The sequence below is a fragment of the Narcine bancroftii genome, chromosome 5 (assembly GCF_036971445.1).
Source record: "Narcine bancroftii isolate sNarBan1 chromosome 5, sNarBan1.hap1, whole genome shotgun sequence".
NCBI lineage: Eukaryota > Metazoa > Chordata > Chondrichthyes > Torpediniformes > Narcinidae > Narcine > Narcine bancroftii.
In genome coordinates, this window is record NC_091473.1 from 244445374 (window position 1) to 244589552 (window position 144179).

At 42.8% G+C, this 144179-nt stretch overlaps 1 protein-coding gene across 10 annotated transcripts; it reads left to right on the forward strand.

Annotated features, from left to right (window-relative positions):
- Nucleotides 1-4205: 4205 nt before the first annotated feature.
- LOC138765129 (monocarboxylate transporter 1-like) lies at nucleotides 4206-65835 on the forward strand. Of its 10 annotated transcripts, none has more exons than XM_069941924.1 (6): nucleotides 4206-4370; nucleotides 30284-30443; nucleotides 37857-38095; nucleotides 54524-54667; nucleotides 59441-60271; nucleotides 61130-65835. In XM_069941924.1, exons 3-6 carry the CDS (start codon nucleotides 37891-37893, stop codon nucleotides 61378-61380), a joined length of 1431 nt encoding a protein of 476 aa, XP_069798025.1. In that variant the 5' UTR covers nucleotides 4206-4370; nucleotides 30284-30443; nucleotides 37857-37890; the 3' UTR covers nucleotides 61381-65835. The 10 variants fall into 10 exon arrangements, with proteins under 10 accessions (XP_069798025.1, XP_069798034.1, XP_069798033.1 ...); XM_069941925.1 differs by lacking the exon at nucleotides 4206-4370 and adding an exon at nucleotides 15840-16037; XM_069941929.1 differs by lacking the exon at nucleotides 4206-4370 and adding an exon at nucleotides 15840-16037 and having other exon boundaries at nucleotides 30293-30443.
- The last annotated feature ends 78344 nt before the right edge of the window (nucleotides 65836-144179 follow it).

The window sequence follows — 144179 nt, forward strand, 5'->3', positions numbered from 1 at the left end:
ATCACCGGAGAAAATGGGAATCCAACTTCCATACAACAAGCAAGGCCCACTCCCCACCAACAATTGCTAGAAATCCAAAGTAAAGCAGAAATAGCTGAAACACAAAAGTAGGTTCATGGTGAAGGAAAGGCAGGAGGTGGCAGCATTGAAGAGGTGCATTCTTACACCATCAAGAGCTTGTAAAACAGCAGTGACTGGAAGATGAGAGGGAATTTGTGCATTGTCATTGAGTGACAGCCATTTTCTCTCCTCGAGTTTGATGAGCTAATGGGCTCTTGCCAGCCTGCCACAACTAGCACTGGTTATTCCCTATCTGATCACTATGTTTCTGGGGCTTGTGCCTGCCAGCATTAGATATCCAGCAATATTGGACAATATGAAAGCTAGATAGGAGTCATGGTTGGTGGAGTAGACTGTGATACTGCTATTGGAAACCAATTCTTTTTACTGACCTTCAATGAGGCTATTAAACATTGATCTTTTTCTTTGGGGTTTCACTCCAGGCAATGACCTTGAATGGAATCTGCCCTTAACTGTGGTTCTGGATGATTTCAGGTCACTGCCAGGAGAGGATCTGGCAGAGCAATTATTAGTGAAGGATTCAACCTTCCTTCAGTGAGCTGGAGTTCAAGCTCGAGTGAGTAGCACCTAGATTCTAGGTGAAAAGGACCTATGGCCATTAGGTATAAATAGTAGCCAAGAAACTAGGAAGCAGGTGTGATTTGCATCCCTCCTATCATCAACAAGACTGTTACCGACAAAACAATAAACCAATCCTCCCCTCCTCAATATCTCGCCACAAACCTGGACATGTTCTTTGGGTTTTGGTTCCTTCAGAATATGGATTCTTTTCAGCATTTTTGTACACTTTGGTTTTTGCCGGGTTTAGGTCACAGTCACGTCTGCTTGTTACTTTTGAAGAGACACTTGGGGCTGAGCTTCACTCGAAATTCCCATCTTTCATGTTAATCTTTCTCATTTCCATAGCGATGAATGAAAAGTTAATTTCTTCCTTTTAAGATTTGAACAAGCTCTTATATTTTGTTGTGATCATTTATTTATTGGTGGCAAGGAAGTTTAGAAAGTGGGATGTGTCAAAGGAGAACTTATTGAGGGTGAGGACAAGTTCTGCAAATATTTATTGGTTCTTGCAATTACCAATTAGTTATGAGCAATTAAAATTACATCAGGGTTTTTTCCAAAAATAAACTTTATTCACAATAAATTATTTACAAAAAAGAAAACTTGTGGTGCTATGTAATTACACCACTAGGTCACCAGGGGTCACCCCGGTGACCTTGTAGATAAAGCAGTCCAGAGCTAGTCTAGCCTTCCAGGTTCGTCTTGCAGAGAGACAAGACCTCTTAGTGTACATATTAGTTTATTAAAGCTGTCTTTTACTTGCACTGCTGGTGTGGTTATTTGTCAGTACAAAACCGTTCAAAGTCTCTTGGTGCCATAATGTCATGTTGATACATTCCCATCATTATACATTGACACAGATGCTCTCTGTTTACACCTTTGCTACCACTGTGGTGCTTTGTGCCAGTTCCCCTTCTGTTGTTTGAAGGGCCTTCCCTCAGTCTCAGCCCCTCAATACCCAGTGAAAGAAGGACTCTCGGCTGTGGTCCTTCCCCACAGCTCCCTCGTGTTGGGTGCGCCAAGGCTCAGTGCATCTCTCAGCATGTGCTCCTGTAGCCTGGAAATTGTCAGTCGGCAGGATTTCCCCAGTTAATACGAATTCAGCTGCATTAAGTAATTAAAGAAAAATGATGATAAAAATCAATGGCTCCTTACACTGATGCCACCACATTTAGGAAGAAGAAACACATCTGTTCTGTAAAAGTGCATTTGTGGATCTAGTTATTCTGAAACTTGCCGGAGAAACATAGAACAGCACAACACAGAAACAGGCTCTTCATCTTTCTTGCCTGTGTCAAACAGATGTGCATGTTAAACTGCAACTCTGACGCCTGCATGTGGTACATACCCTTCTATCCCTGAATATTCATGCACCTATCTAGCAGCCTACCTCTTAAACACCACTGTTTCATTTGCATTCACATTATTCCTGGCAGCCTGTTCCAGGCACTTACCACTACAGGTGTAAAAACATTTGCCTTCACACATCTTCATTAAACATTACCCTTATCACCTTAAATACACATCCTCTTGTATGTGTCATTTTTACTCTGGAAAGGAACATTGAATATGACTGCCTCCCAATAAATGCCTCTCATAATTTTATAAACTTCGATCTAAACTCAGTAAAAAGAAATCTGGTCACTTTGATTTAACACCTCACCTGAAAGATAACACCCCTGCTGGACACATGGGACTTAGCTCCACTTGAAATTCCCATCTTTCATGTTACTCTTTTTCATTTCCATTGCAATGAACAATGAGTTCACTTCTTCCTTTTAGTCTGTTGGTATGGCCTAGATTCTGTGCCCAAGGATCCTAGAACAGCATGTGTAACCATGGCTGATCATGTACAGCTGTAATATTACTTCTGGCACAGATGTAGTCATCTGCTTAATTCTGGGAAAGGCGCCATCCCAGGATTTGCTGTGTTGGAAAACAATTCCTGGAACACCATCAATTAATAGAAGACCATAAGATATAGGAGCAGAAAATAGCTATCCAGCCCATCAGGACAACCCCGACTATTTAATCATGAGCTGATCCACTTCCCCACTCAGCTCCACTCCCTTGCATTCTCCCCATAAACTTTGATGCCCTGGTTAATCAAGAACCTATCAATCTCTGTCTTAAATACACCCAATGACCTGGCCTCCATAACTGCTTGTAGCAACAAATTCCAAAGATTTACTGGTTCCTCTGGCTGAAGAAATTCCAAAACATCTCTGTTTAAGAAGACTCAAATAATCTTGCACAGTACTGCAGCAGGTTTGGGGGCATCTATATATTTTTTGATTGAACTGCTAACCTCTTGTCCACAGTTGAGTCGGTTTAATCTCAGGACATCTCAGAATGGCTTGTTCAGGGACATGACTTGTGGTACTCAGGGACTCAGTCAGGACTTCAGTCTGTCCTCAATAACCACTATCAGTAAACATTCTCCGAGGCAGATATTAACTCACACCTGGCCAGTCACTCATTTCCAGCCAGCCAGTTGGACAATCCATAACTTGTGGCTGGCTAATCATTGAGGGAGTGGGGGGGGAGAATCTCATTGAAACGTTGTGTGGTGATACGACCACCAGCCTACTGCAGGGGGCGACCTCTGTACCTGCAGGAAGATCACCTAAGGGGCTGACCTCACCTGGTCGGCTGTGAATCAACTGACCTGAGTCGGCCCCTCCTGGGCCAGTCACTCATGGAGCCATCAGGACAGAAACTGATGTACAGACTTTTAACTGTGCTGAGTTTTGTGTTTGCTTGATGTACCGCAGTGTGCCACATGTTGAAAGGCTTGGACAGTGTAGATGTAGAAAAGTTGTTTCCCATGGTGGGAGAGTCTCGGACAAGAAGGGCACAACTTCAGGATTGAAGGGTGTTCACTTAGAACAGAGATGAGTAGGAATCTCTTTAGCCAGAGGGTGGTAAATTTGTAGAATTTGTTACCATAGACCACTGTGGACACCAAGTCATTGGGTGTATTTAAGGCAAAGATTGATGGGTTCTTGATTTGCTGGGGCATCAAAGATTATGGTGAGAAGGCAGAGCAGTGGGGATGAGTGGGAAAATGGAGTGAAGCACGAAAGTCTGCAGACGCTTATCACCGCCTCCTATGGACGTTGCGACACCTGCTGAGTTCCTCCAGCATTTCTATGTTTTAACTGAGTGGAAAATGGATCAGCTCATGATTAAATGGTGGGGCAGACTCAATGGGCTGAATAGCCTCTTTCTATTCCTATGTCTTATTTTATATAATTTACTCATTCATATTGGTTAGTATTTGCTACCTGTTGGTCAGTCTCTCATTCCCTTCTGGTCAGTAACTGGTCAGCGACAGTTTCCATTGGTCTATTTGTATACTTCTCACTGGTCATTTCCTCATTCCCTGCTTTGTCACAGTCTCTTTGGCCCATTTATTCATTTCCTGGGAGTCAGTGACTCATTTCCTATTGGTCAGATAAACTCTGTCCTGGTTGGTTATTATGCCCCACTGGTCAGCCATACAGCTAATGAATCATTCATTAACTGCTGGCCGTTGCTTATTCTCCACCAGTTGGCAATTCATTCCCTGCAAGTCATTTACCCATTCCCTGTCTGGAAGGTTCTTGCTCTCTGCTGGTCAACGAGCCACGATCTGCAGCTGAACTCAGGCATGGAGTTCATTGAGTAGTTAGAGCCTCTGGCAGAATTCACGTAGTGATTACACTGCTACAGTGCCAACGACCCAGGTTTGAATCTTGTGCAGTCTGCTTGTACATTTTCCCTGTGTCTGCATTGGGTTTCCTCCGGATGTTTCGGTTTCCTCCCTCCCTTCAAACTTATGCGGGTTGTAGGCCTATTGCCTGGTGAACCAGAAGCACCTGTTACAGTCCTGAATGTCTAAATTTAATTAAAAAAATTTACTTAAATTGGGTGTCCGTCCATCTTTCCTGCTATTGTCAATCTCCTATTTAGAAAACTATCTCAGAATCTGATCTGGTTTGGGAACAATTCAATTATGTTTGATCACAATCTTACCCAGTCTCCAAATTTGGTCTTAATCAGCTAGGGTTGTGCTGTCTCATTACAGAGGACATGAGGACAGACATGGATGCAGTAAATGGTTATTAGTTATTATAGGTAGCTGTTGAAACAGTTGTTGTTCTGTGGTTAGTGATGTATTAATCTGCTGTTCTGGTAAATAAACTCTTAGTTATTTGCAAACTGGAACTGTTTCCAGAGAGTCTGTTTTAGATACGCATTTTGAATGCTGACACTCTGGGATTTTAAATAACCTCTGTCTAAGAGCTAGAACTGAAAATAAGTGACTACAGGCTTATTGCAGTGTAGCAATTATGAACTGAGAGAAACAAGAAAGTCTGCAGATGCTGTGACTGTAACAAAAACACAGAAACACTGGAGGAACTCAACAGGTTACAGTGTTCACAGGAGGCAATGATATATAACCGACGTTTCGGGCCCAAAACGTCAATTATATATCATTTCCTCCTATGGGCACTGCGTGACCTTCTGAGTTCCTCCAGCGTTTCTGTGTTTTTAATTGCCCACTGAGAACAATTATGTACAATGAGTAGTCTCAGCAAAGGTGAACTTCATTGATCCAGTGACACAGGAGAAAATACAGCTGAACATACCAAAGTGGATTTATGACAAAAAAAAACGCTACACAAGCAGAATTAATGTTTCTCGTCAATGACTTTCTGATCGAACGTCATCAATTTGAAACAGGAATGTTGTTTTTCTCTCTCTGCTAGTGCTGTTGACCTGTTGAGTATTATCAGCATTTCATGTTTTCATTGCATTCTAAAAGTCCATCTGTACCAACTTGTTGGCAAATTTATTGAGTAAAATTTTACTTTATGTGAGCTGAGGAACCAATTTTGGAGAGGAGTGAAAGCTAATTGCAGAAATACATTCACTACTGAGGGACTGTACATGCCCCCAGAAAAAGGGGAGAAGTGAGTGTCCACTGTTACACTGTATATGTCCATTTGTGGCCTTGCAAATTCCTTTGGTTCTATCAGCTGGGAGAGAATTTGGAGGATGCTCTTCCGACTGGAATGTTCTCCTCAATTTGCAGTATCCAATCTCCCTTCCCAATCACTGTAAGGGAATTCAACCACGCCAGCCAGAAGAAGTTTTTAACAAACTACCACCAGCACATTACCTGCAAGACCAGAGGAGCCAACACACTGGAACACTGTTGCCGCCACGAAGAATGCCCACGACATGTCTTCATCTGATTACCTGGTGAACAAGCAAAGACTGAGGATTACAGCACCAGTGGTGAACATGGTGAAAGTATGGTTGAGGGAGCCGGAGGAGCACCTGTAGGACTGTTTTGAAATGATGGATTAAACTCATCCTCAGACATGAATGAAGCAGCTGTCACCGATTTCATCAAGACCTGCCTGGATGAGCCCAGGCACACATACTGGGAGTTCTGGACAGTGGGTCTGCACAAGAGGAACAGGTTGCACTTGAACTGGACAGGGTCGGGGAGTCACGTGATGGAGTAATGGCCGGTCGGGGAACTCCAGCCCTCTCCAGAAAAGTAAAAAAAAGACAGTGAAAAAACAAAGGCACAAACACAAAAACCAAAATAAAGTGAAAGTAAAGGTGTGGAGAAAATGGCAGCGAAGAAAGAAAAGCCAAAAGCAACGGGAAGAAGAGAAGAAGAAAAGACGTCGGAAGAAGAAGGTGAAGGCCTTACCTGTACGAGGAGGCCCGCTGCGGAGAGAGAAGCCCGCTCCCTAAGGTCAGTTGAAGCCCCGAACTCGGGATTACAAAAATGGCTCAAGATGCGCAAGACAAAAATAACACTGACGGGAGGGGGCACCAGCTGAGGAGTCGATCTCCACAGCTGAAATTGACAACCACAACAAAGCAGCAAGAAGAAAACATAGAAAATAACGAGAACAAGAAAGAAGGGAGTAAAAAGAAATCAAAGAAACAACAGATGACCAACCCAGAGGAAGAAGACCAGCATCAAGACACTTCTAATAAAAATAAGAAGACCAAAAATACCCAACAAAATAAAACAAACAACCCAACAAGAAAACCAGAAGAGACAGAGGTAAAGGACACAGATCCTGGAGTGGACTCAGAAGAAGAAGAGGAAGAACACAGAGAAAAGGAAGATGAAGGGAAGGGCAAGTACATGGATATATTTTTTTTTAAAGAATATATGGAATCAGTAAAAGAATGGCAGTCACAAGAATTCAGTGAAATAAAAAGAAGAGTAAAAAGTACAGAAGAAAAAATGAATAGATTAGAGATGATCATGTCAGATATAGGAAAAAGAGTGGACAAGGTGGAAGAACGAGAAACAGCCATAGAAATGGAAGTAGATGACTTAAAAAAGAAATTAGAAGAATCTGATAAAAAAGTTAAAGAGACACAAGAGCTGTTAGCTCAGAAGATGGATATAATGGAAAATTATAATAGAAGAAACAATATAAAGATAGTGGGCCTTAAGGAAGATGAAGAAGGCAAGAATATGAGAGAATTTATAAAAGAATGGATCCCCAGGGTCCGAGGAAGACCAGAATTACAGGAAGAAATGGAAATAGAAAGGGCACACAGAACATTAGCCCCTAAACCACAGCCACAACAAAAACAAAGATCCATTCTAGTAAAATTCCTAAGATATACAACAAGAGAAAATATATTGGAGAAAGCAATGAGGAAAATAAGAGAAGACAAAAAACCACAGGAATACAAAGGTCAAAAAAATTTTTTCTATCCAGATATAAGTTTTGAACTCCTGAAGAAGAGGAAGGAGTTTAATATAGCAAAAATGATCCTATGGGAAAAAGGATATAAATTTATGCTAAAGTATCCAGCGGTACTTAAAATAGTTATTCCAAGGCAGCAAAACAGACTATTCTTGGATCCGGAGGAAGCAAGAAAATTTGCAGAACAACTACAAAACAGACAGAGAGATGAAGATATGTAACGAGAACAAAAATGACCACAAGGTATATGTATGTGAGCCTGCAGCTGACGTGGACATTTACCCCCTCCATAAATCTTCGTCCGCGAAGCCAAGCCAAAGAAAGATATATAAATATATATATATATATATGTGTGTGTGTGTGTGTGTGTGTGTGTATGTGTGTATGTATATATATAAAAAAATAGAGTATAGGTAAGAACTAAGAAGGGAAAGAAAGGGAAGAAAGGAAGTATGGGGGGATTAAGAGAGTGACCTTTGTTATATATGAAGATTAAAATATTTTCTGGGGGGGCTGGGTGGGGAAGAGTTACAGTCACTGCGAAATCAGTTGACGTTTGCGAGTGAATTTGCAAATCCAAATGGAGGGGGGAGATGTGGTTGCCCAACAAGGGACAAAGGGCAACTCAGAAAGGGGAGGGGATAGTGGGGTTAAAGGAATTTTAGATAGGAGAATAAGGGAAATGTTTGATGTTTTAGAAATGTTGTCTTATAATGTGTTCAAAAAAAGAAAGCAGAAATGGATAAGAAGGAAAGGTGATGATGAGGAAACGGAAAGGAAAGATAAACAAAGTATGAAATGGCTATGTTGAACTATATGATTTTAAATATTAATGGAATACATAACCAAATCAAAAGGAAGAAACTGCTAAATTTACTGAAAAAAGAAAAAATTGATATAGCATTCGTACAAGAAACACACTTAACTGAAGTAGAACACAAGAAATTAAAGAGAGATTGGAAAGGACATGTAACAGCAGCATCATATAATTTAAAAGCTAGAGGAGTAGCTATATTAATCAGTAAAAATGTACCAATCAAAATAGAAGAGGAAATAATAGATCCAACACAGGGAGATATGTAATGATAAAATGTCAGATATATTCGGAGTTTTGGAATTTACTCAATGTATATTCACCTAAGGAAGAAGATCAAAAATTTATGCAAGATATCTTTTTGAAGATAGCAGACGCGCAAGGGAACATACTAATAGGAGGGGATTTCAACCTTAATTTGGATTCAAACATGGATAAAACTGGGAAAAAAATTAACAGAAAGAACAAAGTAACCAAATTTATAATTAAATCGATGCAAGAAATGCAACTTTTGGATATATGGAGGAAACAACACCCAAAGGAAAAGGAATATTCATATTATTCGGGTAGACATAAAACATACTCAAGAATAGCCCTATTCCTGTTATCAGCTCGCATGCAAGAGAGAGTTAGGAAAACGGAATATAAAGCTAGACTATTATTGGACCACTCACCCCTGTTATTGACAATAGAGTTAGAGGACATCCCACCAAGAATGTATAGATGGAGATTAAACTCCATGCTATTTAAAAGGCAGGATTTTAGAGAATTCATTGAACGACAAATTAAAATGTACTTTGAAATAAATACAGAATCAGTGAAAGATAAGTTTATACTATGGGACACAATGAAAGCGTTCATCAGAGGGCAAATAATAAGCTATGTAACTAAGATAAAGAAGGACTACAATCAGGAAACAGAGCAGTTGGAAAGGGAAATAGCAAATATAGAAAAAGAATTAGCAATGAAGGAAGACACAACTAAAAGAAGAGAATTGGCAGATAAAAAAATAAAATATGAAACACTACAAACATATAAGGTGAAGAACATAATGAAGACAAAACAGAAATATTATGAACTAGGAGAAAAAACGCACAAAATTCTAGCGTGGCAGCTTAAGACAGAACAAACTAAAAGAATGGTATTGGCATTAAGGAAAAAAGACAAGCAAATCACATATAATCCAACAGAGATTAATGAAAACTTCAGAGAATTCTACGAACAATTATATCAAACTGAAAACGAAGGGAAAGAAGACAAAATAGATGAATTTTTAACTAAAATTGAACTACTGAAATTACAAACAGAGGAACAAAATAAATTAACAGAACCATTTGAAATAGAAGAAATACAGGAAATAATAAAAAAAAACTACCGAATAATGAAACACCAGGAGAGGATGGATTTCCAATAGAATTCTATAAAACATTTAAAGATTTATTAATTCCTCCCCTTCTGGAAGTAATCAACCAGATTGATAAAACACAAAGCTTACCAGATTCATGCAAAACAGCAATAATTAAAGTAATACCAAAGACAGGGAAAGATCCACTCGCACCAGCGTCATATAGACCAATATCTTTACTTAACATAGATTATATGATAATAGCTAAACTATTAGCAAAGAGATTAGCCGACTATGTACCAAAAATAGTAAATCTAGACCAAACTGGATTTATTAAAAAAAGACAAACAACAGACAATATCTGTAAATTTATTAACTTAATTTATGCAGTAGAAGGAAATAAAGCTCCAGCGGTAGCGGTTGCTTTAGATGCAGAGAAGGCTTTTGACAGAGTAGAATGGAATTATTTATTCAAAGTACTACAAAAATTCATCTTACCAGAGAAATATATTAATTGGATTAAAGCATTATATAAGGGGCCATTGGCGAGAGTGACAGTAAATGGATATATATCAAAACAATTTAACTTAAGCAGATCAACAAGGCAGGGATGCCCACTATCTCCCTTATTGTTTGCATTAGCCATAGAACCACTAGCAGAACTGATAAGAACAGAAAATAAAATAAAAGGGATAAAAATAAAAGACAAGGAATATAAAATCAGTCTATTTGCAGATGACGTTATAGTATACTTAGCAGAACCAGAAATATCAATAAAAGAATTATATAGGAAATTGAAGGAATATGGAGAAGTGTCGGGGTACAAGATTAACGCAAACAAAAGTGAAGCAATGCCAATGAATAATGCGGATTTCTCAAAATTTAAGAAAGAATCACTATTCAGATGGCAAATGCAAGCAATGCGATACCTAGGTATACAAATAAATAAAAACCTCGGCCATCTATATAAACTCAATTATTATCCACTAATGAAAAAAATTACAAGACAACTTAGAGCATTGGAAAGATTTACCACTAACACTGATAGGAAGGATAAACTGTATTAAAATGAACATTTTCTCAAGGATACAATACCTATTTCAGACATTAACAATACGCTTAACAGAGAAATTCTTCAAGGAGTTAAAGAAAATAATAAGGAAATTTTTATGGAAAGGGAGGAAACCGAGGATAGCGCTAGATAAATTAACAGAATGGTATAAACAAGGAGGCTTACAACTACCAAACTTTAAAAATTATTATAGAGCCGCACAATTAAGATACCTATCAGATTTTTATCAAACAAGGGAAAAGCCAGATTGGACTAGATTAGAACTAGATAAAATAGGGGAGAAGGTACCTGAACATATATTATATAAATGGGATGAAAAATTGGTACAACGTAGGAATTCTCCAGTATTGCATCATCTGCTCAACATTTGGAAGAAGATTCATGTAGAAAGGAATAAAACAAATTACCAACTACCAAAACTAATACTGACGCAAAATCAGCTGATCCCTTTTACAATAGATAACCTTTCCTTTAGAGAATGGGAGAAAAAAGGGATCAAAAGAATAGAAAATTGTTTTTCAGGAAATAAATTATTATCTTTTGAACAAATGAAGGATAAATATAATATAACTCACGATACAGTGTTGGCATACTACCAACTGAAATCCTACTTGAAGGAAAAATTGGGAAGCAGTCTGAGGTTACCAGAGGGAAGTAATTTTGAATATGTGATTACAGACACAATGATAATCAAAAAATTTGTAACAAACATGTATATTAAATTACAAGAAAAGGAGAATGAGGAAACAAATGGTAAAACTAAACAAAAATGGGAACAAGATCTAAACATAAAGATAAAGAATGAAACATGGGAGAACCTATACTCAGGAACTATGAGAAATACAATAAACACGAGGTTACGTATGATACAATATAACTGGATACACAGGCTATACATTATACCTCAAAAGTTAAATAAATGGGACCCAACAGTATCTGACAGATGTTTTCGCTGTAAAAAGGAAATGGGAACAACAATTCATGCAATTTGGACATGTGAGAAAGTGAAAAAATTTTGGGAAGATCTAAACCAGATATTAAATAAAATCACAAAAAGCAATGTACCAAAAAACCCAGAGATCTTCCTCCTAAGTAACATAAAAACAAAGAATTTGGGCTCGATTTGGATGGAGCACAAAAAAGATTTGTTATGATAGCCCTAGCTGTAGCAAAAAAATGTATTATGTCAACCTGGAAATTAGAAGATAACTGAGAATACAACAATGGTATATAGAAATGAATAAATGTATTCCATTAGAAAAAATAACCTATAATTTAAGAAATAACATTACAATATTTGAACAAATATGGGAGCCATACATGAAACACAATAGAGAAAGCCTACCGTGGACATCTACCACCTAAAATGACAGAAGGAGAAGTGAATGAAAAGAACTGACTCAGTGGAATTTCTTGTTTATTTTTATTGAGTGACAACATTGTTTGACGGGTTTAATGTATCTTATATTCTGAACTTTAAATAAATGGGAGGGGAGGTGAGGGAGGGAGGGAGGAGAGGAGGGAGGGAGGGGAGGAGGGAAGGGGGGGAGAAAACGACACTGTATATATTTAAGAAGGAAAATGTATGTATCTTGATCAATGTGGTTTATAGTGTGAAAAATAAAAAATTTTAAAAAAAAGAACTGGACAGGGTCCAATATGCTGGCTGGAACGTTTGCTGGTGTTACTCAAGAGCAGGAGGGGTGGGAGCCAAAGCAGTAAAGTAGCATATAAGATGTTCAAGAAACCCTATGCAGGGAGAGTCAAGCCCTGCACACTGATGGAGTCAGTAGGATTATCAATTCTTATACCTATCTGATGCCCATGAAGATGCAGATTGAGAAATGAGGCACAGTGCCAGCATGAATTGGAGTTACAGGATGATTTCTATGGAGCACCTTTCAGAACATAACTAAAAAGACATAGCTAACAGGAAATTGTCCATAAGAACTCATGGAAGCTTGGTGAAGTAATTCCTCTTGATCTCTGTTCTAAAGGAACATTTTATTTATCTGAGGCTGTGCCTTCTGGTCGCAGACTCTCCCATCATAAGTAATCTCCAGTGAGCATCTCCAGTGAGAATTTGTCTTTCTGTGGGTAGAGACTGTGCATCTGTAAACTTTTCAACCATGATGCGTGCACGATACCGTTGACCACAATGTGACATTATCCAGCACACAAAACAAAGGGAAAACATAACTGGCAGATACAAGTGATTAATATGAGATAGGGCAGGGTCAGGGGTTTCTATGGAACATAATGGTTAGTAGGAGCACTTGTGGAGTACATTGAACATAATACCCTTACCTAACAAAGGGGCATCTGTCCCAGATTGGAAGTTTATTAGTTTACTCCCATTCTTTCTTTGGTTTTATGCGAGAGAGTTTCAAACTTTCACTTCCCTTCATGTGAAGAAATGCTTCTTCAAACTTTACTAAATACAACAGCTTCAATTTTCTTTGTTCTGAACTCCCACACCAGCCAGTCAACTTCTGTCCATGTAATCATCTTCAATGGATCACCATAATAATCCCATGAACTCTTATGTTCAGGGTAATGCATAATTAGGGACCTGAGATTGTGTTAAAGGAACTTTATCACTGAGACTTTAGCATGACTTTAATCAAAAGGGAAAAAAGATTGTTCTGGCTTTGACCCAGCAGAACAAACCTTGTTAATTCTTTTAAGTGCAACATCAGAGTATGTAGTTACTGACTTGACCCAGGAGCATCATTTATTATTTTAAAAGAAAAAAATATTCATTAAAAAAAAATTAGAAATAACAGTGCATAGCTTTATTTTCATTCACAGCATCGATCAGTTTAACAGTGTTATCAGGTTTATACACTGTCATTCACCCTGTTATTGACTGAGACATCCCTCTCTCCCCTCCCTTATCGTCCTCCTTTGGGACCGTGCTCCTTGCCCCAGTCTTTTTGTTCAGGCACCTGTTGACAATTTCCCATACCTTGATAAAGGGCTCAAGCTTTATCTTTGCTATATAAAGTGCACTCTTTGACCTGCTGAATTTCTCCCGCATTGTGTTTTTACTTATACACTGTCATGTTGGTACTTTCTTTTTCAAGGCCCCATTACCACTGTGGCCTTTTTGGATGATACAAACTTTAAGTGTTTGAGAGGCTTTTATACAAGGCCTAATCCTTCAATAATTAGTGGCGACAGGATCTAAGACTCACATGTGGCGGGCTGCTGGCGACTCAAGGCAAAAAACCCAAGTAGGTTTTGAGCTGCTGGAGACAGCTGTCAGGGAACTCATGCTGGGCCGTGGACTACTGAAGATTGGTTTGAAACTGGCTGAGGGAGTGCCAGGTATTGGAATCTGGATGTGATGAGGTACTGAAGGCGCTGAAGGATTTCTGATCGCGTCGGACGTTTGGATCTGGAGCTTGGGTCGCCGATGGTTTGGACTGGACTCTGTGTGGCTGCGGAGGCTGCAGAAGCGCTGGAGGTGAATCTACGGACATTTAGTGATTCGGGGGGTGGGGGGACACTCTCTTTTGCTTCTCTTTTTTGAACTGTAAGAGGCGCTTCAGGCAATTTCTGCCAATGGCGAATCTGTCCATCTCACAGCAAGCAAAAGCAATTTTGTAAAAGCAATTTTGTGTAATATGACATTGTTTTATTACACAATAAATAAATTGAATCTTAATCTTGAAGATGGGACCAAATATTCAGCCAGTGGAGTGCTCATAGCAGCTGTTTGAATAAAGTTTGAAAAATGTTGTGTTTGAATAAAAGTGATCATCCAGGATGAAAAGCTGGTTGATACTGTTTGCCATTGGCGTGACTCTCTTAATGTGTCTCCTTATCCCTGGTTAGCATTTATTAGTAAGAATATTAGTAAGGCTTTATCTGTAAACTTGGGGGAGGGGCGGTTAATTATGATCCTATTATTTGTCTTTCGCGAGGCTCCGTGGAGGGGGAGGAACCTGCAGATGTAGCGATGGTTAAATATTTTCAATGTGACTGAAAATAAGGTAAAATGCTTAAAGGTTTATATATTCATGCAAGTGAAACTTGTTCAGTGCAGTGTTTTTGTCTTTTAAACTGTTTATTCTTAATACAGGTGTATTAGTAAGACATTGTAAGAGTGAGTCTCAAGCAACCGGCAAACTCACTTATCCAGCATCAACCAATCCCTGTAGGTGCCAGATACTGGGGGTTTGACCGTATATTTTGTCATCAATAATACTTGGAACTCCCTTCCCATCAGCACCCTGGGAATACTCTCATCAGAAGGACAGCAGTAGCTCAGAAACATGGCAGTAGCTCAGAAACATGGAGGGGTAAATGTCCACGTCAGCTGCAGGCTCGTTTGTGGCTGACAAGTCCGACGCGGGACAGGCAGACACGGTTGCAGCGGTTGCAGGGGAAAAGTTGTTGGTTGGGGTTGGGTGTTGGGTTTTTCCTCCTTTGTCTTTTGTCAGTGAGGTGGGCTCTGCGGTCTTCTTCAAAGGAGGTTGCTGCCCGCCGAACTGTGAGGCGCCAAGATGCATGGTTTGAGGTGATATCAGCCCACTGGAGGTGGTCAATGTGGCAGGCACCAAGAGATTTCTTTAGGCAGTCCTTGTACCTCTTCTTTGGTGCACCTCTGAGACGATGGCCAGTGGAGAGCTCGCCATATAACACGATCTTGGGAAGGCGATGGTCCTCCATTCTGGAGACGTGACCTACCCAGCGGAGTTGGATCTTCAACAGTGTGGATTCGATGCTGTCAGCCTCTGCCATCTCGAGTACTTCGATGTTAGGGATGAAGTCGCTCCAATGAATGTTGAGGATGGAGCGGAGACAACACTGGTGGAAGCGTTCTAGGAGCCGTAACTGACAATAAGTAATTTGTGTGGGATTCCTCCGGTGCTCTGGTTTCATCCCACCATTCAAAATGTAGGTCAATTGGATGTAATTGGGTGGCAAGGGCCCATTGCAGAAAGGGTCTGTTACCGTGCTGTATGCCTAAATTTAAAAGAAAATACTGAATGGAGAGTATTGACTTGAATGCTACATCACAGCTTTCCAATATTTCTGAATGATTCTTCAATTTAGGGACATGGCTAATGGCTATTTCACACAGTAACTGTTAGTTGACGTGAGTGGTGACTGTACTTTCTGTGACAAGGCAAATAAAGGTTTTGCTTAAGGTTGTGTGACACCTTAGTATGATGAAAATTGCATTGGGCAACTTGATACAGTCAGCAGGAAATAGAATTGTTCACATCAGCCATGATCTAATCAAAGAACAGAATAGGCCTGGAGACCCCTCCTGCACTTGTATTACAATGAGACATTTGTTCAAGATCACAGTTTTCGGAACCTAACTGGAATCAAGATTAGATATGTGGAATTGAAGAAGATTAGTCATGATTTTATGGAACGGTAGAGCAGGCCTGATAGGCCTCATGGTATACGGTAAGGTGCTGTCCTATTTCTTATGTTCTTATGTCTAATATTGCCAGGGTCATGTACAGGTCTTCCACAGGAAGGTCAGTGAGAGCCAAGGATTTGTCTGTGAGTTACCATTGTGTTTTGTGTACAGGAAATTTTTCACACAATTTGATCCATCCTTACATTTTCACTTTGGGAATTGGTCACAGCCAGATGACAGTTCCTCTTTAGTCAGTGTGAAGTCAGAAAAAACACCAAAAATTCCCATCCGATGTTGACCAATAAATTACATCCAGAGCAAGTCCCTCCAGATTATGAACAAAGAATCCTTATTCAATATTTTCTTGGCTGATTGCTTAATCAGCCCCCAGAGTCTAAGAGAGCTGCTGGGGTCTTGAAGACTGTTGGTTTATTACTTCCTGTCCACTGGTGCAAGAGCTGCCTTTGTGTTTAACAGTGACCAGGCACTGGCAGCCTCCAACCTGCTGATGTGCTATCACAGAAAGGAGGACATTAACTCTGGTTGTTAAATCTGGATCCTAACTCCAGGGGATCGTAGTAGACGTAGTAGCACTAATACAAAGATGAGCAGCAGAGTTGTCCCTGGTGGATCAAACAGCCATTTGTGTGGCTGCAGAAGGACTGGGAGCGCTGAAGGCAAATCCACAGATACTCAGTCAGTGACTCTGAAGGGGACTCTCTTTTGCTTCTTTTTCTCTTGTACCATAAGGGGTGCCGGGCAACACTAATGGAGGATCTTTGTCTACCATATGGCAGGCAGAAAGCAATTTTGTGCAATATTATATGTTCTGTACTATTACATTAAAAATAATCTTGGAATCTTGGTGTCGTGCCCTGACTTTAATCTTTCAGTTTGTATCATTAAGACTCAGTTGATCAGATCATTGTTGCTTTCTCATCAACTCTTCCCACATTCTACCACTCAGCTATACAATAGGGCAATTAAAAATGGCCAATTCACCTACCAACCCTCATTTCTTTCGGTTGTGGGAGGAAATCCAAGCCCGCAGAAAAGCTCATGTGGTCACAGGCAGCATCCAAGGTCAGGAATGAGTCCAGGCCTCTGGTATAGAGAGGCAACAGCTTGACTATTTTTTTTTCTAAATTCACAGGAAAGCAGGAAGCATTTCTGTGTTGCATTCGGCCAATGAACCAGCAAAGTCAGACTGCTCGTTAAGTCTTTCCTGTTAGCGGGCTTCAAATAAGTTAATGAGAACCCTGCTCGCAGTCTGATGTAACTTTCTACAAAAGGCTCACTTGTTTGCTTGAGAAAAGGTGGCGCTGAACCAACTGACCTTTCACCAATCAGACAACTCATCGTCTGTGCAAATCAACTACCACCCACTCTTCCCCACCCCTCAGGGACAATTCCCTTGTGTTTCTGTGGTCACAGTTCAAGAGGCCCATGGAAAGGAAACTTAAAATATGCTTCAGTTTAAAAAAAAAACTCATTGCAGGCAGTAATAATCACATAGGGAAATATCAAACCCTTCTTGTTTGAAGGTGCTGATTTTTGAAACTTAATTGATCCCTTTGCTGCTCTGCATGACTTCTAATTTAGATCCGAGGACCCCCGATACAGTCTGACTTTGCTGGTTCATTGGCTGAATGCAACACAGAAATGCTTCCTGCTTTCCTGTGAATTTAGAAAAAAAAGTCGAGCTGTTGCCTCTCTATACCAGAGGCCTGGGCTCATTCCTGACCTTGGCTGCTGCCTGTGTGGAGTTTGCACGTTCTGCCTGTGACCACATGAGCAATAACCTAGATTTTCACCCAGAGCATAGAAATGGTTTGGGATCCAAGGTGAGTCAATGTATCTCTAGGCTGCATCATATTGTGGTACAGTTGTTGCAGAAAAATGTATCGGGGGTCAATCGACAGGACTATAAGAATGGCAGAGAGGATCACTGGAGTCTTCCTCTCCCTCCCCCCCACCCCCCCAATCACCGTGATCTACAGGGATCGTTCCAGCACACCCTCTGTTCTCACTGCTACCAAGGAGGAAAGAGGTGTAGATGCCACAAAATTCGCACCACCAGGTTCAGGAACAGACGCTACCCCTCCACCATCGGACTCCTCAACTTAATCAGGGACACATTAAAGGACTCATGTGCACTTTATTGATTTTTTAAATTCTCTCTGTATTGCACAGTCGGTTTGTTTACATTTATTATCTGTTTACAATTCTTTATTTGTTTACAAGTGCATGCTGCGTAAGTTTTTTTTGCACTACCAATAAGTGGTAATTCTACCTCACCCGCAGGAAACAGAATCTCATGGTGGTATGCGAAGTCACGTATATACTCTGACAATAAATCTGAAATTTGAATCTGGATTGGTGTGGGGAGAATGGAGGGTCAGGCGTTCCGAAGGGGTGAGATTGGAACGAGTGAGGGGAGTTGTGAAGTCAATATGGTTGATGTCATGGTAGCAGTTGAAAATATAAAGGTCCAGAGCTGGAAGAAGGCCAGAATGAGATGTCCAGGAGGAGGAAGAAGGTTTAAAGCAGGAGAGGGGATCCGTAGTGGGGTGTGGGGGGGGGTGGTGGAAAATTGTGGTTGTGTAGGTAGGCATGGAGATGGAGACGACAGAAGAATTTAGCATCATAGCGCGCGTGAAACTCATTAAGGTGTGGGCAAAGGGGGACGAAAGTGAGGGCTCTACTTAGGACAGAGCGTTCATTCTCCGAGAAGGGAAGTTCAGGAAAGGGTTAGGGGAAGAGGTTCAATGGGGTCGAGGGTGTCGGGGATGGGATGGATCAGGAGGTGGAGGGTAGGAAGGGTCCAAGGGAGGGAGGGGAGGGTTGGGAAAGTCAGAGGGTGGAGGGAGAGTGCCCCATGCACTTCCAGAGCCAGGGTGGACGTTCGTGATGGAGGCTCGGTCCTATAGGTCGCAGGGGCCATGGAAGAAACCTGGATCCGAAGCTCAGTCCTGTAGGCCACCGGGTTCAGGGTAAAAGTTCATGTCAGAGGCTCCATCCAGTAGGTCGCTGGGGCCGAGACAGAGACCTGTGTCTGAAGCCCTGTCCTGTGGGCCGCTGGGTTCAGGATGAAAGTTCATGTCGGAGGCTTGGTCCTATAAGTCGGTGAGGCCTAGGTGGAGACCTGCATCTGGACAAGAAGAGCAACACCTCATCTTACATCTGGGCACTTTGCAGACTCAACAATGAATTCTTAGTCATTCTTTCTCGTGGGTCAGAACCTTTCATTTCTTAGTACATACATGACATCACATAAAATACTGAGATTCTTTTCCCTATGGGCCTGGCCGTATTGGAAGTGCAAAAAACTGTTCTGAAGAAAGGAATCTAAATAAACTGATGGCGTAATATAGAAAATAAATATTCAATAATAAATAATGTCAAAGTAAAGAGTCCTTAAGTGAGTTGATTTTTTTTTTGTTGAGGAATCTGATGGTGGAGGGGTTGCAACTGTTTCTGAACTTGTGATATGAATGTTGTGGCACCTATACCTCTTTCCTGATGGCAGCAGCGAGAACAGAGAATATCCTGGGTGGTGTGGATCCTTAATGATTGATGCTGTTCTCCAATGGCATTGTTCCATGTACCTTTTCTTGATGGTGGGTAGAGTTTTGCCAGTGATTTACTGGGCTGTGTCCACTACATTTTGCAGGGCTTTCTGCTCAGAGGTATTGGTACGCCCCCCCCACCCATACCAGGCTGTGATGCAGCTGGTCAGCACATTTGGTTTTGGTGACATTGAGTGTGAAGTTGTTGTCAGTACACCTTCCATCCAGACTTTCCATCTCCCTCCTGTACGCTGACTTATCACCCCCTTTTCTACACAACCTGTCATCAGCAAATTTGTAGTTATTGTATTGAGCCACACAGTCGTAGGTGTAAAGTGAGTAGAGGAGGGAGTAAGAAGAGAGCATCGAATCCACGCTGCTGAAGATCCAACTGCGCTGGGTAGGTCACGTCTCCAGAATGGAGGACCATCGCCTTCCCAAGATCGTGTTATATGGCGAGCTCTCCACTGGCCACCGTGACAGAGGTGCACCAAAGAAGAGGTACCAGGACTGCCTAAAGAAAGCTCTTGGTGCCCGCCACATTGACCACCGCCAGTGGGCTGATCTCGCCTCAAACCATGCATCTTGGCGCCTCACAGTTCGGCGGGCAGCAACCTCCTTTGAAGAAGACCGCAGAGCCCTCCTCACTGACAAAAGACAAAGGAGGAAAAACCCAACACCCAACCCCAACCCACCAATTTTCCCCTGCAACCGCTGCAACCGTGTCTGCCTGTCCCGCATCGGACTTGTCAACCACAAACGAGCCTGCAGCTGACGTGGACATTTACCCCTCCATAAATCTTCGTCTGCGAAGCCAAGCCAAAGAAAGAAAAAAAGAAAAGAAGAACAGAGCCTGAGGTGCTCCGGTACTGATAGGGATTGTGGAGGAGATGGTCTTATCAATCCTCACTGATTATGATCTGGAGGTGAGGAACTCTAAGATCCAATTGCACAATGGGGCATTGAGGCCCAGGTCTTGGAGTTTGCTGATCAATTTTGAGGGGATGATGGTGTTGAATGCCAAACTGTAGTCGATAAAGAGCATCTTGATTTACTGTACATGTCTCTGGTGTCCAGGTTTTCCAGGTCTTTGTATAGAGCCAGTGAGACGACATCTGCTATAGATCTGTGCTGGGGTAGGCAAATTGGAACGGATTCATGTCACTTCTCAGACAGGAGCCGATATGCTTCAACACCAGCCTCAAAACATTTCACCACTGAGGATGTGAGTGCCATTGGTCATTAGTAATTTTGGCAGGTTACATACTCTTTTTGAGTACAGGTATGATTGAGGCCTGTTTGAAACAGGTGGGTACCACATCCCGTCTGAGTGAGATGTTAAAGATATCCATGAATTCACTGGCAAGTTGGGCAGCATGGGTTTTCAGGCCTTTGGTACCTGACCAGGTGCGTTGTCTGTTCCCTCTGCCTTGTGTGGGTTCACCAGCAGATGACCCGTTCGTCAGTGGGGCATGGAACTTTCCTTGCTGTCATTCTCTTCTTCTCATCAAACCATGCAGAGAAAACATTCAGTCTGCCCAGAAGGGAGGCATTTTTGTCTTGCACTCGCAAGATTGACTTGAAATCTGTTATGGTCTTGACCCCTTTCCACATGCACCAGGTGTGGCCGGTGTCGTACAGCTGTTTGGGGATCCCATGTTTTGCCTTCCAGATTGTGCAGAAGTGTTTAGCACTGCTATCTTGACACCGTCCTGATGGCAACATCACGAGCTCTGAGAAGTTACAAAATTATTGGAGATGAAAAAAAATGGTTTAGCCAAATGTGGCAGTGAGAGGTATGAGGTTAGGTACATTGCTGTATTGGTGACAGACCCTTCACAATCGAGGTTTCATAGTTCCTGGATATACTTCCCAGATTGTACCAGTCACTGCAGACCATATTTAAAATCTAGCAGTAAAACACGAGATTCTGTTGACACCGTGGGTAAATAAAAAAACACAATTCTGGAGAGACTCAGCAGATCAAACAGTGCCTTTATGTAGCAAAGGTAAAGATACATCATCAACGTTTCGGGCTGGAGCCCTTCATCAAGGTATGGGAAAACATGAGAGGTGTCCGATCAAAAGGGGGAAGGAGGATGGATGGTGGTGAGGGTGGGAGATGAAAGATGGAGGGGGGTTGAGGACCGCAGGAAAGGGAGGGGAGGAGTTTAGACTAGGTGGAGAGAGAAAGGAAGTAGGAACTGGAATAACTAGTTAAAGTGGGGAGGGGGGGGTGAAGGGGGAAAAAGGCAAGCTGATTAGTGGAATGCAGTGAATTCAATGCCCTGGGTTTGGAGAGGGCCCAGATGAAAAATGTGGAGCTGCTCCTCCAATCTGTGGGTGGTCAGGGTGGGGTAGTGTGAAAGGCCATGGACAGTCATGTGAGCTTGAGAGTGCGACTCAGAATTGAAGTGGTTGGCTAATGGGAGGTCACTTAACAAAAAATGTTGTCCTTGGTCCAAATGGCATGAGGTAAGGAGGGGTGAAAAGAGATTCACACGGTGGAAAACCCAATTGTGTGGATCAAAAAATATTGGAAACACTTAGTAGAAAGTGAAATAGATTAGCATCAACATGAGTTAAACAACAATAAAATCTGCTGGGCTTGACTGCAATACACAAAAGTGCCTGACAAACTCAGCAGGTCAGGTAGCATACATAGGACTAAAGGTATGAGCACTTCACCAGGAATCTGGAAAAACAGGTTGGGTGGGGAGGAGGAGAGGAGAGAGGGGAAGGGAAGGGGGAGGAGCACAGGCTAACAGGTGGAAGGATCATGTCATGGAGAACAGGGGGAGCAGTGAGAGAGACTCGCACAGAACTTCCTTCAAAGACAGAAGAGGGCATCTTCAGGGGAGTCCTTCCTCAAAGAGCCTTTTCGGTGGAGTAGCCAAATGGAAAATCTGCAGATGCAGGGGTTGAGTACAAATATCAAATCTATTTCATTCCTACAAGTACTTGCAGAACTTTTCCAGCATTTTCTGTTTTTGTTTCAGATTTCAAGCAAAAGCAGTTTATTTTCTTTTCGTGTTATGAGGGCAGAGGAAGATTAAATTGTTTTGGTGTTGTTTCTGGATCTTATTAATCTTGTTTGAAGTAATGCCTCCATCTTTGACAAGGTGTTGATCTTTGTCTGATTTATGTTCCTGTAATGTGAATTTGAGTCATGCCTGCCTTTAAATGGTGTGATCAAGGGAAAGTGGCTGTTGCAAGATACAGACAAGCCTTAGCAGCTTCAACTCCAAAAAGTGCAATTGCGGTAATGCTAGATATGGGCACAGTGAGGACAAAACAGAAGGGTATGGTGATAGGATGAGATAAATAGGGCATTATGAGGTCCCTGTCACTTATGAGCCATTTGGGCTCAGGGAGAGAGTTACTGGCTTCCTTCTATTCTGTGCTATTTTTATAATTCTATGACACTTGTTTTGGTGCTGTACACAATGTAGCCTGTTGTAATTCCATGTGCCAGGATTGTATCCTTCAATATCTTGGAGTACTTCCTTGGAGCATGATTAGCATAGTCAGGGCGGCATTTGTTAACGTAATGGTTAGTGCAATGCAGTTACAGTGCCAGAGTCAAGGATCGGGATTTGAATCTAGAAGGAATTTGTACATTCTCCCCGTGTCTGTGTGGGCTTCCTCCAGGTGCTCTGGTTTCCTCTTGTTACGAACTAACAAACCTTATTCGTACTAACAAAAGAACAGTGGAAAATTCACCAATGATAAAATCAAAACAACAGTTTTTATGAAACTATTAATAACATTTCTTACTTATCTCTAAACTTAACTTTAAATTTAACCCCACTGCCTGAGTGTAATAAAGTCCAAAACCATTAAAGCTTAAACTTGATTCTGAAAAAGTCAATTTTAAAGTCCAGTTTCAAATATTTTGTTGACTTCAGGGTCCTTTTAAGAAGTGATTACGAAGCACTTTTAAACATTATATTTTTGGATCTCTTTAAACTTAAGTCTATTGATGAGCTTCCTTTCAGATTCTTCAAACAAGAGTGACCATCTTCTGGGCACAAATGAGGCCACCTCTCTGTTCTTGAAAGAGCAGTCCTGTCTTTCCAGGATGTCAATTTTCAGATCTTCTGACTTCAGTTTTCTTACACGATGAGGCTGCCCTCTTTATTTTGAAAAGAGCAGTCAGAAAGTGGTCTCCCCTTCAAAATCCACTTTTTCCTGCATTCCCCTTTTATCAGGAGTAACACTTAACACCACCTATTCCAGTTACTGCGATTCAACCCTGTCTTTCACAAGGGTCTAACTCCTGCGCGTGACCCACGGGGTCTTGATTTCTGAACTGATTGAAAATGTCTGAATTTGCCAAAATATTTCACAAAATCATGTGACATGACATCATCAATGAGATCATCTCAATTATTGGAAACCATGTGACCATGTACTGTAATCTTTAACAGTTGTCACCTCCAGTTTCTTGGAAATCATGTGACCTTCATAATGCTAGCTTGTCCACATCACTACTCCTGAAGATGACCTCACTTCTGAATGATTTGAATGGATACATGTAACCATGTACCAGCCCACAATTCCCTCACTAGAAAAAACATTTAACTCTATAACTTACATTGCTAAGACATTTTTATATGAAATATAGCTTAACATTAACCTAGATATTAATATTAACACAGATCCATTACACCTCCCATCCTTCAAAATGTACCAGGGTTGTTGGTCAATGGGGTGCATTTTGGCAGCACAGACTTGTGGTCTGAAAGGGCCTGTTACCGTGCTGTATATCAACATTTAAAATGTAACATTTAAAATTCTCTTCCTCAAAGAGGTGTGTTTTAATGCATCTGTTGCAGTTATTTGGAGTCTTTATAAGCAATGTGGTGGAAGGTTACCAAAGTAAGCAGGAATATGGATTTGAGGTGACAAATGATCTTATTGTATGGAGGATCAGTCTTGTGCATGGCCCTCCTCCTGCTCTTAATTTATATTTTCATTTTCAATGATCCCAATGCTTGCTACTATAAAAAAGGCTGAGAGAGAAGACATCTTGGGTGGTCAGAGAGAGTAAGCAAACTGTAACTGAGATCCAAAAGATATGCGTAAAACATGAACTGTGATTGACATCAAAACATAATGCTGGAGAAACCCACCAGGTCAAAGAGAGTCCTTCATGTAGCAAAGATAAAGATGTTTCGGGCTTGAGCCCTTCACCATACCTTGATGGTGACTAGAATGCCCGACACTTGGTTATATTTCTCATGTTCTTATACTCTCCACTGTGCGTAGATGTATGCTATATTCTGCAAAGGCCATCCATTAGCCTAAGACATCCAAGCTTGTTTCCAACCACTTCCCCTGCGTTATATCCCTGAGTGTCACAAGGCTGTCAGAGGTCTTTGTGCTGGGAACAATGCAGGGGCTGATCCAAATAAAAGAATGTGCCTAGTATTGACAGGACTGCAGACACTAGGGCAGTGGTTCTCAACTGTTTTCTTTCCACTCACAGACCACCTTAAGTAATCCTTTACTAACTGCAGAGCACCTATGGCATTTTCTGGAATCTGAACAAAACACGCAGCCTCTGTGGAAGCAACAAAATCGTCACTATTTCGGGTCAGGTCTTGATACAGTGTCCCAGCCCAAAATGTGACTTTTTTTTGCCCCCTCCAATGCAATCGACCCACCAGCTTCCTCCAGCAGTTTTCTTTTTGTTGTTGACACATTGAGACTGACAATGACTCCAGGGGAAATGAACCAGCTTTTACTTCTTTCTCTTAATTTCCCTCATAAATAATGACAGTTACCTGTTCCCCATGGATTCTGACAAGGCAGTCAGATGCAAATCAATGGTTTAAATCAGTGGTCTCAATCTTTTTCTTTCCACTCACATCCACCCTGTGCCATTGGTGCTCTGTGATGAGTAAGGGATTACTGAAGGTGGTATGTGAGTGGGAAGAAAAAGTTTGAAAACCATTGGTTTAAATTAATTCAGTCCCACAGAGCCAAGTACATCTCAGCCAGGAAAGAACAGCTAGGCCATGACCTAAACTGTGCTGCTTGCTGTCATCTATAATTTCTGAAATCAAGGCTACAAGTTCTGGAATTCAGTGGTCTCAGTAGCTTCACAATGTCTCAACAGGCATCGTTTAGATTACAGATTTGTACTACCTCGAGCTGTAAGAATTTTACAGAATCATCCTCTTCTCTGAGATGACGAAATACAGAGCTCCATTTTCTATACAGCAAAAAAGGAGCCTATATCATCCCATTGAATCTACAGTGCCCTCAATAATATTTCGGACATAGCAATAGTATGTATATTAAAGTAGTCATGTTTTGCATTTTCTTACATATCCCTTGCATGAAATGACTGCTAGAAGTCTGTAGCGCATTTCACATTTGCAAGTGGTCCCAGGAATTAAAAGCCAAATGGCCTTTAAAGAGTCTAGTGTGAAAGTAAAATTGTCTTATCACTGGCGTCAGATGATATCATCTCACTCCAGGGATTGATGGCCTTGACCCCAGTACAATCACTGGAGTCTGCAGACACCGGAGTTGTAATCAGGCAAGTGTGGAATGGGAATTGCATTGTGGGATTGAAATGATCCAAGTTTTGGAACCTGAAGGAAAAGATTAAACTGAAGGTATAAACTTTGCTGTGGGAAAGTCACAGTGGGGAGGGGGGGGGGGGGGGGGGGGAAGAGAGAGAGAGAGAGAGATGAGAGAGAGAGAAGAGAGAAGAGAGGAGAGAGAGATGAGGATGGAAGTTGTCAGTCGACGTGGAGAGAGAGAGAGAGAGAGAGAGAGGGGAAAATAAATAGCAAAGCGGACAATTTTTAAACAGCATGGGAAAATTGGTAGCGCTATAGCCCACAATTTTAAAGACTGGGAAAAAGTGATTGTGGACCTGATTTCCCAGAATGCCCTGTGGTAGAGAGACACTTCCACGAGTGCAACCATGCACACAGCCCTTTCTCTACCGCAGGGCATTCTGGGAGGGCAGGTCCGCCATAGTTTTTCCCCATGATATTTATAAATTGTACATGATACTGCTACCAACTTTCCCATGCTGTATAAATTGTGAGCTATAGCACTGTCAACTTTCCCACGCTGTTTAAAAATTGTCCGCTATTGCTATTTATTGCTAGCACTTTCCCACGGTCCCTTATAAAGGTTTATAGAGGTTGGCGTAATAACAACGGGGGCTGAAGGGCTCATCCTGTACTGTACATAAAGCTTAATTATGTTATAATTAGGCATGATTAATTTTGTTCAAATTTAAGATCATAATACATTGATCAGGATTTAGGGCAGGTCCACCATCGCTTGATGCATCACGCCATCACTGGTAGACGGTAGAACGCTCCTAATCCCGGGGTGGCTCCCAACAAGTGTGAAAGCGTTCAATGTCCCACTAAGGAGTGGTCAAGTATGAAAAGCCAAACCCCCATTCCTACCCCGGGACACTGAACGGCCGATTTAGGGGGACGCAAATGATTCACAGACATCACCAGGTGCTGAGTATCTTCTCTGGTGATTCTCTGCCAGTCCTCCACTGCAGCCTTTTCAAATCTCTTGCTTGTTTCGGGGAATTGTTCCCTTAAGTTTCCTCTTTAGCATATGGAAGGTATGCTCAATTGGATTTAGATTGAATGACTGATTTGGCCATTGAAGAATTCACATGTTTTTAGCTTTGAAAAACTCCTTTGTTGCTTCAGCAGTATGTATAGGATCATTGTCTTGCTGTAGGATGAAGCTCCATCTGATGAGTACTGCTGCTGTTATAACCTGTGGCAGCTATACATGCCCAGACCATAACACTATCATTAGATAAGGTGGTAAGCTTTGTATTTTAGGCAGTTCCTTTATGCCTCCACACTTTGCTCTTGCCATCACTCTGATAAAGGTTAATATTGGTTTCATCTGTCTAGAGTTCTGCAGGCTTTTTTAAATGTCTGTAATCTGGCCATCCCGTTTCTGTGGCTAACTAGTGGTTTGCATCTTGCAGTGTTATCTCTGTAATACAGTTCTTGAAATCTTCTGTGGACAGTAGTCAATGGCACTTCCACATCTGCCCACTGAGGATTGTTTCTGATCTGATGCAAGTACAGTTGGGGATTTTTCTTCCTTAAGATGAAAATTCTTCTGTCACCAGCAATAAAGGTCCTCCTTGGAATAGTAGTCCCTTTGTGGTTACTGAGCGTACCAGTGCACTCTTTCTTCTTAATGATGTTCCAAACTGTTAATTTTGGTAATCCTAAGATTTGGGCAATGTCTCTTGCAGTTTTATTCATGTTTTTCAGCCTAATAATGACTTCTTTGACATTCATTGGAACAACTCTAGTCCTCATGTTGAAAAATGGCCTCGCTCTCAAGCATACCTAAGTAATTACAAACACCTGTGAAGCCAAATGTCCCAAACATTATGGTGCCTTGAAATGGAGGAACTATGTATAAAAAGTGCTGTAATTGCTACATGGTCAAACCACCATTTATACAAATAACTGAATAAAATCTGGAATGTGCACTCTCATTAAACGTGAATTGTTTGATTACAACTTTAAAAGTGTGAAGCAAAGGGGCAAATAAAGGAGAAAAGTGTCTTTTATGTTCGCTCACATAAGCAATGGAGATCCTGGTGCAAGTTTTAAAAGCCTTCCTTGCTGTCCATGACACCTCCAGTCTTCATGCCATCCGCAAACTATATCTATTCCACAACAACATAAAAATATAATTGAAGCACAGATCAGAAGGACCCCTGAATTGGTGATGTCTTGTTTCAATATTCAGATTAGAATGACTTCCCCTCCCTCAGAGAGAGCATGAAATCTTTGATACCCACACTTTTTTTTGACTACACCAGAGGTTCTCAACCATTTTCTTTCCAGTCACATTCCACTTTAAGTAATCCCTATGCCGTAAGTGCTGTGTAAGGGATGGCTTAAGGTGGTAGGTGAGTGGGAAGGGAAGGTTGAGAATCACTGCTCTAGACCCAAATGTTACTGAAATATTTTGTTTGAGAAAAATCGTCATTGGTCCATTTCCTTTGGAGTGATGAAACCGGGCACATGACGAGTCAATGAGGTACGATTAAAGCAGTGGTTTTCAACCTTTTTTTTTCCACTCACCTATCACCTTAAGCCATCCCTTACTAATCACAGAACACCTCTGGTTATAGGGAACACTCAAAGTGGTTTGTGAGTGGAAAGAAGATGGTTAAGAACCATGGCTCTAGTCGAAAAAAAAGTGAATTTCTCAAACAGCCCAAACTCATTCACAGGATTTTTAATGTTCAACCAGCTAGCTACTCCGCCACGAATTAACAGGAAAAGGGTTTGGAAGAGGGCGTTTAAAGCGGTACTTTTTTTTTTAAACATCATTGAAACAGGATTGTAGTAAAAACCCACAGTGAGGAAACTCAGCTGGTCTGGCAGCGTCCACAGGAGATGTATCTTTATCCACACCTTGACAAAGGACTCCCGTCCGAATCGTCGGTTCTGTATCTTTGCTACATGAAGGAACCTGCTGAGTTTCTCCAGCTCTCGTGTTTTTCCTTCCACCACGGTGCCTGCAGACAGTTGGTTTTAGTTTTATTTTAACCTCTGAACGTCAGTTGGGCTGGTAAAAATGCTGAAGGAAGCCAGATTTCCTGTTAGGGTAGATGCTAGCAGCAAAAAAAAAGCACAAGAATGGAGTGGGGGGGGGATGTTTGTGATGGGGGGAATGCAGGTGATGGGGGGGAAAGCAGGTCATGGGGGAATGCAGGTGATGGGGGGAATGCAGGTGATGGGGGGAATGCAGGTGATGGGGGAATGCAGGTGATGGGGGAATGCAGGTGATGGGGGAATGCAGGTGATGGGGGAATGCAGGTGATGGGGGAATGCAGGTGATGGGGAATGCTGGTGTTGGGGGGAATGCAGGTGATGGGGGGAATGCAGGAGATGGGGGGAATGCAGGAGATGGGGGGAATGCAGGAGATGGGGGGAATGCAGGAGATGGGGGGAATGCAGGTGATGGGGGAATGCAGGTGATGGGGAATGCTGGTGTTGGGGGGAATGCAGGTGATGGGGGAATGTAGGTGATGGGGGGAATGCAGGTGATGGGGGGAATGCAGGTGATGGGGGGAATGCAGGTGATGGGGGGAATGCAGGTGATGGGTGGAATGCAGGTGATGGGGGAATGCAGGTGATGGGGGGGAATGCAGGTGATGGGGGGAATGCAGGTGATGGGGGGAATGCAGGTGATGGGGGGAATGCAGGTGATGGGGGGGAATGCAGGTGATGGGGGAATGCAGGTGATGGGGGGGGGGGAATGCTTGTGATGGGGATGATTGTGATGGTGGGGGAAGGAGTTCGTGCACAGTCTGGGAGGGTGGGGGAAGCTGACGCCAGGCTCCGCTCTAAGACCAACCTCATCGCGGAGAGAAGTTCGGGGCTGAGCGTTTGAAAAGTGACTCCTGCTCTTTAACTTCCTCCGGCCGGGCTCAAAAAAAAAAGAAGCCCGTCCCTCGGTTCACTCCACGCCGACTTGGCAGGGCTGCAGCGCCTGGAGCTGGGGCGAGTCCCGTGGCTGTGACTGGGAAGCCGAGTGCGTCCGTGCGCTTTGTCAGCGAGCCTTGCCTCTCTGCCGGGGTGGGTTGGGGGACACGGGACTGCGAGCCATCGCCGAAGGTGAGACCTCTCGGCTGCGCTGCTGACCCCGACTTCCACTCCAGACAACTTTCAATTTTTTTTAAGTTGCATCAGATACACTGAGAGCTTCCTGTTTCGGTGCCTTATCCGGCCACGTGTAAAAACTCCGGGGCTTGGAGTGGGAACAAGGACGATCTCCGCAGAAGCCAAACTCCCGGAGGGGTTCGAGTGGGAGACCCAGCGCCGGCCACTGAGAGACTGAAGGGTACGTACTTGGGCGTCGGTTCACCCGCCGGGTCTCGGATCCCTTCCCCAGGTCCCACACGCAGACGAGGAGCCCCCCTGTGCCCGTTCGCGGAGGCGGCCGGAGTGGATGGCTCTCGGGCAACGATGTGGAGCGGGTGGAAGTGGTCGGGTCTGGGGGGGAGTGGGGGGGGGGGCTGGAGGGGGGCAGAAACGGGTGATCTGGGCAGGGTGGTGATCGGTCGGACGAGTTGAGGGAATTTGCGGCGGGGTTTATGATGCTCGGGGGAATGAAACGTGCTAATGGAAAATCGTGATCGGTCAGCGGAGACGAGTAGGGTCACTGGGGAGAATTGGGGTTTGGATAGAGGTCCTGGGGAGGGTTGGAGGTGGGGGGACTGGGGAGGGTTGGAGGTGGGGGGAACGGGGAGGGTTGGTGGTGGGGGGAACGGGGAGGGTTGGTGGTGGGGGGAACGGGGAGGGTTGGTGGTTGGGGGAATGGGGGAGGGTTGGTGGTTGGGGGAACGGGGGAGGGTTGGTGGTTGGGGGAACGGGGGAGGGTTGGTGGTTGGGGGAACGGGGGAGGGTTGGTGGTGGGAGGACTGGGAGGGTTGGAGGTACTGGGGAGGTAGATGGTTGGGGGAACTGGGGAGGGTTGGGGGAACTGGGGAGGGTTGGGGGAACTGGGGAGGGTTGGAGGTTGGGGGGACTGGGGAGGTAGGTGGTTGGGGGAATGGGAGGGTTGGATGTTGGGGGAACTGGGGAGGGTAGGTGGTTGGGGGAACTGGGGAGGGTAGGTGGTTGGGGGAACTGGGGAGGGTAGGTGGCTGGGGGAACTGGGGAGGGTAGGTGGCTGGGGGAACTGGGGAGGGTTGGTGGCTGGGGGAACTGGGGAGGGTTGGTGGCTGGGGAACTGGGGAGGGTTGGTGGCTGGGGGAACTGGGGAGGGTTGGTGGCTGGGGGAACTGGAGAGGGTTGGTGATTGGGGGAACTGGGGAGGCTTGGTGGTTGGGGGAACTGGGGAGGCTTGGTGGTTGGCGGAACGGGAGGGTTGGGGGTACTGGGGAGGGTTAGTGGTTGGAGGTACTGGGGAGGGTTGGAAGTTGGTGGTACTGGGGAGGGTTGGAAGTTGGGGGTACTGGGGAGGGTTGGTAGTTGGGGGTACTGGGGAGGGTTGGAGGTACTGGGTTGGGTTGGTGGTTGGGGACTGAAAGAGTTGGTGGAGAAACAGATAACATCCACCTTCTCAGCTCTGGATTTTCTGTCGTGGAGGCATGATGAAGTTAGGTAGAAATAGTGCAATTGTAGAAGTAGGCAAGTTTATTAGTGGTTTGAAAGTGTGCAGCTCTAAAACACACATAGTTTTTATTCAGTGTTTAATTGAGGGAAGAAATAGAACAGATTAAAATCTCTGAATTAGTAAAGAGTTTGGGAGCCTCTGGTATCAATCGCGGTAGGAAGTAAGTGTCACTGGAATTGCTAAGGCTTTGTTTTGTAACCTTGAGTTGGTAAAGATTTGCCTATTGGCTGTTGCAAATTGTGTCATTCTCACTTGGTGTGCCATGTTATAGTCCTGATTCTATTTGTCTTTCTCTGCATCTCAGTTTGCTCCCTTTTTCTTTCTCTCTCTTATTCCCATTGAACCTTAGGTGGTACGGTTAGTGCCACGTTCTTACAGCGCCAGCGACTGGCACTCAAATCCCATGTTGTCAGTAAGGAGGTAGTACGTTCTCCCCGTGTCTGCGTGGGTTTTCCGTCGGGGGATCCTGTTTTCTCCCACCATTCAAAACCTACCAGGGTTAGGGGGGTGGTGTAGGCTAGTTGAGTGTAATTGTCTGGCATGGAGTCATGGGCAGAAAAGACCTGTTATCGTACCGTAGGCCTAAATTTAAAAAAAAATGAGTGCAAACTCATAATCTCTGTGTTCAATTGTTTAGTCTTGTCTGTACAGTCAGTGGATGAATAATATTTGTTTGTTCTTCTCAATTGTAATATTAAAACATTGAATTTATAAAGAAAAAAAATGAGAAATGGAATATTAGAGGAGGACTGTGAGGCTGATGGATCTGGATGTCACTTGGAGATGAACTTCCTGTTTCCTGAATTGAAATCTCAACAATAGTTGGCGCAACTTTCAAGAAAATTTGAGACCATCATAACTCTGCTTCCTGAATCTTACTATACTGCAGCCTGTTAACTAAACATCTGTGTGCACTGTGGCTCCCGACCCTGCCTTGAATTTTAAATGTTCATTCTCAAGCTTCATTATCAATTCTCAAGATTCCGTTATTGACATGAAATCAAAACAGTGCAACATTACTCAAAATTCGCTGACACAAAACTTGAAAACATATATTTCCTGAATACATATTCATCATTTGGTAACGTTCAAAATCTAAAACATATTACTGAAATAAACATCTTGAGCAATAGGGCCATCAGTAATTGGCGAGCTCTCCACTGGCCACCGAGACAGAGGTGCACCAAAGAAGAGGTACAAGTACTGCTTAAAGAAATCTCTTGGTGCCTGCCACATTGACCACCGCCAGTGGGCTGATATCGCCTCAAACCGTGCATTTTGGCGCCTCACAGTTTGGCGGGCAGCAACCTCCTTTGAAGAAGACCGCAGAGCCCACCTCACTGACAAAAGGCAAAGGAGGAAAAACCCAACATCCAATCCCAACCAACCAATTTGCCCTTGCAACCGCTGCAACCGTGCCCGCCTGTCCCGCATCGGACTTGTCAGTCACCAGCGAGCCTGCAGCAGACGTGGACATACCCCTCTATAAAGCCAAGCCAAAGAAGAAAGAATTGAAGACTTAATTTACCTACATCAATCATGTATCAATTCAAAAGTATTTTGTCATTTGCTTTATTTGACCAAATATTTATACTGAATTTTATGATATACTCACATTTTGGCACTTTCTTTGGCCTGTATCGGATCTCAGATGTGAACCTGTAAACAAATGAACAATAGCACTATTGGGTGAAGCCTATAATCCCAACAGGTAGATCAAAAGCTGAACACAACTGCTTAAATTACATAGACTGCAGTGATACATGTGAATTGAAAAAACTCCAAATTTCTGATGGCCTGAAATTAAATACAAAATTCAGAAAATACAATGCGGAACAATATAAAATAAGTACAAAGCTCTAAATATAAATTTTTGCGTGGGCGATATGTAAATATATGTTTCTACACGCAGTAAGTACACATAACATTTTAAAAGTCCCTCTTTCCCGCCCCCTGCCCCAAACTTCTGAAGTTGTTTTGAGGTCTCTGCAGTTTGTTAGACCCTAAACTATTGCTTGTTTAGCTTATGCCCAACTCTGGCACTGGAATCAAATGAGAGTCTCCCTAGAGGCCTCTAGTGTCTGTGGATTCACCTCCAGCACTGCAGCAGCTCCCACTGCCACATGGAGTACAGACCAAACCGTCAGCAGGTGCGAGTCCCTCGACTGCAGTCTCCAGCAACCCGCAGCCTGTGTGGTTCCTCGCCTCGAGTCGCCAATAGACCACCACTGTCTGTGTATTCTTCAGATGCAGGACCCCTCACTTGTCTGCTGCCATGGTCACTGTCCCATCTTCTCGTGGCTGCTGATCAGAGGCGCTGCCATCTCGGGCACGGAGCCTGCAGAAATTTTAAATGAGGCCTCTGTCAACTCCATTTACAGGCCTGTGTGGAGCTGACGGCAGTCGGACTGGGCAGTTGGACCCCAATGGAGTGCAGTGACTCTGGTCCGGTGGCAGTGGTACTGTTTGTTCGGGCAACGCTGCCCTCTTCTATCAGATCTCCCTGCTTTGTCTCAGAGACACAGCATAGAACAGGCTCTTCAGCCCAATTTGATCATGCTAACCATGTTGGCATTCTGGACTACTCCCATTTTACAGCATTTCCAAATTTTTCCTGTCCATATATCGGTCCAAATGTCTTTTGAACTTTGTGCTTGCACCCTATAGTTCCTCTGGCTCGCACGTCCTTTTGTGAGGGGCTCAAGTCCTGCCTTTTGAGCAAACCTTTGGTTATCTTACCTTGATTGTCCAAGTCTTGCGAATCTTTGCTGGGAGTTCCGGATAGAATTCTCTCACAGGTGAACACCTGTGGGTTTGAGGGAATGCCCCATATCTAAAGTCCTGATCTTGCTAGCAACTTCCTGGCTCCCTTCCCACTTCACATGGAGTAGGACAGCGTGGAGCAGGAGCTGGCTGACAATGTCTGGCACCTTCACCCCCTTTGTCCCCATCAAGAAAAAGGAAGCCATAGCAACAGACGAGCACAGGTGTGGGGTTGGGGGTTCAGCAGTTGAACACCTCTCACTCAGGCTGCAGAGAACCGAGTATGGGGACCGGAATTTGTGACTTGGATGCCTCGAGGTCAGGCTCAGGCTGGACTGGGCAGGAGGCTGTGAGCCTACGGAGGTTACCAGGATGCAAGAGACGATTTGATCCACGAACGCTTGCTCTCTATGGAGGATCTCTTGCTTCTCATTCCTGATAATGATACTGGACCAGTGTTGCATCTGCGAGCCTTTACGTGGAAAACAAAGGAAAACCTTTTTGCGTACATGACAATAAATGTCATCTTGAATCTTATGTTGGGGACTATGCAGTTAGTATCTCTGCTGGAACAAAATTGAGAAAAAGGTAACATTTCTCTTTTACGTTCATTTATTTTTGTTTTATAAAATTATTTTGTTAATTGCTCTTTCACTTTAACTTAAAATGAGTATATTTGAGATGTTGAGAAACATCAGATTCAGAATTTATTGTTATGAACCTTGAAGAAAACTTCTCAAATGGCAAAGATAGAGATAGGTTTTGTCGATTTCTCTGGCTCACCCAACGGACTAGTCCATGTTACTCAAGGCCCAAGTACCAATAGGTCGAGTGCTTGTCTGCAGAATGCTCTTGGCCTGGCTGTTCAGTCTTGCACCTAGACTTGTTATCCTTGGGATAATGGAGGATGAGAGCAACAGTTTTAATTTGGTAAAGTATGAGCCAATATGATTCAACATGGCGGAGCCACGGTAGCAGCAGGGCAGTGGCTGGTGGTGACCCGCGAGGAGCGAGGGAGCGGAGATGCAGCGCTCCCTTGGGGTCCATCGTCCAATCCACTGTACGGACTTTGAATGGTCCGGTGAGTGAGCCGATAGTGATTTTATTTGAAATCCTTTGACTGCGGGTCCACGCCTAAGTGCCTGTTAGTCGGTAGCAGCCGCGAGGGGCTGCAGACTCTGGGGAGGTGGAGGACCGGAGCAGGGCACCAGAGGACGGGAAGATCACACCCCCCCTGTCTGAGAGGAAGAAGCGGGGGAGATGACCCACGGGACGGAGACCGTGGCAGCGGACCAGTGAGTATGAGGGAACCTCTGCTTGAGGCGAGCTGCTGGAGACTCGAGGCGAGGAACCCGTGGAAGCTATGAGCTGCTGGAGACTGCTGTCGGGAGACTCACGCCAGGTTTCAGACCTGTTCAACCTTGAACAGGCTGGAGGGGTACCAGGTCTCAGAATCGGGATGTAAGGAGGCGCCAAGGGCGCTGAAAGGTTTCTGACAGTGTTGGAATGTTCGGATCTGGAGCTTGGTTGCCAGTGGTTTGGACTTGACTCTGTAGCTGTGGATACTCTGGGGGGGGGGGGGTGGGTGGAAGGGGGGGTGACCCTCTAGCTTTTCTCTCTCTCTCAGGCAAAAAGGTTTCATGTAATATGACACTGTTTTATTACTATGATAATAAACTGAATCTTGAATCCTTTATGTGGACTTTCTTACTTTACCTTCCATGAGCTGAGTCACTACCTAAATACAAGGTGATGAGGTAATCCTCAGCATTAAACACTCTTTGCATTGAGTTCTAAGCCTCTCCCTATCCTTCCCATCCCTGGCTTGAGTCATGGATCTCAATATTTGACCACATTGCCTTTTGGCTTGTGATGCTGGGAGATGATGAAGAAGCGTGTTATTGTTGGCTGTTATTTATTTAGCATTCCTAAGAGAATCAGACAGTGCCTTTGAGTTCAGCATTCCTCAAATTCAACATGAACAGTAAATATTTGTGAAAGTTTGCCATTAAACTTTGGGAAATAAGTCAATATTTGTTTTCTAAACAACTCAAATGGTGCAACAGTATGTTGGCTCTGTGTATTTGGTCTGAGTTACCCTACCATAGAAATCAGTGAGATTCTTTCAGGATCTTGATGGCTGCAGAGAAATTGCCTTTGAACCTATTGGTGCGTGATTTTGGGCTCTTGAACCTTCTCCCCAGCAGGAAGACGGATGGGTTGAATCCTTCATTGTATTGGCTGACCTTCTGAGGCAGCAGGAGGTGTAAGTTGAGTCGACGAAGGGGAGGGAGGTCGATGTATTGTTCTGAGTTTCTGAAATTTGGCAAGATCTCGGGCAGAACAAATCCCAAATCACAAGGTGATGGCTCCAGATAGAATGCTTTTGATGGCACACTTGTAGAAGTTGTTAAGGGACGTGGGGGACACACTGAACGTCCTCAACCTTACAAGGGAGTTGAGCTGCAGGTACGCTTTCCTGACTGTCCCATAGACGGGATTGATCCAGGTCAGTTCACTCTCAAGAATTTGAAACTGTCTATTTTCTCCAGTGCCATTATTGAAGACAGGGGAGTGGGCTGCAACCCCCACCCTATGCTCATGTCCTTTGTCTTATTAATATTTGAGCATCGAGTCCACGCTGCTGAAGATCCAGCTGCGCTGGATGGGTCACGTCTCCAGAATGGAGGACCATCGCCTTCCCAAGATCGTGTAATATGGCGAGCTCTCCACTGGCCACCGTGACAGAGGTGCACCAAAGAAAAGGTACAAGGACTGCCTAAAGAAATCTCTTGGTGCCTGCCACATTGACCACCGCCAGTGGGCTGATAACGCCTCAAACTGTGCATCTTGGCGCCTCACAGTTTGGCGGGCAGCAACCTCCTTTGAAAAAGACCGCAGAGCCCACCTCACTGACAAAAGGCAAAGGAGGAAAAACCCAACACCCAACCCCAACCAACCAATTTTCCCCTGCAACCGCTGCAATCGTGTCTGCCTGTCCCGCATCGGACTTGTCAGCCACAAACGAGCCTGCAGCTGACGTGGACTTTTTACCCTCTCCATAAATCTTCGTCCGCGAAGCCAAGCCAAAGAAGAAAAGATTTGAGAAAACCAGGCCGCTAGACACTTGTTCCTGTATTCCATTTCATTGTTTTATTACATGACAATAAATAGTATTTGATCAGAATAAAAGCCTTTTCTTGCTCTTCATCCAAAAATGTGAGGCGTCTTGTATCTCACCTGCATTATACATGCCCTGGCTATTTGAGAAAGGAAGAATGCAAACTGTACCTCTAGCTTGAAGGTTATTCATTGCTTGGAGGCTTATTTCGGAGCTGCATTAACTTTTTTAATGCCTGTGTTCTCTTTCAGTAACCTCAGCACCTGCAATTATTGAGATCCAAGGATGCCTCCAGCAACTGGCCACACTCCCCCGGATGGTGGATGGGGCTGGGCCGTAGTGCTGGGATCCTTCATCTCCATTGGATTCTCCTACGCTTTTCCCAAGGCCATCACTGTCTTCTTCAAGGAAATCAAGGAGATCTTCAATTCCACTGACAGCCAGGTGTCGTGGATCTCTTCAATAATGTTGGCAGTGATGTACGCTGGTGGTGAGTGTGCAAGAAGAGGGATAGAGGGGCTGACCTGAAATGTAAACTTGCATTTCATCTCACTCCCTGGTTGCAGGCAGCTAAGTTCTTTTATTGTGTGTTGTAAGGTGGGAAATACGAAAGTCTGCAGATGCTGTGATTTGTAGTAGAAGTACAGAAATGCTGGAGGAACTCAGCAGGTCTCGCAGCATCCATAGAAGGTAAAGGTATATAAATGGCGTTTCAGGCCTGAGCCTTCATCAAGGTATGAGTAAAGAGCAGGCAGGTGCCTGAATTGAAAGGTTGGGGAGAAGGAAAGAAAGGGCTGGGGGAGGAGCACAGACCACAGACAAAAGGTCTTAATTGGATATGGATGAGAGCAGAGGAAAGTGGAAAGGTGAGAACTGACAGGGGTGAGGTGGGTTTGGCTCCTATTGCAACTGGGGCCAGCCCTAGGCTATTTAACAGAAGAAACTCGGAGTGTTTCCCCAGCTGATATCATTATCATTTAAACACAAGTAATCCGGTTACATTTCTGTTCCTGGAAACATGCTGAACACCAATGGAGATTGGATAAGTGTGGTTGCTTGATCCATACTCTGGCCATGTGCAATTACTCGTGCAAGGAGGCAGAGGGAAAAGGGAAGAGAAAGTCAGAGCTAAAGGAAAGGAAAGGAGAGATGTGGGGGAGGGGGCTAAAGGAAACAGAAGAAGTTGATGTTAATGTCATCTTGTTGGTGGGTGCCCAGGTGAAATATGAGGTGGTGTTCCTCTAATTTGGAGGAGGTCTCTGTCTGGCAGCTCATGAGACCATGGATAGACACGTCAGCAAGGGAATGGGGAGTTCCCCTCTTCTTTCCTTCTCCCCAGCCTTTTAATTCAGACACCTGCCTGCTTTTTACTCATTCTTTGAAGAAGGCTGAGGCCTGAAACACCACTTGTATATCTTTACCTCCTATGGACGCTGCGAGACCTGCTGAGTTCCTCCATCATTTCTGTGTTTTAAATCTACTGTAAAACCCCTGCTGTTCAAACCCCTGGAATTCAAACAACCGGCTGCCTTAAGCAAACAGCAAAAAAGAATCGAGGAAGATAAATTGAAAATTTAAAATAAATAAGAATAAAATAATATGTAAGTTTAAAATTGTAAATGTTCTCTGAAGTAACACATAAACTTTTGGTGAAGATGGGAGCAAATATTCAGCCAGCAGAGGGCCTTGGCCATGCTTTGCTCATAGCAGTTGTTTGAATCTTTCTTTCTTTGGCTTGGCTTCGCGGACGAAGATTTATGGAGGGGGTAAAAGTCCACGTCAGCTGCAGGCTCGTTTGTGGCTGACAAGTCCGATGCGGGACAGGCAGACACGGTTGCAGCGGTTGCAGGGGAAAATTGGTTGGTTGGGGTTGGGTGTTGGGTTTTTCCTCCTTTGCCTTTTGTCAGTGAGGAGGGCTCTGCGGTCTTCTTCAAAGGAGGTTGCTGCCCGCCAAACTGTGAGGCGCCAAGATGCACGGTTTGAGGCGTTATCAGCCCACTGGCGGTGGTCAATGTGGCAGGCACCAAGAGATTTCTTTAGGCAGTCCTTGTACCTTTTCTTTGGTGCACCTCTGTCACGATGGCCAGTGGAGAGCTCGCCATATAACACGATCTTGGGAAGGCGATGGTCCTCCATTCTGGAGACGTGACCCATCCAGCGCAGCTGGATCTTCAGCAGCGTGGTCTCGATGCTGTCGACCTCTGCCATCTCGAGTACTTCGACGTTAGGGATGAAAGCGCTCCAATGGATGTTGAGGATGGAGCGGAGACAACGCTGGTGGAAGCGTTCTAGGAGCCGTAGGTGGTGCCGGTAGAGGACCCATGATTCGGAGCCGAACAGGAGTGTGGGTATGACAACGGCTCTGTATACGCTTATCTTTGTGAGGTTTTTCAGTTGGTTGTTTTTCCAGACTCTTTTGTGTAGTCTTCCAAAGGCGCTATTTGCCTTGGCGAGTCTGTTGTCTATCTCATTGTCGATCCTTGCATCTGATGAAATGGTGCAGCCGAGATAGGTAAACTGGTTGACCGTTTTGTGTGCCCGATGGAGATGTGGGGGGGCTGATAGTCATGGTGGGGAGCTGGCTGATGGAGGACCTCAGTTTTCTTCAAGCTGACTTCCAGGCCAAACATTTTGGCAGTTTCCGCAAAGCAGGACGTCAAGCGCTGAAGAGCTGGCTCTGAATGGGCAACTAAAGCGGCATCGTCTGCAAAGAGTAGTTCACGGACAAGTTGCTCTTGTGTCTTGGTGTGAGCTTGCAGGCGCCTCAGATTGAAGAGACTGCCATCCGTGCGGTACCGGATGTAAACAGCGTCTTCATTGTTGGGGTCTTTCATGGCTTGGTTCAGCATCATGCTGAAGAAGATTGAAAAGAGGGTTGGTGCGAGAACACAGCCTTGCTTCACGCCATTGTTAATGGAGAAGGGTTCAGAGAGCTCATTGCTATATCTGACCCGACCTTGTTGGTTTTCGTGCAGTTGGATAATCATGTTGAGGAACTTTGGGGGACATCCGAAGTTGTGTGAAACAGCAATGACGTCGCCCAGGGTGAAGAGCTGGTTGATGTTGCTCGCTGTTGGGGTGACTCTCTTAAAGGGTCTCCTTATCCCTGCTTAGTGAGAGTCGCCCCGGTCAGAGGCTTTATTGGTAAACGTGGGGGAGGGGTGGGGTATTAATTATCTATAATTTTATTGTTTATCTTCTGGCTGCTCCGTGGAGGGGGAGGAACGTGCAGATACAGTGACGGTTAAATGTTTTCAAAGAATGTGACTGAAAATAAAGTAAAATTATTTCAGTTTTATACATTCATGCAAGTGAAGTTTGTTCAGTGTAAGTACAGTATGGTATTTTTGTCTTTTAAACTGTTTATTCTTAATGCAGGTGTATTAGTTGCTTATTACAAGAGTGAGACAGTTGCAATTCCTGCAGTGTCAATGTGCCACCCACGGTCTTCCAGTTTCCTGATTTTGTTACAGCAGGAAATCTAGAAAACTTGATGGAAATTTAGGGCCAGAACCAGGAAATATATTTCCTTCTCATCATAAAATGTCCTTGAAACTTTTCAATAAGTATATTTAACTAGATTACAGGTAAGATGTACGGAAGGTGTATGGAACCTTGGATTTCAAGAGATATTGAGACCCTGGTTAAGAAGAAGAAGAACGGGACCATTGCCTGTTTCTGCTCTGTAAATGGTTATATGGTTATATAGTTAAGTCTTGGGCAACCAGAAAATACACTTATTTGGCATCTATCAACCCCTCGCAGGTGTCATATATCAGGGGTTTTACTGTATTTTGTACACCATGCTACCAGAAACAGAAATTTGAAATATGACTGGATATTTTGTTTTTAACTGATGTTGGACAGGGGATTAATATAGGCTGGGGAAACACCCCCAGGTTCTTCTATTAAATAGTTCTATTACTTCATCCAAAAGGGATACCCCTAACAGGGCACTGTTGCCTCCATAATGATATCAATCCGCTTGGATTATGTGCTCAAGTCACCGTTGTAGGACATGTTGTGTGGATGAAGAAGTCAGACTACCTCCACAGTGTCATAAATCACAGCTGCCAGAGGTATAAGGGCAAATTCAAATGGCACCCGCGACCCCTTGGGTCTTTTTTCCCAAACTCTGCAAATTTCTTCTTTTCAAATTGACATCCCACATGCTTTTGAGGAAACTGGCTTCTGAACCCTTTCAGTTCACTAATTTCTGCCAAAGCCCCCCTTTATTAACTATTTTTTTAATCTATGTTCTTACTGAGACACCTGCCAGCATTTTCCTTATTTGCTTATCAAAACTCTTCACAGTTTTGAATGCCTCTGTTAACTCCCCCTCTGTTGTAAGAAGAACAGGCCAGCCTCTTCTGGGCTCTCAACAATAACAGCCATTCATTCCTGATACTACTGCATCTGGCATTGAGTTTGGAATGAGTGTTGGCAGGTGATTAAAACCATTGGATTAAAAAAAAATCAACTTGGGCTTGATAGGCTGTATGTTTTGTGTTAAAACTATATGACTATAATTCAGGGGTAGCCAAACTTTTAATTTAGACATACAGTACGGTAACAGGGCATTTCAGCCCACGAGTACGTACCGTGGGTGTAGGCTAATTGGGCGTCACGGACTCACGGGCTAAAATGGCCTGTTTCTGTGCTGTATGTCTGAAGAAATAAAAAGGTTGGCCACCACTGGACTATATGATTATGAAGAAATCCACTCCATTTTGTCCTTAATGCCACCAATCCATTTTCCATCTCAAATATTGATTTCACGATTTTCCTCGCACTGGTAAATCGCTTGCTGTTCCATAAGGACATAAGAACCTGAAACAAGAGTAAATTCCTTGTGCAGCTCTGCCATTCAGTAATTGAGGGCAGCACGATTAATGTAGCGGTTAGCGCAATGCTAATACAGCGCCAGTGATCTGGGGGGTTCGTATTCAATGCCATCTGCAATGGGTTTGTGCATTCTCCCTGTGTCTGCATGGGTTTCTTCTGGGTGCTCCAATTTCAAGTTACCCCTCAAATCATATGGGGCTAATAGATGAATTGGGAGTGCCAATTCATTGGCATTGGATGGAAGTGCCTGATACCGCGCTGAATTAGAAATAGTAAGATCATGAATGAATATTTACCTCGGCACCAGTTTCTTGCACTCAACTATAAACCTTCGATTAAAAATCTATCAGGTCTGTAACAGAGCCTCCTTGGGTAGAGAATGCCAGAAGATTCACTACGTTTAGGTTGAGAAAGTTCTTCTTGTCTAATCCTGTAAGGCATTTTCTTTGAGACTCTGATCACTGGTTCTAGATAGAATAGTCAAGGGAAACATCATCCTCCTACCTTGAATGTCACCACTAAATATCCTGGCTGTGGATTTCTACTTTAATGCCTGCAGAGAAAGGACTTGGGGTCCAAATGCATAGATCTCTCAAGGTTGCCCGTTGATAGGATGGTTAAGAAGGCTTATAGGATACTGTGCTTCATCAATCAGGGGATTGAGTCGAGATGTCATGTTGCAGTCCTACAAATCTCTGGTGAGACCACACCTATTGTGTTCAGTTCTGGAAGTATGTGGAAGCTATGGAGAGGGTGCAGCAGCAGAAATTTACCAGGATGTTGCCTAGATTGGAAAGTAAGTCAATGAGGCAATACTAGCAGTGCTAGGAGTTTTCTCTTTGGTGCCAAAAAGGATGAGAGGAGACTTAATTGAAGTCTGCAAGATGCTGAGAGGCATAGATAAGGTAGACAGCCAGTGTGTTTTTCCCAGGATAGGTGTCGCAAACAACAGAGGACATCGGTACGAAGTGAAAGGAGGACAGTTTAAGGAAGACATCAAGGGTAAGTTTTTTTTTCTTACACAGAAAGTTGTGGGTGCTTTGAATGCCTTGCCAGGGATGGTGGTGGAGGCTGGAACATTAGAGACACCTAGACACGTGGATGAAAGAATAATAGAGTTACGAGGTAGAAAGAATTTGGTGTTTTTGGTAGGAATATATGGGTCAGTACAACATCAAGTGCTGAAGGGCCTGTACTGTGCTGCAGTATTCTATGTTCCAAATGTACTCTTCCAGAAAAGTCATTGTGAGAAATGCCTGTTTTCCTCGTGAAGCAGATGAGGAGGTTGTGATGAGCCATACATTTGGATTTGCCACTGACTGGCCATTCCCAGCTTCTGGGATTTTGTGCTTCCCAAACTGCTGTCTTAACTTACACAGACAGCTGACAAGTTTTGTTTTGATCCAGGACTTCTGGTTGCAAAGTTCCATGAACTACTATCCGCCTGTTGAAAGTTGAGACGATGTTAACAACAGTGTGGTTGTGCAGTTCCAGATGCAGGGCAGGCTGTGCGAGGCCACACCTCACTACCTTTTAATAAATTAAAACCTTTTATTTGTTGCCCAGCTACAGGCACTGTGAACAGTGCTACTGCCTGACGGGATCAGAAACCCCGGTTTCTGTTTGTGTGGAATGTGTGACCTCTCCCTGAGGTTCCTCTGCAATTTTTGGCTCTTCCCCCCCCCCCCCACCCAACTTCCCAAAAATGTGCAGGTGGGCAAGTATATTGGCCTCTGGAAATGGCTCCGAACGTGCAGGAGAGTCAGGAGAGTGGTGGAATCTGGGGGAGAATTGATCGGAATGAGGCCGGAAGAAAAAAAATTGGTATTAACGTAGAATGAAACTGGTTGATGGTGTGGAGTTGGTGAGCCAAGGGGCCTGTTGTATGCCCTACAAGAAATTGGCTCGGATGTATTGAGCTGGGATTAATGCTTTACAGTAAATATTTCCTACTTTACCATCTTATGTGTAGTAAATATCCATCAGATCCTTTTCGAGCTGATCTGGTTCCTGTGTGGGCGGAGAGATTGCGGATTAACTGGAGGCGAATCCCCGGACAATTGGGTGCCTCTGAAGGGACTCAACTTTTGCTTCTCTTTCTATGTTAGGGGTGCTCATGGTGGACAAAAGTTAAAATTTATCATGTACAGTAGAAGTCCTAAAACCTGGACTGCTCGGGGATTGAGTCAGTCTGGATTTTCTGAGTTCTTGGACAGTACTTTTAAAATTCAAATTTAAGGAGGAAATTGCCATACCTTCTGATCATTTTAACAAAGAAAAAAACAGTTCATGCAAAAATTATAGCCTTGCCACAGTTTGATTGCTCATTTCAGAATGGTGACGGTGCCCAAATAGTTCTTAAATTTTAATATTGAGCCTGCATACACTGCTTCAGCTGGCAGCTCATTCTACTCTCTGTGTGAAGAAATTCCCTCTTCCTTTTGTACTTTGAGCAGACTTGAACTGAAATGCTTGCATGCCAGAGGCCAAGATGTTGCATCAGGAGAGAATTCTCTTGGAGGAACGGCATATTTTAGATTAGAGCAAAGGAAGCTGGTAGAGAATAAAACTTTCGAGATACTTAAGCACATTACTGTGGCTGCATTAGCATAAGTGGTCGACATGGGCAGGGTGGGTCGAAGGGGTTGTTTCTGTTACTCTATAACAATAGACCCTAAAATTCAAGCATTAGGTCGTAATCTTGGTCGAGAACAAAAAAAGCTCATCTACAGTAATATAGCCTTCTGCACTGGAGAAAAAGATCCCTGTTTCTAGACTTCCTGCAAAACTTGGTGTGACATTGTAAGCCCGAGAAAGAGGGTCCAGAGACTTTCCATCCAATTGGAGGTTTTGTACACAACCGATAAACCTGGTAGCGGAAGTGAAAGAAAAAGTCTCTGAAACGTCACTCATTTGTTGACAGTGTAAAGAATTTCTGAATTGACCCACATTCAGTACTGCTAAGTTGACCAACATCCATCCATACATGGTGGTGTCATAACCAGTGGCTGCCCTTTTTTTACCAAATCTTATGACTTTCATTCCAGTTATGCACTTAACTTTGTACTGTATTTTAGAGTTTTGTGAATTTTGATAAGCTATTTAATCGCCTTTTTATTTGGTATTTTGGAAGGAAAATATTAAGGGGTAAAATTTATCCAGTAACATTGGTTTTACATTTAAGGTTCTGTTGTACGTTAGTACCCCGATGTGAGGAACACTGGTGTGTAATCAAAATAAATACCGGGGTTTTAGGTCAATTGGGCGGCATGTGCTCGTGGGCCGAAAGGACCTGTTACTGAGCTACATGTCTAAATTTAAATTTAAAATATAAAAATATAAGTCAATTTAAATTTAAAAGCCTTATTTCTATCACCAATTTTTATGGATGCACCGTGGAAAGTATCCTGCCCGGATGCATCACAGCATGGTACACACTCTTCTCCACCCAAGACTCCCTGCATGGTACACACGTCTCCACCCAAGACTCCCAGCATGGTACACACACTTCTCCATCAAAGACTCCCAGCATGGTACACACATGTCTCAACCCAAGACTCCCAGCATGGTACACACACGTCTCCACCCAAGACTCCCAGCATGGTACACACACTTCTCCAGCAAAGACTCCCAAGTATTTGCAGAGTTGTGAGCGCTGTTCCCAAATGAACAACGTATAACCATCAGTGAATATTTCCCCCTATTTTTATGATAGAAGGTTACGCTGATGGTGGCTGGACCTGTGACTTCCATGAGGAACTCCTGTCATGATCTTCTGGACTGAAATAATTGACCAATGACAATCACAACCACTTTTTCTGACCCTAAAGCCCTGTAAAAGGTAGTGGACACTGCCCAGGACACCACGGGTAAAAACCCTCTCTACTCTTGAGAACATCTACAGGACGCTGCCGCCAGAGCAGCAGCAATAATGCTCTGTTCTCACTGCTGCCATCAGGAAAGAGGTACAGGTGCCACTGGGATCGTACCACCAGGATCAGGAACAGCTGCTACCCCTCCACCATCAGACTCCTCAGCAACAAACTCAATCAGGGCCTCATTTAAGGACTCTCACTTTATTGATTTTTTTTTCTGTCTGTTCTGACCAGTCAGTTAGTTTACATTTTTTTTGTTTACATCTGTATGTTGTGTACAGGTGGGCGAAAATTCTGCCTCGCCCACAGGAAAAAAAAATCTCATGGTGGTATGTGATTAAGCATATGAACTCTGAGAATAAATCTGAAAACTGAAATCTTTATTTTATATGAGGTACGATTCCAACTCTTGGAGTGTTTTCCTCTTAATGTCCCCTGACCTCCCTTTTACCAGACTCTTGATGCCACACTTAAATGGTGTCTTGATGTCTGGACCAAGGTTGTGATGATGTCTGGTGCCAAGTTGACCTGATGAACCCACGCTGGGTGAGCAGGTTACTGGTGAATATCGAATATACTCATGTAAATGTTGAAGTTTGCAGACCATTTTTTAATGGATACTACTTTTGAGGGGCTGAAATTCACACTAGAATCCATAATATCATATAGCAGAAGTTCAAATGATCTCTAAATGAAAAAGAACAAAACCACAATGAATTAAAGTAATAATATGGAAACTACGCATCAAAGCACACATCCTACTATGGGGGGAAGGACTACTGCGGTACGTATCTGTGTCTTTGGAGGCATCAGGAGATCCGAAGGGTGGACGGCCAGGGCCAAGGTGAGAGTCCACGATCGAGGTGTTGGGAGCTCCGCTGGGTAGGAGGCTGAGGTGAGATATTTTACATGAGATATTGGAAAATTCCAGATTTTTGGCCAATAATAGGGGATTGACTTTTACAAGAGATTGACTTTCACACTAGTATATACAGTAAATGCTGATAGCAGCTTCAATAATGTTGGCTGATAGAGAGTTTACCAATTGGGTAGATTGGATTTCTACTTTTTTTGTATGACTGGGACAGAGATGCCAGTGTTATTCCTGTACTGGAACGTCTTGACTAATGGCATGGCTAAGTCCAGAGGTCAGGCCTTCACTCCTACAGCTTGGATGTTGCCTTGTCCTGGAACTCCACTGTATTCAAATTTATAGGCCCTTCTGGCCCATGAGCCCATGCCACCCAAACACATCAATTAGCCCTCAAACCCTGTACATTTTGGAGGGTTGGAGGAAACCCATACAGACACAGGGAGTACAAATTCCTTACAGACAACACCGGATTCAAATCTTGCTCACTGGTGCTATAAATTGCTTTAGAGCAATTTGTTATGTGATGTACAGGCCTGTGATACTAAGTTCTGTTGTTGGAAATTACTGTGTGGTAAGTGAAAAACCATATAACCATATAACCACTTACAGCACAGAACAGGCCAGTTTGGCCCTACTAGTCCATGCCGTAGCAAATCCCCACCCTCCTAGTCCCACTGACCAGCACCTGGTCCATACCCCTCTAGTCCCCTCCTATCCATGTAATGATTCATGTATGGTGCTCACAGCTTCCCTGAAGAAGTACAGCACCTCACTGGCTCCTGGGAACCTCTGCCCCATGACCTTTGAGTGTCAGAAACACTCAGCAGTTTCTTGTTTAGCTCTATTCAGCTGCTCCACTGTGAGGGATGCAGTAAAGCACAAATGTCTGCAGACGCTGTGATTTTAGTAACAGCAGAGATGCTGGAGGAACTCGGCAGGTCTCGCACATTTGTGCATTGAACCTGACCCCAGCTTCTGCAGAGTTTCTTGTTTAACTTAGCTATTCAGGCAACACCTGTAGGAAGAGGAACTAAATTTATGTTTCAGGTTGATCAACTTCGTCAGGGCTGAGAAAGTAGGAAAACAATGTAATAGAAAATTGCATAGAATGTGGGGCAAGACAGTGGGGCATAGTTATCAGCGTAGCAGTTAGTGTCACACCTTTACAGCGCTGTCTGTAAGGAGTTTGCATGTTCCCCCTGTGTCTGTGTGTGTTTACCCTGGGATCTCCCAGGGGTGTAGATTAATTGGGCAGCATGGACACTTGGGCTGAAATGGCCCGTTACCACACTGTATGTCTAAATTTAAGTGCGTCTGCAGCTGTTCCCAGCCTCAGATGACACATGGGAGCTGCAAGGAGGAGCAGGATTGGAACAGGATGCTTGAGAAAATTCCAGAAGGTGCAGAGTAATAAAGTTTGAAGGAGTGGGTTGGATATGAGAGCAAGAAGCAGTAGTAAACAAACTAACTCAGTGGAAATGTTCACACCTTTGAGTTGGATGGTTTCAGGTTGTCGTCTGCGGAGGATTTGAAGTACGTGTTCTTGGCTGACGAGGTTCGTGCCAGAGTTACAATTTTCACAGCAGATGTTAAACTGAGAGCCCTAGTAATTCAAAGCTAGGTGCATGTTGTGTTTAGCTTCCAAATTTTTCATTCATTGTGGTGGACAAAAATCGAACTGGAGAAGTGCTGTGTAGTGTGGTTAAAACCCCCTGGAATCCAGCCCTATGGGGATTGGTTGAGGCCAGGTAATTGTATTTTCCAGTTGCTTGAGACTTGCTCTTACAATGCCAGCAGCTATTACATTCGCAATAAGAATAAACAGTTTAAAAAAAGACAAAAATACTGTAATGAACTTATACTGAACAAACTTCACTTGATGAATATATAAACCTTAAAGTATTTTACTTTATTTTTAGTCACACTCTGAAAACATTTAACCGTCGCTGCATCTGCAGGCTCTTCCCCCTCCACGGAGCCGCCTGAAAGATGAACAATAACATTTGCTACCCTAAGTTTATAGATAAAGCCTCTGACTGGAGCGACTCTCAGTAAGCAAGGGGCGGGGGGTCCTTGGGTTAATTGGGTGTAATTGGGAGGCACGGGCTCATAGGCCAAAATGTCTGATTACAGTGCTGTATGACAAAATTTAAAATTTACAACTATTCAAACAGCTGCTATGAGCAAAGCACAAACCAAGGCACTCTGTTAGCTGAATATTTGCTCCCATCTTCACCAAAAGTTTATGTATTACTTCAGAGAACATTTACTTCTACAATTTTAGCCTTTTGTTTATATTTTAACTTTAATTTTAAAAAAAAATTTTGCTGGTTGCTTGAATTCTGGATAATTTGCTCCCCTCTCCACCTCTGATTTACTGTATTTAGAGCTGCTGACCTTAAATGAATGTTAAGTGCTGATTCATTCATAGAATCATAACATAATAGCACAGAAACAGGTCTTTCAGCCCATCGAGTCAACTTCAATCATCCATTTCTTTTACACTAATTTAAAGTTCAGATTTATCGTCAGAGTACATACATGACATCGCATAAATTCCTGAGATTCTTTTTCCTGGGGGCCAGGCAGAATTTCTAATTAACAGTAACTGTGAAACTTGAACTGTACTTAAGAAGAAAGTAATATAAACAAAGGAAAGAAATGTAAACAAACTGGCTGTAAAAATATAGAAATTTTTAGTAATATATATAGTTAACCCCCCCCCCACTTATCCAGAATTCAAGCAATTGGCAAAAAGATTTTGGAAAATAAAGAGGTAGAAAATGTGAAAGTTTAAAATTGGCATGCTTCACCATAAAGTGTTCACCAATCACACAACTGGCAATCTCAAACAATTGGAAAATTCAGTTATCCGACATCTACCAATCCCCATAGGTGCCAGATTTCAGGGGTTTGACTGTAATGAGCAAAGTATGAGATCCTTAAGTGGTTTCTGAAATGAGTCAGTTGTTCTGAAGTCTGATGATGGTGGGGGGTGGTAGCAACTATTCCTGAACCAGGAGGTACAAGTCCTGTGGCATCTGTACCTACTTCCTGATGGCCGCAACGAAAACAGAGCATGTCCTGGTTGGTGTCGATCCTTAACAATTGTTGCTGTTCTCTGATGGCAACATTCCATATTGATGTTCTTGAAGGTGGGGAGAATTTTGACTGTGGTGGGCTACGTCTACTACCTTTTGAAGGGCTGGTATGGGTGCCCCCATACCAGCCTTTATGAAGCACTCTTTCCATTGTCCTTCTGTAGAAGTCGGTCAAGGTTTCTGATGACATGCCAAACCTTTGCAAACTCCTGAGGAAGTAGAGATGCTGAAGTGCTTTCTTCACAATGGTAGTATTAGAATGATGTGTCCTGGAAAGATCCTCTGAGATAGTGACTCCCAGAAATTTAAATTTGCTCCCCTCTCCACCTCTGATTCCCCTAGTGATCACCAGGTTGTATATCCAAACTAACCTATTTTATTCCCATCAACTCTCTTTTTCCTGCAAGATTTTAACACTCATCTATACAGTGGGGGAAAATTTCAGCGGGCAATTAACCCACAACCATTTTAGTTCTGTGTTGCAAGAAGAAACCGGATGAAACACCTGTAGCCACAGCAAGAACATACAAACACTGTGCAAAAGTAGCAGAGGTCAGGTTTGAACCACTGCTCTGGAGCTGTGTGACCAGTTGCACCTCTGTGCTTCCTTGGTGTATGAGAAAGATCCCAATGACACCATTTGGTTCTGGTTTCTTTTGGACATACAGCACATCCGAATCCGGATGATGGCGGCACAGCATGGCTGCAGCAGCCTCTCCAGACCGTGGCTTCTGAAACAGTCTAAACGGAGTGATGTGCTCAATTTTTAAAGGATGATGGCAGCGCATTGGGGGCGGGAAGCTGAGAAGGGCTGCGAAGTAAGGTGAAGGTGTGGAAGAAGCGGTGTTGGCCTGGTATGCTGCGGTTGGGCCTCTGTGGTGGGGACAAGGCTTCCGGACGTTGGTGCTGAGGAGGAGACGCCATGGTGGGTCTGCTGAGCTGCTTCTGGGTGTCATATACCCGGCTGGCTGTTCTGTGGAGGAGGTGTCTGGGAGCCTGGAGTGGGCATGTCGAGCGCCTGGCCTGGAGGTTCAGGAGGCTGTGCCATCTTGGAGCTCGGGGCCCTGCGGCGGATGGTGGGGTCGGAGAGGAAGCCATGGGGGGGGGTGGTCCTCTGCCGTTACAGTGCTGAAGTGAACTGCATGCCTGTTCTTCTTTTCACTGGACTTCCTAAAATCTGTGCTTATTGTCTAGTTTTTCATCTTTTACTGTATTATTGGCACTTTTTAAAAAACTCATTATGTAGTTTTGTGTAGGTGTGCTTTAGTCTTTTGTAGTTTTTATCTTTTTTTGTCTGGAGCAGAAATGGCACCTTGTGTTGTCTGACATGTAATCACTGATATGTGGGTAGCACTATGGTTTCTGGAGGACGTAATTTTGTTTTTAACTGTGTACTGCATACTACTTTTAAATGACAATAAAGGCCTACTACTACTAGAAACAGGCCCTTTCAGCCCACAAGGCCTGTGCTGCCTGATTACACTCAATCGACCTCCGCCTCGCCGTGAATTTTGAAGTGTGGGAGGAAACTGGAGCCAGTGCAGGAAACCAACGCAGATGTGGGAATAATGTACAAACTCTGTCCAGTCAGTGCTGGATTTGAATCCCAGTCGCTAGTGCTGTAACAGCATCGTGCTTCCCACGACGCTAACTTTGGCACCCACCCCTAACCATGGCACCTTTTCTTGGGTGTTATATGGCGAGCTCTCCACTGGCCACCGTGACAGAGGTGCACCAAAGAAGAGGTACAAGGACTGCCTGAAGAAAGCTCTTGGTGCCTGCCACATTGACCACTGCCAGTGGGCTGATATCGCCTCAAACCGTGCATCTTGGCGCCTCACAGTTTGGCGGGCAGCAACCTCCTTTGAAGAAGACTGCAGAGCCCACCTCACTGACAAAAGACAAAGGAGGAAAAACCCAACACCCAACTCCAACCCACCAATTTTCCCCTGCAACCGCTGCAACCGTGTCTGCCTGTCCCGCATCGGACTTGTCAGCCACAAACGAGCCTGCAGCTGACGTGGACATTTACCCCCTCCATAAATCTTCGTCCGCGAAGCCAAGCCAAAGAAGATTTATTCCACAGTAGCGTTGCATTAAAGAAAGATAGATTGGTTGGTTGATCATAAACACTGCTTTTTATTGGGTCTTCCTTTGCATCAAAATTTCAAGGGATAGACGGAAAGGGTCTCGACCCAAAATATTGACGGACAATTCCTATCCATGGATGCTACCTGATCCACTGAGTCCCTTTAACACAGCAGGATATCGAAAAGCAAATTTATAACCCTTCCGCCACAGCACTTCTTTAGCTGAATTAAACTCCTGTCGACGCCTAATAATTTCTTGACTCAAATCTGCGTAGAAAAATACTCTGAACCATCATTGGAGATTGATTTTGTCATGCCTTCCGTACCGCCAATCGTAAGATGGTAGTTCAGGCACCGAACTAGATAGCTCGTGGTGGTTGTCACGGTAACGGTTTCTTCAGTAACCCTCTGTATGCCCTCTCTAATACTAGACATCCCGTGAAAAACTCTTTACCCAGCACCTCGGGGATCCAACTCTTAAAAATTTTTATTGGATCGGACCCTTCAATATCTTCTGGAAGCACCACAATTTTCACATTATTTCTCTGACTTTGATTTATCAATGAATCAATTTTTTTCAATAAATCTTTCTTCTGGATTCCCCAATCCACGAACAAATCTTCCACTTTCTCTATTTTTTCCTTATTGCATACAACTTGATCTTTACATTCAGAAAAAGCTGTTTCAATTTTTAAAAAAATTTCTTGAACTGTATTCACTGATTTAATACATTTATTGACATCCTTCTTAAGTGTAGACATATCTTCAGATATATTAGATATTGTTGTTGTCACTTCTAAAAACCCTTGAGTCATTTGTTTTGATATATTGTCCATATGGTAACCAATCCCTTCCAAAACAGCACAGACAGACTCCAATCCAGATTTCAGTTCCACATCTTGAGGCCTACTTTCTCTAAACTCCTCCTCCAGTTGTTCCTGTGAGCTGCTCATCCATTCTTCCAATCCATTTGGTCATTTGATGAGTCAGCAAAGAGGAGGGAGATTGACAACTTGGCCGAATGGTGCACCAACAACAACCTTGCACTCAATGTCACCAAACCATGGAGCTGATTATTGACTTCAGGAAGTGAAAACCAGAGAGATACAATGCAGTGATGATCGGGTGATCAGAGGTTGAGAGGGTGAGCAAATTTAAGTTCTTGGGAGTCACTATCTTGGAGGATCTTTCCTGGATTCAACACACCAATGGTATCGTGAAGAAAGCATGTCAGTGCCTCTACTTCCTCAGGGGTTTGCGGAGGTTCGGCATGACACCAGAAACCCTGGCAATTTTTACAGAGGCGTGGTGGAAAGTGTGTTGACTGGCTGCATCATGGACTGGTATGGCAACAACAATACCCCTGAGTGTAAAGCCCTCCAAAAGATAGTGGATGCAGCCCAGGACATCACAGGCAAAACCCTCCATACTATTAAGTACATCTTCAGGGAATACTGCCATTGGAGGGCAGCAGTAATTATTAAAGACCCATACCACCCAGCACATGCTCTGTTGTTGCTACTGCCATCAGGAAAGAGGTAGAGGTGCCACAAGACTCCCACCACCAGATTCAGGAACAGCTGCTATCCCTCTACCATCAGAATCCTCAACGACAAAGTCAATCAGAGACTAATTTAAGGACTCATATGTGTACACTTTATTGATTGATTTTTTTTGTTCTCTTTGTATTGCACAATCTGTTTACATTTGTTATCTGTTTACAGTTCTTTTATTTGTTTACGCTATGTATAGTTTATTTTTGCACTACCAATTGGAGGTGATTCTCCCTGGCCCGCAGTAAAAAAGAATGTCAGAGTTGTATGCGATATCATGTATGACAATAAATCTGAAATCTGATTTGCTGTAAAGTTCGCAAATATCTGAGTTACAAAAATGATCCTCAAACATGGAAGAATACTTCTTTGTGTACTAGCTGGATCCAGTACATTGACAGCCCCACCTCTCTCGGAGCAAGACGTCAAAATGGGAGCCCACCAAGGAGAGTTGGAAACCATCTCACAGCCAGCTAAATTTGTTGCCCTGCAGAGATAGCAAGCAAGATTTCAGGTTCATGGGCAGATTGCCATTGATTTTCTGGTTTTCTATGCTAACCAATCTTCCATTCTTCTTCAGGTCCTATCAGCAGTATCCTGGTGAATAGGTATGGTAGTCGACCTGTGGTGTTACTGGGCGGAGTGCTGGCAAGTTCAGGCATGATCATCGCTTCATTCTGCCACAATATTGTGGCACTTTACTTAAGTATAGGAGTGATTGGAGGTAAGAGCCAAACCATTCCTTAATTATTGTGCCTTGTCCATTAATTGATGGTTAGTATTCATGTGAAACAGAAAATATTAAACAAAACAATTACATTGCCTGGTTACATGCTATTTCTATTTATTGTGAGGCTTGCTTTAATACTTTGGTCGTTTTTAACCTTTTGTAACATGTAGTCAAAACAAGGTCCATGAGTAAACTTCAGTATGAGCCAGTTGGTGGTTGGGCATAAAAATAGTCCCTGAAAACAGGGACTCGGAGTATATGTGCTTGTTGGTGGTCCCTGAAAACAGGGACGCAGAGTCCAAAGGGTAAATACCGGACTGCTGCTTGCCTATAATAGCCTCCTAATCCAGGGCATTCAGTTACACATCACTTCAGTTGATGCTATCACTCTTCTTTGAAGTGGGGTGCATTAGTGATGGAGTGGAGTTGCCTGTACCACAGAAGCTCTTCCAAATTGTGTTTAATATCTCCAGTAAGATTGAAAAGTGGTAAAGATATTCTGGTGGATAAGAGAAGGTCTCAATTTGCTCTTCACTCATGACTGTTCCCCTTCCACATGTCTTCTTCCCTGTATTTCATATTAGATTCCCCTCTACCCACTGTTCCCCTACACATTCTCTGCCCCATTCCCCCTACTACCTCCACTCATATTCTATACCAGTTTCACTCTCTTTTCTCCCCCCCCCCCCCCCCCCATTTAAAGCTGTGATGAGCTGAAAGTTTGCATTCGCTCACTTCTCTCTGTGATTAGAAGGTCCTAACTTGAAACATTGACCTTTATTTTGCACTTTCCTGGATTATAATAGTAACTGTGCTTCAAATAAATTTAAGGTCTGTAAAGTATTTTAGAACATCTGATTATATTGTACAGCTAGTTTTTAAGACAACCTTGAAGAAAGATGGAGGAGGAGAGGAACTTCCATTCAGTGGTTCTTAACCTTTTTCAGTCCAAGGCCCACCTGGCTTCTGGCCTAGCATGGCATAGCCCCACTAGTGGCAATGACTGAGCAATATTTTTATCAAAGGCAGGTCTGTAAGAAGAACATCTTTATCTAATTTAAAGGCTTAAACGTTTTTAAAGATCCATGTAGCCCATTGGTTGAGAACCACCGAATAATAGAGAGGATTTGGAAAGGTGGGGATTCATCAGTCAAAGATAGTCAGCAAGGGGTTTGTTAGAGGGAAATCCTGTTGTCCTTTTGATTGATGTTATTTGAAAATGTAATCAAGTTAGTCATGAAGGCAGTGTGATTAATACAGACTACAGGGACTTCAGTGAGGCTTTCTCATGTGTGAGACTGCCCAAAAAAGTCAGGGCGCACAGCAATGTTTCCTTTAATTTTTAGTAGTCATTGTGTGCAAAAATCTTACGTTGTGCCAATTTTTTTTCCTGTGACAACAGTATGTGCGCTTGTGCAAATGTAAACTTGCAATAGTTTCAAGATAATTTTGGTCCAGGCTCTCTCTATGGCTAATAACACTGTATTGGCATGTTTTAATATAATACAAGAATGATTAACTGCTTGTTCAACTGACTAACTAGTTCACAGAAACAGTTAGCTAAGAGAATATTTTCAATAAGTATTAATGACTACATCAGGGCGGCAATCGGGACCAGATTAAAATCCCGCACTCTCTGTAAGGAGTTTGTATGTTCTCCCTGTGTCTGCGTGGGTTTTCCCTGGTTTCCTCCAACCATTTGACACGTATTGGGGGGGGGGGGGGGGGGGTGTAGGTTAATTGGATGCAAATTGGGTGGCACGGACTCATGGAAATGGCCTGTTACCGTGCTGTATTTGCAAATTTAAACTTTAAATTAAATTTAAGTTTATAAATTATTTTAGGTAACTGAACTTTTGTGCTCACATTAATTTCCTTTGTGTGCTGGTTGCAAAATGTGTGCGCACCCACAGATACACACAGCTGAGAAGGAGCAGTGGCCCACAGAATCCAGGACTTATTAGGAAACATTGCCTTGGTGATTCAAGGAAGAGAGTATAAGCAAGAAGGTTATGATTCAGCTATATAAAACATTGATCTGACTACAGCTGGAGGTTGTATGGATTTCTGTTCACTGCGGGAAGGCTGGGATAGTACTAGAGAGGGTGCGGAGGAGATCCCCATATTGCAGCCTTTCCAGGATGAGGAGGGACCGGTTGGGTTGGGCTCTTTTTTCCTGGGATGGAGGAGGTTGAGCGGGCACCCGATTGAGCAAATATAAAGTTATGAGCGCACATCATGAGAAGCTTCCCCCAGGGGTGAGGTGTGTATGGATTCGAGGTTAGGGGTGTAGGTTTAGAGTGGATCCGCAGAGAAGTGTTTGAAATGTGGAAGGAACTGCCACAGGGTGGTGAAGGCAGAGGTCTCACGACATTGAAGAAGCATCAAGTCAAACATTTGAAGTGCTGAGACAGAGAGAGCTCTGCGCCAAATGCTGCTGAAGTGATACTTGATGGTCAGCATGGACAAATGGGTTGTAAGGGTCTATTCTGTGCCCTACGAGTCCATGACCATGTAGGTAGACCTCCAGAGGAGGGGGAATGGCAGCATTGGTACTGGTGGAGCACAGATATCTTGAATTGGATTGTTTGTTGTCATGTACAACAAATAGCTGTATAACATAGAACATCTCAGCACAGGCCCTTCGGCCCCTGATGTTGTGCTGACTAGATATTCCTACCAAAAAGAAGGAAACCCTTCCTACCTCATAACTCTCTGCTTTCATCCATGTGCCTACCTAAGAGTCTCTTAGACGCTTGTAATATTTCAACCTCCACCACCACCCCTGGCAAGGCATTCCAGGCACTTACTGTGTAAAAAATATTACCCTGATGTCTCCCCTAAACCTTCCTCCCCTTGCTTTGTATAAAAGTCCAGGCAAGACAACCCATACTTTGGTGCAGCAGGAGGTGAAATAATAAAACAAAAGGGCGTATTGTTGCAGTAAGTCAAGAATGCAAGGTCAGAATCAGAATGTATTGTCATGAACATGTCACGAAATTCGTGGCTTTGCTAACATTTTATATAAACCACATTATAAAATAAATAAGACTAGTCGAGGAAAAGAAAACGACAAAGTGAGGTAGTGTCTATGGTTCATTGTTCATTCAGGAATCTGATGGCGGAGAAGAAGAAGCTGTCCTTGTGCCGCTGAGTCCTCGTCTTCAGGCTCCTGTACCTTTTCCTGATGGAGGCAGAGTGAAGAGGGGATGGCTTGGGCAGTGGGGGTCTTTGAAGATAGAGGCTGCTTTCTTAAGACACCATCTCTTGTAGATGTCCTCGATGGAGTGAAGACTGGTGCCCGTGATATCGCAGGCTTAATTAATAACACTCTGGAGTTTTTTCTTGGTTGAAGTAAAAACACAATGCTGGAGAAATTTAGCAAGTCAAACTGTGTTAAAAACATATAACTGACATTTTGGGCTTGAGCCCTTCATGTAGATATGGAAAATGTCAGCAGGAGTCTGAAATGATGAAGAGGGTATAGGATCAGATTCAGTTTCAGATTTATTGTCAGATGACATCACATACATCCCTGAGATTCTTTTTTTCTTGCTGGCGAGGCAGAATTACCACTTATTGGCAGTGCAGAAAAAAGCTGTACATAACGTACACATGTAAACAAATAAATGTAAGCAATGAACTGTGCAATACAGAGAGGAAAAAAACAAACAATGAAGTGCAAAAGTAAGAGTCCTTAAATGAGTCCCTGTTTGTTTGTTGTTGATGACTCTGATGGAGAAAGGGGAGTAGCTGTTCCTGAACATGGTGCTGCGAGTCTTGTAGTGCCAGTACCTCCTTCCTAATGGTAGCAGTGGGAACAGAGTTTGTGCTGGGTGGTGTGGATCCTTGATTGCTGCTGCTCTCCGATGGTAGTGTTCCCCGTAGATGTTCTTGACGACTGGGAGGGTTTTGCTTGTGATGTCCTGGGCTTTGACCACTACCTTTTGCAGGCCTTTAAGCTTGGGGGGTATTTGTGTCCCTATACCAGACCGTGATGCAGCCGGTTAGCGCAGTTTACACCACTCATCTGTAGAAATTTGCCAGGGTTTCTGGTGTCGTACCAAACCTCTGCAAAGTCCTGAGGAAGTAGAGGCACTGATGTGCTTTCTTCACGATGGCATTAGTATGTTGAGTCCAGGAAAGATCCCCCTAGAACTTATATTTGCTCACCCTCTCCACCTCTGATTCCCCCAATGATCACTGGATCGTACACTCTTGTTTACCTTTCCTGAGGTCAACAATCAGCTTGTTGGTCTTGGTGACATTAAGTGCCAGATTATTCTTGGTGCACCATTTGGCCAATTTTTCAGTCTCCCTCCTGTATGCTGACCCATCACCCCTTTTAATACAACCCTCTACCATAGTGTCATCAGCGAATTTGTAGATGGTGGTGGTCATACTGACCCAAAAAGTCATAGGTGGTAAGTGAGATGAGCAAGGGGCTAAGAACACAGCTGTGTGGTGCTCCGGTACTGGTGGAGATTGTGGAGGGGGTGTTCTCATTGCATGTGATCAGGAAGTAAGAAAATCAATGATAAAATTGCACAGTGGGGTGTTGAGTTCCAGGTCTTTGAGTACAGTTATATAGATGAGGTGAAGTGGGGAAGAAAGAGGCACAGAGGATTGAGAAGGATTTTAGAAATGGTGATAAGCATTGGGCTTCATTGTGAATATTGATCTACAATGCAGACAGAGAATTTAAAAAAATCTATCCCCCACATTTTGTAATATTCAGCAGTTGATTTTGTTTTAATTCCTCTCCAGGTCTTGGGCTCGCTTTCAACTTGCAACCGGCACTGACGATTATTGGGAAATACTTCTACAAGAAACGTCCTTTGGCTAATGGGTTAGCCATGGCTGGCAGTCCAGTGGTGCTCAGCACACTGGCACCTCTCAATCAATACCTTTGTGACCATTACTCCTGGAAAGGGGGCTTCCTGATCCTGGGGGGAATCCTGCTGAACTGCTGTGTGGCCGGATCACTCATGCGCCCCATTGGCCTGGCACCAAGCAAGGCCTGCAAAGTGGTAGAGACCATCAAGCAAGAAGAAGGAGTGAAGTCAGATCTTCTGAAGAAAGAACCAAAACCAAAGCTCAGTGTTTACCAAACCATCAACAAATACCTAGACCTCTCACTGTTCAAGCATAGGGGTTTCCTAATCTACCTGTCTGGCAATGTCATCATGTTCTTTGGTCTGTTTGCACCTCTCGTGTTCTTATCTTCGTATGCCAAAAATATGGACATTGATGAGTATAAAGCAGCCTTCCTGCTCTCCATCCTGGCCTTTGTGGACATGTTTGCTCGACCATCCATGGGATTTGTGGCCAACACCAAGTGGGTGAGGCCCAAGATCCAGTATTTTTTCTCTTTCGCGGTGCTGTACAATGGTGTCTGCCACATCATGATCCCCTTCGCGACTAACTACACCGGCCTGGTAATCTACACCATCTTCTTTGGCTTCGCCTTTGGCATGCTGAGCTCCGTCTTATTTGAGACCTTAATGGACATGGTAGGAGCTCCGAGGTTCTCCAGCGCAGTGGGGCTGGTGACCATCGTAGAGTGCTGCCCTGTGTTGCTGGGACCCCCACTTCTAGGTAAGATGGGTTGGATAAGAGGTTGGGTGGTGCAGGTGGAATTATGGGGACATGGCGTTATAAAATGATAGAGACAATTTGTCTGTTGTTTACCTTGGCAGACTCGGTAAACTTGCCCCTTAATCTTTATATCTGTGTTTCACAATTGAAATTGCCTAACATCAATTTGGTGTCCTCCAGATCACAAAAGCTCACCACTTAACAAACTGTATTGCTTGTGCATCTTTTTATCTGATACCAAAAAATCTATATCCATGGACCTTCACCGAACTCCTCACTTTGCTGAACATCAAAAGAAAAGCTTCCTTTCATCTGTCTTGTGTGGAGAACAATCCCAGCTTCTCCCATCCTCTTGCCTGATGGAAGGAACTTTTGAATGAGTTCCCCAGCAGCCCAGAATGAAAGGAGAAGCAGTCAGTTTTCATTTGGAGCTCTTTGATGGGGATGAGGGCTTAGGAGCGCATAGTGATGGCAATGGGGTTGTATTGGGGGAGGGTCTGTACAGAGGGTAGAGTGGGAATGAAAGGTACACAACGGTGGTAGGTTGGGATAGAGGGTCGGCTGAACATTAGGGTGCTTGGGGATGGATCCTGAGTAGGATGGAGGTTGGGATTCTGGTTGAATGGGGAGATTGAAGATGGGGTGAGATTGGTTGAAAACAAGGGAAAGAAATGGGAAGGGTCAGTAGGCGTAGGGATGGGTGTTTGTGAGGAGGGAGACACGGCAAAGTGAGAGATTTTACAGAGGGGGGTTTGTTTGGAGTATGTGGCAGGATTGTTCTGTGGACCAGACTTACACTGTTAAGTTTGGATCACAAGCAGGGTAGACAGTGACTGCAAAGCTGTCTTTGTATTGCAGGCATGCTGAAGGACACGTTCGATGTCTTTTACTACGTGTACATAGCCTGTGGAGTGGTTTTGATCATCGCGAGCATCTACCTGTTCATTGGCAATGGTGTGAATTACATGTTGCTTGATAAGGAGAGATGCGAGGAAGAGAAGAAGTCAAAGCATGAAGCAACGATTGATCTGAATGACACCAAACCGGACACTTCAAATGCAAGCCCAAATTTCCCAGATGGAGGTGGAGAACAGGACACGGATATTTGAGGGTGGGAAAGACGTTGTCTGTTTTTTCACCATTTTAATTTCCTTGGATTCCTACCAGACATCACTCTTCACTCTTTCACACCCATGTTTCTGGAGAAGTGCAGCGAGAGAATGCTGGTATGTCAGAGTGGGGGAATATTTATTATTGGGACATAGTCACTGAGTATCCCTTTCACACCCTTCTTACTTCTTTTTACCTCTAGTCAACAGCTCCATTCACCCCAGGATCCCAGTCCTCTTGCACGCTCCTGAAAATCTCTAGGAATTAAGTATTTATCTCTTGGGCTTCATCCAAAACAATTCTTGGAGCTCACTCCAAAAAAAAATTAATGCAGAATTAAAATAATTACACATTTTTACTTTTATCTTTGCATACTCTTGTCATTAGCAGACAAGGGTGATCATTGACATAGCAAAAACAATTGGGTGTCTGGGCAGACAAAAGGTTGTGTGTGGAAACTTGTTCTAATCATAACAAGCAACATAATTCATCCCCTTTGGATGAACGTGGGGGAGGGGATGGTCTGTTATCAGTGGACGTGTTATTGTAGGTGAAATGAAGGTCCCTTGGTCCAGCTCGCTTGTTCTAAGTATCCTTGGCATCATGATGTAGACTGATCCCATGGAATTTTGGGATCTAGGAAGATGCCAGGCCAGTTTGCTGAAGGAGTTATGGGGGCAGTCGAACATGGATGCTGATCTTTTTTTTTCCCATCTTGCTGATCTAGAAGCTAACCAAAATTGTGCTGTGTATTCTAGCCCTCTATCCACTCCAGGAGTGGTGTGTGTTCACAAGTGTGACAAATCTCACCAAAAGTCGGAAAAAGAAGGTGATGATGTTTCAATTTTGTTGGTCGATGAATTCTAAGCCTTTAGCAGCCACTCCTAAGCATCTGATGTGATGACATCACGATGACTAACCTGAGCCTCCCTCACACTGGAAAAGCTGGGGTTATCAAGGTCTATCCGACCCTTTCACCCAGGATAGGTCAATAATAAAAACCAAATCCCCGTGTTATTAACTGATGTTCCCTCATGCTAAACAACCCCCATCCCCATCCCCTGTAGATGACACCTGCCACCTTGGGCTATTGGTCAAGAATGAGGAAAATGCTGAAAGTTACATCTCCAACGGAGAATTGTATTTTAACCGTGCATAATATTAAATCAGTGTGTCCAAATCCTTGGATAGAGAGTTCAGCCAGAGTACAAGGTTGGATAGAGAATGCAACCAGTCTTTGGCCTTCAATCTGTTGTGAATTCTAGTGCTAGATTGGGAGAAGAACCCAAGGGGATAGCCTGAAATCAAGAGTTGGGGGAGGGAAAATGGGGAAGGGGAGAGGAAGGAAAGTAGTGTGACACTCTGGCAGCCAACATTTTGAGTAATGACAAATTTTAAAGTGTGAACCATTCATTTGAATTATTCCATAGAGTCACAAATCAAGTGAGTTACGTTTGCAGGGATTTTTTTTTCTCTGGTGTTTGCTCTAAGATTTCTTGTGGAATTTCATTCTCTGTTCCGGTTGGATGTACATTTGAGGCCCCAGGATTGTTAGGTCTCGAGCAGAAACATAAAGTTATGAAGCATTTATAGAGTTTTTGCAACAGATTTGGCCCAACACATCTTTGTTGGTATCAATGCAAACTTCCTCACCAATTGTTCCAGACTCAATCTCATCAGATCATCTCTCAGGTTCATTTCTCCTTCATATGCTTCGCACGCTTATCTCTAAATGCTTATGGTGTAGGCTATTGCCTATATCACTGAGTTTTGAATTCTGAACGCTCTCCAGATAAAGGTATTTCCCTTTGGTCGGGTTAGTGACTATTTTTATTTATAACCTTGGTCTTGAGCTCTCCCACAACAGAGACATCTCCGTATTTAAACCAGTGTAGGGCTAAATGGCCACCTTCTGTGCCTCACTGATTTCATGACTTGTACCCCAGAATTTTAGAAGACTCTAAGAGTTGATAATTGCCTACTATTTTCTAGGAAAACAGTCCCAAGGCTGTTGGGCCCCTTGTGTTGGGAATAACCATCCATTTAGTGTAATTTTTGTTAATAATGGCAATACTTGAGGTCCTCCCTCTCCGATTTGGAGATGAGAGTACTTCCTTGTCCCATCTATCTAAGGCACCAGATATTTAATAGAATCAGCCCAGACACAGACCTTACGGCCCAGGATGTCAACATTGACCCATTTGCCCATCTAAAACTAATTTGATGCCTTGCCTATTTAAATGCCTGTTTAAATGTTGTTGAAAAGGGCTGATTGTATCTGCCTCCATCATCTCCTCAAGTTACCAACCAAAAAAAATCTTTCCCTTCAAATCCCCTTCTTCCTCTCATTTTAAACTACATCATCTTGTTCCAGAAGGGAAAAAAAATTTGACTTCCTATCCTATCTTATTATTTTATACATCTCTGACAGGTTGCTCCACAGTCTTCTTCACTCCAGGGACAACAACCCCAACTTATGCCATCCCTCCCAATAACTAAAGTTTTCCAATTCAAGCTATGTCCTGATGAAACTCCTCTCAATGTCATGGGAAATCTCCATCCTTTGCAATTCCATTCCTCTGATAAGATTTTCACATTTGAAAGCTAGCCTGTCATTTATTACTCATCCCTAACTGTGTAGCGAGCTGCCTCCTTGAATCGTGGGTGAAAGTGCTCCCACAGAAGTGTTAAGCAGGATTTCACCCTGTGTTGAGGAACAAACAGCTGATATATTTAGTCAATGTTGTTTGTGGCTGAGAGAAGAATTTGCATCTGTTCTTCCAGGCAGCAAGAATTGCATGTAAATCAATAGAAGCTGGAAATCTAAAATAAAAGAATGAGAAGATGCAGGAAAAATTACATGGAGTGGAGGGATATGGTCCGGGTGCAGGTCAGTGGGACTAGGCAGATAAATAGATTGGCACAGACTAGAAGGACCGAAGGGCCTATTTCTGTGCTGTAGTGTTCTAGGGAGACACTCAACAGATCGGGCTGCATTAGAGGGAAGATAGGTAATAATTCAGATGGTTGAAGTAGGAAGGAAACAAAAGAAGCTCCTTAAGCTGCAGGGAGATGGTGGGATGGGAGGGTTGTCTCTGCTAAGGTAAAATCTTAGGAGGATAAGCTATAAACTCATCTGGTCAGTGGGTGAATGGCAGCAGAATGAGAACGTAGACGGGAAAATATAGGAGTTGGGAAATGATGAGAGGAAGGCATGGCGCGATTAGCGTCTCGTTACAGCACCAGCGACCGTGACCGGGGTTCAAATCTGTAAGGAGTTTGTAGGTTTTCCCTGTGCCTGTGTGGGTTTCCTCCGCATGCTCTGGTTTCCTCCCAGAACGTACGGGAGTTGTAGGTTAAATGGGTGTAATTGGGCAGCATGAGCACATGGGCCGAAAAGGCCTGTTACCGTGCTGTATGTCTAAATTTAAAATGTAAAGAACTTAAATCCCTGAAAGGTCGTTTTGGGTATGTCCTCCATTCCCAGAAGGGGGGAAAAAAAGGGTTAAAACCTTGCTGAGTCAGTATTACAGACTGTTACATTGCATGTTATATTTGGTATATGCTGTAGCTTCAGTCAGCTTAGTGATGGATGCTCTAAATGTTTGAGGTCTGGATTCTATGCTGTTTCTTAGTGAACACTTGTGTTGCTAGAGTTGTACTCTCGAGACAAATATTGCCCTCTTTTGCCTTGTAGATGGCAGGGAAGCTTTACTTAAAGGTTCTCACTCCCACAGCCCAGTCCTGATAGGAGTGTGCTCTTTGATACATTATTATCCAAGGATCATTTTATCTTGCTGTTCAATAGAATATTTGCAGTATCCGTCCTTCTGCTCCAGTGATATGAGCGACCTCACCCACTTTTTCTTGCATTACTTATCTCACATTCCGCGCTTCTGTTATTTAGACCCCACATCTCTTGTTTTTAACAGCTGTGCCCTACTCTTGTATTTTTTATAGCGTCCAAATAGTTAAGCGACACTTTTCCATTTGGCTGCGTGATGCTTGGGTGATCAGTGTATCTTTGTACCCTGATGCTCTGTTGAGAGCAATGAATGCTCTGAATGGCTCAACCCCGTGGATGGATTATTGATTTTGGTGGGCTTGGGCTGATGCTTTTGTGAGGAATGTGAATTCTTTACCTCATTTTCTCAAAACCAAAGCCAAAAGCCACTGCTTCAGTGTTTATAGAGGTTATTTGACTGATTCTTCGAATAGCTTGTCTAATATTTCAATTTATTAAACACAGACTGTAGATTATATTTTGTATCTTCAACTTCATGTAACACCAGTTGAATGTGAAATGAACAATGTGATGTTGAACTTGTTGGTACTCACTCCGTTTAAAGGTGAAATGTAAGCCAGTAGTGACAAAACATTTAAAACATGAGAGCATTTTTGACAAGGGCAGAAGGTTTGAATGAGAGAGTAAATAAAGTTTCATAATGTTGGAATGTCTCCAGAGATTAAATAGAGATGTTGCTTCAAATTGTTTTTCATAAAATTAATTATGGGATGCCAATAAACATCTCATCATAAAAGAATCTACTGTATATTTCGGTGTATAGGTCGACCGGCAGATAGGCCGACACTCCTTTTTTAGCCTCATTTTATGATATGTCCGGCGTGTAAGTCGACCCATTGTGTGGACTGTCCGAGCTTCCCAGGAACAACCCCAAATTTAAAAAAAAATGCCCGAGTCGCGAGGAACCCACCTATAAGTAAGTAAAAATTAACCTTGGCCTACTGGGCAGAAGCGGCAACGGCCCACAGAGCTGGAGCGGCGGCATCGTGCTCCCGGCACGAGTAGGAACCTCGGCTGACCAGGCAGGAGCGGCGGCAGTGACGTCAGGGTCCCAGGAAGGAGCGGTTATGGCGGCGCCCAGCGGTGGGGAGGTGTTGGGGAGCGGCGGCTTCAGTGATGGGGAGTTGCTTCCATTGTTGACTTGTATGCCGAATCAACGTCAATCTCATTTTTTTTTGATGAATTTAAGGTCTCAAAAGTATATCTGGCTTATGTTGACCCCCATTTTTTGAGTGTTTTACGACTCGACTTGTACACCGAAATATACCGTATGACTCCGCAATTAATGGCATCTTCTTGGCCTGATGCTCCCTGCTGAGCATCCTGCTGCAGCAAGCTACCACTTGGAAATGAAGCCCTTCATTCTGTTTCTTTCTCCTTTATTTCTTCTCCTCTGCTTTCCTTTTTTCCCATTTCTTGTCAAGAGTTACACGTGTGCAATCCACATTTTGCTGCCTTACATCCAGGAGACCACACATTAGAGCACATGGTATTGGGGGTAGGGGACTGACATGGATAGAAAATTGTTTGGCAGACGGGAAACAAAGAGTAGAGATTAACGGGTCCCTTTCAGAATGGCAGAGTGACTAGTGGAGACCCACAAGGCTCGGTGCTGGGACTGCAGGTATTTACAATATACATTAATGATTTAGATGAAGGGATTAAAAGTAATATCAGAACATTTGCAGCTGAAACAAAGCTGGGTGGTAGTGTGAAATGTGAGGAGAATGTTATGAGAATGCAGGGTGACGGGCAGGTTGGGTGAGTGGACAGATGCATGGCAGATGCAGTTTAATGTGGCTAAATGTGAGGATATCCACTTTGGTGGCAAGAACAGGAAGGCAGATTACTATCGTCAGGAAAAGGGGAAGTACAACGAGATCTAGGTGTCCTTGTTCATCAGTCACTGAAAACAAGTATGTAGATACAGCAGACAGTGAAGAAAGCTAATGGCATGTTGGCCTTCATAACAAGAGTGGAGTATAGAAGCAAAGAGGTCCTTCTGCAGTTGTACAGGGCCCTGGTGAAACCACACCTGGAGTCTTGTGTGCAGTTTTGGTCTTCAAATTTGAGGAAGGACATGCTTGCTATTGAGGGAATGCAGTGTAGGTTCATTCCGAGATGGCGGGACTGTCAAATGTTGAAAGATTGGAGTGACTGTGCTTATATACTCTGGAATTTAGAAGGATGAGAGGGGATCTGATTGAAACATAGAAGATTATTAAGTGATTGGACACACTAGAGGCAGGAAACATGTTCCCGATGTTGGGGGAGTCCAAAACCAGAGGCCACAGTTTAAGAATAAGGGGTAGGACATTTAGAATGGAGCTGAGAAATAACGTTTTCACCCAGAGACTTGTGGATCTGTGGAATGCTCTGCCTCAGAAGGCAGTGGAGGCCAATTCTCTGGAGGCTTTCAAGGAAGAGTTAGATAAAGTTCTTAACAATAGTGGAGTCAAGGGATATGGGGAGAAGGCAGGGACGGGGTACTGATTGTGGATGATCACAGTGAAAGGTGGTGCTGGCTCGAAGGGCTGAATGGACTACTAATGTCTATTGAGGAGCATCTCTGCAACAAAGCCTTCTACACGTGGGGAAGCTATGACCTTGAACTTGATTGCTGGGAGAACAGGTGTTGAAGACCCATATCTTATCCATAGGTAAGTGATTAAAGATTATAAGACCTTGAATACAGAATTGAAGTTTGGGAGCTTCGCCCCTGTCTTTGTTAATTTCTTCTATGAATTGACATCACAAGATATAGGAGCAGAAGTAGGCCCATTGTCCCAGCTCCACCATTCTAATCATGAGCTGATCCATCCTCCCACTCAGCCCTGCTTCTTGGCTCCCCTTGATCCCCTGACTAATCAAATATCTGTCAATCTCTGCCTTAAATCCACCCAATAGGTGCCTTAAATACGCCCAAGTTCCACAGACTCAGGACCCTCTGACTAAAGACATTTTTCCTCACAATGCTGTTATGAGCCCAAAGGACCCATAAACCCAGCAGCAGTAGATATTCACTAAGACAAATGGTAACTTAAACAAAAGTTTCTTTTAATTATCTTTAAGCATGAAAACAGAATCACACTTTAACTTAACTAATCTAACTTAACCCCCTTCTAATTCTAAGCGCACGTGTATGTAATGTGTGTAAGTTCAGAAAAGTTCTTTGGTTCACAATCCGATCTCATTTCTCATTCCTCCAAGTTCACTGGTTGCAGGCAATTCTTATAATGTGCACAGAATTTAACATTTATAAAGTTCAGGCTTTGGTGCTTGAAAGGTAAGTGGTTACCACTCAGGAATGTTATTGTTGGTTTTCAGGGAGAGATTTGTTGTTCCAGGACATCCACAACTGATGTTCTTCCATCAGCCACTCCATTGTCTTGCTGACGAAACTTTCCCCTTCAGGTTTCTCCAGATGATAACCTCTTTCAGGTCACCACAGCGTTCCTTTTTGTTTCTCTTATTCCAAGTGAAACATTAGACAGCCATTCCTCTCCTCTTGCATGAACCACAAGGGCTTTGACCAGACTGTCTTCCAAATGGGACTTTCCACAAGCTTGCCAGCTTGTCCTGTTCCAGTCACAGCTGCTGTCTGCTGACTGTAACACCGTAGAAGTGATCTCTGTGTGTTTCTCTCTCTCTGAGAGAAAGCCTATTTGACGCTCTCGCAAAACCACATGACCCTCAGAGCAACTCCAGACAATCTGCGGCTCCAAGACCTTTCATCTGTTGCCTTTTGTAAACAACAATCCATTAGTGAAGTCTCTTGGGAACTCTCCAAAGCTCTTGCAAAAGCTGTGGAGCTGATGTGTCTAGCATTGGGCAGAGCTCCAGTATTTTAAATGAGATCTGTTTTAAAGTATTTGTATGTAACCAGCTCTAACAAACTTTCCCCAATTTATCTCCCAAAAACATATCCATATACTCCATCACAATGCATTACCTCATCTTTTCTGATTTCCACCTCCCACACCAACTCAGCGCTACCCTAGCCTGATTGTCCCCAAATTTCATTCCTTTAAAGTGGTTAAATTGCTGCACTAGTATTCAGTCGGGTGATTCAAAGGTCTTAGTTCAGGGAAAGTGAAATTCAGTTAGTTAAATAATTCTGTGTCTGGAATAAAAGAATGTCAGAAACAATTAGACTGTTGTTAAGAATCTGGTTCACTAATGTCCTTGAGGGAAGGATGTCAGCTGGCTTTGCCTGTTTTGGTCCACTCCTGGATGCAGACCACCCACAGATGTTAACTGGAATAAACTCACCACCCTTATAGATCAGAGGCAATTTAGAATGGATAATATTTGCCATCTGTCTCTGCAATGAATAGAGAAGCAAGACTTTCTCAGTCCAATGTCCAAACTTAAGTGTGTCTTGCCATCTCCTTCATTCACATATCAGATTGCAGATTTTCCGGTTGATATTTATTAGCACACATTGAGCCTGGAATACATGACATCTGGTTTATTTTGTGTTCACAGGAACTTTACGTTCTACTCCAGATAAACTATGGTAAATAATCCATGTAAATCAGTGACAGGAAGCACATTCAAACTCTGCTGTTTCCCACTGTGAGCGGGTTTTCCTGATCTCTGATCCAGTGGCAGAGTGAAGGAAATGGATTTGTACTTTTGCAAGAAAAATCATTTTGGAGAATATTGATGATTAAAATCAGAAGGGAATTCTGCTCCACTCTGAACATGGGCCAAATGCTTGCTGTAAATCCTATGTAAACAGCACTGCAGGAGTGTTTAACTGATGTTGAGCCACAAAAGGTATAGGTTTGAACAAGAGATCAAAAAATAATCCAAAGGAAAAAGCTGCAAAGGAGGTTTAAGGTTGGAATTCCATAGGAGCAGGCCTAATGGGTAAAAAGTTCCCGAAGAGTAAAGAAAATTGGACTCGGGTAAAGCACTCAGCCTGTTACAGGGCTGGAGGGATTTCCAGAGGTAGGGAGGGAGGTCACCTGAAAGAAATTTCTTGCATACAAAATTAACAGAAGGCTGGAAGAATTGCTGCCAATATACTGTTCTCTGCCGGCCTAATTTCTGGTCTGGTCTTTCCTTTAAACACATGCAAATGGATGGTTTCACATTAATATCAAGTCCTTGAAGTTCACAACAGGGAGGGAACACTCTGGGCAGAAACAATATTAGATTGGGACCGTTAGAGCCACTGGGAGGATTCTACAGCCTTTGACAATTCAAATTGTGTCTGACAGGTAGCGGAATCAATCAGCTGTGTTTTGGCGGGAAGCTGATTTATGAATGGGCTGTCCACTGATGGATCATTGACTTGATTGGTAGTCAGTTAGCGCTACTGCATTAAAGATATTAAGGAAGGCATTAATGATTCTGGAGCCCGGGGGTTGTGTGATTACTCTTGAGTTTACTTGAGCAGAAGTGATAATTGATTCTAATTTCCTGTCTGGAAGAGGTTTGCTCGCCTAAAACTTGTGTCTTTCCCTCCCAGCCTGTGACTTTATTTCTGTTTCTGAGGAAAACCCTTGCTAGTTTTCTCATAATATTTGTAGCTGGCCTATAAGCACAAACTTCTACATTGTCAACTGATTCTGGGCATTTTTGAGCAAGCTATTTGATGACACTGGACAACAGCTTTCATTGCCTTACAGAAGAACGAGGGGAGACCAATTAGGCTATAATTAACCAGACTGGATGTCTTGTTTTTTTTTAATGACCAGGAGATATCTGGGAAATTTCTACATTGTTGGGTAGATGCCAATGTTATAGCTACACTGGAACAGCTCGGTTAAGGGGGTGCAGCTAATTCGAGTGCCTTTGGTACAGCAACTGGAAAGTTGCCTGGGCTTTAGTTGTCACAGGACAAAAGTACATGGACCAGAGATTTGAGAAGAAATGTAATGCAGGATAGAATTGAAAAGAAAGAAGCAACAGAGCAAGTATGAGAAAGGAATCGAGGAACCTCCTGACAGTCTATCATGTAGATTATGTCTTGTGTAAAACAGGAAAGAGCAGGCCCTGTGATAGAAATAAAAACAAGGTTGCAGAAACACAGCAGGTTAAACAGCATACATTATAGAGCAAAGATAAAGATACATAACCCACAGAACCAATGTTCAAGAAGGGTTCAAGCTCGAAATGTTGCTCTGTAAAGTATGTTGTTTGACCTGCTGAATTTCTCCAGTATTGTGGTTTTACTAGATTATGTCACCATCAATGGAATGAATGGAAAGGCGGAGCAGCACCGGCCTCTTTATATCTTTTACCCTTACTCTTCCAGGTACCAGAGCTCAGAAATCTGTGAAATGTGATATTTCCACACACCAAGGTAGGGTGTCACTGTTGGAGGCTTAACCCCAGAACTGAGCTCTGTTTGCCCTTTAGCGAAAATCTTAAATATCCTGTGCCAATATTTAAAGGAGGGCAGGATCGTTCCTTCTGGTGTCCCGGCCAAAATTAGCCCATTAGTTCACAGCTAATAATTCTGAATGCTGAGAGGCCTGGACGGAGTAGATGTGGCAAGGTCGTTCCCATGGCAGGGGGAGTCTAGGACATGAGAGAACAATGTTGGTATAAAAAGGATTTAAAACGGAGGTGTGGAAAAATTCTTTAGCCCAAGAGTTGTGAGTCTGTGGAACTTGTTGCCACAGGCAGCTGTGGAAGTGAGGATGATGTGTGTTTAAGGCACGGATTGACATGTATTTGATTGGTGAGCGTATTGAGGGTTACGGGGAGAAAGCCAGGGAGTGGGGCTGAGCGGGAGGATAGATCAGCTCATGATTAGAATGGCAGAGCAGACTCAATGGGCCGATGGGCCTACTTCTGCTTCTATATCTTGTGAAAGGTAATCTTCTTTCATGGTGAGACAGGCTGTGGTTTTATGCCCCTATTGCCTTTGTCCTTCAAGTTTGTGGAGGTGATGAATCCAACAATTATTTTTGGGAACTAAGGGGTTGAGACATGGTATTCTAAAAATATGGAACAAATGGAAGGTGGAGCTAATTGTGAGCCAGGGCAAATTTGCCTCACTGGTAACAATGCCAGTTTCCTAGGACGAAAGGCCGGGCAGATCACTTTGTGGTGAGCTCTGCAGAACCACAGCAGTGTTCAAGGCCAACTGCAAAACCCTGACCGACCGGTATGCCATCCAGCTCACTAACACGCTGGTCTGAATTTTCTTGTCAGGCAGCGAGGATGGTCAAATTGCATGCAAGAATGGTATCCTAAACTGAGTCAGCCAATATTTTATTTAAATATGGGGTATCCCATCTAATGTGAATCTATTGCTAATTCTATTCTCTGCTCTTCTCAGTCTCTCCATCTGCCTTCATTCCTCCTTTCTTATCCCTTCTTCTGTATCGTTTCCTTTTGTTCTCTGTCAGACTGTCTCCACCTCTCTCTGTCTCTCTCCTCTCTGTCTTTTTTTGCCCTCTTTCTCACTGTCTGTCTTTTTAATGGTGCAATGCCACATTAAAGCCTGCTTAATGAAAGATAAAGGTGAATTTACCTTTTTCTGGAGAAGGACTATAAGGCTGATCCAGCATTGCTTTCAACTTAGCAGCGTTGGGAGCCATCTTCTGGAGCTGAGGGAGGCAGGGGCAAGTGGTGCAGTAGAGCCGCCCATCCCCATGATTTCAAACATGCGCGCTGAGAATGGAAAGCGGCCTACACCGGAAATGGCGCAGAAGAGCAGGTAAGAGCGCTGGTGGAGATCTTGGCAGTGGACCAGTGAGGGGCTCTGAGGCTGAAAAACACGTAGAAGGTGGGCGAGGAACTGGCAACTGCGGTCAAAGGAGTCGCACCAGCTTGCAACTGCTGGAGACAGGCTCGAGATGCCAGATGCCCAGAGGGCGCTGGAGGCTTCCTGATTGTCTCAGTGGTGTGCGTCTGACGGTTCAGACTGAAGGCTGTGCAGCTGTGGAGGCTGCGGCAGTGCTGGAGTTGAGGTCATGGACACTCAGCGCCTCTGGGAGAGCGGGGTTCTCTTTTGCTTCTCTTTCTCGGTTATAAGGGGCAATTTTTTTTGATAGTGGATCCTTGTCTGTCTTACAGTAGACTAAAGGAAATTTTGTGTAATATCACATTTCCGGTTTTATTACATGACAATAAAATAATCAGAGGGACGGAATGGAGGAATATCGATCATGTGCAAACGGCGGTGCTTTAATTTGATTTGGACGTCATGTTTAGGCCCAGACACTTGTGTCAGGGGGCCTTTTCTGTTCTATGTTCTCTGTTCCATGTTTTAAATGAGTTATTAAAAAATGTCTGCAAAGTATGCCCTTGAAGTTTCCCCTTATGCTCTTGATAAATGAGATTTCTATTTAATTGTAAATATTTCATGTTCAGCAACCCATTAAACCATTAAAAGTTTTATGGTCGGGTAGGGTAATTACTTGGGTTTTTTAAAAAAAACACACCAGATAAACAAAACAATTCTGTCAATGACCACTGACTTCAGAACACTGGCATATTAACATATACATAGAACACTACAGCACAGTGGCCCCTCGATGTTGTGCCAACCTATACATACCAAAACAAAACTAAACCCTTCCTACCTTGTAACCCTCAATTTTTCTTTCATCCATCTGCTTATGAGTCTCTCAAATGCCCCTAATGTTTCAACCTCCTCCACCAACCATCCTGGCAAGGCATTCCAGACACCCACAACTCTCTGTGTTTAAAATAAAACCACCCCAGTGCCTCCCCTAAACTTTCCTCCCTTCACTTTGTACAGATATCCTCTGGCGTTTGCTATTCCCACCCTAGGGAAAAGGTGCTGGCAGTCTCCCTTATCTATGCCTCTCAGAATCTTAAAGACCTCTAGTTAGTCTCCTCCCATCCTTCTTTGCTCCAGAGAGAAAAGTCCCAGCTTTGGTCACCTTGCCTTAACCATATAACCATATAACAATTTACAGTACGGAAACAGGCCATATCGGCCCTTCTAGTCTGCACCGATTTACCTGAAACTCCACTAGTTTCACCTACCGACTCCCATGCCCATAACCCTCCGACCCCCTATCATCCATGTACTCATCAGTGGGAGCAAATGGACAGCACTGTCAAGGATGGCCCTCATCAACAATTTGACTGATTACACCCACCTGCAGCCATCCACAGGCACAATCAGGCATGAAAGGTGTGGTAGATCAAAAGGGAAGGCCAAAGACCATGGAGCATTTTTCTTCATAAGATGGGATTATTCTCCTTGGATCTTCGGAGGGCCTTATAAAAGTTTACAAAATTATAAGACTTATTTTCCAATCCAGACAACATCTTGGTAAATCTCCTCTGCACCCTCTCCCATAGCATCCACAGCCTTCCTATAATGAGGTGATCAGAACTGAACCTACGTGCTTTCACCCACAAAGGTATGTTTATTCCACAGCTAGGTCAGAACTGGGCCGTGGCCTATTGAAAAGAATGAGGGAAGGTTATATATAGAAATGAGCGGTCTGTGCAAAGGAAGTTTGGGTGCTGCTATCACATAATGAGTGCCACTCCTTGCTAACCATTCTTGTGTATGAGAGAATACAGTTGACTGAAGTTGGTTATTAATGTGTAAACAATTCAGGACTTGTACTGAAATGTTCATTTTTCCACAAACCATTTTTTAAAAAGTATTTAATGCTGTAAATAAATAACTTTGCTTTTGAATATGCCACTGAATGGCTTCACGGCTGATTGAAGACCATTTCCTGAAGTCAGTTAGCAAGCATTGAACTTGATTTGTGCTGCCGTTTCTCATCTATTTCTAGAGAAAACTAAGTAGCCACAGGAGACAGTGACCAGTCAGAAACTGGGCCAGAATCCCGTTGCTTGAGTTTATTGTGAGCGACAGGGCCAGCAGAGAACCAGTTGAAGTGAAGCCCAAGGGTTTGCACTGGACAGATAGGGTCAACATTTTAGGGCCTGCTGATCCTATAATTCCTCCTGGAAACGGAAGACAAATATCCAAAGGACCCTCAGAACAAGCGTGATACAGTAGAAATAAAAGAACAATAACTTGCATTTGTATAGCGCCTTCAGGTTGTTGGGAGTCCACATATTGGTGGACCTCTGCTGGAGTCAGCACATCGATAAAACCATGTAGAAAGCATGCCCATGCCACTACTTTCTAAGGATATTTGGCAAGTTGTTGAATACTCATCGAGGATATCTACATGAGGCAGTGTATTAAAAAGCAGCCTCTATCCTCAAAGACCCCCACGACCCATTCTGCTATAATCAATGAATCATAGACACTGCCTTACTTTTTGTGCACTGATTTGTTATTATTATTTTATTTTAGTTTATATTTTATAGTAATGTTGTAAGATGGTTATAATATGAATATTTGCACTAAGGCACTGCTGTCAAAACACTGAATTTCATGACTTGTTCGTGACAATAAATTCTGATTCGGATATCGAGCCTCTACAGGTGTACTGTGGAAGGTTTACTGATTGGTTGCATCACAGCCTGGTTTAGAAACTTGAGTGCTCAGGAATGCCGAAGGCTGCAGAAAGTGGCAAGCCTCCCCATCACTGGCACAGATCTCCTGCCCATTGAAGACGTCAGAGGTTAGCACAGCAGGGGGCGGCACGGTTCGCGCAATGCTGTTACAGCGCCAGCGGCCAGGGTTCGAATCCAGTGCTGTCTGTAAGGGGTTTGCACGTTCTCCCCATGTCTGCATGGGTTCCCTTCGGGTGCTCCGGTTCCCCTCCCATCCTTCAAAAACGTGCCGGTGTTGCAGGCCAATTGGGCGGCATGGGCCGAAAGGGCCTGTGACTGTTTAAATTTATGTGAGGCATTGCCTCAACAAGGCATCATTAAGGACCTCAACACTCAGGTCACAACTTCTTTGCACCATTTCCTTCAGGCAGAATGTACAGAAGCCTAACGTTCAGTACTTCTAGCTACAAGAAGTTTTTATCCAACAGCTATCAGGCTCTTGAACTTCCCAGTACTACCCTAACCTTAGAATAAACTATCCCAGAGCCACCAAAAAAATCTGCTTGCACTCTTGAAACCTCATTATTTTTCTTGCATTAGCTGCAATTGTCAAAATTTGTTCATCTGATATTTAATACCTCTTTTTCTATCTTTAAATATTTTTGGTTGTAGTAGGTGTACCTTACATGCTAGTTTGGCTACAGCAAGTAAGAATCTTGATGCTTCTGTTCATTGAACTTGTGTGTACTTAGAAGAATAATGGGGGGTGCTCATTGAAACTTATCGAATATGGAAAGGCCTGGATGGAGTGGATGGGGGGGGGGGGTGGGAAGGTTGTTTCTTATGGTGTGGGAGTCTGGGACCAGAGGGCACATCCTTGGAATATTTACCCAGAGGGTGGTGAATTGTATGGAATTTGCTGCGGAGCCCAAGCCAATGGGGATATTTATGACGGAGGTAGATACGTTCTTGATCAGGAAGGGAATCAAGGGTTATGGGGAGAAGGTAAGAGGACAAGGTTGAAAAGCACGATGGAATGGCAGGGTGCACTCAATGGGCTGAATGGCCTTATTCTTCTTCTAGATCTTCTGGTATGTCAATAAATTCACATTGAACATTGCTTTTGGTGGTGAAACTATTCCAAGACATTTAAGGAAGTGTTATGATAAGATGGGAAAACCCTTTAAAGAGCAAAATCAGGCCCTTGAAGTTCTTATCTACTGATAATCACATGAAAGATTGTTTTAAAATTGTGACCTTATAGGATATTCAGACAAACTAGGTTGACCTGTATTTTGGACATTGGAAGTCCTTCACTATTGACAGGCTTAAACCAGCTCATGTGGACAAGTCTTCCCCACTGCAGCACCTGTCGCAGAGGTCGACCACTTAAACGACAGACAAACCTTTCTGCCAGTTCTGGGGAGTTGGGGTGGTCATGTAGCGGCACTATGAGGGCACTACAACTCCCAGGAGGCATTGAACTGGCCATGTGACATCCGTGCATGAGGATGTCAATGCGTGTCGAGCCTTTTAAAAGGTTGTGCAGGTGATGAAGAGTAAATCCATTTGATTCACTCTAAAAACGCCTTGTGTGGTTATTTTGTTGTCTCCACTGTGATTCCAGTGGCCACATGATTGGGATTATAGTGCAAACACAAAAGTGCGGGACAAACTCAGCAGGTCACGCAGCATCTCATGGAAGTAAAGGGTAACCAGTCTTTCGGGCCTGAGCAAGTAATAGTTGCCTAAACTTTTATCCAGGATCATCGGGACCGGACAGCTGGCATTGTTTGGAAATCTCCGTATTTCAGAATAATTTTGATATCAATCCCTTTAAGCAAATGCCTCGCTCCTAGTCCCCGCTGAACGAACCACCCCTGGCCATCCGTCGCCTCCCGGCACCCTCTGGCTGTCCATCACCTCCACGGCCGTCCATCACCACCCCTCCTTGACCCCGGCCGGCCATCACACCGGCCATCTATCCATTGGCCCCCCACCCCCAGGGCCTGTGCCAGACTATTTTTCACCCTTGACTGGTTTGGGGGAAGGGGCGGGAGGTTCGACGTGCTCAATACAGGAGGCTCTTGACCACCACATTGGTTGGGTGGAGGTCAGAGGTGACAGGGTGGCCCTGGAGCTCGGCCAAAAAGGTGGCCAGAGTTGGCACGACGGCCAAGCGGGCCAGGATGCCGGACTTGAAGTGCAGAACTGCAGGAGGAGCAGGCCGTCAGGGCAGTAGAGTCAAGTACCAGCGGTTTTCAGGAGCTCCACCAACTTGTTGGACCGGCCCTCAGGCACACCCTGGCAGTGAAGCGCCGTCCGTTGCCCCCCCCCTCCCATCTAACTCCTGACACGGCAGCAGGGGTGCAGTGGTGCCGAGCCCGTAGTTTACAGAGCGCAGTGCCAGATCTCAGCGACGGGCTCAATGCAGTAGCAATGGCCATCTTTATTACTCATAAATCCCCCATGCAACCGGAACACTCTGCCAGTGCCAGAGCGGTTCCAGCTGCATGGGGGATTATGAGTCAGGAAGATGGCCATCGCTCCCCACTGCGTCAGCTGCCGCCTGCTTCTCCCACTGGGTGTTCATGGCCGAGAGTCACTGAAGATAAGAGAAGGCGCCCGTGGGGGCGGGGCAGGGCAGGGACTGGAGTGGGGGGGGGTCTCCCTTTGAAAATGGAGATTTTATTATAGAAAATTAATGTTACTGTTGTGTAATGTTATTACTGAAAAAGTGCTGGTGTTTGGAATTCCGGATAAAAGGTTAGGCACCTGTGCCTTAATGAAGGGCTCAGGCAGAAACATTGGTTACCCTTTACCTCCAGTAGATCAGGTTCAGGGCCAATTATAAGTAGTCACGAGCCAAACAACATTAAGCCTGGCAGTTTTCAACCAGTTCCACTGCAAGAAAAACGGTGTTTTTTAAACCAGAAAACCCCTGTGCCATCGAAAATTTATTTATTTTCTGTAGACATTACAGAAGCTTATTGATGTGTGGACATATTATAGTCGGCATTTCTGTTTCTGCTACTCTTAAATTTAAGTTAAATGAATACAATATAACATTAAAACTCTCATACAAAAAGCAGTGCAAAATACAAAGCTGGGTGCAAAATAAAAACAGGAGAACAGATCAAGAAAGGGACAAAGCCATCTCCAACATTCCTCCACAACTCTCAGTGAATGCAGTTCATGGCCCAAGAGTCCACATTAATGATTATGATGTAATGTGTAAATCTGCAGATGGGCTATTGAAGTTAACAGGCTCCTTGTAAATCAAACAAACACACTTCCCCTTGACTTCTGTGAAAAAAGTATTTATTTTCCCACCGTTTCTGAAATTTTTGGCACTCCCTCGCTATTTTCCATCTTCTTAAAAAATCTGCTTTGTTTAATCAACTGAGTAAATGTTTTTTTTTTAAAACTGTGGTAAACGTTTTCATCGATGAGTCACTTTGCAATGGTTGGTCTAGTAGCTGCTCAAATTGACAGCGACATCTAGAGGCATTCGAGAGGCTCCGATAGCTCAGTGTTTAGAGCACTGGCCTTGTAAACCAGGGGTCACGAGTTCATTGGGGCCTCATTTCTGTGAGGGGTGCTGGGCAAAGTGATGACTCTCTGTCTTCCTTATGGTAGACAAAGTTAAAGAATTTCATGTATGATAAAATGTAGTATTATGTGACAAAAATGCTTGCCTTTTTACCTTTAGTGTTGAAGCCAAGAAGTGTTCCATTAACTGCTATATGAGTCATGCGCTTTACCCTTCAAAAAGATTCCCTTTAGCCCCATGGAACTCGGGCTCCAGGCCTCCTGCCCGTTTTCTGGCCTATCACTAATTGTCTGCTCAAAGAAGAGACAAGCTTTACCACCAAGCTGATCAGGCCAAATGTTCATTCTGTTTCATGCTGAATGACTTTGTGACACTTTGAGCTCCACACTGAGATACTTTGATTTCCCATTGGGAAGGCCTTTGATTGAACCGTTGATTCAATGATTTGTTCCACTGGTGAGTTCTACGTACAGTGCTATTTAGAACGCAGATGACTATTAATGGTGATGACCTTCATGTTCACTAAGTAAGACTATAAGACAAGGGAGCAGAAATAGCCAATTCAGCCCATTGAATCTTCCCCACCATTCAGTCATGAGCTGATCCATTTTCCCACTCAGCCCCACTGCCCAGCCTTCTCCCCATAACCTTTGATGTCCTGGCTAATCAAGAACCTATCAATCTCTGCCTTAAATGCATCCAATGATCTGGCCTCCACAATGCCCTGTGGCAACAAATTCCACAGATTCACCACCCTCTGGCTAAAGAAATTCCTCCGCATCTCTATTGTAAGTGGACGCCCTTCAATCCTGAAGTTGTGCCCTTTTGTCCTGGACTCTCCCACCATGGGAAACAACCTTTCTATATCTACTCTGGCCATGCCTTTCATAATATTCAAAATGTTTCAATGAGATCCCCCTCATTCTTCTAACTTCCAATGAGTACAGGCCAAGAGTGGTCAAACACTCCTCATATGATAACCCTTTCATTCGTGGAATCTTTCTTGTGGACCTCATTTGAACCCTCTCCAACGTCAGCATATCCTTTCTTAAATGAGGAGCCCAGAACTGCTCAGAATATACCTTGAGGTCTCACCAGTGCTTATAAAGCCATCACATCTCTGCTCTAAAATTCTATTCCCCTTGAAATGAATGCCAGCATTGCATTGGCCTTCTACACCACCATCTCAACCTGTATGTTTACCTTTGAGCAATCCTGCATGAGGATCTCAGGTCTCTTTGCATCTAGATGTTTTCAATTTCCCATTTAGAAAATAACCTGCCTGTTTATTTTTAAAGTGTATGGCCGCACACTTTTTGACATTGTATTTCATTTGCAGCTTCTCTCCTCTTTCTCCTAATCTGTCTTAGTCCTTCTGTAGCCCCCTGTTTCCTCAACACCACCTTGCTCTCCCACCTACCTTCTACAAGCCTGGTAAACGCTATCTGCCTTCTCAGGTAGATGTTAAAAATCCAGACTCAGGTATTGGACAGAATCTGGTTCTTGTAAAATTGTCTTCAGTGATAATTTTGTGAGAAGGCTTTGGAGGGAGAGGTTAGAAAAGCCATTAAGTCTCTGGATGAGCTGGGAAGAGAGGAGGCCGTTTGGATTTAGCATCTTCCACTTTACGTGGAGTCGTGTCTAATTTCTAGAGCAGATTTCTCACAGCTGGATGCCATGCATTGCTGTGGACCAGTCCTTTCTTCTGTGTCATGGGATCTTTCAGTGCTCCCCCCCCCCCACCTCTCCCACACATTGGGTGAGGAATTAGAACATTATTTAGTTCAAAAGGCGGCTCCCTCAGTACTACACTGTTCTGTATTTTGTACTTGTCCCTGGAGACAGAGTTGATTCAACAGCCTTTTAACTCGGGCTGTGATGAATATAAAGTGGTGAACCTTCATTGGAGCTTGAAACTTAATCTGAAGTTCTAATTAGGTTGGTGTCCTGTGGATCTGGAGGATGGAAGTGCTCTCAGGCTGTCCTCTAGTGGAAGGAGATGCTCATAGCAGTAAATGGAGTACAGAGGAAATTGTACACATAGGCGGATTTTCAGAAAGTATCTGATTTTAAAAAAAATTGGATAGGTTAAAGAATATTGCCACAGTGTTAGAAGGATGAAAGGGTAATTAGAGTAAATTTTGATATCTCAATGGGAGAGATATAGATAAAGTTAAAGGTTCCATTATTGTCAAGTAAAAAATTCTTTTAGAAATTCTTTTACTTTTGTCTATCATAAGGCAAACAGGGAGCCGTCACTTTGTCCAGCACCCCTCACAGAAACCTCCAGCACCTGGTGTATCTAGGCGGTCTCCCCTCCCAAGTACTGACCAGTCCTGAGCCTGTTTAGCTTCTGGCGTATTCAGGCTATTAGGTGCTTTGTCGAGATTTCTTTCACATTCAATTACTTTTTGCACTGATACAATTAAGGTAATTATTCTGTTGAAATATTAATGAAATATATTAAGGGATTGGATAAATATAACATAAAGAAATTGGAGCATGAGGTAATTAGAATTAGAATTATTAGAACATGCTAAAAATCATTAACATCTTACACTTTAGAGGTAATAGGATTTAAGATGTTGTGCTATTCATTACAGCATTAGTATACTAGAATTTTTACTGTAGCTTATGACTAGTTAAACATTTATACAGCACCTTTTAGAGCCTCAGGACATTGTAAGGTGATTTACACCCAATTGAACGCTCTTGAATTTTACTCACTCTGTCCAAGTGGGAAATATAGAGATTATTTTGCAGTCATCTCGTTCCAACAAGCGGCAATGTGATACCAACAAAATAGCCTGTTTTACTCATGATGATTCAGTATTAATGATCCCAGGATATCTCTGCTGCTGTGCCTTGAAATGGTGGCTGTGGAACCTTCTGCTTCCATCGGCAAGAGAAGACAGGTCCACTTTTTAAAATATCTCAGGTTGTACTGCTCCTTCAGCCGGGATGAGATGCTTTAAAGGGGGAACCTGGATCTACAAACAGCTGAGATAGGACAAATGTCGCACCCACAGTAAACTCCGTGAATTGATGCATTTGAGTATTTTCAAGTTATACGGCGTGTCACAATTGCCTGTCACCGTGGACCAAAATGATATTTTGGCATGAACGGAGCGTGGCTTCGAATTTTCTGTCATTTGGTTCTCTCACTTCCTCGTCTTTGAATGAGGGCCTCAGGTTTTCAGATTCAAGAGGTGTGGAACCTTCTGCTTCCATCGGCAAGAGAAGGCAGGTCCACTTTTTTTAATATCTCAGGTTGTACTGCTCCTTCAGTTGGGCTTCAAATGTCTCCCACAGAAGTTTAAGCCTAAACCAAGATGTTTAATATTCGAATCCAGGACCCAGCTTCTGAGAAAGGCGAAGAATCTAAACTTTCCCCAGTGACGACTTTCTTTTTGTCCCTGACTTTCAATTTATTTATGCAAATGTTTATACAATGCTTTCAAAACGTAACAGGATCACCAAGTAAGAATGAAAGGTGACGTGATAGCCTATGGAGAAATATGAGAATTAAATTAGTTTTGATAAAGAGGTAGGTTTAGGGGAGCGTATGACAGAGGTGGGGTTTCGCGAGAGCTCTTGATCCAGAAGGCTGCATCACCAACAATGAAGCGAACATAATCATTAATGGACAAGGGGTGTGATGCGGATATCACAGGATTGGAGAGTCCATCACACAGGTAGATGGGAGTGCGAGCACAGTTATTTTCAGTAACAACCGAAGATGTTGAAGATTTCAGCAGGTGTGTTAAGTAATGACAGAATTACTGTCCTGCCATCAACTTTGAGAATGTTCTGCATTTACAGTAAAAACGTAACCATTAGGATGAACATACTTGTTGAAAACTTCCAGAACCCAATCAACAGGGTTTTAAAATTTAATTTAGAGATGTAGCAGGCCCTTCCAGCCCACAGCCTTTGATGCTCAGTCCACCAATTAATCTAAAAACCCTGTAGTTTCTTGGAGGAAATTGGAGAACCTGGAGGAATTCCTTGTAGGCCACAGGAAGAATTCTCCGCCAACAGCACAGGGTTCGAACCCGGGTCGCTGGGGCTGTAATGGTGATGTGCTAACCACGCCGCTCACCATACTGCATGATACAGTAAAATCAGGTCATTGGGATGGGTCCTGAATGAGCACTGTCCACGCACCGCCACGAGAATGTTTGGAAGGTGGAAAATCATTGTTCCCAGATTTTGTTAAAGTTTTCAATTATTTTTCCTGCTTCTGTGTTTATCTGAAACAATAAAAATATTACAGAAAATTAAATATGCAGTTGAAAATTTTGAACTGCACATAATATTCCAGGCGTGGCTGAACCAATGTCTTGAACTGCTGCAACATGATGTCTTTAACTCTTGCCCTCAATTCCTGTGGCTGTGAAGGCAAGCAGGCAGGTTAAACTTTTGCTTTCTACCCAATCCGCCGATGTTGTCTTTTTCAATGATATAGGAACCTACATCCTTACAAACTAATGCCTAATTTTATATTATTTTAATAGCAGCTGTTCCACATTAACTGTAAAATATTGGACGTGAAACAAGAGCGGCATGGTTAGCACAGCAGTTAGCGCCACGTAGTTACACCGCCAGCGATCGGGACTGGGATTCAAATCTCGCGCTGTCTATACGGAGGTTGCACACTTTCCCCATGTCTGTGTGGGTTTCCAAGTTTACTCACAATGTTCAAAATGTATTGGGGTTGTAGGATAATTGGGTGTCATTAGGCTTCATCGGCTCGAGGGCCAAAATTACTGTGTTGTATGTCGACGTTTTTAAAAATAATTATAAAAAAGAATTAAATTATGACAATCAATCTGACAAATTTGCCATACAATTAAGGGAACTGGAGATGACTGTGCTTTTGTATAAAACACAAAATTAATATCTAAATTATTGCAGAATAATGTTCTGTGACACTGCAGTACGTTCAATGAGCTTTGTAATCAGTTAAGAGAGGTGCATATTTAATCTGTGCACTGAGTCACAGTCTACCTTTTGAGGTGAGCATCATTATGGCGCGTTGTCTGGAGCAGCCATTCTCGTCGGGGCCAGAGCACATTTAAGTAAAAGCCTTGTTTTCTTTTCACCTCGTGCAACATAAATATTTTTCCTGTTTTTTTATATAGTCAGTCAGAGAAAAGTACAGAAGAAACCAAAACCTGACTGCTTCACAGGAAAAAGGGCCCATAAACTTTGAGCAAAGTCCTAGGGTTGGGCCATAGCCGAAAAAAAGGTTTGAGAATGGCTGATCTAGACTGAAATCAATATCGTGGTCTGCTGTGGGAGTATTAATTTTCTTTGGCTTGGCTTCGCGGACGAAGATTTATGGAGGGGGTAAATGTCCACGTCAGCTGCAGGCTCGTTTGTGGCTGACAAGTCCGATGCGGGACAGGCAGACGCGGTTGCAGGGGAAAATCGGTTGGTTGGGGTTGGGTGTTGGGTTTTTCCTCCTTTGCCTTTTGTCAGTGAGGTGGGCTCTGCGGTCTTCTTCAAAGGAGGTTGCTGCCCGCCAAACTGTGAGGCGCCAAGATGCACGTTTTGAGGCGATATCAGCCCACTGGCGGTGGTCAATGTGGCAGGCACCAAGAGATTTCTTTAGGCAGTCCTTGTACCTTTTCTTTGGTGCACCTCTGTCACGGTGGCCAGTGGAGAGCTCGCCATATAACACGATCTTGGGAAGGCGAAGGTCCTCCATTCTGGAGACGTGACCCACCCAGCGCAGCTGGATCTTCAGCAGCGTGGACTCGATGCTGTTGACCTCTGCCATCTCGAGTACTTCGACGTTAGGGATGAAAGCGCTCCAATGAATGTTGAGGATGGAGCGGAGACAACGTTGGTGGAATATTGGAATATTGAATATTGATTCGCTGGCATCAATATCCCTGAGCATAAAGCCCTCCAAAAGGTACTGGGCACAGCCCAAGGCCATCACAGACAAAACCCTCCCCACTATTGAGAACATCTGCAGGTAACACTGCCATCAGAGAGTATCAGCAATCATCGAGGATCCACCCCACCCAGCACGTGCTCGGTTCTTGCTGCTGCCATCAGGAAAGAGGTAGAGGTGCCACAAGACTCGCACCACCAGGTTCACATGCTCTGTTCTTGCTGCTGATACCCCTCCACCATCGGACTCCTCAACAACAAATTCAATCAGGGGCTCATTTAAGGAGTCTTACTTTTGCATTATTGATTTATTTTTCTTCCTTTATGGCACAGTCAGTTTGTTTACATTTCTTTATTTGTTTTTTTTTGCACTACCAGTAAGTGGTAATTCTGCCTCACCCACACGAAAAAAGAATCTCAGGGTTGTATGTGTCATCATGTATGTACTCTGACAATAAATCTGAAATCTGAATCCTCCTCTAAAAGGCATTTACCTGTTCACTTATCATTTTATTTGCCTCAGGACGTGCTTACTTTAAACTAGTGGTTTTCAAACTTTTTCTTCCCACTTTAAGTAACCCCGAGGCCGTCGGTGCCCTGGGATTAGTAAGGGATGGCTTAAGGTGGGAGGTGAATGGGGAGGGAAGGTTGAGAACCACTGCTCTCGACCTAATTGCGACTGAAATATTTGGCTTGAGAAAATTTGTCATTGGCCCATTTCCTTTGAAGTACTGAAACTGTGCACATAACGAGTTAATGAGGGACGAGCAAAACAGGGGTTTTCAAACTTTTTCTTCCCACCATGTAATCCCACCGAGCATCTATGGCTTAAGGATTTCTTAAGGTGGTATGCGAGTGTAAAGAAAAATATCAAAAACCACTGCTTTAAACTGCTGCTAATCTTTCCTCTTCTTTGTCTGGTTCACTGCACTGGAGGATGCTATCTGACTCGTCACCTCCACCTTTGGACACAAGTGGACAAATTTTGCCTGGCCTTTCAGTTTCTCTGAACTTGCAAATTCCACACACGTTCATGTTGTGAATCCAAAGGAAGTTACAATCTGCGTCCAACAGTTTCAGTGACATTTCTAGTCTTATCGATGACGAGTGAGATTGAGAGGGGAGATTCCACCAGACACTTATTCGTGATCAGACTCTGGATAGAAGTGGCCCAATATGCATGTGATGTCCCTTTGAGTGAAATCCCAAAGAGTGACTTTTTCAACATAATAAAGATGATTGCCCTTTGCACCATTGAGGTTTGCCAAAACTCCTGCCTATTCCTCAACTTCCCGTTGCTTCTGTAAATAAGGCTGGCATGGTTAGCGCAATACTATGACAGCAAATAGAATTCTCCCTGTGTCTGCGTGGATTTCCTCGGGTGCTCTGGTTTCCTCCCACCCTTCAAAAATGCTCCGGGTTGTAAGTCAATTGGGTGGTACGGGCTCGTGGTATGGAAAGGCCTATTATCGAGCTGTTTGTCTAATTTAAAAAAAAAAGTAAACATTCTCAACTCAAGCAAACAACGGAGGGCCTCAGGCAGTATCCATGGTTAGAAAGAATCAATGTTTCGGGTCGGGATTCCTCCAGCTTCTCATTGTTTGCTCAAGATTCCAGCATCTGCCGATTTTTGCGCTTTCCCCATCCTCAGTCGTGGCCCGTATCCGAATACTTGAGTCAAACTTGGGAGGAAATGCTTGGGACTGGAGTTCTTGTGAGCAGCAATTCCTTCTGTTGTAAAGACTTCAATCAGCTTAGTGACAATTCATTACCTTGGCAGAAAGAGGATTAAACAGTCAGTGTTCATCAGTCCAAAGACTAACTATTTAATGCAGTCTTAATTTAAGAGATTCACAAGGCAAAGGTCACCTTTAATTCCCAGAAAAAAATCAATACATTTTTTGAACAAGATGAAAAGAGGAGGTTGTGTCAATAAGAGCTGGGTTCAGGGAGAACCGGTGACAACATTTGTCTGAGGATGGTGTGTGGAGGGGAACTTGGAGGTGACGATGTTCCCATGATATTGCTCCTGTCATCTCCTCTGGTGGCAAAATTTTACCAGGATGCTTCCAGGTTTGAGAGGAGTCAGCTGCAAGGTTGGCCAAGAGAAGTTGGTTGGTAACTATTGGCTCTTGATCTTCAAAGTCTCAAACAAGCGGGTGTAGGTTTAGAAGAAGAATAAAAAAGTTTGAAAAGATCTGAGGATTTTTTTTTAAACCAGAGGGTGGTTGCAATCTGGAAAGCACTGACTGAGAACCTGGCAGAGCCAGGTGCTGTCAGCGATTCTAAGGATCCTTTTACTGTCATTAATAACCCATTAAAAATCTAACATACACCATGTACTTCAACCTTTGCTTGCTGAAAGGTAAAGTCACCATGAGGATTGCCCAGCACTCCTCACTATAGGAGAAAGAGAGTCAAAAGAGACACTGAGTGTCTGTGAATCCTCCTCCAGCGCTCTCACAGCCTCTGCATCTGCACAGATTCCAGTTAAAACCATTGGCAACCCGAGCTCCAGATCTAAAGCTCCGACACGGCCAGGAAGCTTTCAGTGCCCGAGGCTCTTTGGGATCCCTCCTTGCCCTCAGCACCTGCTCGAATCCTGGCTATGATACCTGGTTCCCACTAGCCAGTTTCTAGCAGCCTGTGTGGGTCTTTCGAGCTGCAGAGCACCTCTCTGGTCTGCTGTCATGGTTACCGTCCTGTAAGGTCATCTCTCACTTGTAAAGATTCTGGATTAGCGCACAAATCACTGAGGCATAGAAGGTTATGGGCCAAGTGCTGGCAAATGAGATTAGTTCAGGTGGGTACCTGTTGGTCAGCATGGACAAGGTTGGCTGAAGGGCTTGATTCTGAGCTCTGCGGCTTGACGCAGAATGCATGGACTTGCGCAAGTTTAACTTAAACAGCTGACAAAAGGAATGCAGAGTTTATTCAAAGGTTCTTTATAGACCGCAAGCTGGAATATTCCATTAACATTATTGAGAACAAGACGCTCTCCTAACAGGATTGACAGTCAGAAAGCAACAATTATTATATATTTGGTGATTGAAGATGTGGGAAATCTGAAAGAGCAGGTCTGGCAATAGCTATGTAGAGACAGTTAGTGTTTAGGTAACAGCCTTGACTTGAAAGATTAACTCTTCCTCTTTTCACAGGTTCTGCCAGAGCTACTGAGCATTTCCAGCACTTTCTGCTTTTAGTTTGAGAATTGTACTGTAAAGAAACGTACATTGCTGTCAGAGCTTATCGGAATGGTGCTCTGGCACCTCCCCCTGGAGTGCCCCCCCCCACCCCCCCACCACCTCTGCATCGGCTGAGCTCTATTCTGGACATACCTGTTTCTTTCTCCACTGATTGGCCTCCTTCCTCGTCCCACCATTCGCTCTCAATTATACAACACCAAATATAACATGGCAGCCTCCAAGGCCAGGTCACGTGAGACCACCTTGTCGCCGTTTTTGCTGAGGTCTGGCACCTACAAAATTAGCGCAGCACCTCTGGAAACGTGCTCTCCAGCCCTCTACCTCCATGCTGATCATCACACCTGTCTGCAACAACCCCACTGCCTGGATTAATTCAGCATTCCTCTATGCCTAGCTCTTTCAACTATTGATCACATCCTTATTTAATGTGATTTCTGTTCTTGCCTCCACCCTCTTCACTGGCAACTCATTCCAGGTACCAAATACTCTTTGTGTGAACAATTACCCCTCACATCTCCTCTAAACCTCCCTCATAGAACTTAGCACAGGCCCTTTGGCCTACACTGAAACCCTCCCTACTTCACGATCCTCTATTTTGATTTCATCCAAGTGACTGTGTCTTAAATGTCCCTACTGTTCTGGCCTCCACTACCATCCCTGGGAATGCATTCCAGGCACCCACCACTCTCTGTGGAAAAAAATGACCCCTTACCCCTCCTCTCATCTTAAACCTGTGCCCCCTAGTTTTTGAACCCCCTATCATGGGAAGCAGACACTGGTTACCTACCCTAACTGTACCACTGTTTTTGAAAATTTTATTTATTAATCATGATAAATAAAGATACAAACAAATAAAACATAATACATGATATTTTTACCCCTTACAACACCCCCCCCCCCACCCTATCTGTACCTCTCACAATCTTGCATATCTTTATCAGCTCACCTCTTAGCCTGCTTCACGTCAGGGAAGTTACACCCAGCCTTTCCGCTCTCTGCAAATAACTCGTCTTCCAGTCCTCATCCTTCTGAATCTTTTCTCGAGTTTAACCACATCCTTCCTGTAGTGTGCTAACTAGAAATGCACACTACACTTCGTACATGCCAGCTGAAACATAATTCTAATGCACAAGAATTCTGACCATCCCACTTTACCCTATTCTCAGTTCTGGTTTTTTAATTCTTACATTTTCAGTTTGATGGACTATGTATTTTGATATATTGTAATAATCCCATGTTTCCAACTTCCTTGGTTCTAATCTTTCTTCATACCTTTTATGACCTAGACCAGCAGCAATAGAAATTCACCAGACAATGGTATCTTCAAGACAATAATTTTTATTAATAACATAACACATAACACTTCTTAATTAACTCTAACTTAACTCCAGTATGTGCAAGTGCGTGCGTGCGTGCGTGCGTGCGTGCGTGCGTGCGTGCGTGCGTGCGTGCGTGCGTGCGTGCGTGCGTGCGTGCGTGCGTGCGTGCGTGCGTGCGTGCGTGCGTGCGTGCGTGCGTGCGTGCGTGCGTTTTGGGGGGGGGCAGGTTCCCAAACCATTACAGTTTAGGCACGATTGTAAAAAGGATCGAATTTTAAAGTTCAGTCAGTTTTGTGTTAAAACTCAGATTCTTTAAATTGTTGCTCAAAAGTAATTATGCACTAGGTGTGAGGCGTCAGACTTCTCAAAGCTCACAAAATTCTTGTAGCGTTGATTTCAGAGAATTGTTTCCTTAAGCGTATGATTTTCCCTCTCTTGTATGGAGATTACAGTTCTTGTAACCTCTGCACAATGATCTCACAAATCCAGGCAAGGGTTACATGTAGTGGCCACTTAAAAATGGACAGAGTGGAACTTTCCTCCTTTCAAAGTGACAGCTGAAAGTGGCTCTTCCTTACCACTGATTTTGTGTATAAGTACATTTTGCACCCCCAGTATCGCCTGCAGGAGAATGAATCTCATGTTTGTATGTGATGTTAAGTATGTACTCTCTCAATAAATCTGAAATCTTTCAAGTCTTTGTACAGGATCAGATGGTCCTAGTGTTTTCACCCTGACCGGCCTTGGTCTGTGCTTAATCTGGATTCAGTGCCATGAGCTTCAGAACTAAAAATAAAATAAAATAGATAAAACAGGGGTGCGAAGGGGATGGTTGGCTTTTTGATTCTTCATACATATGGCTTGCTGGAAGAGTTGATAAGTTTTCTCCAATCTGCTGTCTTTGCCCAATCTATTAATAAATATATTTCCATACATATTATTAATTTGTTCAATACTGGCATTTTTCCATTTAAAAGTTCCTTAACAACAGTGTCTGTGGTTCTTTCAAATATTAATTGAGTTCTGATCCAGTGACACCAGACATGTCATGTTTTTAATAGGATTTTCCCTTTCATGTGACCTTGTTCCTTCCATTTTCTAGCCACTGAGTGTCACTGTGGAGCTTCTAGTTTTTTTTAACCATTACCTGAAAGTTAAAAATAACAAAAATACATATTTGACGACCAATTGTTCATGAGGTTGATTTTCATCTCACCAAGCTAGAGTAAAGTTAATGGAAACTGAATGAATGTCAGCTGAGATTGGTGTACTTAGAATAAAATAGAAAAGTCTGCAGACACCGTGATTAAAGTAAAAAACACAAGACTGGAGAAACTCAGCAGGTCAAACAGTGCAATTTATATAGCAAAGATAAAGATACATTACCAACGTTTTGGGCTTGAGCCCTTCATTAAGGTTTGAACGAAATGTAGGTAGATGTCTGAACAAAATGGTGGTGTACTTGCCTAGTTTAGGAATGATACCAAGTTCTTGGTCTGTGCAGATGACATTTCGTAAAATAGCACTGGGTAAGAGGTGGCCCTCTCAAATCTGGATTTCAATCCTGCAACCTCAGTGGAGTCACTGAGGAAGCACAGCATTGTTGAAGATGCCCAGGAATGGTCTCAAAATCCCCATTAAGCAAGAGGTACAGAGGAAGGATGAGGAGGGGGAAGGGGTATGGAACTGCCCATTTTGCACCCCAGTACGCTTGCAACAACACACCCAAGGTGTTAGGTCCAGTTCTTTGTGTTTTCTATGCAGAAACACACAAAGGCTTTGATGCCACCTGTTTTGTCCTTGTAGAGCTAGTGGAAGAATTCAGATAATAGTCAACTTTATTGTCATCTGATTGCACAAAAACCAACCTGACAAAACATTAATCTCCGGTCCTCGTGCAAAGCATGCAGACATACCACCAGACATAACACACATAAAAACAACAATACATATAGAACATTACAACACAGGCCTTTCAGCCCTTGATGTTGTGCTGACCCATATTTTCATTAAAAAATTATACTAAACCCTTCCTGGTGATCAAGGCCATGGTCAGCTTGGGCATCTTGTTTGCCAGCCACACTCTTAACACAGAATTTCATGAAAAGTAGTTTCAAACATAGCTTTTGATTGATTTTTGTTTCAATTTTTATTTAGAAGCACAGAACAGTACCAGGCCCTTCTGGCTCAAGAGCCCACGCCACCCAATACACCCATGTGACCAATTAACCTTCTGACCCTGTGCGCCATTGACCCTGACCAGCAACCTTCTGTGTGTACTGTCAGTTGGAGCTGAGGTGCTTCAGAAGGTTCAGATCCACAGAAGATTTTATAGATTAAGTTATTTCAGCTTTCAGGTTTATTGTCACATTACATACATTTCATCAGATATAACCCTGAGACTCTCTTTCTGCGGGTGAAGCAAAATTACCACTTAATTAGAATCATAATCATAATCAGGATTTATTGTCATGAACAAGTCATGAAATTTTGTGTTTTGTGGCAGCGACATTAGTGCAAACATACTTATAACATCTTATGACATTATTATATAAAAATATAACAATAACAGTGTCTTTGGTTCATTGATTATTCAGGAATCTGATGGCAGTGGGGAAGAAGCTGTCCCTGTGCCGCTGAGTGCTCATCTTTAGGCTCCTGTACCTTTTCCCTGATGGTCGCCAAATGAAAAGGGTACGCCCTGCATGGTGGGGGTCTTTGAGGATAAAGGCTGCTTTTTTAAGACACCACCTCATGTAGATGTCCTCGATGGAGTGAAGTCTGGTGCCTGTGATGTTGTAGGTCGAGTTAACAACCCTCTGGAGTTTATTCTTACCCTGAGAGTTGGTGCCTCCATAGCAGGCAGTGATTCAACTAGCCAGAATGGTACATCTGTAGAAATCTTTTGAGAGTCTTTGGTGATGTACTCAAACTCCTTGCCAAGTATAGCTGCTGGTGAGCCTTCTTTAAGAGTGCATCAATGTGGAGCTGTAGGACATATCCTTGGTGATGTTGACACCCAGGAATTTTAAGTTATTGACCCTCTCCACTATTGAGTCCTCGATGAGGACTGGGTCATGTTCCCGTGACTTGCTCCTGAAGTCCACAATCATTTCCTTGGTTTTGCCAACATTGAGTGCAAGGTTGTTGTCGTTTCACCATTCCACGAGCTGATCTATCTTCTCCTGTACACTTCCTCGATGCCCTTTGTGATTCTGCCAACAACTGTAATGTCATTGGCAAATTTGTAGATGGCTTTGGAATGACATGGGTGTATAACGAGTAGAGCAGTGGGCTAAGCATGTATCCTTGGGGTGCACCTGTGTTGATGATCAATGAGTAGGAAATGTTGTTTCCAATTCGTACTGACTGTGTTCTTTCAAAGACAAAGACAAGGACCCAGTTACAGAATGTGGTACAGGGGCCTAGATTTTGTAGCTTCTTTACCAGCACTGAGGGAATGATGGTATTGAAGACAGAGCTGTATCGATGAAGAAATGTATGAAATGTTGTTTTCGAGGTGAGTGGAGAGCCAGCGATATTGCATCTGCTGTGGAGTGATTGTGGCAATAGGGAAATTGCAGTGGGTTCAGATCTTTGCTTAGGTACATGTTAAATCTGGCCATGACCAGCCTCTCAAAGTATTTCATCATAGTAGAAGTTAGTGCTACTGGGCGGTAGTCATTGAGGCAGCTCACTCTACTCTTCTTGGGTACCGATATGATTGATGCCGTTTTGAAGGTGTTGGAAACCTCTGATGGCCACAATGAGAGGTTGAAAATATCCATGAACACTCTGGCTAGTTGGTTGGCGTAGATTTTCTGTACCTGCCAAGTATGCCGTCAGGGCCTGACACCTTACGAGAGTTTACCCTTTTCAATGATGTTCTGATGGTGCCCTCACAGACAGATATCACAAGGTCCTCAACCTTTGCAAGGATTCTAGAAGGCATTGTTTGATTCTTCTTCTCAAAGTGAACATAGAAGATGATCAGCTCATCAGGTAGTGAAGCATCACAGCCATCTATAAGGTTCACCCTTGCTTTGTAGGCTGTAATGGCCTGCACTCCCTGCCATAGATGGTGTGTATCTCTCTCTCTCTCTCTCTCTCTCTCTCCCTCTCTCTAAGAAATTTCCACTTTGCTTCAGCGATGGCCTTCCACACAACTTCTTGTAAAGATGCCGATCCCCAGCCTTGAACGCCCATGCTCTCGCCCTCAGTAGGTTACAGATTCTCTGATTCATCCACGGCTTCTGGTTGCAAAACCAACTCTACTCAACGTACACATGTAAACAAATAAAGAAATGTAAACAAACTGACTACATTGCAGAGAGAAAAAAAAATAAAGTAAGTCTTTAAATGAGTCCCTGATTGAGTTTATTGTTGAGGAGTCTGATGGTGGAGGGGGAGCAGCTGTTCCTGGACCTGGCGGTGTGAGTTTTGTGGCACCTCTACCTCTTTCCTGATGGTAGCAGCAAGAATAGAGCGTGGGCTGGGTGGTGAGGATGATTGCTGCTGCTGCTCTCTGACGACAATGTTCCCTGTAAATGTTCTTGATGGTGGGAAGGGTTTTGCCTGTGGACTGTGTCAACCACCTTTTGCAAGGCTTTACACTCAAGGGTATTGGTGCCCTCTGTTTGGTATCAGTTTCTTAATACCCATGAACTGTATTCTATACCTTAATGACCCTGATTTGCAAACTCGAACATCCAGGAATGCTGAAGGCTGAAGAAAGTGGCATCAACATTCAATCCATTGAAGACATCTATGTAAGGCACTGCCTCAAGAAGGTACCCAACACCATAAATGATTCCCATCACCCCGATTACATTCTCTTCTCACTGTTTTCTTCAGACAGAAATACTGAAGTCTGGACCTCTGAGTAGAAGGACATTTTTTCAACAGCTATCTTGCTCTGGAACCTCCCCATGCTACCCTAGCTATTATACTACTCCTGAATCATGAAAGGTTTGTCTGTACTACTGAAACAGCATATTTTTGTACCACTGCAACTGTGAATATGTATCTATCCTTACATTTATTATTTTTTTCTCTCTCTTGCGGTGCATTGTTTTAATTTAATTTATACTTATTGTTTGTAAGTGTGTAGCTGCCACAAGCAAGAATCTCATTGCATCTGTGCATTGAATTCATGTATGACATCATAGACAGTTAGCTTAGCTGTTAGTGCAACGCTGTTACAGCACCAGCGTCCTGGGTTCGAATCCGGTGCTGTGTGTAAGGCGTTCTCCCCTGGGTTTTACCCAGATACTCCGGATTCCTCCCACCCTTCAAAATGTATGGGAACTGTAGGTTAATTGGGTGAATTGGGGTGGCATGGGCTCGTGCGCTGGAATGTCCTGTTAAGGCCTGAATCTAAAATTATGATCTTTATAAATGACAAAATATCTAATCACACAAAATGCTTTATTATAATGATACTGAAGTCAAGCAGGTTTTTATCTTCTTCTTCTTATGATTAAACTTTAAAAGCATTTGATTAGGTCTAAAGTCTTTTCAAACATCTATACGTATGTAAGCCTTTCCTTCTTTCTTGTTTAATCCACAGGACACCTTTCCCTTTAATCAGTGCAGCATTTAAAGGAATGCCTTGCGCAGTATATGGTGGGCTTTCAAGAGATGCTGATGTTCCTATGACCTCTGTTAATGCCTCTCTCTGTTTGATGCCCTGACAACGCACAAGAGACTGATGTGGAGAAGCTGCTCTCTGAACACGATCTCTTCCTACGTCTCTTGAAATGGGAGCAGGATCTGCTGTTTGACAGCTCAGTGACGAAAGGTCGTCAGCGAGCTGATGCATTTCTTTACTTATTCTGTGGACGGCAAAGAACATTCCTATCGAGGGACAGGGGTTGTGATTATTCTCCTCTCCAGAGGCTTACCCTGCTTCGCATTTCAATCCCAGGATAAACTATATACTTTTCTGATCTTCCCAAACTTTGCCTTGAGCTTAGTCTGGAGACAAATGCAGAGGAATACCTCTCCCTCTGGAGTTTTTGGACAAACTAGCTGACTATGTGATACTGTGGCGTGCCGTGGAAACGTGAGCATGCACAAATGTACAAGCATAGAGGGACACAAAATGACAGAACCGCATACATTGGCTGCTACATCTTGTATCACCACACAAGGGATTACTCATCAAAGGAGTTCCATTAGTTGCATTTTTGAAAAGTAGCCGAGCAATGCTGGTCTTTCTTTTACTTTGAGATTAGCTTGAGATGGAGTCCTGGGCATGAGAATAAGGTGAATGACACAGTTTGCAGTAATGTACTTTCAAACTGTGTGACAAGTGCTTTAATTGCATGTGATCTAACTTGCTACAGGGTTTGTAGCACTTCATTATTCATTAAAATATTCAGCGTTTTTCAATTTTTTTTGCTGAATGTTTATATTTTAATTTTCTGGTCTAGAAGTTTGGGGGACTTCCTGCTGGCCATTGATGGAGTAGCAGCTTTTTGAAGTTGCTCCAACTTACCGTACTATTTCCAACCTTTTAAAAAGACCTTATTCTTCAACTTCATATTGCTCACGATTAACGACTGTAACTGTCTTTAATATTGACTACAAGGAGTTCTAAAGATAGTAGAAAAGAAGAGGAACCTTCCTGTGTCTTTGGTATCTATCATGGAATTGCTTTGAAAACATAGACAAGAATCCTTTGACGAATTACAATTCAGAAAGGAGTTTGAGCAGTTGGATGTAAAATTGGATTCTTTTCAAAAAAACCTTAGAAGAACATGATAAATGTATTCAAAATAATGAAGCAATCATGATTGTTTTGGATTGAAGAGTGGATGATATGCAAAAGCTCTTATAAAGTTATCAAAGACTAATGAAAAATTGATGCAGAAGATTATTAACCAAGAAAACAGAAGCAGAAGAAATAACTTATAGGGTTGGAAGAATCAACTGAGGGTGGAAAACCCATTAAATCCTTTGCAAGTTTTCTGTCGGAATTGTTTGGAGCTGGAGTTTTACCAACTCTCCCTGTGACAGATTGTGCACACAGATCGCTGGCTCCAAAATCAGTTCCCGGTTAAAGACCTCAATTGATTATAATGTGTTTTCATGAATTTCGAGCTAAGGAGGTTTTAATACGTGAATCTTATCGCAGAGGAATAATTGTCTACAAAGGTCAGAAGATTTGGATTGTCGAGGATTATTCACCCAAGGTTAAATATAAGAAGATCATGTCTGAATTCTATGATCAAGGTGTTAAGCCTTCTCTTTTTTCCCCCCAGCACCTTCAGATCACATTGAAGGACAATGCTAAGAAGTGGTTCCATTCTGTCGAAGAAGGCCAGAAAACTTTGGAAGAAGATCTGCCATTAATGATCACTTCATCTGAACAAATATTTCTCTAATTCTCTGTAGCTGTTTCACTTCTCGAATCTTTATCTTTTAGTGTTTAACTAATAGAATAAGGTCTTAATGAGTTAATGCTTTAAGTGTTTGATTAGAGTTCTTTTTTTGACATCTATACTTTTTTTCAGTCATTTAGCTTATAAAATGTTAAGCTTTTTGATTCTGATTTAACTATTTAAATTAAAATGTTAATATCTCTGCTTTTACTGTTTTCCCTTCTTAATAATGATTAATGTGTGTTATTAAGATTCTGAAAACATTGCATTTAATAATCTATATAATCTTCATATTGTATTAGATCCTGATATATTTTTATTAGGGAATATGCAACCGTTGATTGATTTAGAATTAGATAATTACCAGATCTCTTTTATTTACTTAGTGCTGGCAGTGGCCAAGAAATGTATAGCGATTATTTGGAAGAATAGAAATGTATTGTCTTTGGATAGGTGGTATTCAGAGATGAAGTTTTGTTTGGTTATGGAAAGAATATCTTTTTCTATACAAGATAAGATGTCTTTTTATGAGTTGAAGTGGACCCCATTTATTGATTATATACAATTTAAATAAGTTTGAATTAATCATTTTTTCTTTAAAAAAACTTTTTTTTATTACATATTTTTTCTATATATATGTTTTCTTTTTTTTTCTTTCTTTTTTTTCTTTTTTTTAGTTTTTTTTATTATTAGTTGTTTTTTTTCATTTAAGTTCTTTTTGTTTTTGTTTTTTCATATATATTCTTATATAATAAAATTTTTTTGGATTAATAATTAATACTTAATTAATATTTTTTTTGTTTTTTTTATATATATCGATCTTTTTTTAAGATATGCATTTTTAAAATTATACTAATAGTATTAATTCTTCACTCTTTATCGTGGGGGTGGGGGGGGTTTAGGGGTTAAAAAAAGTTTTTTTTTAGTCTTAGTTTTTAGTTGTTAGGGGGAGATGCCGAGATTGGTATTGTATTAACTATGTTATTTTATACTTGTATTACTTTATTTTGTTTTTTTTCTGTACGTGAATTACTTACTTTCTTCAAATGTTAAAATTAATAAATAAAGTTTCGAAAAAAAAAAAGATTCTGAAAACATAATGATTATCTCTATTTCTGTCCCTGGCATTAGCTGCAGTAACTGTGTTTTGTCTCGCCTGGACTCGTTATAGTATTGGAGTTCTGCCAGCCAAAAATTTTGAGGATGGGCAATTTAGTTAGTTGCCTGGAATTGCCTATTGGTTGGCTTTCTGTCTTTGGGAGGAGGGTGGGGGTGGGTTATCCTTTCCTTGGAAGCTGTTTTGGCTCTGAAAAGCCACATCTGTTTTTGGTTATCTTATTTTCAGTGACTGTTCATTAAGTGGAATAAGCCACTTATATGCCAGTCTGTTAAAACTGGTCAAATTATTTACTTATTAAGTTTAAATGTTAAAGGATTAAATCATACTTTAAAATGAAATAAGGTTTTTGTTAATGTTAAAAAAATTTAAGGACCCAATTATATTTTTGCAGGAAACACGTGTATGCAATAGCAACACAAAAATCTTTATGGAAGATGGAATGGGTTGCATTTTCATTCTTTGTTTCAGGCTAAATCCGGATGGGTATTGATTTTTATAGACCATACAATTCCCTTTATTCAACTCAATGTTGTATCAGATACAAATGGTTGCTTCATTATCATGACAGGGAAATTATATAATAAATTGATAGCATTTGCTAATGCTTATGCTCCGAATGTGGATGACCCGACTTTTTTGATTTTTTAAAAATGCCTGCCTGATCTGAGCCTTTATTCATTAGTGATGGAAGGAGACTTGAATTGCTGGTTAGATCCGGTTTTCGACTGCTTGTTATCTAAACCAGCTACTTTGAATAAATCAGCTTTATTTGTTCAAACTTTTTAAAATGAAAATGTTGTATTATTGATGTCTGACATTTTTTTCATCCAGAAGATAGGGAATATTCATTTTTTTGATCACATTCATCACATATATATGCAAATCGATTATTTTCTATTGACAGTCAAACGATCCTGTTAATTTGATTTTGAGAATATAAAAATATAGTAATTTCTGTGCATGTTCCTCTGTTCTTATCTTTAAACTTCCCTGGTCTTCCCCAAATAAACATATATTGACATTTTAATTCAACTTTATTATCTGATAAAGATTTTCTAAAGTTCTTGAAGGAATAAATTACTTTCTTTATATAAAAAATACTGTAGAAGAGACTTTCAGCCTTATTGTCTGGGATGCTTTCAATGCTTTTATTAGGGGTAAATTATTTCTTATATTGTAAATATTAAGAAAAAGGTTAATAAAGAGAAAACTGATTTAGTTAACCAACTGAAACAATTAGATCAAAAGTATGCTCTGGTTCCAGACCCTGCTTTATATAAATTAAAACTAAATATGATCTTCTTCTAATGTATCCAATTTAAAGCCATCTTTTAAAAGGTAAAAGTCAATTCTATATTCATGGAGATAAAACAGGTAAACTTCTGGCTAATCAATTAAAAGCTTTAGTACCCAAAATGGCAAATTAATGAAATTTATAAAGCTATCTTTAAGGAATTTTATTCTGAACTTTATAGTTCCGACTTTCCTAAGAATAATATTGTAATGACTAATTTTTTTAGATAAATTGAATTTTCTTGTGCTTTCTGCTGCTAATCAAAAAAAATGGACCAACCTATTTCAAATGAGGACATTACATTCTGTGAAGCCACCAGGTCCTGATGGATTATCTGAAGAATTTTATAAGGCTTTTCCCTTATTACTTACACTTCACTTATGCTCTTTTTTTCTGTTTCTTTCAAGTTGGGCAAGCTGCCACAGCCTCTTTATGAAGCGCCCATCTCACTTATTCTTAAAGGGAATAAAAACCCACTTGACTGCTCTTCATACAGGCCAATTTCTTAATGTTGATACCAAAATTTTATCCAAAGTTTTGCCACTTATTATATCTGATGATCAGACTGAATTTATTAAAAATCACTATTCCCATTTCAATATACACTGTTTATTAAATATTATATACTCCTCTTCTAAGACGATCTCAGAATCTGTGATGTCTCTGGATGCAGAGAAGGCTTTTGACTGCTTAGAATGGAATTAATTATTTAAGACTTTAGAAAAATGTAATTTTGAGGCTGACTTTATTCAATTAAATTATTAGATCTATCCCTCTCTGCTTGCATTCTTACTAATTTTCAGAATTCTAAACCATTTAAACTCCAATACAGAACCAGACAAGGATGCCCTTTAAGTCCATTGGTTTTTGACCTCGCTCTAGAACTTTTAGTTATCACTTTCCAAGAATCTATTGATATTTTAAGGAAAGGCACTGCCCACAAAGTTTTGCTTTTTCGCTGATTATTTCTAATCTTCAGAACTCATTACCTTCTATACTTTCTTTACTTTCTCATTTTAGTCAATGTTTAGGTTATAAGTTGAATTTAAATAAAAGTGAACTATTTTCTTTGAATAATTTGGCACCAGTAAATACCAACTTTCCTTTTAAAATTGTAAGAAATCAATGTACTTATTTGGTTCTAACAATTACTAAGAATTGTAAACACATTTAAAGAAAATGTTTTTACTTTAATAAAATATGTGAGAGGGGCATTATCAAACTGGTCACCCTTTTTTTATTGTTGGTTGGTCAAATCAATTCTATTAAAATTAATATCTTACCTAAACTTATAAACCAATAAAGATATTGAAAAAAAGGAAGAAGGTTGGAACAATTGGATAACTTTAATGTTCACATGGAAGCAAAAGCATGTAAGAACCTGCATTTATGTGACACCAGTCCTTAGAATGCTCCAAAGAAAGTTAGAGCCAAGTGTAAATATTGATACTGCATCATATCGGCAGCCAATTTGAGCACAAGCTTCCACAAATCTCACTGAGATTGATGAGGATATATGTGTCTTTGTCAGTGATGATGGATGAATGATAAATACTGGAGCCTTGCTTTCTAAAATGCAGATAGACAAACATTTGACGAGAGTGTCCAATCCTTCCAGGTTTATCTGAGAGTCTCCGGAAATTGAGGATGAATCTCAAGGACAATTCAGCATCAAAATCTTGGTGCAATTAAAAATGTTTCATAATTTCACAGTAACAGGCTCTTCTAGCTCACATGCCCATACTGCCTAAATACACCCACGAGACTAATTAGCCCACTAACCCCCTGCGTCTTTGGAACACGGAGGACCCGAAGGAAACCCTTGCAGTCATAATGGGAACGTGCAAACTCCATAGAGAGAGCCGCAGATTTAAACTGGGTTGCTGGCACTGCAATAGCATGCTGCTAACTGCACCGCCTTATGTGTTGAGCCGCTGTCTGTTCTAGATTTTCTCAAATGATTCAGTTTCTTCTTTGTTGGGGTGATTGATTGGATTAGAAGATGGATTGATTGGATTAGAAGGAAGTGCAATGCAAAGCATCAAGAAAACAACAAGTGCCATTTGTATTATTTCTTTAGTGAGCAGCTCACACACCCCCTCACACTGCTGACAATTGTGAGTCTCCATGTTTGGGCCAACTGAGTAGCTTCCTGGGCCAATTGAACACAGAGACAACCATAGTTGTGCTGTCCTAGAACCGTGGAGACCAGACTGGGTAAGAAATGTAAATTTCCTTCTCGAAATAGGCTTTGGTTAACCAGGTCGATATTAACTGACTTGTTATTTGAGTCACAAGTTATAGCTTGGGATTTAGTTTGCCCTCCAGGTTTATTTCCACATTTTAGTGAATTTGTTCGCTCTTAGCAAAACCAAACTTTCCAGAAACTTGCATCGGGCTGTGGACTGCTGGAGATTGGCTGAAGAGGAACCCTCTGTCAGAGCCGTGTGACTGCGGAGGCTGCAGAAGCGCTGGAGGTGAATCCATGGACACTTAGTGATGCCGGGTGGAATCTCCTTTGCTTCTCTTTCTCTGACGATGAGAAACGCCCTGCAATTTTTGTTGATGGCAGATTGTGCCTGCCTATAGAATAAAGAACATTTTGTGTAATACAGGTATTAACCTGTTTATTACATGACAATAAAGGAATCTTGAAACTTAAATCTTGAATCTTGAGTCAGATCTCCTGGTCTTTGTGTAATAAAATGTAGGGACTTTGTAGATGAAGCCAGAAATGAATGACCTATTGATAGAGGAGGTTTTTTTTCTTAATAAAAAAACATTACATTAGATTAGCAGAAAATTGTTAATTAGAATTGAATCCAGAAAAGTGCGAGTGATGCATTTGGATAGGAAAAAAACTGAGAAATTCATAAAGAGAAACATAGGGGTCTTGAGGTTAATTTATACTGATCCCTGAAACAACAACACAGGTGAATAAGATTGTAATGAAAGCCTAAGGGACACTTGTGATATTGGCAGATATATAGAATACAAGACGAAGGATTCAAGCTCTGACTAAATAAAACATTAGACAGGTCATAGCAGGAGTGGCCCATCCAGTTCTGATCACTGCTTTGTAGGATAAAACAATGAGAGTGAGGAGAATATTGGGGAGGGGTGGGTGGAACAAGAGAATAATATCCGTGATATTGTCAAGGTTATGGTTGATTGAAACAAAGGGAGCCAAGGAGAGACTTGATCAACTTGCAAAACCAAAATTCCCTAAAATATTTTGGGGTTCTGGAATCCACTGGTTGAAAGGATTTTGAAAGCAGATATTTAAAAATAGCTGATGTACTGCAGTCTAGGTATAACAAACCAAAGCACGGAATGTGGGATTGGTCTCTCAAGCTGTCCCTTACGACAGGATGCACAAGTGCCAAATAACCTCTTGCTAGCTGCAGATTTGTATAAATATATAACTTTACCCTTTCCACCCACCCCTCCTTGTTTTTCTGTTTCAGTAGGCTGTTGGAGCTGACCAACCTTTCGATGTTAACATTCCCTGTTCCGAATTGGAAAGATCGTGTCAGGTTTAACTGCTAAAATTGACAACAATCCTTTGCCCAGATCAGCTAGCCACAGGAATCCATTGAGAGGCAATTGACATAGATGTCAAGGTTGGCTTCAGAGACTGATGTCTTCTGTCAAGGTCAGTGAATCAATAGCAGCAGGTGGGCAAGAGGGAGTGAATGTGGTTGTCACATTCACTGGTTTTATTAATGAGTCAGTCAATGGGAACAAGTGATTCTGAGCATCTGTTGTACCACTTACCTGGGAAACAGAATGATTTTCATGCATGGAATATGGTTTGATATTGTAAGAATTATTCTGAACACATGTTGTGCATTTGTCTTATCACAGGTTAGGTTAAACATTCTAAAGAGATTCTTTATAAAATCTCTTTTGGCTACTGCCAGGTACTTTGGGAGGTTTAGGTAGTGAAGCTCACTGGGAAATTTATTTCCTTAATTCACTTTCCTCACTGTAAGGACTGATGACTGAATGAAACAGCTCAGCACCAATCTGTTTAACTTTATTTAGAACCATAGAACATTACAGCACAGTAAACAGGCCCTATTGGCCCTTCTAGTCTGTGCCAAAGTATTATTCTGCTAAGTCCCACCGACCTGCATCCAGTCCATAGCCCTCCATACCCACTCCCTTCCATCTACTTGTCCAAATTTTTCGTATATGTTAAAATTGAGTCCACATTCACCACTTTAGATGGCAGCTCATTGCACACTCCCACTACTCTCTATGTGAAGATGTTTCCCCCTAAACTTTCCCCCTTTCCATCGTAACTGATTTCCTTTAGTTTGTAGCTCACCTAACCTCAGTGGAAAGAGCTGAAATGAATTTACTATCTATATCCCACATAAATTTGTACACCTCTATCAAATCTCCTCTCATTCTTCTTGGATCCAGGGAATAAAGTCCTAACCTATTTGACCTTTTCCTGTAACTCAGTTCCTGAAATCCGGGCAACATCCTTGTAAAACTTCTCTGCACTCTTTCAATCTTATTGATATCTTTCCTGTAGTTAGGTGACCAAAACTGCACACAATGCTCCAAATTTGGACTTACCAATGTCTTATACGACTTTACCAAAACATCCTAATTCCTATATTTATTACACTTTGAATTTTGAAGAACCAATATGTCAAAAGCTCTTTTTACATCCCTTTTCACCTGTGACACCACTTTCAGATCTCTCTGTTCAATCGCACTCCTCAGTGCTCTCCCATTTGCTGTGTATGTCCTACCTTGGTTTGTCCTTCCAAAATACACCACCTTACACTTGTCTGCATTAAATTCTTTCCTGAAATTATATAAACAGTTCAGGAAGTGAGTTCAACTATCCCCACTGTGGCAAATTAATATTAATAATTTATTGATGAAATGCAAAATAAAAAGAATGTAATATTGAGACAACTGGGAAATTGTAAAGTTTGGAAATATGAAATATAGAAAATGCTGGAAATGCATGGAAAGCAAAACAGAGCCAGTTTGAAGACAAAGCTGTACTACCTGCCGTATATTTCTCACACTTTTAATTTTGATGCAGTAAGAGCAGCATGGTTGGTGTAGTGGTCAGCGCAACGCCTTTACAGTGCCAGCCATCGAGACCTGGATTTGAATCCTGTGCTGTGTGGAAGGAGTTTATACGTTCTCCCCATGTCTGTGTGGGTTTTCTCCAGGGGCTCCGGTTTCCTCCCACCATTCAAAACGAACTGGGGGTGTAGGTTATTGGGGTGTAAATTGGGTGGTGCGGACTCATGGGCCGAAATGGCCTTTTACAGAGCTGTATGTTTAAATTTAAAAAAAGAGGAGTGATGTCATTCTAAAATACCCTTATAATGAAAAAACCCCCTCTTATTGACCAGCTCTTAAGGCAAAGACAATCCATCAGTATTTATAATGTGGACTCCACTTTTTCAGTAACCTACTACTCCAGTGGGGAGACCCCATTTTCAGTTGCTAATTCTTCTGGTGAACGCACTCCAACTCAACAGGTCATACAGCATCAGTGATGGAAAGAGTGGTCAATGTTTTGGGCTGAAACTCTTCACCAAGACATTTACACTCAATGTCTGAAGTTGCTTTGAAACTATTACTGAACAAGAATGGAAAAATCCATTAGCACATCATCCAGTGGGATTAAATTACACTGAGAAATGACTGAAAAAATGTACATCTTGTATGATGAGAAGAATTGATTGCTGAGGTCCAATCTCACCTCTCAACATGAAAATCTGTGGAACATTGAGTGACAACATAATGCCATTGCTCCCACTAAATTTAAGTTGAAATTTAGAAATGCAAAACAGAAGCAGGTCCTTCTGGCCCTCGAGAATGTGCTGCCCAGTTACATCTAATTGGCCTACAACCCCCACACGCTTTGAAGAGTGGGAGGAAACCTACACATACATGGGAACATGCAAACTCATTACAGACAGGACCAGATTCGAACCCAGGTTGCTGGCACTGTAATAGCTTTGTGCTAACGCTACGTTGCCCATTGTATAAAATCGTTCCTACCAAGCGAATAAAAGAATAGTTAGGTGTGGAGTTGCAATAGTTGGCAAATGGTATGAACTAGTAATTTATGAAAAATAATGTTTAAATTTTAACTTCATTGTAAGATAATGAATTAACAGTGATGAGGTCTTAATACATTCAATTTCAAGTCTCAAATTAGATGGAGCCATATGTGCATTAAACTTCCACCAGCTTTTCACCCATCTGTTTGTAAAGGAGATTAGGATGTACTAATGCTGTAAACTGGATCAGGCATCTTGGAGAACATACTTTGGCTGAGTGGGAAAGTGAATATTTGACCAAGACTCAGAGTGTGCACACTGAGAGGCAACATGGTATTCCTGGACTTGGTCGCACTGGGAGAAGCAGTGGAAAACTTCCCAGCTCAATCCACGAAGGGCACTGTGAGGGAGATCCATGACCACCGGGGACCACTTGCTCTCCAGTGATTGAGGAGCTGCCTCTCTGGGAAGTTAATCAAGTTCAGCATCATTCGGGGGCTGATGAAAACCCCTGACTAATGATTAGCAGAAAACTCATGGGGATTACGCAAAGTTTCTTTGTTTAAATTAAACATGGTACAAATTAATTTCTGCTTTCTAAATGCGCAAAGGGGTTGAGATTGATAAATAAACCAAATCCTTAGAACTGGAAATACAAGCAAGTTATTCTGAAGAGAGGAGTTTGTTTGTGAATGTGTGTGTGCGCGCGCGCATGTGCGTGTGCGCGCAAGTTATCACAAGAGTGGAGTGGACGTATGGATACTTTTCATGGAGGCAAAATGTTTATTATTGCATTCACATATGGTGTCCCTATGTCACTGTAACAATGCAGAACTATTCCATTTTCTCTTTGTAAACATCCTAAGCCTTTTACAGTATGTGGTTGACTTTCCCAATTTTGTCGAGTGACCCCCAATTCAGTTGGGTCAGATTTCCTTCTCCAAGTTTTATTTTTTTCTGACCTATCATAACAAGACCAGATAAATGGTTTCTCCACCCACCCCACACTTCATCCTGATTGTCTTCCTGTTTTCCATAAATTGGACCTTGATCTCTTCCTGTTTACCCTCTTGCTCTGAAAACATAGCATTTGTCCCTGCATGAATGCTGATGACCTCTGGGTCTACCATACCACTTCTGTCTTCACCCCTCCGCTGTGTCCGGCTTGTTAGTCAGCTTATCCATCATCTCATACTGGATGAGCAGAAATTTAGACCAGCAGATATTACGAAGGCCAAAGCTGTCCACTAGGTTTTCTCAATCCTCCTCCTATGAACAGAGACAGTTCCCAGACTCACTGTTATACGTGATCCAGCTCAAGCTCTGACTTAATAGCCGTGACATACAGCCTTTTTCCACTTCTGTAACATCATGTGACTCCAGATCCTACTCATTTGTGGCTGAAACCCTCTTTAATGTCTTTGCTACCATCGACGAACATTTTACAGGGATGCCCCTCGCCTTTTCTGTGAATATCCAAACTTTGGTGGCCCATCACCTTGGTGCTGAATGGCTTCCACTGGCTCCCAGTTGTAATAACTGTGGTTTTGTATTTTGTGTTCGATTCCAACTCCAACGGCATTGGAATAAAAATTTAGGCTGCCAGGACCATCTTTCAAATGAGGCACTACACTGAGGCTTCGTCTATCTTCTCAGATAGATGCCCAGGATCCAGTGGTTTTGAAGAGGAGCGGAATTAGACCCAACTCCAGGCCTTTAATCGACTTTAAAAAGCAGTTTATCTGCTCATTATTATTTTGCTGTTTGTTGGTCTGTGCTGGCACACATTGGCTGCCACATTTCCATTATAACAGCAACTCACACATATCGCAGCGGAGAGCAGCAGCAAGGATCCATCGAGGATCCACCCCACCCTGCACACAATCTGTCCCTCACTGCTACTCTCAGGAAGAGGTATAGGTGCCAAAATGCTGTGACATCACGGGCACTAGGTTTCACTCCATTCAAGACATCTACATGAGGCAGTGTCTTAAAAAAAGCAACCTCTATCCTCAAAGACCCCCACCCCCATCACCCAGGCCTTGCCCTCTTCACTCTGCTACCATCGGGGTAAAGGTATAATGAATCAAAGGCCCTGCCTTACTTTTCGTGAACTAATATTCTTATTATTATTTAGTCCCAGATGACTCACTCTCTCATCATAAGCCAACCCTTTCATCTCTGGAATAAACCTGGTGAACCTCCTCTGCATGACCTCCAAAGCCAGTACATCCTTCCTCAAGTAAGGAGACCAGAACTGCACGCAGTACTCCAGATGCAGTCTCACCAGTACCTTGTATAGTTTCACAAAAACATAATTTTACAATAAAACAAAACATGTAGAGTAAAAGAGAAAAAGTACAGTTAAACAGTACAAAGTATCATCTTATACAAATGTGAGGTCCATTCATGAGTCTGATAACAGCAAGAATGAAACTGTCCATAACTAAAGGTTGTCCACTCTTTGTTAGTATAGAGGTACCAATATGGTATGTCAAGTGTTCTAATATGATTAAATGTATTGCCAAGCTCAACATTAAGTTATAACATGTACTGCATTTATAGCGTTATGCCAGTTGCTTTAGATTATGACAGGAAAATTAATACATTAAATACAGCTTCTTCTTGTTGCAGTTCAGTCAGTCCCAATTTAATCTGGTTAAGGTATATTCCAATCTCAGATTGCTCAAGGGGGATATACTGTACATACCAGCATATAGGACGACCCTGGAATTTCCTCTTAAAATTGAGTTTTTAAGTGATACCCTTCGTATAAGATGAACCCCTTCCCACCCCAAAATCTGGTACTGCTGACCAGTGAATGCTATTAAAAGCAAATCACAATATTTTAAAACCAAAACCCCTGTAAAGGTTTTAATTTTATGAGCATATTTTAAAATAAACCACAGTCGGCTCCTGTAAAATGGCCTTTTAAAACCTTTACAGAGATGATGACAGTCAGATTGGGAATATGAACCCCGCGGCAGAGCGCTGAGACTTCGTTAATATCTAACGGGACATACGCATGTTTGCATTCGAGCTGGCAGGAAGGTGGCAGCGATGCTGAGACTTCACTGTTACCATTTGGCATGGTTTGTGTAGTGGTTAGTGCAATGCTGTTACAGCGCCAGCGATCAGGACCTGGGTTCATACCCTGAGCCATCTGTATGGAGTAAGTACACTCTCCCTGGGTTTGCATGGGTTTTCCTCTGGGTTTCTGGTTTCCTTGCACTGTTCAAAACGCACTGGGGGTTGTAGGTCAATTGGGTGTAATTGGGCAGCATGGACTTGTGGGCCGAAAAGGCCTGTTACTATGCTGTATATCTAAATTTAAAATTTTTAAAAAAATTGTGTGGAGGTGAGCCAAGTTGTCAGCACATGAAAGTTGGTAGAGTGGCCCTAGGGCCTGACCAGGACACTTGAGTTGGAGCCGACAGGATGGGGATAGGATATGGAGGGGGAGGGTGAAGTTGGCAGTAGTGTTGAGACTTCTCTGTTAAGGTTTGGATTTTATACTCGATGCATAAGACAACCCCTGATTTTGAGGTGACATTTTTAAATTTTGATGATCGTCCGATATGGCGGCATATACAGTATTACTGGAAGGAAATAGAGAATTTTTAAAAATGTTTTTGAGTGGCATGTTTATTAATATTTGGCTTTCTGCCTTTTGTCTGGATCTTGAATATCGCGGTTCAGGACTTGAGTCAAGATATGATGGGCTGTCAGTTCGGTGTAGATTTCCAATCAAGTCCCATTTTTCAAAGCTTGCAATTTCCACCATTTCATTCCGACTCACTTTCAAGGTCAGCTCTGACAGCTTCTTACTGCAAGCGCAGATCTGAATGAAGAGGTTAATAATCATATTTGATTTCTGATTGGCGATTCTTGCTGAGAATTGTGTAATGAGTCAATAGATGAATGGGGACTGAAGGTTGTCTCGACAACCTGACTGTGGGTAACATCAGCAGGAGAACATATGTACATGGTCTTTCATCAAACATTGACCTATCAATTGCTTTAGCCTTAAAACTGACATTTTGTATTCATCTGTCCATGTAGTTTGCCATCAATGAATTTTGATAATATTTTTTGCGAAGTGTTACATAAATGCTTTTTAAAAAATCTTAAATGGCTTAATATCAACATTGCACTGGAGTATTACAATTTGGTTCATTTTATTCTCAAAATCAATATTACTCTTTGATTGTTTGACTTCAGTTTGCCAGCACCTTTGCTTCTAGTTCAGAAAAAAATATGAAATTAAAAGTCTTTTCTTTTCAAAATTTTATTCACAATAACATCATTTACGAAACAAAACCATGGAGAACCTTATCGCATCTTGAGTGTCATATTCGCTCTCTAATTTGTCGGTCACACCCTTGCCCCCCTTTGTCATTCCTCCTCTGGCTGTTGTTTGAGCGACTTCCCCTCAGTATTCGGTGAAGGACTGAGCTCCTTACCCACGCCGCCCTCGTGTTGGTTTTGGCAAGCTTCAGCGCATCCCTCAGCATGTCCTCCTGCAGCCAGGAATGGGTTTACTTCTGTGACTGACACTCTGTGGCAGGGGTGTATGGTGTTCTCGTGGCGCCAGCTTTCAATTACATGGAAGATCAATCACAAAATCCCACATCACTCTTAGCAGATGAGCAGCTGCGCACAATGATGCAAATTAAGAAAAAGAACAGATATGGATCACAGTGTATCTATTTGCTTTTGGATTGAATGACTATTCAATCACATTTTACTAAAGAGCTGGTTAGTTGTAGACTGAAGGCGCCTCTATTTGGTAAAAACTGGGATAATCCAGAAGATACCAGTGGAAGAATTGCTGAACTACTGAACTCATAGCTTGGAGATTTCATGTATTTGCAGCTTTCTCCAGTAGAGACAAGTAAGTGAGAAGCAAATTGTGGCAAGGGGTGTTGGACAGTTGATCCGTACTCTAAGGTTACGGCTATTTTAAATCCGATCCACGCGGATAAGAAATGCTAGAAAATGGAGACATTGCCAACAATTTGCACATGGGATTTGATGTTTATGGAAAGGATTGGCTATTTTGTAGGCAATAGTGATGTTTTCAGAGAGATTTGGGTATTTAGAGAATGGATTGAGAATGGGAAGGGGGTGGTGGCAGATGTTTACAGAGAGCTGAATAGTTTTGATGGAGCGGGATATTTGCACAGCAAAATGAGTGCTAAGAAAGTTGTCTGGTGTTTATAGAGGAGCAAGGATACTTACTTCTTAGGGAAGATATTCTTAGAGATATCTGCGTATTTATACAGTCTGGGTGTTTTTTTTTAGTTCTATAGTTATTTACAGACCACTAATGGTGTGTAAATGGTGTGCTAATGGTTCATGGGTTTGTTACAGGTGGTCTGCAGTAGGTCAAAGAATACTAAAGGTGGTCTATGCATGAAGTCAGGTGGAGAACTAATGTGTTAAAGGATTCTCACAGGTACACAGTTAATGATGCCATTTTAACTGAGGTTTCACAGGCACAGGTTCTGCCTTGAGAACAGACAGTGATATTGGTGACAGTGAAGCTTCGGTGGTCTGTCCATTTAATATCCATCTCCTCTCAGAATGAAAGATGTGGAAATTGGATTGAATTTTAACCAAACTGAAACTTTCCTGTGGCCGTCAGATGCTTGTAATCTGAATCATCACAGAGAAGCCTTCAAAATAAATTCCTTCAAATTTATTTTAATCTCTCTCTCTCTCTCTCTTTGTCTCTTGCTCTCTCTCTCTCCCCTCTCCTCCCAGCCACCACACTCTCCTGACCCCCTGTTCCCTGCTTGTGATCATCCACTCTCTCCACTAATCCTCCTTCCCTTCCTTCTGTTTGTCGCCCACTGGCATCCCTCTCTTCCAACCATATTTCTATAGACTACCTCTTCCTTATTAGTGCACCTTCTCCAGACCAGGGATGCAGTGTGGTAGGAGTGCACGGAAACGCCACTCCGGCACCTCTGTAAGAAGCAGGGAATTTAAACTACTGTAGTGGGGATTGAACAACGGCGGCAGGGGTCGCGTAGAAAACACAGAGGGGATTTCAGGAAAGCAGGTATTAGGGTGAGGAGTGTTATGGGAAAGTGCATGCGCGAGTCACATGCATGTGATCTACCGAGTTTCATTCTCCTGGGGGTTTTTGCACCATCATCATTCACAGCTCCTATGACAAAAGCACGTGATCGGCAGCGGGAAAAAAGCAAAGGAAGAAACTAAAGAGGAAAACAACCAAAAAGTGAGTAACAGAAAGAGAGAAAGAGAGAAGAGCCAAGGCCAGGAGATTGAGGGGCCGGGGCAGGTTAAGCTGGGAGATTGGGGAAGCTGGGGCGGCCAAGGCCAGGGAAGCCAAGGAGGCAAGTTAAGCCGGTGTGAGGGGGGTGGAGGTGGGGCGCAGGGGAAACCAAAGCGCGGGGAAGTCAAAACCAGGGCTGGGACATCTTGGGGGGGGGGGGCGGGGAAGCGAGATCTGGGACAGCAATAGTTCATTAGATGTTTTTTTTTCATACTTGATTACTTGGTTCCAATTTAGGTGGTAAAAAAAACTTATTTGCTTTATTTTTGCTAAGAAACATGATTGCAGTCTATTTCTTTATTTGCTGATAATTATATTTTATGATAATTAGTGAGTGCGACTGTGCAATACTTTGTTATATTATTAAATTATACAATGTTCTCAATTATACAAGGCCAAATACAATATGGCGACCACCAAGGGCCAGTCTTGTAAAACCTTCCTGTCACCGTTTTTGGTGAGCACGGCATCCCTTTTCCTGACTATTTCCCTCTCTTCCAAGAACTATCTGAAGTTTGCTGCTGGGTTTTCTGATGCCTGTCCAGTTTGCATCTAGAGAGTCAAATATTTATCACAAAACAGAAGGAGGCCATTTAGTCCAGGACAGTTTCTGGAGGAGTTATCTTCAGAGGTTGAATGGCAACTATGACTTGCTGGCTGAGGATCTTGGTCCCTCTTGTAGACTAAACTTCACATTTGCAAGCCTCAAGCTGGAGCAAAATCTGTTTCCACTCAAGAAACTTCATTCAGCTGAAGTTAGTGCAGTTTAGATAATTCAATGAAGTGGGGATTCAACAAAACCTAAAAAATGACACTTTTTATCACAATTCAGTAAATGGCAGAATGAGAACCACAATTTATTATCAGGAACATGTCACAAAATACATTGTTTTGCAGCAACATCACAGTGCAAACATTTATGTAACCACCTTACAAAATAAATAAAATAGTGCAAGAGAAAGAAAAAGTCAAAGTGAGGCATTGTTCATTCAAGAATCTGATGGTAGTGGGGAAGAAGCTGTCCTTGTCCTGCTGAGTGCTCGTCTTTAGGCTCCTGTACCTTTTTCCCCAGTGGTAACAGAATGAAGAGGGTGGTGGAGGTTCTTGAGAATAGATGCTGCTTTCTTAAGACACTGCTTCTTGCTGATGTCCTCAATGGAGCAAAGACTGGGGCTCATGATATCACTGGTTGAGTTAACAACTCTGGAGTTTTTTCTTGTCCTGAGCATTGCCAACTCTGCACCAGACATTGATACAGAATGTGCTCCTGTAGAAATTTTGGAGAGTCTTTGGTGACCTACCATATCTCCTCAAACTCCTGACAAAGTATAGCCACTGGAGAACCTTCTTCGGAATTGCATTGACATGGAGGGTCCAGGATATTCTCGGAGATGTTGTCTCCCAGGAATTTGAAATTTTTGACCCTCTCCGCTGCAGACTGCTGGATGAGGACTGGTTTGTTTTCTCCTGAATTCCACCTGAAGTCCACAGTCAGCTCCTTCATTTTGTTAACCGAATGCAAGGTTGTTGTGACACCACTCAACAAGCTCCTGTATGGTTCCTCTTTGCCGTCTGTGATTCTGCCATCAATTGTGGTGTCATTGGCAAATTTGTAAATAACATGAAACACTTGCTATTGAGAGTGAGCTGGCCTTACTGATCTCATTTTGACTTTGGGAATATGAAATACAGAACATTACAAGGCTAATTTGAGAATTTGCATTTTAAATTAATTATTTTTTCAGATTAATTAAATCTTACATTATTTGTTTTCTAGTTCATAGACATAAACATTCTATTTTCATTCCTAACATCCTCCTGGGACATCTCACATCTGTTTCTAAGCCTTCTCCTGATTCCACCCACTTCTCCCTTCTTTCACACAGCCCAACCCAGCCGCACCAGACAACAGGGATTAAAGATGGGGGACCAGTGGGAGGGATTCCCACAGAACTCCCTTCAGAGGGCGGAGGAAAGCTTATTCAGGGTAGGCATTGCTCAGAGAAATTTCGCAGATTTTTGGATTACAATGGAGTAAAACACAAAAGTCAGCATTGTTTCTCCAGTATTGTGTTTTTATTTCAATCGCAGCATCTGCAGATTTTCATGTTTTACTCTAGCCTCAGTAATATTGATGCTTCAGGATGTCATCATACCATCTTAATTTCAACAAGATCATAGTTGATCATTTGCCTCAACAGTACTTTCCTGCATTAATTCTACACCACCCTCTTATATATAAAGCACCCCACCAATCTTGAATTAGCCAGTCTTCACAACCTTTCTGTTCCAAGACCTTGTATCCTTAGAGTGGTCTTTTATCCTCAACACTGTCCTGAGATTCAGTGTTCACAAAACCCTAGCAGACGATAGCCTTGACAAGCTACTCTGTAAAAATGTCCTTGTGTCTGCTCTAGTCTTTTGCCAATTTTACTGGACAACAATTTATTTTTCATAAGCTTTGGTTCCTGAAAAAAAAGGGATAATGATAGACAACTTCAAGATGAACTCAAGGGGCCAGTGGCGCAATGGATAACGCGTCTGACTACGGATCAGAAGATGAACTCAAAGATAATTTCATATTTTCTGTATCACGTAGGAAGATGGAGAAACATTAACTTAACGTTTATTGAATTAGCATGTTTAATCGTGTTATGATGTTGACACATTGCGTTAGTTCAACTGATCTAAAAATGTTTTGACCTAATTTTCATTTGTACTCAACATCTGATCCCCCTCATGTCAGTGTCCAATAATAGTCGGCCAGCATTGTTGGATTCCACTTGCCCTGATACTGCTTCTCCTGAGTCACAATGTCCTGGTGAAACTTTTCACCATATTCGTCATTGACTGCACCAAGATTAGCAGGGAAGAAGTCCAAGTGCGAATGCAGAAAATGAATTTTCAATATGTTGCACATCATGGTTTCATATCCTTGAAGCACATTAAAAATATGACAGGAAATGACAAAAGTAGGTTATACCTAAAAAAAACAGTAAATGATAGGAGATGTTTGAGGCAATTTTCTTGATCAGTCTCCCAAATTCTATGAAATACAACTAAAACTGTTCAGGAAGCAAAATCTTCATTGCCCAGTCTTATTTTATGTAATCAGTGAGATGATGTTCAAGTTGCTTTACTGTTATCCCAAGAATCCTAGACCATGGATGTGGTGTGATCAATTCAAATCCGACATAAGTGCAGAGTGGGCAGGAATTGAGGAGGAGTGATTTGCTACGGTCGAACTGGAGCGTTTATTGCAGCGAGCTGTAAGAGGCAAACATGCGGAAGGGAACTGGAGGATTTCACCCTTTTCCAGATCTGATGAAGGGTCCTGAACCTGAAACATCGACTGTTTCTCATTTCACAGGTGTTACTTGACTTGCTGAGCATTTCCCGCATTTTCTGGCCTTATTTCTGTTTTGCAATTTTTCCTGAACTTGCAGACCAAGAGTTGCATTTCAATGGTGAGACCTTGTTTGTTTCCTCTTGGGTAATGAGCCCATGACACTGAATCAATCAAAAGGCAAGTCAAGTTTTGGAAAATGTGAAAAATTGATTTAGCATTTTGACCATAATTACTTATGGGTGAAATCGCATGCTAATCACACAATACCCGACACAGCAGAAACTGCCATTAAAATCTAATTATAATCACTTTTGCTTCAATTTTGCAATGGCTAATTGGCCTTAAGAGTAAAATAATTAGATATAAACATAATTATTTGTCACAAAATCATATTTAATAATCAAAATATTTTTGTAACACACTGAAAGGTACCTTATGTGCATATTGTAAAGTATAGAAGCAGATTTTGGAAATCTGTATTTTAATCCCAAATAAGTTTACCATTTGTGGAATGGTATGTTATAGAAAATGGATTTAATAAAGTAAACCAGGACATCAGTGCCTTCTTGGGCTTTCGTCTGCATTTCTGCTTTAAGCTACTGAACATAAATCATTTGGATTGTAATGTCTATGAATGAGATCCATATGGCTGATCTGTGCCACAGCTCGATTTACCCATCCTCAGCCATCTCTCCGAATATCTCACAACCTGGCAAGTGACAACCCTATCTCCACCCCCCCACAAGGATTGGTCTTTTGAATCTGAATTAGAAACAGAAGTTACTGTCATGAACAATTCACGAAATGTGGGATTTTGCAACAGCGACAATAGTGCAAACATTCATATAAACCACCTTACAACAATACATTTAAAAAAATGGTGCACGAAATGTAAAGCAGTGTCTTTGGTTCATTGATCATTCAGGAATCTAATGGCTTTTCTTTAAGCTCCTGTACCTTTTCCCTGATGATAGCAGAGTGAAGAGGGCATGGCCTGGGTGGTGGGGGTCTTTTAAGATAGAGGTTGCTTTATTAAGACTCTGCCTCTTGTAGATGACCCCAATGGAGCTAATTCTGGTGCCCATGATGTCGCAGGCTGAGTTAACAACCCTCAGTAGTTTTTCCTTGTCCTGAGAATTGCCACCTCCATACTAGGCAGTGATGCATCCAGCCAGAATGCTCTACGTGGTACACCTGTAGAGGTTTTGGCGAGTCTTTGGTGACATACCAAATCTGCTCAAACACTGGGTCGTGTTCACCTGACTTCCTTCTGAAGTCCATAATCATCTCCTTGGTTTTGCTAACGCTGAGAGCAAAACTGTTGCCGTGACACCATTCAATGAACTGATCTGTCTCCCGCCTACATGCTTCCTCATTGCCATTTGTGATTCTGCTGGTATCATCGGCAAATTTGTAGATGGCATTGGAATTGTGCCTGGTCACACAGTCATGGGTGTACAATGAGTAGAGCAGTGGGTTAAGCATGCATCCTTGGGGTATGCCTGTGTTGATAATCAGTGAGGAGGAGACGTTGTTTTCAATTCATACTGACTGCGGTCTTCCGATGAGGAAGTCAAGGATCTAGTTGTGGGGGGGGGGGGGGGGCATGGTGCTGAGGCCCGGAGTTTGTAGCTTCTTGACCAGCACTGAGGGAATAATGGTATTGAAGGCCGAGCTGTAGTCGATGAAGAGCAGCTGTATGTATGAATTGCTGTTTTCGAGGTGATCCAGAGCTGAGTGGAGAGCCAGCGATATTGCATCTGCTGTGGAACGATTATGGTGATAGGCAAATTGCAGTGGGTCCAGACCTTTGCTTAGGTGTGTGTTAATTCTGGCCATGACCAGCCTCTCAAAGCATTTCATCTCACTGAAAGTTAGAGCTATTGGGCGATAGTCATTGAAGCAGCTCGCACTACTTTTCTTGGGCACTGGGATAATTGATGCCCTTTTGAAGCAGATGGGAACCTCTGACTGCAGCAATGAGAGGTTGCAAATGTCTGTGAACCTCAGGGCCTGATGCCTTGCGAGGGTTCACCCTCTTGAATGATGTTCTGACGTCGCCCTCAGAGACAAATATCACAGGGTCCTTAGCCTTTTCAGGGATTCTATTAGTCACTGTTTGGTTCTCCTTGCCAAAGTGGGGAGAGAAGGTGTTCAGCTCATCGGGTAATGAAGTATCACAGCCATCTATGGTGTTCACCATTGCTTTGTAAGCTGTAATGGCCTGCACTCCCTGCCATAATTGCTGTGTATCTGTCGTGCATTTTTGGAAATGGAACTATATATATTGCTTCATGAACAGGAGTCTCAGATTGTCAGTGTGAGCAGTTCCTTTGGTTGTTCAGCATTCTCAGTGCCCATGGAAAGAAGTTGTTCCTCAGCCTGTTGGTGCTATCCCCCACCATCAGGCAACAAACTCAGTCAGGGACTCATTTAAGGACTCTTACTGTGCAGGGGAATGGATGGTGGTCCTTTATGAGATACCCAGAGAGCACATTGTTGTTTCCTTAAGGCTTCTGGGAAGAGTGGCAGAGCAGTGCTGAACATGGAACTCTTCCCCTGTTGAGCTCTCTCTCAACCAGATGCTTTCTTCAAATCTGCTTCTTGGACAAAGTCTTTGATCACGAATCCCATTGAAGGTCAGCTTCAATTTACTCTTGACAGCAACTTGTGAAGCAGCATTTACATTTTACTTGTTGGACAGGGTTAGCACTGCCAGATCTCAATGAATTTTCCGGGTGCTGGAGATTGTTGCATGATTAGTGCAACACTTATTTAAACGTGTATTTTTTTTATTTTCCACGATTTATTTTGCTGGTTGCTTGAGGCTCCCATTTGCTTGAATTCCGGACCACAGAGGTTTTACTGGATCTGAATAAGATAAACACTTCTACAGTCTGAAATGCGTTTAAGAAATTACGTTGTACCCCACAAGTGTTTCGAATGCTCAGCATCTAAGTGGCATTTTACCATGAAAGGTAACAAATTGAATAATTAAATGCCTTTCATACAATCAGGGCCAAAGCATCGATGGCAAGGGCATTGCAATTCGCATGATGCTTTAATTATAAGGTAGAACTCTGGCTTTATGATCTGGTAAAAATGTTAATTAATTCATTATTAGCATTTTATTTTGGAAGAGAAACACGGAATAATCTGATTGCAGCAGGGGTCTGGGGTGGAACAACCTTTTATCTCGATACCAGTTGAAGCAGCCAAAGCAGGAGGATTTTGAGCGCACATCGGTTGCATTTTTTTGATGATACTTTCCTCTGATCATTAGTAAATTGCACAGCAGGTCACCCGAAGCGATAACTGGAGGAAGCATAAGCTTTAGCAGCTGCGTGGCGATTAGCAAGGCCAGGTGAATGGTCGGAATCACAGTATGGCACACAGGAACATTGCATTTCACATGACATGCATTTGAATTGGCAAATGTGGGAGGTTCAGAAATAGCTTTCACCATCCAGCTGATGGCAGTCCTTTTCATGGTGCAGTCCTGCATTAAAGGGGGAAAAAATAGAGGGTGAATTGACCTTTTACAGTGGCGGCCTATAATGCGGATCCAGAATTGCCTTTATGGAGAGCAGAGTCGAAGGCTGTCTTCTGGAGCTGAGGGAGGCGGGGTGAGAGATGCAGCAGCGCCGCCCCTAACCGTGAGACGTCAAACATACACGCCGGCAAGTGAAAAATTAATATAGACGTTCCCTCCCACACAAAAGACTTCAGCCATCACTCATATGAATAGAGTAATGATCCTTTAGAGACAAATCGCGGTTGCTATTGCCCTGTATCTGAAAACACAGTGCTTTAAAATTCGTGCTGGAGTCGCGGGCTGATGACATAATCATGGTGTCATCAGCCCTCCCCTTTTACAGGCACTTTCAGCGGCATCCATTTTAAGAAAGAGGTGGAGCATCACGCTCCACCTTTAGGTGTACCCCCCAAGACCTTTTTTTATGGAGAAAAAAAGGAGAATGTAAAGATGGAGATTCTCCATCTTTACACCACTGCAATTACTTCCATAAAAGGTCCGAAGACAGAGGGACTGCTGGAATACACTCCAGCTTCCATCGTCCTTGGAGGGACGGGGTGGGGTACACATAAGGGTGGAGTGTAGTGTTCCAGTTCCTCCATAAGATGAATGCCCCTGTTAAGGGGAGGGCTGATGACATCATGGTCCCTTCACAGCTTTAATCCAAGTAAAATAAATAATTGGCCGTGAGCAATGAGCTTCAACTTATTTACTCTCATCAATGAAATACAACCCTGATCCCTTTAGCCACGTTACTGCCTTGTTCTGTACAAGACAAACATTGACCCGTGTCTGTCAGTTCCATTTTTTATTAACTGAACAATATTTTTGAAACCCTCCTTTTCACATCAAGTAGAAATTAGTCAGCCTTTCAGTTATGGTCCATTTCTTCCCGGAGTGACAGTAAAGTGCTGGTGTAAATGTATTAATGGTCCTAGCGCAAGTGAAGGGGAGTGGATTCAGACTCTGAGAGGGACCATCTTTGCCTGTAGGTGGGTATCTACATGGCTAGCCATTTCATGTGGAGCTCAGAGCATGCAGAAAATCAAGGCAGCAATTGTGCGGCTGCTATCAAACATCTGGAGGTTCCACCACATCCAGGCGTTATCATGCAAAACATTCAGCCTTTCCAGAGAAATTAAGGAGGAAGCTTTCCTGTCCACGATGTTTGGCCTAAGATTTGTGCTCCCACACCTGAGTGCTCAAAGTGGAAGAGAAGTGTAGCTATAAAGTAGTGATGGATTGGCAAATGATGATGAAAGGGACCCAATTCTCTCTGTGCACCATTTATCGAAAGCCCTGCGCTGACATGTCCGTCCATGGCTTCAAGTACTGTCAAACCCAACCACCCATAAATTGGAGGAGCAATACCTAATATTCCATCTGGGCACTCTCCAACCCGGTGGCATTAAGATCGACTTCTCCAGTTTCTGCTAGCCCACTCCCCATCCTCCCTCTCTTCTCCATCCCTCTGTGTTCTTTCTTCCAGCTCTCCAACCCCTTCCCTCTCCATTCACAGAGCCATCCCCCCCCCCATCCCCCCATTTGCTGGCATGCCCTCCCTTGCATATCCATCTATTGCCTCCTCCCTGTGGGACCGTGCTCCTCCCCCTGCCTCCTCCCCAACCATTTTGTTTGGACACCTGCCTACATTTTTTTCATACCTTGATGAAAGGCTCAAGCCTGAAACATTGGTTATGCATCTTTATCTTTGCTGTTTGATCTGCTGAGTTTCTCCAGCAGTGTCTGCAGACTTTTGGGTTTTACTCTTTTTTTAAAGCAAATTGCATGCCGATTTTTATTGTTGGAGAATTTGAGTACAGGAATAAAGATGGCTTATCGAAGTTGTTGTTGAGCATACATCTAGACTATTATGTATCTTCTTGCTGCCTTTACCTAAAAAAGAATCAGATTCAAGGACATTTTAACTAGACATTTTTGTCCCTGCTGCTATCAGACTGAATTAGCAAAACAATGCTCTCCTTGTACTGTTTTCTCTTCACCTTCTTCCAGTAACTCTATACTCTGCACTTTGGTTTCACTTTGCCCTGCTTCTTGTACTTAAGTATGGGTTGAGTTGCCTGGATAGCACTGAAAATAAAGCCTTTGACTGCAATATATAATAAATGGTATGAAGGTACTGTGAAGCAAAGGTTTTCCCAGAGTCCTCAACATCCCTCAATAATGCCACCAAGGCAGATTATTTCCCCACTTCTGATGAAGGCGTTGCAGCCTGAAACGTTATCTGCCTGGCCTACTGAAGCTGTTTTCTTGCTGTTTTTTTTTCCCCAATTTCCTGCTCCTTTTATTTTTTTAGATTTCCAGATTTTGTTTGAAAAATGTGTTGCCACATTCACTTGATTAGAATGATCCAGCAAACTTTCAAGCACCTGAAATACGTGAAATGTTTAGAAGGGAAAAGATGCAGAGCTTAAAAAAAGTTAATGGAAATACAAAATACCGGTAATGAAGTAATTGGCTAGACATTAGCCTTCGTTTTTAATTCTCCAGGTAGAAAATAGGGGGGTGGAAAATAACCAATTGGTCCTTGTTTTAGAGGCGGCTGAAATGCCCAAAGCCACATTCACCTCGGACATTTTGGTTTTGCCTTGGATCTTTGGCGAATCGTGAGAATTGTCCTATAAAGGTCATAATGAATTAAGGGATAAAATTACTGATGAACACAGTATTTGTACACAGAGGCCAAAGTCTGAGAACATGATTTAATTGGAGTTTAAATTATGAAAAAAATGCTTAAGACATTTGTTGGGGTCTGTCTCTTCTGGTTTGCTCTCTACCTGTGCCAATTACTACACATAGCCTCTCAAATGCTTTGATATTGATTCTTACTCAACTTAAAACCCTTTTTTTTCTTGTATAAATTAGTTGATTTATTGATGTAGATGTAACTTCATCTTGGCATTGAACTCATTATTTCCTGCTGTGAGTTTCCCTCCCTTGGGATCTACTTTAACACTGGACCATTTCACTCAGGTGTAATTAGATACCTTCCTTCAGAAACCAGCATCTTATTCTCTCTAGATGATCTGCTGTTTAATTATTCTCTAATTAGATCCTTGTCACTTTTCTCAGAGCCTGTATATAGCAGGTACACTTGAGTGGGTGCATATGCCTGTTGTGTTTGTATGGAGCATGCTGTGTGCGCGCTGTCCTTGCATGTAAATGTAATATTTATGTATGTGCACTACAATGCATACAAGTATATGTTCATGCAAGCATGAGGTCTGTTTTCTGCTGTGTGCACAGTTATGTGTGTGTACGTTTTTTTTATTTTACATTTTTTTTAAATTTATGATTCTGGCCATTGACACCCAAATTAACCTACAAACCTGTAGGTTTGCAGTAAACTGGAGCACCCAGAGGAAACCCACGCAGACGTGGGGAGAATGTACAGTGCTGGATTCGAACAGGAGTCACTGGCACCGTAATAGCATCGATAAGCGAACCTTACCGCCCCATGGCACATATGTACATTTGAGTGTTTGATGTATATGTTGACCTTGGGAAGAGATCTCAAGGAGACATTCTTTTCTCACACCATCCTCTACCTATCTCCCAAGTTAAGTATGCTCCATTTACGAATGAGGAATGATAACTGAGGTTAGTCACAGAGGACAGCCAATCTCCATCATATCACATCACATTGCACAGGTCTCATCTTCAGAATTTACCCCATTCTCATTTAACTGAAATTTACATTTCATTGAATAATGCTCCTCAGAGCTGAAAGCAATACGCGTCATCCATTTACACCCACTTCCAGGAAATTTTGGAATTAACCAAAATAGTTCAGAGAAATATGGACTTCCTCGATGGCAGGAGAAGATATGTGAATTGGAAACTGGAAATAAAGCTAACAACTAAGATTATAAACATGCTCTGTCAATCAGATGTTAAGCCTAGGGCCCATCAGCTATGTTGGAATTGAACTTCCTAGACTGTTGGGAAGGTGCTAACTAATTCTGCTGGTGACCTTAGCCAATATTCTACCCTCAACCAACACTGGACAACAAAGATTTTGCTTCCTCTACACTTTTGGGTGCATTTTATGGAACTTGGGCTGTTGATCATGAAAATCACCTTAAAATATTCCTACCAAATGCTGTGTTTATATATATTATATCTTTTTTTGTGATTTCCTGTCCTATTTTAAGTCTACTTCAATCAGACAAATCCACCAAGTGCAACATGTCATTGAAAACTCATTTACTGCATTCGCAATTGGACTTCTTCCTGGCTGATCTTGGTGCATTCGGTGATGAACATAGTGAAAGGTTTCACCAGGACATGGCGGCCGTGGAAAAGGCCATCAACACTGGCCGACTATTGTTGGATACTGACACGAGAAGCATCAGATGCTGAGTACTAAAGAAAATTAGGTCAAAATGTTTTATGTCAGTTGAATTAACGCAATGTGTCGGCATCATTATGCAATTCAACATGCTAAATTCAGGTGTTCGTATGCTAGAAAAATTAGATTAAAACTATAATTTTTTCTTCGCTTTGAGTTCTCCAAACCAGTGAAGTTTTCCCTAAATGAGTAATAGTTTTTGGAAAAATGTTCTTTTTGGGATCCTTGTGTACTGACAATAACCACATCAGCAGTACGAGTATAAGACAGCTTTAATAAACTAAAATGTACACTAAGAGGTCTTGTCTCTCTGCAAGACAAACCTGGAAGGCTGGACTGTAGCTCTGGACTGCTTTATATACAAGGTCACCGGGTTGACCCCTGGTGACCTAGTGGTGTAATTACATCTCACCGTACCTTGAGCGTCATCTGCAGCATCCAAATTAATATATATGTATTTTATATTTAGTTATTGGGATTAGTTAAGATTCGGGGGAGGGTTCATTGTTTTTTTAGTTTTTGTTTTTGTATTTTTTTAGTAGTTATTAGTTTTTTTTCCATCTTTTCTATATATTATCAACCAGTTTACCTATCTCGGCTGCACCATTTCATCAGATGCAAGGATCGACAACGAGATAGACAACAGACTCGCCAAGGCAAATAGCGCCTTTGGAAGACTACACAAAAGAGTCTGGAAAAACAACCAACTGAAAAACCTCACAAAGATAAGCGTATACAGAGCCGTTGTCGTACCCACACTCCTGTTCGGCTCCGAATCATGGGTCCTCTACCGGCATCACCTACGGCTCCTAGAACGCTTCCACCAGCGTTGTCTCTGCTCCATCCTCAACATCCATTGGAGCGCTTTCATCCCTAACGTCGAAGTACTCGAGATGGCAGAGGTCGACAGCATCGAGTCCACGCTGCTGAAGATCCAGCTGCGCTGGATGGGTCACGTCTCCAGAATGGAGGGCCATCGCCTTCCCAAGATCGTGTTATATGGCGAGTTCTCCACTGGCCACCGTGACAGAGGTGCACCAAAGAAAAGGTACAAGGACTGCCTAAAGAAATCTCTTGGTGCCTGCCCCATTGACCACCGCCAGTGGGCTGATATCGCCTCAAACCGTGCATCTTGGCGCCTCACAGTTTGGCGGGCAGCAAACTCCTTTGAAGAAGACCGCAGAGCCCACCTCACTGACAAAAGGCAAAGGAGGAAAAACCCAACACCCAACCCCAACCAACCAATTTTCCCCTGCAGCCGCTGCAATCGTGTCTGCCTGTCCCGCATCGAACTTGTCAGCCACAAACGAGCCTGCAGCTGATGTGGACTTTTACCCCCTCCATAAATCTTCGTCCGCGAAGCCAAGCCAAAGCTTTGTGAACACTAACATTGTAATTTGATGCTAACTGTTATAATTATGATATATATGTTGATTTAAATAAAATATTCAAATATGCTAAATTCAATGTTTCTCCAACTTCCTACGTGATGCAGCAAATCTGAAATTATCTTTGTGTTCAGCTTGAAGTTGTCTATCTTAAACCCCATTTTTTCAGGAAGTAAACCTTTTGAAAAAAATTGTTGTCCAGTGTAATTGTTCATTTCTCTCACTACACATTGTTACAGCACAGAGGAAAGATATTTGACCCATCAAGCCACTACTGACTCCGTGAAAGATCAGCCCTTGCTTCTTTTCCTTCATCTCTCTCCTGGTAATCCCTAGCTTTGCTCGGACCCCCAGCAAGAATCAGCACCATCAGGAGAGAAATTTGTAACATCAGGCATTGGACCTTGGAAGCAGCAGAGAGTTTCTTCATCAAGGTTACAAATGGTAAAAGCATTATAAAGTGCTGAGATGTTCTGATCAGTCAATCAGGGAAATCAGCTGTCAACATGCCATAGTGGCTGAAAGATTCAATTCTGGTCAAAGAGCGGTTCATACTCTGAGGCAGAGTTGCCTCACTTCAAATCTCAGTTTACACAAGACGATTTGTCGAACAGAAAGTAACAGATTTCTTACCAGAAGTGGCAGGTCCTGGGAATTCTCTGTTTCATGTAATGCATTGTAGGAGATCCATGTTTTATGCTCCCAGAACAGCAGGCCTGTTTTACCTTTGCAAAAACAGTCTGTTGACAGGCAGTAGATGTTTTGTTACCCCTCTAAGTCACCCTTTAACTTTCTATATCAGGTTTCAATTATTATGCAATCTCATACCCTTTCTCTAAAGCATCTGATCTTAATATCCAGCAATAACAATATCTTAGGGAAACACAAGAACTCCAGGTGCTGAAATCCTGAGTAAACAAAGAGAAGCTGGAGGGTCAGGCAGCATCCATGGAGAGAAATGATCGGTAAATACTTCAGGTTGGGATCCCTTCCCTTGGTAATAACTTATAGAACACCTTAATATACAATAAAATGGCCATAGCCATGGGGCCACCAAATAAAAATTTGACCAAGTTGAACATGTGATATTAAGAGAGGTGACCAACTGTTTGCTAAAGAGCTTTGCCTTGAACAGTATCTTAAAGAGACTGAAGAGACTCACACCAAGAAAATGCCTTGTTGGCGTATGGATGAACCACCTCTGGAAGTCCAAATAAAGCTCACTTGCTGGAGAAAAAGAGGCAGGGCAGGGCATTAAGCACAGCAGTGTCGACGCACAATGTGATGTATAACATATGTGCTGGGCAGTGAAATTAAAAATGGCAAACAAACAGCACTATCTATTGCTAGTCCTGTACATTTTGTCCAGCCGTCAGGCACAGGGAAATCTTCTCCACATATTATTTGCCTTTTTGATACATGCGATGTCGATCAGAAATGCATTGGAGGAGTATTTAAGGAAAAGCAGGGAGCAGTTTGAGGCAGACAGGCACAATGACATTAGACGCCATTAGCAGAATGCTTGCTTTATTATTAGTCAATTCACGATGGTCTCCAATAGAAGAATGTGGAGGAGAGAGAGAGAAAGTCCACATGGTGTTTTGTCCTCAACAATTTTGATGGAGAGGAGTGGTGGATTCATTTCCTTATGTATCGAGACTCTTTCGACTTTGTTTTGGGGCTCATTGAGCTCCTCCTGAGGCCCAAGGCAGCAAACTGGTGTCAGCCTCTGGAACCTTGGTTTAGACTCACTGTTTCTTTGTGGCAGTTTGCAACCCCAAGTGAATACTGATCTATCAGTTGTATTTTTGGAGTGGGTGTCTCCTCTGTGTGTATGCTGGAATGCCAGATTACCAGAGTACTGAGGCTGGCCCTAGCTAAACGTTACGTCAGGTTGCAAAGTGGTGCATGTATTCAGGAGACAATGGATGGATTTGCAGATCAGGGATACCTAATGTGCGCTGGTGCCATCAATCGCACACATATTCCCATCATCGCCTCCCCCCCCCACCAAAGATGCTTGAGCCTACTACAATCGGAAGGGATGGAACTCGATTCTTTTCTAAGTCGACCACAACTTCTGGTCAGGATCTCGGCCAAAGTGACAATCTTTTTTCATCATCAATTTGTGTGCAGTAAATGTCAATGAATGCACTCATGTCTTTTGCTCTTCCAGCTTCACAGATGTGTACATGGGTTGGTCTGGCTGTACACATGATGCTCGAGTTTTAGCCAACTCATCCATCTACAGAAAGGCTGAAGATCAAGGAGGGCACCTCTTCTCACGTGAAGTAAGTTTCGATACCCCATTATACAGTGATTTGTGTGTGGATCAGGGAATCACTCTTGTTTTTTCAGTGCCACATGTAACCAAGCAGGATGCAATGACAATGAGCTATATAATAGGTAAATGAAAGAATGCCTGACCAACTCTACTTCAAATAAGATTTTTGAACAAGTTCAAGGGTCAGGTTCTATCACTTTATAAACGGTCACCAGAAAACATTATTGAACTGATTGTTTGAGATGTCAGAGGGTGCTTAAGGTAGTTATATATCTATCTGGCCACAGAATTCCAAATTTGTCCGTGGTGTGGAAATCCCCATGCATTTAGCATAATCGGAGACCCAGCCTACCCCCCTCAGGAAATGGCTGATGAAGGAGCTCACGAACTACCACTACTTTGATCAACATTAACAGACCTTTAACCAACATTTGAGGTCGGCAAGTATGGTGGTAGAAAATGCCTCTGGACTTCTCAAAGGTCGCTGGAGGTGCCTGGCGTGTATCAGATGTTGTTGCCCGTCGTGTTGTACACAGTATATGTGAAATTTTTTAAAAAAGAGCACTTTGTGCCTGAGTGGACCACCGAGCTACCCCATTTCCCTGAGCCTGACGGAATTGCCTTTCAGGGGCGCAATCACACAGACACCAGGCTATCCATGAAGCAATTGCGTCAATTCTGTAAAGCAAATGGGTGAGCAGATTAAGGCAAAAATTAACTTTTTTATTAAAGGTCTAAGGCACTTGTCTGAGAAATGTAATACAAAGGTAACATGTAAGCAACAATAACAATAAAGAGGGCAAATCGAGCATCAGTAAACTTTTTTTCAACAGTGCAAAATAAGAACATAAGCAAGTTCAGAGGTGATGGAGGAAAAAGCAGGATGAGGGGGAATCAAACGTCTGGCCGAGGCTGTGACTGTCATTTGTAGGCAGGGAATAGAATTGCCTCTGGGGTACAGGAACGCAGTACTGGCCTGAGAGGGAGAAGGGTGATGCGTTGCAGGGAAGGGCATGCTTGCAATCAGCCCTGACTTTTCATGTCACACTGTAGGTTACGCAGGATGGTGCCAAACGTATTCAGGTGGTCCCGTCCTGCCAACTCAGTCTCGCGGCCTTCTCCTTGCATCCTCTCCTCGTGTTCCCTCTGCTTCTCCAGGCGTTCGTGATCGTGGTCAGTGTCATCCCGCTCCATTGACTGCAGCACCTCTTTCATTTCGTTCGGAAAACTCCTGCGCCCTTGCCTATTTCTGCCTTATCGGCTGCGGCTGGGATCCTAGAAAGTAAAACAGCAGAAGCGACATTAGCTACGCAAGTCCTTATGGCCAGGCATGCACCCACCAAATCAAATTAGACTGATCGTAATCATGAACAAGAAATGACTTTTGTACCTGGAGAATCTCTGATCAGCGTGTCAGTTTCCAATCCGGTTGCCTCACCAGCTTCTGTAGTGATACTGGTGGATGGAGATGCAGCAGGGATGGCATTGGAGACTGCTGGCTCGTCCACTGTGCTCAGGAGAGAGAGGGAATTGGCAGAGCCCCTGGTCCCCCAGATAGACTGGCACATGTCAAAATAGCACCAGTCCAGATGGCCTCTGTCACTTCGACCACTGTGGTCCGTTACCTGATGGAATTTCTCATCGAGGCTCTTCAGCTTTGTTATCACCCGGGCTTTGCTCCTGGTGAACCTGCCCCTCTCCCCCTAGCTGTGTAGACAGCCTTTCAAGTATTGGACCATCTTTCACCACACTGGTTGTCTGGCGTTTGATTTCCTCCTGAACCCTGAGGGTCAGTAGCTCCCCGATTTCGTTGTCGCCCCAATTTGCTGACATTACTATTTTGGTTTGTGTGTAGGTTGATCACTGACTCGTGGCTTTCGAGTGTTTTTTGAAATTCCCACACAAAGTGGCATGCATGTACGGTGCCGCCACGATGTCACATTCGATCACTGTTTTTGCTGTGTGAGCCGGTTTCCATGTTCACACTTACAATGCTTCGCCTCTGAGACTACCTCACTTGGGGATTAAAGGAGGATGAAAAATGTTCCCCAAGCCACCTCGGGAGCATTCAGAAGGTAAGCGGAGTGTTGAAAAGGCGAACGATAGGCGGCTTGTACCAGTAGTGTGAAAATGCCTTGAGAGAGTTACAAAGACTATTGCCAGAGTGATCAGGTCTGGGAGCTGACAGTACCACTGCCAGAAAGACAAATTAAGATGGCTGAATCAGAATAACACGAAGTTCACAGATAAGATTTTTACACAGCTGCTGAGAAGCGGACAATTTGTGCAAATTTCCCGTTCCGCTGGCAGTGTAAACATGTCGTGGCGGAGTTTATTTGCTAAATTCCATCCTGTAATTTTTCCTCCATGTGAGAGATAATAGAATATAGGAAGTTAAGCTAGTATGAATGAAATAAGGAATACTAGACTAGACTAGAGGAAGTTAAGTAAGTGCTGAGTAGGGATGAATTCCGATAAGTGTGTGAGGAAGGGTTACACAAGTATAATAGAATAAGGGTCTTACAGTGATAGACAGAATTTGCAAGTCCTGGGGGTTGAGATGTGTGAATAAGGACAAAGGCAGATTCATGAATAAGGACAATGACATGATGGGACCCAGACAGGATACCCCATGGTCTTTCAAGTTTACAGAAACTGCACTTAGGCAGACAGAATTACCAAATGCCAAACCAATCCAGGAGGAAGAAGTATGTTAAGGGGGGGGGGGGGGGGGGGGAGGGTACCTCTACACTGAAATGAACTGTATAAAAGTTGGGTGAGTCCCAGTATGTGTGTGTATTCCCAGGGTAAGCACCCAACTTTGTATTGTTGTACAATTAATGTTCTTTGTTCTCAATTTTTGTCTGGAGTGAAATCTGTGAAGGTACTTCTGTTTCTCACACTCCAGAACCCCTAGACATTTTTACAGACCTCCTGCAGTCTAAATTGACCGCAGACACTGGGCTAATGAATATGACGTTGCGATGACAAGCTCAGCTCACGATGGCAACAAGAAATTTAAAACCTGCAGCAAACCACATCTCTGCATCATGAAGGCATGCAGGACATTAAGGTATGCTGATCAAACTAGCTACCACCTTTGCAATGATCTGAATATTGAGAGACTTTTCCTCTTCTTTCCTGAGGATTTTTTGGACACAGGATAGTGACATCAGTTATGCCATTAACGTAGTGACACTGTGAGTCCTCATCGACGTTCACCCTCCAACAATCTCTGCAACAGAGGAAGTCAGTATAAATGCGCTTCCTGTGTAAATGATCAATCTGGAGGCAAGTACAAATTTTTAAATGGGATTTTTCTGTTCTTTACGTGTAAAAATCATGAGATTTGTTTGGCTGGAGAATATTACATGGAAAGGGTGATTGTAGAGACCATCAGGCCTTTTGAGCCTGTTCTGCTACTCACCAATGCTCCATTTCTCAGCACTATCCATAAATTCATTGATTTTCTTCCTTTCCATAAATCCATCTTTTTTTTTAATGACCGCTATCTGAGTTCTGGGGTTGAGCATTACCAAGACTCCCCATTCTCTAAGTGAAGAAATATCTCCTAGTCTCATTCCTATTACCCTTGCCCTTCTCTGATAATGTGGGCTCTGGCAATCACGGAAAACACTCTCCCCTGCAACAAACCTATAAGAATTTTATGTTCAATGAAATCACCTCTCATTCTTCTAAACTCTAGAGAACAGAAACCTATTCTCCTCTCTTCATACAGTAAACCTGTCATTCCAGGACGCAAGTGAATTGAATCGAATTATTTATTGTCATGTAGTATTGAGCCAGCTTTAACATTCAATAAGATCATGGCTGATCTGGTTGTGGTTTCACTCACCCGCCTGTTCCCCATAACCATTAAATCTCATATTATTCAATAATATATCTAACTGTAACTTAAACACCTTTAATGGGTAGGAAATTCCATAGATTATCTACTCTCTGGGAGAAGCAGTCCTCTTTTTTAGTCTAAATCTACTCCCCTGAATCTTGAGACGGTGTCTCTTAGTTCCAGTCTCACCTGCCTGGAGAAACAGCCTCCCTGCTTCTATCTTATCTATTATTTTCATAGTTTTGCAGTAAAACCACTGACATCTGGCACCTATGGGGATTGGTAGATACCATATAAGCAAGTTTTCTGGTTGCTTGAGACTCACTCTTACAATGTCTAACTAAAACACCTGCATTAATAATAAATAGTTTAGAAGAAAACAATACCATTTCATACTTACACTGAACAAACTTCACTTGCAAGAATATATAAATCTTATTTTCAGTCACATTCTTTGAAAACATTTAAACATTGCTGCATCTGCAGGTTTGTCCCCCTCCACGGAGCTGCCTGAAAGACGAACAATATTATAGATAATTAAACCCCCCCCCCCCCCATTCCCCAAGTTTACAGATAAAGCCTCTGACTAGAGAGAATCTTACTAAGCAGGGATAAGGAGACATTTTAAGAGAATCACCCCAACGGCAAACAACATCATGACTCTTCATCCTGGGCGACGCCATTGCTGTTTCACACTATTTTATTCAACCAGCTGCTACGAGCAAGTCACTCCGATGACTGAATATTTGCTCCCATCTTCACCAAATGTTTATGTGTCACTTTAGAGAACATTTTACTTTTACAATTTTAAACTTTTATTTAAATTTTTATTCATTCTTATTTATTTTAATTCTATTTATTTATTTATTTTCTAGATTTTATTTTGCCATTTCTTGAGGTTGCCAGTTTCTGGAATTATGAATAACAGGGGATTCACAGTACAGGTATTCCCTGACTTGCGACCTATGCAACTTGCATCCATCTGCACATACAACCAAATTTTTTTAAAATGTAAGAAAAAATATAACATTTACGCAGTTGGTGTTGCATTTGACAAACTATAACAGGGATACAGGGCAAGTAAGAACAAAAATGTGGACTTACCTTTCTGGTCAGCGTCCCAGGGACCATAGGCTGGGTGCAGCTATCTTGATTCCTATGTGTATATATGAGTCCTTGGTTCACATGGTGGGTTCACATATTGGAGTTTGACTGGTGCATGTGTGAGAGATAAGGGTGCAAATTTAATATCGTTAGGGCTCTTAACTTTCATGTACATGCTAACCGAACTCCAATATGCAAACCCACCACGCATGTGCCTACCGAACCAAGATGGCTACATCCAGCCTACGGACCCTGGGGTGCCAACTTACAAGGTAAGTATGCAATTTCGACATATGTCCATTCCAAGATATGATTGGTCATCCAGAATTGAACACGGACATAAGCCAGGGAGTACCTGTATATGCTTCAGAAAGATATCCCCCCTCCCCCATCCTTCTAAACTCTACTGAGTACAGACCCATTATTATGTGCCATCACAGATAAATGATAAAAGGTCAACATCCAACTCAAAAGATTCTCTTCCAAGATTTTTCTAAATTAGGACATTCCCATAACATATGAATCAATGAAGCTTCAGATTTTACACCTATTGCGTCAAGGACCAACATCCGGGTAAAAATGAGATAATTTAACTTTGGACATTTGTACCACCTTGAATTGTAACAAACAAAGTCGTGCACAAAATGAAGATTCATTAATCAAATCAAGAGTAGAAAACCAATCTTGGACTGAAAAAGATTTATTCAAGTCGCGTTCCCAATCACTCTTAATCCCAGTCATTGAAGCCACTCTTAAGTCTCATACGTTATTGTACATAAATAAAATTAGCCTACGCTGGGAAAACTGCAAGTCAAAGAGTATATCAGTAATTTTTTTTTACCTAATTTTGTAAAGATATCCTTCAGATTTTATCTAAGATTTAAAAGATGAAATTAGAACCATTCCCTTTCATAGCTTTGTTTGGCTTTTCTTGAGAAGAAGATATACTTTTCACTTCAACTCATGAGAAAATTCTTGCTTTTACCTCATTGATGGCTAGATGAGAAATTTTAATGAAATGGAAAGACGATTCCTCACCCACTCTTGCCCAGTGGTTACATGATGTTATGTGGTGTTTAAGCTTGGCAAAAATTAGATATAATATCAAAGATACAAAGTTTCATTTTGACAAGATGTGGGGCCCATTCATAAGTCCTTTTTATACTGGTACCTTGTCTCGGTAATTAATGGGGAATTAATTGATTAAGGGTCCAGTGGAAAAGGAAAACAATCACACCAAGGATTGACGGTCTCTACCCCTAATCATATCTCTGGCATAAGCTGATGACAGCATGCTGATTAAACCATTGGTAAAAGGACAACTTCCAACCATTCCATTCCATTCGAAGGTAGACTTTCCAATTCCCAGGGATGAGTTGTGTTCAGCGGAAGAGCAGTCAGTATTCCGATTAAAAGTGGCCTAGTGGAAACAGCACAAACGACTTCCTATCCCAGGACACTGCACGGCCAAAGGGTTATAGATGACTATTATAATTGGAAAATTAAAGACCTTTAAATGCGCTGGAGATTCTCTGTTTATTGTCTGAAGGCCACAGGTTGACCCATATTGTTACAATTGTTATAAGCAACGTTGTTTAGAGGGAGGGGTTAGATTAGTTTTAGTTAGTTTTGTTTTTCTTTTTACTTTATTTTCTTTTACAGATAAACTGGTTAAACATGGTTGTCAAGGATCATCTCGTTAATCAAGACAGAATTTACCCTTTGTTTAGATCAAGGGACGGTTGGTCTCATTTATTTATATTCAGTATTATATCTAATTATGTTATGAGAAAGAGATAAATGGCTATTGCCATATCGATAAAATTTGATGTTTTAAATAAATATTTTAAAATAAATAACTATGGATAGGTTTTTGATTTACGATTATATTTGATTATATATATGACATGACCCATTGTGTATTCTATTAGATGACTTTGTATGTTGGATTCATATGTTAAATTCAATTAAAATATTTTATAGAACCACAGAACGTTATAGCACAGACAAACAGGCCATTCGACCCTTCTGGCCTGTGTGGACCAATAAAACTAGCTAGTCCCACAATCCCCCCAGACCACTTCTATCCAATTTATTTTTGCATTCACTCAAAAGAAGGAAAGATTCTCAGCCACCAGATGGATGAATGTATGTACCATCACTTCATCCACACATCGGTTGATTTACGTGCGACATAGAAACACGATTCTGCACACTAGATCACTTTTACACCTTTGCTCCTGACCTGTATTTTACTGCAGACTATCACGTTTTCCCCTCCTATTTCATTGCTCGTTAAGTATATAACATTCAGTCTGAATAAAGGATTATAAATCTGAAACATTGTGTTCTTTATTTTTTAAACCACGTGCTGATGACCCAATAAATATTGTTGTATCATTCTATTGTTTAATTCATGCACTCACAGGGATGTCTTCAGAGCTGTAATTGAACAAATATCTCAATTCATTATTATCCATGATGATCAAGGAAAAAGAAACAGGCCATTCTGCCTCTTAAATTTGTTCTGTCATTCTATTTGATCATGTCTCGCTTGGGCCTAAGCTCAATTTTCCTGCCTTTGCTTCATATCTCTTGATACCTTTATGTAACACAATCAATCGATTTCAGGCTTGAAAGCTTGTTGGGAGAGAGATGCAGATTTTATGAGAAAGAGCTCCAAGTTTTTAACTCCTTGGCAGCCTGGTTCTAATTTCACGATCATGCCCCTTGTTCTGGATTCACCCTCAAGAGGGGAAATTGTGTGTCTATTCCATCAAATCCCTTATAAATCAAAAAAAGACTCGCAGTCTGTCACTTGGCCTTTGAAACAAGGGAACACCAAAGAAGCGTTCACAATTTAACACTGCGTATCAGTGTTACTCTCTCCCCGCTCCAAAGTCCCAACATAGCCCTGCTAGATTTCAGGGCTTATAACTGAATGAAACACATTCTCTTGTACGTCTTTAGCTTAGCAATCAATGTTTCCAAGATTTCTATAGATAAAGGCTTACTGTGATTAATAGTTAATGAAGTAGTAAGTAACTCACATCTGGCTGAATCCTAAACCTTTCATTCCAAATAAAGTGCGAACATTGTTATATTAATAAAGGGATTGATCCTTAAATTGATTGATTCTCAGGAAATGCAAACAGCCATTACAAAGACACAGCTGAAAAGAATAGGAAGCATTGAATTTTTATTACATGAAAAATAAATGGGAGGGACAGAGAGAGATGCCAAGTGTTCCAGTGACCATGCATCATTAAAGTGTGAGTCTGGGTAGTTGATGGAAGGAGAAGAAAAGAAAAGAATGGACTCAGTAGAATTTCTGGTGTATTTTTGTTGAATGACAACATTGTCTGACTGAATTAATGCAACCTAAATTGTATACCTAAAATGGATGAGAGGGGGGGGGGGGGGGGTGGGGGGGTGGCTTGGGAGGAGGGAGAAAAAGTCACTGTAAATGTGTGGAAAAGAAAAAGTGTAAATCATGGCTATTGTGATTTATGGTGTGAAAAATAAAAAATTAAAAAAAAAGTGTGAGTCTGGGTAAGAAATCAATGATGTATAAACATATGAAGCAGGAACATTGATGCAATGGGAAGATGGAAGTGAGAGCACCAGGGGGCGCTAGAGCGACTAGCGAGAATTGAGGATGAATTTAAAGAGTGTTCAGAAGAGATAGAGGGCATCCGAGAGAGAGAGAGAGAGAGAGAGAAATTGAGAAGAGTCGGAGGGAGAAAGAGAAAAAAAAGAAAGGAATATTAAGAGACAAAGTCCAAAAAAAATCATTTTCAGCTGAAAGGCTCGAGACATAAAATGAATCTACTGTCTTTTGATATTTCACGCAGAGCAGTGGTGCACAACTGTGTGAGGAGGGTCACATATGCTATCCAAACAGCCTCTGTGGACAACTTGTAAAGTGACTTTTAACCATTTGTAACCAAATACTGGTGACTTCAACGCTTTTGCAGACATATCTAAGCAGTTCTTACTCCTCCCTCACCATCCCAATTCCTACATCTCTGGATCTCCTTTTCCCTTGGCCAACTTGTATTGTACCTGTGTTAAATGATGCCCAAGTACTGTACCCTGGTGTTAAATAGTGATGGACCTGTTCACATACATGGTGTAACCAAGTGTTATACAGTAACAGTGTTATGCCAGCGGTAGTAAACCCTATTTATACAGGGACAGGCCTGCACTGATGAGTTCTGCGCCCCAGTGATATACGATAATGGAAATGTGCCCAGGAGTACTTCATCCCAATTATACTATGACAGACCTCATTCCACCAATACTGCATATCAATGTTTTACAATGACAAACATGTGCTCACCTATGCTATATTCTTATTTCTGTTCCTTCTTAACTTTACCCACTAGCACTGTACCTCTTCATTATAATATAACAGCAATGCCAAGTCTGAACTCACCAGTACTGTATCCCAGAGTTATGCATCAACAGATCTGTATCCATAAGAATTGTATCCCAGAGTTAGATTCAGATTTCAGATTTATTGTCAGAGTACATACATGTCATCACTCCAACCCTGAGATTCTGCTTCCTGTGGGCAAGGCAGAATTACCACTTCTTGGTCGTGTAAAAGCACGCACTCAAAAAATACAAATAAAGAAATGTAAACAAACTGACGGTGCAATATTGAGAGAAAAAGGAAAGATCAATAAAGAGCAAAAGTAAATGAGTCCCTGATTGAGTTTCTTGTTGAGGAGTCTGATGGGGGAGGGGTAGCTGCTGTTCCTGAACCTGGCGGTCAGTCTTGTGGCTCACAGTTACACAGCAACAGATCTGTATCCACCGTCAATATTCCCTCTAATTTTCAGTAGTCAGTGTGCGCAAAAATCTTATGCTGCACAATTTGATTTCCCATGACAAAAGTACGTGCGCACTGCGTGTTGGTGCAAATGTAAACCTGAAGTTGTTTCAAGATCATTTTGGCACTTCCTATCTCATGGCGAATAAAAAGGTATTGGCATGTTTTAATATAGTACTTCTTTGGCTTGGCTTCGCGGACAAAGATTTATGGAGGGGTAATGTCCACGTCAGCTGCAGGCTCGTTTGTGGCTGACAAGTCCGATGCGGGACAGGCAGACACGGTTGCAACGGTTGCAAGGGAAAATTGGTTGGTTGGGGTTGGGTGTTGGGTTTTTCCTCCTTTGTCTTTTGTCAGTGAGGTGGGCTCTGCGGTCTTCTTCAAAGGAGGTTGCTGCCTGCCGAACTGTGAGGCGCCAAGATGCACGGTTTGAGGCGATATCAGCCCAATGGCGGTGGTCAATGTGGTAGGCACCAAGAGATTTCTTTAGGCAGTCCTTGTACCTCTTCTTTGGTGCACCTCTGTCACGGTGGCCAGTGGAGAGCTCGCCATATAACACGGTCTTGGGAAGGCGATGGTCCTCCATTCTGGAGACGTGATCTACCCAGCGCAGTTGGATCTTCAGCAGTGTGGACTCGATGCTGTCGACCTCTGCCATCTAGAGTACTTCGATGTTGGAGATGAAGTCGCTCCAATGAATGTTGAGGATGTAGCGGAAACAACGCTGGTGGAAGCGTTCTAGGAGCCGTAGGTGATGCCGGTAGAGGATCCATGATTCGGAGCCGAACAGGAGTGTGGGTATGACAACGGCTCTGTATACGCTAATCTTTGTGAGGTTTTTCAGTTGGTTGTTTTTCCAGACTCTTTTGTGTCGTCTTCTAAAGGCGCTATTTGCCTTGGCGAGTCTGTTGTCTATCTCGTTGTCGATCCTTGCATCCGATGAAATGGTGCAGCCGAGATAGGTAAACTGGTTGACCGTTTTGAGTTTTGTGTGCCCGATGGAGATGTGGGGGGGCTGGTAGTCATGGTGGGGAGCTGGCTGATGGAGGAGCTCAGTTTTCTTCAGGCTGACTTCCAGGCCAAACATTTTGGCAGTTTCCGCAAAACAGGACATCAAGCACTGAAGAGCTGGCTCTGAATGGTAATATAGTACAAGTATTCTACAAAGTAATGTATTTAGTGAAGATTTTATTCTATACTTTGAACTGCTTTGTTCAGTTTGTTGTTCCATTAAATAAAACAAAGTATTTCTTATTTTTCTGTGATGCAATGTTGAAATATATTAATAGCAATTACACCCATCAATTCACAAATTATTATTATTCTTTTTTTCTTTGGCTTGGCTTCGCGGACGAAGATTTATGGAGGGGGTAAAAAGTCCACGTCAGCTGCAGACTCGTTTGTGGCTGACAAGTCCGATGCGGGACAGGCAGAACCGATTGCAGCGGTTGCAGGGGAAAATTAGTTGGTTGGGGATGGGTGTTGGGTTTTTCCTCCTTTGCCTTTTGTCAGTGAGGTAGGCTCTGCGGTCTTCTTCAAAGGAGGTTGCTGCCCGCCAAACTGTGAGGCGCCAAGATGCACGGTTTGAGGCGATATCAGCCCACTGGCGGTGGTCAATGTGGCAGGCACCAAGAGATTTCTTTAGGCAGTCCTTGTACCTTTTCTTTGGTGCACCTCTGTCACGGTGGCCAGTGGAGAGCTCGCCATATAACACGATCTTGGGAAGGCGATGGTCCTCCATTCTGGAGACGTGACCCATCCAGCGCAGCTGGATCTTCAGCAGCGTGGACTCGATGCTGTCGACCTCTGCCATCTCGAGTACTTCGACGTTAGGGATGTAAGCGCTCCAATGGATGTTGAGGATGGAGCGGAGACAACGCTGGTGGAAGCGTTCTAGGAGCCGTAGGTGGTGCCGGTAGAGGACCCATGATTCGGAGCCGAACAGGAGTGTGGGTATGACAACGGCTCTGTATACGCTTATCTTTGTGAGGTTTTTCAGTTGGTTGTTTTTCCAGACTCTTTTGTGTAGTCTTCCAAAGGCGCTATTTGCCTTGGCGAGTCTGTTGTCTATCTCATTGTCGATCCTTGCATCTGATGAAATGGTGCAGCCGAGATAGGTAAACTGGTTGACCGTTTTGAGTTTTGTGTGCCCGATGGAGATGTGGGGGGGCTGGTAATCATGGTGGGGAGCTGGCTGATGGAGGACCTCAGTTTTCTTCAGGCTGACTTCCAGGCCAAACATTTTGGCAGTTTCCGCAAAGCAGGACGTCAAGCGCTGAAGAGCTGGCTCTGAATGGGCAACTAATGCGGCATCGTCTGCAAAGAGTAGTTCACGGACAAGTTTCTCTTGTGTCTTGGTGTGAGCTTGCAGGCGCCTCAGATTGAAGAGACTGCCATCCGTGCGGTACCGGATGTAAACAGCGTCTTCATTGTTGGGGTCTTTCATGGCTTGGTTCAGCATCATGCTGAAGAAGATTGAAAAGAGGGTTGGTGCCAGAACACAGCCTTGCTTCACGCCATTGTTAATGGAGAAGGGTTCAGAGAGCTCATTGCTGTATCTGACCCGACCTTGTTGGTTTTCGTGCAGTTGGATAATCATGTTGAGGAACTTTGGGGGACATCCGATGCGCTCTAGTATTTGCCAAAGCCCTTTCCTGCTCACGGTGTCGAAGGCTTTGGTGAGGTCAACAAAGGTGATGTAGAGTCCTTTGTTTTGTTCTCTGCATTTTTCTTGGAGCTGTCTGAGGGCAAAGACCATGTCAGTAGTTCCTCTGTTTGCGCGAAAGCCGCACTGTGATTCTGGGAGAATATTCTCGGCGACACTAGGTATTATTCTATTTAGTAGAATCCTAGCGAAGATTTTGCCTGCAATGGAGAGCAACGTGATTCCCCTGTAGTTTGAGCAGTCTGATTTCTCGCCTTTGTTTTTGTACAGGGTGATGATGGTGGCATCACGAAGATCCTGAGGCAGTTTACCTTGGTCCCAACAAAGCTTGAAAAACTCATGCAGTTTGGCATGCAGAGTTTTGCCGCCAGCCTTCCAGACTTCTGGGGGGATTCCATCCATACCTGCTGCTTTGCCACTTTTCAGTTGTTCGATTGCCTTATATGTCTCATCCAGGGTGGGAACCTCATTCAGCTCTAGCCTTAGGGGCTGTTGAGGGAGCTGGAGCAGGGCGGAATCTTGGACTGAGCGGTTGGCACTGAAAAGAGATTGGAAGTGTTCTGACCATCGGTTGAGGATGGAGATCTTGTCGCTGAGGAGGACTTTGCCGTCTGAGCTGCGCAGCGGGCTTTGGACTTGGGGTGAGGGGCCGTACACAGCCTTTAGAGCCTCGTAGAAACCCCTGAAGTCGCCAATGTCCGCGCTGAGCTGGGTTCGTTTGGCGAGGCTAGTCCACCACTCATTTTGGATCTCCCGGAGTTTGCGCTGAAGATGGCTGCATGCGCGACGGAAGGCAGGAAATGATTAAATCAAAACTCCTTCAATTACAAAGCTAGTTGACAAACTATCCAGATGTTTAATGTCAAAATCTTCACACATAGCACAGTTTAGGTTTGCAAATATTTGGCATAAAACTTCACAGAATAATAACAGAATAATATTTAATATCAATATTAAAATCACTCAGTTATTTTTTTCTCTCTCCTGTGCTTACCCATTCTTTGTAAACTCAGTCTAGACTAATAAAACTTCCATCCAATTGATAGGTTTTGGAAAAGTGAGGTGACGTAAATTAGTGATGTGCAAATGTGGTATTTGAAAATCCGACTAACTAGTTACAGAAACAGTTAGCTAAGAGATTATTTTCAATAAGTATATTTATTAATTACTACATTATTTTAGGTAACTAACCTTTTGTGCACACAATAATTTCCTTTGTATGCTAGCTGCAAAATGTGTGTGCACACGCGTAGCTTAGAGGGAACAATGTTCCCCAATACTATATCATAGAGTTATACAGCAACAGATCTGTATCCATCAATACTGTACCCAGAATAAGACACAGCCCATTTATTGTGATGGATAGGTTAGAACCATAGAAGGCTACAGCACAGAAAACAGGTCATTTGGCCCCTCTAGTTTGTGCCGACCATCATCTCCCTTGTCCCACTGATCCACTCCCATTCCATAACCCTCCAGTCCTCTCACATCCAATTAACTCTTAAAACACGTGATTGAGCCCACATTCACCACATCAGACGGCAGTTCATTCCACACTCCCACCACCCTCTGAGTGAAAAACCTCCCCCTAATGTTCCCCCAAAACTTTCCCCCTTCAGCTTAAAACTATGATCTCTCATATTGATCTCCCCCAATCTCAGTGGAAAAAGCTTCCTCGCAACCACTCTGTCTATACCTCTCTGTTTAATCTTTCCCTGTAACTCAACCCCTGAAGACCTGGCAACATTATAGTAAATCTTCTCTGCACTCTTTCAATCTTATTGATATCTTTCTTGTAGTTAGGCAACCAGAACTGCACACAATACTCCAAATTTGGCCTCATCAAAGTCTTAAACAACTTCAATGTAACATCCCATTTCCTATACTCAATAGTTTGATTTATAAAGGATAAGATACCAAAAGCTTTCTTTGCAACCCTGTCCACATGCGACACCACCTTCAGAGATCAATGTATCTGCACTCCTAGATCCCTCTGCTCCTCTGCACTCCTGAGTGCCTTATCCTTTACTGTACATGTCCCTGGAGGTCCTCTTCTTCAATCTAATGCCTCTTCTTCAATCTAGTGCCTAACTCCCTGAATTCTCCTTGCAGGATCTCCTCACCTTTTTTACCTATGTCATTGGTCCCTGAATGAACCATGACATCTGGCTGATCACCTTCCCACCTAAGAATGTCTTGAACTCAATCTGAGTACATCACCTCATACTCATCTGCATTAAACTCCATCTGCCACTTTCTGGCCCATTTACCTATCTGGTCCAGATCCTTCTGCAAGCTTTGATAACCCTTCTTGTTGTCCACAACCCTTCTTGTTGTCCACAATGCCTCCTTTCTTTGCGTCATCAGCAAACATGCTGATCCAATTCACAACATTTATCATCCAGATCATTGCTGTATACAACAAACAATAATAGTTCCCCCAAGGACCCCTGAGGGCACACCACTGGTCACAGAACTCCAATCCGAGAAGCAACCATCCACTACTACCCTCCGCCTTCTCCCACACAGCCAATTTCAAATCAGGTTTACCACCTCTTCTTGATTACCAAATGTCATAACCTAGTGAACTGACCTCCCATGTGGGACCTTGTCAAAGGCTTTACTAAAGTCCATATAGACAACATCCACAGCCTTTCCTTCATCCTCCTTCCTGGTAACCTCCTCAAAAAACTCCACAAGATTTGTTAAACATGATCTACCTTGCACAAAGCCATGCTGACTGTCCTTAATCAGCCCATGACTGTCCAAATACCTATTTATCCTGTCTCTCAGAACTCCTTCCAATGATTTACCTCCTACTAACATCAAGCTTAGTGGCCTATAATACCTGGTTTATTTTTGGAGCCTTTTTTAAACAACAGGACAACATGAGCTACCTTTTAATCCTCTGGCACCTCACCCGTAGCTAAGGACGTTTTGAATATATTAGTCAGAGCCCCTGAAATTTCAACACTATTCTCCCTTAAGGTCTGAGGGAATATCATATCTGGCCCAGATGATTTATCAATCTTTATTCGCTGTAAGGCAGCATCACCTCTTTCTCCTTAATCCCCATCCATTCCATGACTCTTCTATTTGTTTCCCTTCCTTACTTATCCACTATGCCAGTTTCCTGATGCAAAAAGAATGATTTAAGATCTCCCCATTTCTTGAGGTATAATTGACCACTCTTATCCTCCTATAACTAATCTCTCCAGCACGTGGCATGGGAAGCAATCCTGAGATCACTACCTTGGAGGTCCTCTTCTTCAATCTAATGCCTCTTCTTCAATCTAGTGCCTAACTCCCTGAATTCTCCTTGCAGGATCTCCTCACCTTTTTTACCTATGTCATTGGTCCCTGAATGAACCATGATATCTGGCTGATCACCTTCCCACCTAAGAATGTCGTGAAGTCAATCTGAGATATCCTGCACCAGGGAGAAAACATACCATCCGGGATTCACGATGTCCTCCACAAGGCCTCTCATCTAACTTCCTAACTGTGGAATCCCCTCTTTTTCTCCCTTCCCTTCTTAGCCACAGCACCAGACTCCATTCCAGACACCTGTTTGCCATGGCTTATGTCCGTTAAGTCATCCCCTCTACAGTATTCAAAGCAGCATACTTGTTTTTTAGTGGGGGACACCCACCGGATGGCCCTGCTCTACCTGCCTGCCCCCTCTCCTAACTGTAGCCCAGCTACCCTCTACCTGTCATCTTGGTGTAATAGTCTCCCTCTAACTATCTATCACACCTTCAGCCTCCTGAATGCTCCGGACCTTATCCACTGCCTGCTCCAAAGCCGTAACACGGCTTGTCAGGAGCATCAGCTGGATGCACTTCTCACATCTATAGTCAAAAGGGAAACTATCAACTTCCCTAACAATCCACATCATACAGGAGGAGCATTCCACTGCCCTGGGCTGCATTCTCCCACTCTCTCTCTCTATCCCGCTCTCTCTATCTCTATCCCACTCACTCTATTGCACAACAGCACCACTCTCTGCCTACTTATGCTAGTAGTGTGGCTCCTTGGGGAGGCAAAGAAAAATCTATGGCCAATTATAGGAAAAAACTTTAGAAAATGCTCCACGACTCCTTAGAGGCAATCGAGCAAAACTCCAGGAGATCACTGAAAATAGTGATACACCACCAGCAAAACTAGTTCTAATATTTTATACCTATTATATTCTACAACAAAAATTAGACCAGTCTCTCTGGCCTGGACCTCTCTCCGCGGTGACCACTGCTCCACCAGGCCCCACTCTTCCCATGCAGTCCATTCAACTCCGCTTCGCCCGCTGACGCTGCTCACCTCCGCCTCCTCCTCATCTGTTGACGCTGCCAACCTCCGCTCTCACTGCCGCTGCTGCTGACCTGTTCACCTCCTCACCGCTACTTGCTATTCCTACCTGGATTTAAGATCTGGATATGGACTGGGATCTGGACTTCAGCCCAGAGGATCAGACTAAGCCTGATATCATCCCTAGGTCCTTGTCTCTTAGATCATGTTCCTGGATTCCTGATCCCTGATATAGATAAATGTTCGGACCTGATCTCAGGTTACCCACTGCAGGAAAACTGCTGGAAAACTGGAGCAAGATGGTGGAGGAACTCAGTGGGTCAGGCAGCATCCAGAGAAGGCAACAGTCTGTCAATGATTCTCCTGATGAAGATTAAGACCCAATCCATTGACTGTCTATTGCCTTCCCTCAATGCTGTCTGACCCACTAAATTCTTCCAGCATTTTGTGTGCTGATCCCAGATTGATGGGTTGAGGCTCAAAGCCTGACATCAGGTGGCAGACAATAGATAGAGTCACATCCAAGTTCAGATCTTCACAACAGCCATCACAATGTTCCTGCTGATCTCTGTGAAGTTCCCTGATGATGCCATGGGTTTCCTTTCTTCATATTGGTGCATTGCCTCGGGACTGTTGGCCAACATACACTCAGGGTCATGGGCATGGAGAGGTGATCCCTGACCGAGATCCATCCTGTGGGCTACTTGCTATACCACAGGTGCAGAGCCTGGTGAATTCTTTGCATCC

Excerpts from the sequence above, each read along its gene's own strand:
- LOC138765129 (XM_069941924.1), top strand. The coding sequence starts at position 37,891 with ATGCCTCCAGCAACTGGCCACACTCCCCCGGATGGTGGATGGGGCTGG. Across the intron at positions 54,668-59,440 it reads AAGTATAGGAGTGATTGGAG|GTCTTGGGCTCGCTTTCAAC; the intron begins GTAAGAGCCAAA and ends ATTCCTCTCCAG. Across the intron at positions 60,272-61,129 it reads GCTGGGACCCCCACTTCTAG|GCATGCTGAAGGACACGTTC; the intron begins GTAAGATGGGTT and ends TTTGTATTGCAG.